The sequence below is a fragment of the Peromyscus eremicus genome, chromosome 14 (assembly GCF_949786415.1).
Source record: "Peromyscus eremicus chromosome 14, PerEre_H2_v1, whole genome shotgun sequence".
NCBI lineage: Eukaryota > Metazoa > Chordata > Mammalia > Rodentia > Cricetidae > Peromyscus > Peromyscus eremicus.
In genome coordinates this window covers 7,581,772-7,725,950 of record NC_081430.1, presented here as the reverse complement: position 1 = coordinate 7,725,950, position 144,179 = coordinate 7,581,772, and the positions used below count along the sequence as shown (strand labels likewise).

The window sequence follows — 144,179 nt, the reverse complement described above, 5'->3', positions numbered from 1 at the left end:
TTTTCTTCTTTTTCCATTAGTATATTTATGCATTTTCTTCTATTTTCCTATTTTCAGTTCATTCTAGTGAACTTTCTCACAGTAGAATCAAAATTTCCTTTCACCCACATACTGCAAGCAGGACACAATAACTCTGAATGAATTGTTAGGGGAAAGTTCATGAGATGTAGCAAAAGAAAAAAAATTAGGCTTGGAGCAGACTCTAACACCAGATCAAATTTGTAATCCATGTGCCATGTGGACTATTAGAAGACCACTTCAACATCTGAGGCTTCAGAGAAGGAAAGGAGATAATGAGATTGAGACCCTAATACTTGGTGTTAATTTAAATAGAAAGAAGGTGAAATCATTTTCCTATAAAAATTCATTGACATATTAGGCCTTTAGTTACAATGCTCATACCAGTATAATCTAGATCCACAAAAATAATTTACATGAGCAGTAGAAAACTTACTAATGTGAAATATATATCTGGCTGCATTTGAATTATATAAAAATACCTGGAGCTGGGAAGAAAGACAAGTGTGTGAAGTGTTTGCCATGAAAGCACAATTTCCTGAAGCTGAGTGTAGTCAAGCACATCTGCAAACTCAGTGTTCTTACGGTGAGATGAGAGGGAGAGACAGTCAGGGGCCAGACTCTGAGGGCTAGCTAGTGTGCTGTACACAATGGTAGACAGCAGAGAGAGCCCATTTTGAAGACAGTGGGAGGTTAGGCTTCCAAAAGTGGAGGTTGCCCTCTGGCCTCTAATCCACAGGCGGAAACAGCCACACACATATATGCACTAATCATACATATACAACACATTTTTTTTTTAAATTCTCAATGTGACCACAATGCTATATACAAATATTTTGTGAAATGTTTGGACTATAAAAGAGAAATATTCTTAATAGGCAATTTCTACAAAAGGATCACATAAGCTTAGAAATGTCTGATGTTACAAGAACAAGATATGTATGCACTTCAGAAAAATAGCTAATAAGAAGAGTGAACTATGATTCATTTCCTAACCAGGTAGTAGGAATCAAAGTATACAACTAGTTAGAAAGAGGAGTGAAAAGAAAAAAAATTGTTTCTAAGTGTGGGGATAAGTAAAATAAAATAAAATAATAAAGCTTCACACCCAGCCTGGAGTTTCTTCATACTTTCTAGTGCAAAAATGCGGTCAGTTATTCTTAAGAAAGAAAGGAAGAAGGAAGGAAGGGAGGGAGGGAGGGAAAGAGGGAAAATGAAAAGTACATGCCATTAGTTTTTATGGGTCCTGAACATCTAGTAAAATGGAAGTTGGAGTTGCCAGTTGCATTTTAGGGCCTTCCTTCCTCTGCTCTCTGTGAACATCAGTGCCTTTTCTTTTCATGTTTTCTCTGCTTGAGGAAACAGGTGGATGCTTTTCTCACAGATCTCACTCACTCTTGGGAGTACCTGACTTCAAAAAGACAAGAAAGAAAAAGAGAAGGAAAAGATGAGAGAAAGAAAATGGATAATTTATATTCTCATTTTCTGTTTTGAGGAGGAAAATGATCATTTGCAATAGATTGTCTAAAGGAAAGAGTTAAAAACAGAAAGACCATAAATAGATTGCAAGCCAATAACCACATCCTTTTCATTTTGATTGTGTTTAGGGTAGAGGATCTGTTCTCAGTGACTTTGATTGGTAGATGTCATTGCTCTTCCAGCCGTACTGCACTGTCAAGGTCATAGAGAACTTGCACAGATCTTGCCAAGGACAGACTCATGCCCACACGTCTTCAGCAGTCTTGCCTTCCCAGGTCAGCATGAAATGGACTCAAGTCTAAGTGTCACAATATCAAACTCAAGGAACTGTTTCTGAATTAAAAGATAAAATTGACTGGGCTGTAGTGGCACCCACCTTTGATCCCAGCACTTGAGAGGCACAGGCTGGAAGATCTCTGTGAGTTCGAGGCTAGCCTGGTCTACAGGCTAAGTTTCAGGATAACCAGGGCTACAAGGAGAAATCTTGTATGGAGAAACAAAAAATAAAAGGCAAAATAAAACAAAGCAAAAACAAGCAAACAAACAAACAAATAAAAATCCCCAAATAGACAAAAAAGATAAAACTGCATAGATTTAAAACAAACTAAAAGATAAGAAAGAAATACTCCATAACCTAGTGTGTGTGTGTGTGTGTGTGTGTATGTGTGTGTGTGTGTGTGTGTGTGTGTGAGAGAGAGAGAGAGAGAGAGAGAGAGAGAGAGAGAGATGTTGACTTGTTGCCTATTAATTGCAGAAAAATTATTTAAATAAAGTTGTCAAAATGAAGTAAATAAATCAAAGGAAAATAAAGTCACTACAAGTCTACATCAAGTAACAAGGTAGATCACTTTTTCTTTTTTTTTTTTGGTGGTATCTTTAAAACCTATTTTTTAATTTTTTTCATTTATTGAAAATAGATACTTTTTTCATAGAATATATAGTGACTAGAGTTTCTCCTCTATCTTTGCTTCCCACTTGGCAAGAGTTTCCACCTAAAACCCGAGAAAAGATTCTAAAATGGAGCTAAAAACAGCCTCCTAATTGTCCCTCTCAAATGAGTGGCAGCCTGCTGGTTTGAGCTACTGGTGGGTTCCTAGTATACGCTCTCGATCTGCAGTATGGCGAGAATGAGGCCTCTGCAAGTGGCACATTAAGCTGCATGGTGGATTTAGCCTTTACTAGTACAAAACAAAAAAAGAGGTTTCTGGGCTGTACGCTGCTTGGATAAAAGCATAGACCCATGAAAGCTCCCAGAGCTGGCAGTAAACGTACCACTGCCATGTTGGGAAGCTGAGGTGGGCGGAGCCAGCAGCCATAGCGCCTTTTCAGTCTTACAAATGTTGCAGTTTAAAGAAATAGATTCACAATAAGACAGATTCAGATGTAATAGTTTACAATGTGTGTAAAATATACGTAGGCTTGAAAGAGACAAAAAAGGTGATGTATACAGTTATATAAACAAATACATAGTTTTAAAAAATAAAGTCTTTAAAGAGACAGTAAGATTAATATAAAAAATAAGCCACGTAAAGATGAATATTACACAGAGAATCTGGATTGTGTTGTCTTTGGGATTTTTAACTGCAGAAAAACATTTGATTGTAAAAGCTGTTGAGTTATGCCAAAATGTATATTTTAAAGATACCTTGACTTCAAAATTTGGATGTAAAGATGTGTTGCTTTGGAAAGGAGGTTCTGTTTTTGTTTCCACAGAAAGCCAGAGGCTATGGATTTGTTCCAAATTAAGATACATCAGTTTTGACCATCCAAGACCCCCAGAAAGGTCCCCGATGACACAATGGCCCAGATGATCCAACATCCAGAACCATTTGAAGGCAACTGGCTCAAACAATACACCCTCATGGACTATTCTATAATCCTAAAATTTTCTTTGTGTCCACATAAGATACAGTGCCCCCCTCCAGCAGGAAGTAGTAAGAGAAGCTGCGCCCAAATTCCCAAATTATATGTAATTTTACTTTGTTAAGGTTAAAACCTTCCTTTTTGAAAAAAAAAAAAGAAAAGAAAAGGGGAAGTGCTGTGGGATGTTCTATATGACAAATGTGTTGCTCTGATTGGTTAGTAAATAAAACACTGATTGGCCAGTAGTCAGGCAGGAGGAAGTATAGGCGGGACAAGGAGGAGAAGAATTCTGGGAAGTGGAAGGCTGAGTGAGAGACACTGCCAGCCGCCGCCATGACAAACAGTATGTAAAGATGCCAGTAAGCCACAAGCCACGTGGCAAGGTATAGATTTATAGAAATGGATTAATTTAAGATATAAGAACAGTTAGCAAGAAGCCTGGTACGGCCATACAGTTTGTAAGCAATATAAGTCTCTGTGTTTACTTGGTTGGGTCTGAGTGGCTGTGGGACTGGCGGGTGACAAAGATTTGTCCTGAATGTGGGCCAGGCAGGAAAACTCTAGTTACGAAGCCCATTCCCTAGGGTGGGATACCTTGCTCAGTCTTGATGCAGCGGGGAGGGACAAATCCCTGCCTCAACTTGGTGTGCCCGACTTTGTTGACTACCCAAGGGAGGTCTTACTCCTTCTGAGGAATGGATGGGGGATGGGATGGGAGAGAGGTGGAGGGATGGGAGAAAGGGAGGGAGCGGCATCTGGGGATGGTATGTACAATGGAAAAACAATTTAAATTAAAAAAATAAAGAAAATGGTGGTTTTGTTTTGTTTTTTTTTTTTTTTTGTACCTGCTCTTAAGACACTTTTCTTCCCATTGGAATGCCATGTCCAACTTTGATATGAGAGTTTTGCTTTATCTTAGGTTATTTTTTTCCAATGGTCTTCAACATGGATTCAAAACACTAAGTAAATGGAAGTCTAATAAGAAAGTGAAGCACAGGTTCAACTACAAAGATGCACTGGTTACATCTCTTAGGTCACATATGTGCACTGTCTGCTTCAAACTAGCTGCAAAGTATCCAGGGCCCCTCTGTATCACATAGATCTGAAACCTGTGACCTCACCTAGGTTAAGCCAATACTTCAACATCCTTTTAGTGTGCATCTAACAATACTCTGTTTGCGTTTCTTACAGGTGTTTTTTTTTTTTTCTCTACTAATTAAGGAGATGGAGAGGATCTATGGTGCTGGTGTTTGTGTAGATGCAAAGCCCTCATATTCACATATGTGAAGAGTCACAAACAGCCACCTGTTTATAGAAAGCTCAAAGGGGCAGAGGGTGAGTATGTCAAGAACCTAACTGAACCCTTCTCTATTGATCAGTTATTTCCAGTCTGTATTGTGATGGAATAGAGATGGGGTTTCTTGAGGAGTTAAACATTGAGACTACAAAGGCAATGTTCACTATGGACTTAATTATGACCATAAAATAAAGTGTTATTAAATTTTATACTAAACCAATACCTTAGAGACAGTACTTAGGCATGGTATTACCTCCTTAAGTGCAGAAGAATAGCCATATTCAAAATCAGATTACATTCTGTCTTTTCTAAAGCTACTCTGAGATGTGAAAAATCCTGTTCCTTACAAAGAGGCCCTTGAATTATACACTCAGGTAAAAGCTTTGACAAAATTGTTAGTATTTTGTAGAGAATGAAAGCAAGATCCTGGGGTATCTGATTTCTAATGAGTCATTCTTGTGTTGTTTTTTTTTTTCAATGAACAGATAAATAATATAAATCAACAACACAATTCAGTGATAAGGATGTCAGGCAACATATATAATAAATCAAGTTCCCTAGACAGATGACCACGTAACTTGATCTGGGTAGGAGCAAACTCCTGTGACATCATAGAAGTTGTCACCTACATATGGGTATTATGTATAATGCAGCATTGCTTATCTCAGGAAGTTTGATAGAATTTTATGCCTTAAAGCCATGTTATTTAAAAATGTATTATATGGCTTTGCTACTGAATCACTCACTATAAATATTCATGGGAGACTAAATTGACTCTCAAAAGTTCAGAAACTTCTTTTGCAGTGGTACCTATGACTGCAGACTCATAACTGAGACTGAGAGACACCGAAGGTGTCTGTGACAACACCCCCTTCCTCAACCAAAGGAAACCAGTCCAGGCAAGAAGCTATTGAACAGAGTCTTAAAAGTGTGATAAAGACACTGAAGTTGGTGGCTTCACAGTTGGTGGCTTCTGGCAGTGGTTGGGGAAGGACTCAGTTATCTTTAAGGGCTGGCCACTGGGTGTTTGACCATGCTCCAATGAGTATATGGCCAACACAAATTATTCTTAGTGTATTTTTTTTGATGAGAAGGGTGGACCTGGAAGAAATGGGAAGTGAGTGTGATCAGAATCCATTATATGAAATTCCCAGATTATTAATAAGGATACTATGGTGGGGGAACAATGCTAAGATGCACTAAAGGAATTCAAAATCTCCAACTTCACTGTGATCTTAACAGCCCATCTATTTAACCTACTTGCTCTGTGCAATTAGCATATTGCAGCTTCTCCCCTGAAATCCATAGTCAAGTCAAAGGATTAAAATGTGATAAATTTCAAGATGCAAAGCAATATTTGTGAGCATAGGAAAACATTATAGATAAATGTTACATATAGCCTAGTACGAAATACAAAATGGCTTAAGACTCCACACATAAGCACAAAAGTACTAGAATAAAAGTTTTCATAAATTAGATATGTTCCTAGTCTATGTCATTCTACGTTAATCAATATTATAGTCAATGCTACACAGAGTGAGCTAGGCTTGATTGCTTTATTAAAATATTTTAGACTATTTACTTCTTAGTATGTGGACTTAGAAAATATCAGATTATCTGTGCGTAACCTGGAATGATGGATGTCTAATGAGATCTGTGTTTTCATGAAATTGTCTTTTGCTCTTATGAAATGAAGAGCAAAGACATAAGCAAGAAGCTGACTTTTCCTTTCTTTGTGCTGTTCTTTTTATCCCACTCCTATGATGCTGCTCAGGTCTGATGGTAGGGGGATGCATCTTGCAAATAGACATAAAATGTGCTAACAGTAAGACTTCTTGTACTTAATTATGAATTATTAAGGGATATATTTGGAAGAAAACTTACATTTTTATGGCTACAGAAGAAATAAGAGAACTACCCAAGTTATTCCTTTTATAATTCCATCTACTTCATGACTGCCAAGCAGCAATCCTTCTTTGAGTGAATTACTGGTGCATTCAAAATATAAAGAAACTCTAGTTTAATTAGTATTATTTGGATATGTTTTCCGTAATAAAGAAAAATTTCTCTGATGTGTTTTGTGTTTAGTGATATGATTTTCACTGACATTAGCTTGAGTATACATTTCCTATTGATCCCTGGTACAGAAACATAATCACCTCCTTTTCCTTAGTGTTTGTGCTTTCAATGGAATTTTGGCATCTGAATATATTAATCATGCCAGGTATGTTTAAATAATCAGACATGAATCAGGAAGTTTATGTGCACATGTGTATGTGTTTTCAGCTGGTAGGAAGCATTATCAATTCCACATGAAAATTTATTTTTATACATGAATATATTTATGTGTCATTGACTACACTTTAAGTGGTGCTAAGCTTTATATTCCCAACTAGTGTTGGTATCTTATGAATTAGAGATTAATTCGGGCTACTAGCATGTATCTTGTGGCAATTTAAAAATCATTGTTATTGTATTAACGGCTGTATTTTAGTTTTTCAAATTTCAAGATGTGACCTAAGATAGGTAAAATATGTAATAAACATAGTTCCAATATATTAGTATTTAGAAAATAGACTATACCAATAACCAAAAGAATAAAGAAATAAGTAAAAAATCAAAAAATAATTTCTGCCAAATAGTGTTGTATGATATTTTGACATATCTGATCAGCTTGTCTGGAGATCAGAGGGTAGAGCAAGTCACTATTTAACCATAGAGGCCAGGCAGTGGTGGCATACCTTTAATCCCAGCACTTGGGAGGAAAAAGCAGGAAGATCAGGAGTTCAAGGCCACCCTGGGCTACATGAAATTGAACCAGTCTGAAAGAGAAACAGAGCTGGGCAGTGGTGGTGCACATCTTCAATCCCAGCACCAGGGAGGTAAAGACAGGAATATATGGCAGATGGAGACAGGATCTTGGTCTGAGGATTCATAGAGGTAAGAAATTTCTTGTGACTGCTGCTCTGCTTCTCTGATCTTTCAGCTTTTACCCTGGATATCTATCTGATGATGGATTTTTATTTTTAAGATTAAGGATGGCGGTTCAACTGTCATGCAAATTTTGGGGCATGAATTCATGAAAAAGCTGCTTGTCTGTGGCTTTGTAACGAGTACATGCCGGAGATGCTTGCAGGGGCTCCAGCTGGAGTTACTCGCTAAGTTTTCCTTTTTTTCCCCCAAGCCCACTGAGCAAGTTTGGGATTTTTCTGTTGCAGCCTCTCTGCAGCAAACTCCACAGGCACTTGGATTCCAAATACTGCTGGAGTTAGCCCCTTGACACCAGCCAGCTCTGCCTTCAGGCAGTTCCTGCCACATGTGTTTCTTCTGCATGATCCTCTGTGTACACTTTTCAGACAGCTGGCTCCCTCTCCCAGTGGGCTGTGGGCTTTCCCTGGACCCCCACCTTGGGCTGTGGTGGCCTTGACCACACACTGGTGGCCTCCCAGTGGGCTTAGGTGGCCTTGACACCCACTTGGGCTTCTCCTGTTCTGCACAGCAGCAGTCAGCCTCATACTTCACTGTCATTATCAGCAAATTTACAGAGACAACAGAAAATTTGGAAAGGAGGGAATTAGTTAAATTTAAAAAAAGAGAGAGAGAGTTTTTTGCCCATGTTAAAAAATGAGAAACACTATTACGGTGGAGGGAGTTAGGCTTCTCTATGATTACATGATGCATGGTTTAAAAATGGAAACGATTAAATGAAGGGATAATCAACTTGACTGGGATTGATATAATGTTAATTATCATTTTGATAAATCTTATAATTGGATTGATAATTCTTGGTTTGTCTCTAAAAAAGTTAGTTGATATGAGTGCCAAGATACAGGCAGGCCTTAGAAAAACTTATTAAAACAGATCATAGAGATATTCAGACACAGACTGAGGAATTTAAAGGAGAACCAACCTCACCATTACATTATAAAATTAGAGAGGAACATCGCTGCCCCTGTTGCCAGCCAGCAGGGAAGACTCCTGTGGACAGGCTCCCCCCCCCAACACACCCATCTGGCCGTGCAATCTACAAAATGCACTCCTTACCCCAAATGCATCAATCCCCCTGCAACCTCAGTGGCTTCCTGAGACACAGAATCTGCCAGCTCTGGTTGGATCAAGAGCAGCTGAGACAGAATCTGCCAGCTTTGACTGGATCAAGAGCAGCTGAGACACAGAATCTGCCAGCTCTGATTGGATCAAGAGAAGCTGAGACATAGAATCTGCCAGCTCTGATTGGACAAAGAGTGGGTCCCTGAGACATAGAATCTGACAGCTCCAATTAAACCAAGAGCTATGATTGGACCAAGAGTGGCTCCCTCAAACACAGACACCTATTAGAGGAAGAGATAGATGGGTAGACAGCAGTGCAAAAGTACATACAAACCATAAAGAGTAATATGGCACCACCAGAAACTAGTGGTTCTACCACAGCAAACCCTGAACGTCACAATGTAGAAGAAGCAGAAGAAAGCAACCTTAAAAATAAATTTACGAAGACGATAAAGGCCTTTAAAGAGGAAATGAAAAATTCCCTTAAAGAAATTGAGGAAAAGACAAACAAAAATTAGAAAACATCAATAAATGTCTTAAAGAAAAACCAAGAAAAAGTGATTAAATAGGTGAAGGAAACAGTTCAAGACCTGAAAATTGAAATAGAAACAATGAAGAAGAAAAACTGAGGGAGTGTTGGAATGTTGGAAATAGAAAATCTGAATAAACAAACAGGAACTACAGATGCAAGCATAACCAACATAATACAAGACATGAGAGAAAGAATCTCTGGTGTGGAGGATACAATAGAGGAAATAGATTCATCAGTAAAAGAAAACGCTAAAGTTAAAAAAAAAACAACACAAAATGTTCAGGAACTTTGGGACACCATGAAAAGGCCAAGCCTAAGAATAATAGGGATAGAAGAAGGAGAAGAATACCAACTTAAAGACACAGAAAATATTTTCAACAAAATCATAGAAGAAAATACCTATGAAGATATTAGAAGTTTATAGAACACCAGATAGACTAGACCCCCCCCTCCAAAACTCCCCTTGACACATAATAATCAAACCACTAACCATATAGAATAAAGAAAAAGTATTAAGAGAAACAAAGAAAAAAGGCTAACTGACTTATAAAGACAGACCTATCAGAATAACAACTGACTACTCAATGGAGACTCTGAAAGCCAGAATGTCTTGGACAGACATCCACACAATAGAAACAGAGGGAATATTACTGAACTCTTTTTGTGATACCCAAACCACACAAAGATGCAACAAAGAAAGAGAACTACAGACCAATCTCTTTCATGAACATTGTTGCAAAAATACTAAATAAAATGTTAGCAAACTGAATCCAAGAACACATCAAAAAAATTATCCACTATGAACAAGTAAGCTTCATCCTAAAGATGCAAGGATAGGTCAACATATGAAAATCTGTCAATGTAATGCACTGTATAAACAAGATGAAAGAAAGTAAAAAACTCACAATCATTTCATTAAATGTTGGAAAAGCCTTTGACAAAATCCAACACCCCTTAATGATAAAGGTCTTGGAGAGATCAGGAATACAAGGAATGTATGTAAACATAATAAAAGCAATTTACAGCAAGCCAACAGGCAGCATCAAACTAAATGGAGAGAAACTCAAAGTGATTCCACTAAAATCCGGAATAAGACAAGGATGTCCACCCTCCCCATACTTATTAATTATAGTACTCCAAGTTCTAGTTAGAGCAATATGACAACAAAAGCAGATTATTGGGATACAAAATGGAAAGGAAGAAGTCAAACTTTTGCTATTTGCAGATGATATAATAGTGTACATAAGTGACCCCTAAAATTCTACCACGGAACTCCTACAGCTGATAAACACCTTTAGTAATGTGGCAGGATACAAAATTAACTCAAAAAATCAGTAGCTCTCCTATATACAATTGATAAATGGACTGAGAATGAAATCAGAGAAACATCAGCCTTTACAATAGCCACAAATAATATAAAATACCTCGGGGTGACTCTAACTAAGCAAGTGAAAGACCTTTATGACAAGAACTTGAAGTCTCTGAAAAAATAAATCAAAGAAGATATCAGAAAATGGAAAGATCTCCAATGCTTCTGGATAGGTAGGATTAACATAGTAAAAATGGCAATCTTACCAAAAGCAATTTACAGATTCAATGCAATCTCCTTCAAAATCCCAACACAGTTCTTCACAGTCCTGGAAAGAACAATACTCAACTTCATATGGAAAAACAAAAAACCCAGGATAGCTAAAACAATCCTGTACAATAAAGCAACTTCTGGAGGCATTACCATCCCTGACTTCAAGCTCTAGTATAGAGCTATAGTAATAAAAACAACTTGGTATTAGTATAAAAACTGACATGTGGACCAATGGAATCAAAATGAAGACATTGACATTAATCTACACACCTATAAACATCTAATTTTTGACAAAGAAGACAAAACTGTACAATAGAAAAAAGAAAGCATCTTCAACAAATGATACTGGCATAACTGGATGTCAACATGTAGAAGATTACAAATAGATTCATATCTATTGCCATGCACAAAACTCAAGTCCAAATGAATCAAAGACCTCAATATAAATCCAATTACTCTGAACCTGATAGAAGAGAAAGTAGGAAGTAGCCTTGAATGCATTGGCACAGGAGACCACTTCCTAAATATAGCACCAGTAGCACAGACACTGAGAGCAACCATTAATAAATGGGACCTCCTGAAAATGAGAAGCTTCTGTAAGGCAAAGGACATGGTAAATAAGATAAAATGACAGCCTACAGAATGTGAAAATATCTTTACCAACCCCACATCTGACAGAGGGTTGATCTCCAAAATATATAAAGAAATTAAGAAACTAGACATCAAAATACCCAAGAATCCAATCTAAAAATGGGTTATAGAGCTAAACAGAGAATTCTCAACAGAAGAATCTCAAATGGCTGAAAGATATTTAAGGAATTGCTCAACATCCTTAACCATTAGGGAAATGCAAATTAAAATGACTCTGAGATATATCACCTTACACCTGTCAGAATGACTAAGCTCAAAAACACTGATAACAACTTATATTGGAGAGGATATGGAACAAGGGGAACACTCCTACACTGTTGGTGGGAATGCAAACTTGTACAGCCACTTTGGAAATCAGCATGGCGGTTTCTCAGAAAATTGGGAATCAATCTGTCTCAAGACCCAGCTATACCACTCTTGGGCATATACCCAAGGAATGCTCAATCATACCACAAAAACACATGCTCAACTATGTTTGTAGCAACATTATTCATAATAGCCAGAACCTGGAGACAATCTTGATGCCCCTCAACTGAAGAATGGATAAAGAAAATGTGATACATATACACAATAGAGTACTACTCAAGAGAAAAAAAAACAATAGCATTATGAAATTTGCAGGCAAATGGATAGAACTAGAAAACATCATCCCAAGTGAGGTAATCCAGACTCAGAAGGACAAACATACGATATACTCACCTGTAAGTGGATACTAGATGTAAAGCAAAGGATACCAGACTGCAACTCACAGCTCCAGAGAAGCTAGCTAACAAAGAGGACCCTAAGAGGGATACATGGATCACCCTGGGAAGGGGAAATAGTAAACTGGGGTGAGGGGGGACAATAGAGGGTTAGGGATGGGGGATGAGAACATGAGGGAATGGGGTGATTGAACTTGAACAGGAACAGAGTGGGAGAGCAATGAAAGAGATACCATGATAGAGGGAGACACCATGGGGATAGGGAGAAACTGGGTACTAGGGAAGTTCCCAGGAATCCACAAGGATGACCCCAGCTTAGACTATTAGCAGTATTGAAGAAGGTGTCTGAACTGGCTTACCCCAGTAATCAGATCAGTGAATACTCTAACTGACATCATAGAGCCTTCATCCAGTAACTGATAGAAGCAGATGCAAAGATCTACAGCCAAGTACCAGGCCAAGCTCCACGGGTCCAGTCAAAGAAAGAGAATAGGGATTCTCTTTTTTTTTTTTCAGAGCTGAGGACTGAAGCCAGGGCCTTGTGCTTGCTAGACAAGTGCTCTATAACTGAGCTAAATCCCCAACCCTGAGAATAGGGATTCTATGAGCAAGGGGCACCAAGATCATGATGTGGAAACCTACAGAGACAAATAAACCAAACTAGTGGGAACTCATGAACTTTAGACCAACAGCTGTGGAGCCTCCATGGGACTGGACTAGACCCTCTGCATAAATGACACAGTTGTGTAGCTTGATCTGCTAAAGGGCCCCCTACCAGTAGGATCAGGATTCATCCCTGGTACATGAGCTGGCTTTTTGGAGCCCATTACCTATGGTGTGACACTTTGCAGCCTTGATGCAGGGCAGGGGCTTGGACCTGACTCACATGAATGTACCAGGCTCTATTGACTCCTCATGGGAGGCCTTTTCTTGTCAGAGGAATAAGGGTGGGTTTTGAAACAAATTATTCAGTTTTTGAGTTGTTACTCTAATAGTGGGCTGTAGATGGGCAATGTCTCCCAGCAATTTTTAAAAATCAGTAAGAGTCTGCATTGATCTCTCCTGATTTGTACCATTTGGAGTTCAATTTTCTGTAGACTTATTTTATATCTTAAGTAATTGAAATAATCTTTTCTTTGTATTTTTTTAGGAGCAATTTGTAATCCCTAGCATGACAAAACTTTCTTTACTCCTTCAAACATTTTTTCTAAAGTATCTACATTTCAATCAGCTAGTAAGATATCGTCCATATAATGGTAAATTATGGATTGAGGAAAATGTACACAAATCATTTCCCAAGGCTGTCACACAAAATATTGGCATAGGGTGAGAGTGTTTAATATCCCTAGTGGGAGAATCTTCCATTGATACCTATTAACATTCTGAGAATTTTTATAAGTAGGCACAGTGGAGGCAAATTTTTCTCTATCCTTTTCTTATAAAAGTATAGTAAATAAACAGTCTTTTAAATTGATAACTATAATAGACTATCCTTTGGGTAATAGGGAAAAAAGGGGAATTCCAGGCTGTAAAGAGTGCATTGGCTGAATCACCTTATTAACAGCTCTTAAATCTATTACCATTCTCCATTTTCCAGATTTTTTTTAAATCAACAAATACAGGAGATTTCCAAGGACTGATTAATTCTTCAGTGTGTTGAGCATTTAGCTGCTCCTGTACCAGCTGTTCTAAGGCTTGTAATTTTTCTGATGTCAAAAGTCATTGTTCCACCCAGACAAGTTTTTCACTTAACCATTTTAGAGATAGAGCTGTTGGTACCTTTGAAAGATCAGCAGCTGTTGTGTCCTGTTTTTGTACAACCTGAATGATCAGTGACTGTTATTTATAATACATTTTAATAGTTTTTTGAGAAACATACATTAGTTTATGGTTTGTTTCTGAGGTTAGAGGAATGGTAGGGTATTCCATTGCTGGAACAAATCACATCCCCATAAACTCATTGCTACATTAGCCACATATGGCTTTAATTTTCCTCTCTGTCCTTCTGGTCCTATACATTTGACCCATCTCTTGCTTTGTTTTACCTAAGATGAGGTTTCAATCCCTAAAAGCTGAACATTTACCTCCTGAAGAGGCCAATTTGAATGCCAAGATTCTGGTGCAATTATTATTACATCTGCTGCTGTGTCCATGATACCTTCAATTACAAAGTCATTTATTTGTATTTTTAACTTTGGTCTTTCATCATTTATAGAAGTTTGTCAAAATATTTGCTTTATGGTTTCTCCTTTAATTGCTTTGGAGAAGAGTTTCTCCCATAGTGAAAGGGAATGACTGAAACAAATTTGACATGGGGGCCTGTGAGAGGCCCCCTCAAGGCATTTCCTGATGGCAAAGGGTTACCTGCAAGACAAGGTAAGACAGTCTCTTAAAATTTCCTGCTTTCAAAAATGGTCTGTCAGATATTCTAGACCTATAGCCAAAAGTGGAGGTCCCAACATTGTAGAGAAACATTGGATGACTGTCCTGGCAGCCAGGTGTCTTTGTTATTTCTTGCATTTTTGGAAGTTGCTTGCTTGCATTTCCTATATACCCAGGTGATATTATTTTCTTTCTCAGGTCTTTGATGGGGTTGAAGACTAGATAGTTATACTTATTTTCCTCTCATATTTTAGCTAAGAACATATCAGGTACTAGATTTAGATTCTTCAGGATAAGACAGCTATTGGAATAATCTCTGTAATTTGCCATTTACCTATGGTCTGGACATTTAGTATGTGTTTCTTGCTTGATGTTGTTCCTGTAGATTGAAGTTCCACTTTTGTTTATGTTATTACCCTTTCTCCTGGACAATACTTAATAATTGTTCTTATTGTATATAGCTTTTACCAGGTTTAGAACCTTCTTATTTAGACAAAAAAGGGACGTGTTGTGGGATTTCACTCTGTCAATAACCTTGGGGTATATGGCTTGATAGAGGCATGGTTTTTCTCTGGGTATGTGACTGCTTAAAATTGAGGAGAGAGTGTATGCATGCTGTCTCTTGTGGTGGTCAGAGATCAGACTGCCAGTTCCATTCACCCCCAGGCAGAAAGGAGGACCATGGTGGCTGTTCACTTTGTTCTGTATCCATGAGTACATTTTATCCCCATTTTATGTCTTAATAAATCCTTGATACCCTTTTAACAGACTCTCATGGATTCCCATACATCTCTAGTAAAATGAAACAATTTTTTGTATATTACAACATAAAGCGTATTACAGGTATACCACACCATCCTACAGGGCAAGCAGTTATAGAAAGATGTAATCAAACTCTAAAGGATATGCTTAATAAACAGAAAGGGATAATAAATACCCCCCAGAGATATATTTCATAATTCTTTATTAAATTTTAAATTTTCTAAATGTTAATGAGAAAGGAATGACAGCTGCAGAGAGACCTGAGATAATAGAAAAGGCTGCTGAATTAAATCAGCCTATATACTTTAAAGGTGTGCTGACCTCAGAATGGAAACCAGGATATGTATTACACTGGGAAAGAGGTTTTGCTTTTGTTTCCACAGGAGAAGAAAAGCTATGGATACCATCAGAATTGATAAAGATTATATTTAAACAAGAGAGACCTCTTGATTAGAAGAGGTGATAGTTCATCAATCAGAGTGACCATTCAATCTAGACTAACTTTTAAGACTAATAAATGATTTTCATTTGATCAGATATAACTTGCCAAAAGTGAAACTCCTCCAAATTAGGGTTGGGCAGTGTTTTGTTTTTTTCTTTCCAGAAGAATGAAGGCAACCAGTCAAGGAATCTGAAGACCACTGGACAAATGACACATCCTAAGGAAAAGGACAAATCATCTGGAGAAAATATTCCAAGAAAAAGAGTAAATTGGCCTATGGGTATATCACATTTCCAGCAGGATAATATTTCATAAATCTTACTAAATGTTTGTTTCTGCTATTTTCTACAGACACATACTGCAAATGTAGTCCCAGTTTGGTAGTCCCAGTTCAATCAAAAATTAAAGCTGGCTTTGGAGTTGGAGCATGGCTCTTACCTTCTCTAAACTCAAGCAATTTGTTAAAAGGAAAATCCAAAATCTCTGTCTTATGTCAGAAGAGCCACCTGATATGGAACAGAATAAAAACCAAAATTAAGGGACTATTCTATTGTCACTAATCTCATGGTCCTTTGGTTTTGTTTTGACTCTTTAAAACTTTTCTTAAGGTATGAATATTATGTCAAAATTTATAAGATGCATATATTAACTTTTTGTTATTATACTAATGCTCATATAGAGAACTAATTCTACAAAAATTCTTCTTCTAACTTCCTGTACATGATTTCAGGTTTGAGTCTCTATCAGATAACTAGGAATTAAGGTTTTGTACTCTGGATGTATATAACAAAATATGGTCCTTTAACCTCTTTGAGATCTGCTGCATATGACAAATAAAATGTTAAGTTTTCTGTAGTCAGTCATGACCATGACCATGCCTAAAAGTGATCTTTGAAGTCTCCAAAAGGAAGATGGGGCCCCACAATGATGATTCCATCTGGACTACCATAATGCCACTAAGCTGACAAACACCACCTAAAAATTAACTTTGGCCACCAAACTGCTCAGGACAATTTCAATATGGCTGGCTGAGATGATCCAGCCTCACAGACTACTCTAGCCAGGACTTAAGACAAGCCTTGCACTTTCCCATTACACAGAGACTGGACAATATATGATGGATGGCTAGCTCTCCCATGACTTGGTAATTATCCCAATCTTTTTCAGGGTCCCCTAAAGATGTGGTTGCCCCTAGACAGCAAGAAGTGATTTTAAGAACATGATACCCATATCCCCAAGAGGTAGGCTGGGTAGTTTTTCTTTGTTCAGTGGGTTATGGATATTTGTTATTGTTTAGGGGGGTTGGTTACAAATTGTTATTGGTAATGGTTAGGAAAAAAGTGGAATAAAGGAGAACAGATTCAGGGATCTCATTCTAAGAAGAAATAGGGTGGATATAGAAATAGAATAAAAAGCTAGATTATTGAATATATTTTAAACTAAAAAAGGAGCTACTACTTTTAAATATTTTACATTGATATGGGTTTTTGTATATTGATACAAGTTAAAGGTTATTTTTGTTAGAACATACTATACATATATTTCTACTCTCATTCAAGGTATTGTACCTATACCGGTCATCTAACAATGTAATGCAAACTTCTAGTTCTTGAAAGTTATTATTACAAACTAATCAGGATAATAAAGAAATGCAGGTGAGTAGTTAGTCACTTACTACAATCAAACTTGTAGTCATGTTAGGTATGTTTTCAAAGTCAAACAGAAATATATTTTAGATTGGCAAGTGGTCTTCAAACACTTCAGGAGTTTACAGAATATGGCAATTAAGATATTTTAATAACAAAGTTATTTTTTTCAAATGATAATGAGACATGTCTGCTCCTGGCAGCACCAATCTACTTCAGAGAAGATTGTGGCTATTGAAGAAACTCCACATGGAATTTACTTTCTTTGTGGCAAAAGTTAGGCACTGGACAAGAAAATGTCCTTGCCTCAATTATTGACAGTATGCTGTCCAAATTGGACAAGCAGGACAGAAAAGAATGTGACTACAGAACTTTTGAAAACAAGGTAGGACAGCCGTTCAAAAATCCTGCTTCACAGATAAGTCTGTCAGATATTCTAGGCCTGTAGGCTGAAGATGGATGCCCTAATGTTGCAGAGGAACCTTAGATGACTGTCCAGGCAGCTGTTTCTGTCATTTCTTTTCTTTCTTTATTTTTTGTTTTTTTGAGAAAGGATTTCTCTGTGTAGTTTTGGTATCTGTCTTGGATCTTGCTCTGTAGACTAGGCTGGCCTCAAACTCACAGAGATCCACCTGGCTCTGCCTCCCAAGTGCTGGGACTAAAGGCATGCTCTACGGCCGCCCAGTTGTTTCTATCATTTCTTATTTTTGGAAGTCGTTTGCTCTGCCCTTTCTGTTTACTTGAGTAATATTATATCCTTCTCAGGTATCTTGGAGTTGAAGACTAAATGGTTATAGTCATAGTTTTTCTTGTTACCAGACTCAGAAAAGAAACTCACTGAAGTGATATAAAGTATATATGATATAAAGGTTGAGAGACATAAAAGGACAGTTTTTGGTTGGTAATGCAAGTTAGGATAGATGAATTTGTTACAACACTTTGGGTTCACCAAGATGGGACAGATAATGGAGTATTTTCTCTGAATTTTTCAAATGCTAATGGACTAGACATTTTTAATGTAATTATTGCCTGTATATATTTGTATATAGTTATTGTACTTGTTGTATATAGTTTTTCTATATTAGTTAAAACCTTCACTTTTTAGTTAGGAAAAAAAGGGGGAAATATTGTATGATATTTTTGTTGTTGTTGTTTTCTTACAGATAAAGCTTGTCTGGAGATCAGAGGGCAGAGTTATCCACTAGTTAACCATAGAGGCCAGGTAATGGTGGCACATACCTTTAATCCCAGCACTTGGGAGGAGGAAGCAGGAAGAGCAGGAGTTTAAGGCCACACTGGGCTACATGAGATTGAATCACTCTAAAAGACAAACAGAGCTGGGCAGTGGTGGTGCACATCTTCAATCCCAGCACTAGGGAGGTAAAGACAGGAATATATGTTGGTGGAGACAGAATCTTGGCCCCTCATTCCTCCTGAGGTTTCATAGAGGTAAGACTTTTCTAGTGGCTGCTGCTCTGCTTCTCTGATCTTTCAGCTTTCACCTTGATATCTATCTGACTTTGGGTTTTTATTGTTAAGACTAAGTAGGGTCGTGTTTCAAATAGTGTTTCAAATTTGTTGCTGATCACCTCAGGGTAATTAAATACTTCTTTTGGAAAGTTATTGTTTATTTTAGTGGAGTCATGGATTGCTGAGCCTGCTCCAGAGAGTATAACTGAACACATCTGCATAAGCCCAAGATCTAAATAACAACACTCCACACTACTTCTCACCACTTTTCTGTATTTTCTTTAGGTATTTAGTTGACAGTTATTTTTCTTAACATGTATTTAAATTAAAATATAATTGCATTACTTCTCCTTTTTCCTTTCCTTCCTCCAACTCTTCCCATCCCTCCCTATTTCAAATTGATGGCCTTTTTCTTTATTATTATCATTTATACATATGTATATAACCATGTATAGCACAAATATGTGCTGATTTCATGTTGTAATTGTTAGTTGTCTGAACTCTGACAATTATTTTCACATCACAGTGTTTAGCAGGACAAAAAAACTTTGCAGTTTTTACTTAATATTTTTAATATAATACAGAGTAAAAAACAAGAATTTTGATACAAAATCAACCTCATAAGAATGACATTTTCTAGAACTGAATTTGTCTGACTTATTTTCATTACACAATACTCTCCATTTTCACCCACATTGACCCAAAACATAAAATTTTCTTCCTTTTGTCAGTGAATAGCATTCCTTAGGTACACACACCATTCTTTTTAAAATTCACTCGCCCATTGATGGACACATAAACTGATATCTTTCTCAACTCCTGTTGCAAAAAATGTGGACATGTGAATGTCTCAGCCATAATTTTCTTTGGGTATTTATACTAGCTTTCCAAACCTATAACAAAATGCCTAAGAGATTTTGGTTTTGACTCACCATTTTACAGATCTAAGAGCCTTGTGACTTTGGACTTGTCTAGGTAGAACATATTGACAAAGGAACACAGTGGAACAAAACTGCTCACCTCAGACAGGAAGGAAAGGAGAATGAGGCCATAGTGATAGTTTCATTTAAGAGTTTGCCTCAGCAGGTCTCCTAAAAGATCCCACTAACTCTCAAAAGCAGCAGTACAGGACCATATTTTTAATACATGAACCTTTAGGGGATGCTGATCATGCAAATTATAGCAGGTATACCCCTACTAGTGGAATTTCTGGATTCCAACGTAGGTTTTATTGATTTGAAGACAAGTATTAAAAGAGTTTAATAAGGAGGCACAAAGTCACCCCTAGAAGGAGTAAGTGTAAATGTTTTCTTGCCCAATAGGTAGATTGCAGTTAACATAGTAAGTGTCATGCCTTTCAAAGTCAGCTGAAGGAGAAGAAAGACATGATAAACATTTGACATAGTACATATGCTAATTCCACTAACTTGATTATTCCAGGTATTCTAATTACTTGATTTTTTGAACAGTCTCCGCACAAAATCATGTGTATGGAAACATCACACCTTCCCTTCATAGAATTGCTCCATATTAATTGAAAATAAACTTTAAGAACAAAGAGCATCTCGATTCAAGTTCCTAAGTATAACAGCATCAACAGATGTGCAATGAAAGAGGCATCTTTGCACTTGCTTCTTTTTTTATTGTTTTTTTTGTTTATTGCCTTGGCAACAATGGCTGTAGTTTTGATTATAAGCAAGTAGTATATAAATATATAATTGTTTGCTATGTGTGGTGGTTTGAAAGAAAATGGCACCCAAAGGGAGTGGTACTATTAGGAAGTGTAGCCTTATTGGAGTAGGTGTGGTCTTGTTGGAGGAAGTGTGTCACTGTGGAAGTAGTCTTTGAAGTCTCATATATGCTCAAGCCACACTCAGTGAGACATTTGACCTCCTGTTGCCTGCAAGTTGTAGCATTCTCCGCTCCAGCACCAACTCTGCCTGCACATTGTTATGCTCCTCTTCATGATTGTAATGGACTGAACTTCTGAAATTAAAAGTGAGCTGCCCCAATTAAATATTTTCTTTATGAGAGTTGCTGTGGTCATGGTGTATCTTCACTAAGACACTATGTTAATGACCTTTTCTTTGAGATTTGATTAGCGAATAAGAAAGACTCTTCTAACTCATATATTTGTTTTAAGAAAAAAATCTTTTTGGAATAACAGAAAGAAAAGTTTTAGGAGTTAACGAGTACAGACATGTTAAGCCCCAGCTCTGCTAGTTATGGCAAAAAAAGGTATCTCAACTGAGTAAGTTTCAGTGACCTGGTATAAAAGCCCCAGTAAATACTGAAACTCAAGTGATGATGCTGTGTTAAGGGTTAACGGCATAATGTGTTGAGTGCATTGTAAAAGGCTGCTAGGTCATCACTGATGAGCGATGGTAAGGGAAGATTCGTAGGTAATAGTGAAGTTTTTATTCTACGAGCAACATCTGTACTCAAATCATGGAGACTTATGACAGTTCCAATGGTCAAATGAAATCGGACACTGTTGTCTTATATGGAGACACCACTACTGAATTCTGAAATAATGGGTTCCTATTAATACCCGTGGAAGACTGATTTTGTTTTATAAAGTAGTTTTTGTATGTTGGATTGAGGCATCAGAGTTTTCAATGCACTATTCCTTTACCAATTTTTCAGGGGAAAATGATGTAATTGGAAAGGTATTTTAGCTAGGAAATGTAATAACTTTGATCTGACCTATATCCTTGATTCAAAGTGAAGCTTTCTTTTACTGTTGATGGTGGAAAGAGTTTAAGAATTTTACAGCTTTGCTAAGCAGTCTGACCTTTGCAGCACCCGAAGACAGGAATGCTGAAATGTTATGCTTAAAACCCATTTCACAATATGGCAAGCCATTCTTTCTCAACACACCAGAGCCATTTAGGCAACTGTAAGTTTGACACCTGATTTCACTTTAACAGCACCTGCATGGAACATAATTATCAATCCATTTTCATAAGAGACTTCCATGCTGCACAGATGGCGTCCTTCATACCAGACTACCAACAATGGATGTGGGATAACAGCCAAGCTGTCTGTAAGACATTCTGACAACCACAAAACAGGCATCTGAGCCGTAGGGAAGAATTTCCTTTTCCTCTGAACCATATATGAACATCTGTTAAAACCTGTTTCTAAACTTTTCTTTCTAGCTTTTCTCTTCTGACATGATATGAGTAAAAGTTCAAAATCCATACCCCCATTTTGATTTGCTTTGTGATATCTACACATTACCCACCAGAAAAAAAATGTTTGAAGACTCCATTTCAAATTAACCTTAGACAAATCTTAGGTATCTTTTGGGGGAACTTCATAGCATTTAAGTTATACAGATATTCAAACATAACTATCAATTAATACAAGCAGTCGAGATTTCAGTGAATGTGCATTCTCAAGTAACTAATGCACTACAAATCTTCAAGGGGTACATTTTGATTGGGGCTCTACATTTACAAAGATGGTTCACAGGCCATAGTAAACCAATATTTTAAGTATGATGTCTCTAATTCACAAGAATTCTGAATGTAGGCTACCAGAGACTTTTCACAAAGCTAGAGGCATCCTTTGTTCCCATGAAGCCAACAGTCAATGGGGAAGAAATCAGTAAATACTTACATAATGGATAGGAAACTAAACAGAAAAGGCATCATTTCCTAATGTAAATTCCTTAACTAGTTTGCAAAGTGTATTACAGGATATTGCATTCTGTGTACCTGACCAAGGAACAATCTGGAACTCCCAATGCATCTTTGGAAAAGAGTCACAGTTTCATATAGTTGGTTTTAAAGGTTTTAATTACAGATGAAATTTCACCAATTTTGATTATGTTTGTAAAATACTTTGAAAACAATGTTTTTAAATTTTATATGATTAGCTTATTTGTTAGGTAGAATTACATGAAATCATAGCACTCAAATTCTTTTTCTTAAAGATGTATTTATTTTCATTTATGTGTATGTATGTGCACATATATGTTTGCATGTACAAGTGTGTCCTGTTGCTCATACAGGTCAGAAGAAGGTGTTGATTCCCCTGGAGCTGGAGTTGAAGGAGGTTTTACGCTGCCCATACTGGGTGTTGGAAAGCAAACTTCGGCCCTTTACAAGAGCAGGAAGTACTATTAACCACTAACCATCCCTAGTTCTCAAATTCTTAAATTATCTATTAGAGAAAAACATTTTGTTTGAGCAAATAAAAATTTATATAGCAGTCTGTGAGGTTTAATATTGAAGTATAGTATCAATAAAATTTTAACTATAAAGCTTAGTTTGAAAATGAAGAGCACAAATGATGAAAATCCATGGTTTTGCCACAGTAGCTTAAAAATTTGGTCGTATAAAAGTTCTCAGAGTTGAACATTGAGGAAAAAATGTATTTTGAATGTCACTGGGCTTTATAACTGCAACTTTGTGTGCAGCTCCAAGAGTGGGTTAAACTACTTCCTCCCAGCACTCAAGGAACTAAAGAAACAGAACCAGAATAACAACTTGGACAACCACTCTAACTAGTGAATCCTTCTCCAAGTGTGGCCAGGGTAGGAATACAATACATAAATCAAGCAGCCTGAAAACTGAGCAGAGCACCAAATAGAAACAGTGTATTGATATGGTAATGTGATTAAAACGCTAACAATGCACGAAATTGGCTTAATGATCAAAGGAATTTATTTGAGGGTAAACTCACAACCACAGATTTATTGTAGGATCCGGGAAAGCTGAACTATGTCCCATGCTAAACAGCTTGGTCCAAGATCTCAGCATCTAAAACCATGAGGTAGCCAAGAGAGGGCATAAGTGCATCCCAGGCCTTAAGGGTCCCTGGTGGCCATGTCCCAGGGAGAGGTACCTCAAGGTCATAGGCAGATGTTAATAGCTGCAGCTGTCACACTAAGGGCGGTGCTTCAGGGCATGGCCCAGTCAGCTACTCACTACAGTATGAGATGACTAAGAGTGACTGTTAGCTGAATACTTACATAAATACGTAAAGAAGTCATAGCGAATTTCAAGTAAAATCATTAGGAAAATTCCCTTGATTTATCAACTTTGCAATATCAAAATAACACACACACAAATATAGTCTTTCATAAACATATCAAATATTTAAATTTTGTGTTCAGTCTAAAGATATATATTTTAAAAACCAAAATGTTCATAAAAACAGATACTTTTCTAAATTTATCTATTTGGCTTTCATTACAGCAATAAATTTTCATGTGCTGGAAAATTTTAAATAAATAATTGATTTTATTTTAAAGATTGATATTTTATATGTCTGCTTCTCGATCTTTCTAAGGTATGTTTTTGTTAAAAATATAGTTTGACCTCACACTCTACTTCGCATCTGCTTCCACTGCAATCCAAGAAGTTTACCACAAGGGTGCTTCCAAAGTGTCTTTTTAGTTTTTTCAATCTGCCATGAAATATTGTCTCAGCTGGAGATGTATTTGCTCAGAGGACGTAACACATTCTCTGTCAACTTTTTCTATTTTTTTAATCATCAACCCACTCTATTGGATCATATAGACATGTGGCCATAAAATATTGCCATACTCTAATGCTGGAAAATCCAAATAAAATTGGATTCTGCACTAAAGAAAGTGAAAGTCAAAGAGATCATTCAACTAGTATTAATAACTCAGCTATAATAACAGTTTGTGTCTAATATTTCATCAACCTAGGGCAAGCCATGATGTATTTAAAAACTATATTTGCTAAATTAAAAAAACATAATAAATGATATTTCAACTATTAGTATGTTAAATGAGAGGGTAAAAGATATAAGCATCTCTAAGTCCTGTGATTACTCTTTAATTTAAAGAAAATATGTTCATCTCTGTGACTTACATCAAAAGAGAAGAAATAGTAAGACTACCCTGAATGTAAGATTGCTGCAGGTTAACCCACTCTGTACCAAGAAGCAATATGACAGTGACACTATGAAGTGGTTGTTGCAAAATGTATGTATGGAGCCATTCTAATTTTGGAACTATTTTTGAAACCCATTCTTAATAAAATAAACCGTATTTTATCAAGGAAGTATTAAATATTTTGTAATGTTACAAAAAATTTTTCTGGAATTTTTAACTATGATTTGAAATTAGACTTGAATAAAACAAGGTCAGCTTATTGAGGGAACAATCAGACATGTAAACACATGTTTATGCTGGTCTATATTTAAAGTATTTTAAAGCATTTTAACTGTCAAGGTATAATAATTATAAAAATGCATGATAATTTTGGTTGTGAGCCTAGTCTTTAATGGCTGAGCCATCACAACAGAAAAATCTCAGCTGGCTTAGAAACCCTTGAGGAAATGTTCACCATCCTTAGCATCAGGGAAATGAAAATCAAAACGACTCTGAGATTCCACCTTACACCTGTCAGGAAGGTTAAGAGCAAAAACACTGATGACAGCTCATGCTGGAGAGGATGGGGAACAAAGGGAACTCTCCTCCATTGATCGCGGGAATGAAAACTTGTGCAGCCGCTTTGGAAATCAATATGGCAGTTTCTCAGAAAATTAGGAATCAATCTACCTCAAGAGCCAGCCAAAGCTCTCTTCATCATATAACCAAAGGATGCTCAATCATACCGTAATTACACTTGCTCAGTTATGTTCGCAGCAGCTATATTCATAACAGCCAGGACCTGAATACAATCTAGCTGCCCCTCAACTGAAAAATGGGTAAAGAAAACGTGGCACATTTACACATGGAGTACTACTCAGCCGTTAAAAACAATGACGTCATGAATTTCAAAGGCAAATGGATGGAACGAGAAAAAAAAAATCATCCTGAGTGAGGTAACCCAGACCCAGAAAGACAAACATGGTATGCACTCACTTATAAGTGGATATTTCCTGTAAAGTAAAGGATAACCAGGTTACAATCCTCAGACCAAGAGAAGCTAGGTGACAAAGACGGTCCAAGGGGAAACTCAGATCTCCCTGAAAAGGGGAAAATTAAAGAGATTTTTTTTGGAGGGTGGACTAAGGGCAGGTGGATATGGGAATATGTGGGATCAGGTGGAGGGTATGGTGGCAGTGGGGAGGGTACTGAAGGAGACGACTGGAAAAAGGAAGCATTTCCGGGTGAGATAGAAGCTTGGTTCAAGGGAAACTCCCAGGAATCGACAAGGATGACGCCAGCTAAGACTCCCAGCAATTGCGGGTATGTAGCCTGAACTGGTCATCTCCTGTGATCAGGCAAGACTTCCAGTGGAGGGATTAGGACATCAACCCAGCCATGTAAACTATGACCTACAATCTGCCCTGCCTATGGGATGTGCTGGGGTCGGGCTGGCACAGGGATCGTGGGAGTGGCTGTTCAAAGACTGGTCCAGCCTGAAACCCATGCCATGAGAGTGAGCCCACCCCTGACACTGCCTGGAGTGCCAGGACCCAGAGGCTGGATGACCCAGAGACCTAAGATTAAAACCAAACACGACTGGAGGGGAGAAAATGTCAATGTCACGATGTCTAACAACATTCTGCTGTACTCATAGATCGGTGCCCAGCGCAATAGTCTTCAGAGAGCTTCATCCAGCAACTGGTGGAAAATAACGCAGAGACACACAGTCAGACACTAGGCAGTGCTCAGGGAATCCTGCAGAAGAGGGGGAGGATGGACTGTAGGAGCCAGAGGGGTCAAGGACATCACAAGAAATGCCACAGAATCAACTAACCTGGGCTCACAGGGGCTCACAGAGACTGAACCAACAACCAGGGAGCCTGCATGGGACTGACCTAGGCCCTCTGCATAGATGTGACAGTTCTGTAGTTTGGTCATCTTGTCACAACTCCTAACAGTGGGAGCACTGACTCCTTTGCTGACTTTTGGGACCCTACTCCTCAGACTGGGTCATCTTGCCCAGCCTTAATACAAGGCAAAGTGCTTAGTCTTGGTATAACTTGACATGACAAGTTTTGTCTGTATCCATGGGAAGCCTGCCCCTTTCTGAATAGAAACAGAAGTGGAGTGGATGGGAGTGGGGAATAAGGGAGGTTGGGGGAGGGACTGGGAGGAGAGGAGGGAGCAGAAACTGTGTTTGGGATGCAAAATAAATAAAGAACGAACGAACGAAAGAAAGAAACAAAGAAAGAAAGAAAGAAAGAAAGAGAGAGAGAGAGGGGGAGGGAGGGAGGGAGGGAGGGAGGGAGGAAGAAAGGAAGGAAGGAAGGAAAGGAAAGGGAAAAGACATGTTTACAGTAGTAAAATGCATAATAGAAAATCACAAAAACAAAGAAAAAACAAAGTTTAAATATTAAATAACTTTTTATTGGCCCTCACTATTTGATAGGGCAGTAATTTTTCTGATGTCATTTTTATTCTTTTGTTCAGTACATTTAACTATATTCTGTAAGAGCTGAAAAAAATATTGAGTTTGCCATAAAAAAAAAATTATTCAGGTACACCAGCTATCTGTGGACAAAAACAAAGTAAATAAAATTGACTTAGTAACCTATGTTCACAATAACATTTGGAATCAACTCCCCCAAAAGCTCTGAGTAACTATGGGAATTAAAAAATAGAATCATGTTGATGATTTGCAAAAAGATATGTAGTATTCATTCCTTTATCCCTCTGACCCCTGCTGGGAAATCACCATAACTATGCATAATATTTACATACCATTTCCAGAGATCGGTGTTTTCATGCTGTCCCATGGTATCTCGGAAAGAATATTATATGAAAACACAGGCAGTGTGTAATAAGATTTTATATCATTAAGAAACCCCCTCCACACACACATACAATTCCTTTTCTCTTGATTGTGAGCACTTATGGAAGATCCCAGATGACAGTTAATGATACTTTAATTGTCCTAAAATATTTAAATTCTAAGAAAAGAATGAAGCCTATATAGTGTATGTATCACTTTGAATGTAAGTAAATACTGAGATACTGCAAAATGTACTAAGTTCTAATTACCATCACTCTGAGGGATGGTGACGTAGCTCAGTATTAGGGAACTTGTTTATCATATAGACAGCACTGAACTCAATCCTCAGTGCAGAAACAAAACCAAAAGCCTGCTTGTAATTACTGTTACTGTATGTGTTCACTTGTTGGGGTGTTGACTGTGAACTTGTGTCTCCAATGGGTCATTTGAATCCATGTCAACAAATTGTGGTTTTGGTCAGCCATGTGACCTTTCATACCTGTTCGATTCTGTGGAATCAGTGTTTCATTTTAGGATTGCTCATTAAAAGATTTAATCCATTTTAAACCTGCCTCATTCCATTATTGAATGTCTTGTGTATTGAGAATCATTTCCTTTGATTTTACTGGTCATAATGAGCTATAATTCTGATATATAAATGCTTTTGTCTCATAACAAACTTTAGTCACTTCTAAGCAGCCTTTGTCTGTTACTTCTGGAAACTGTTTCCTTTCCCAAATGAATTATTCCACAACTCTTCTCTATTGACTTCAATTTGATTTGTATTTACTTTATACTCAATTTGTAAAGCTGTTTCAGTTTGAATTGTATTCTAAAATAAAAATGTCAACCCACCTAACTATGTTACCAATACAAATATACTTCATATTCATTCAAGTGATTGATGATATCTGTTCTATGCCAATGGGAATGATCTCTTCATCAATGTTAATTCAGAAATATTGCTGTTTAATGAGATAAAAATTATTGCACAGAGGAAAAACTGTGATACAAATAGCATAGTTGTTCACTTTATTTCCTGAATACTATTGTTATCACATTAAAATAAGTTAAATTAAATTGGATATATTTTTATTAGTCTAAATATTCTAAAGGAAATAAAATCAATCACACAATGATGGTTTGGGGAATTTTTACTGTTTCAAAATAATGGGGAAGGCAGGTGGAGGGGGAGGACTCCACTGGTAATTCCCTAACTGCTGGGGGACAAAGAGTATACCAATAACACTGTGATAGTGGTAAGTCGGGCTTTGACACCAAGTGTGCAGTGAGTCCTCTTCTGTTTCTTCCAGCAGCAATATTACAACTGGGGATTCTCTTTAGCTTGTTTAGTTTGTATTCCACACCAAAAGTTGGATATTATGAATGTAAAACATCTGTCTGCAGGCTGGACAGGTAGATCAATATTAGGGGACACTTGTAGCATGGCTGAGTCTTTGGGTTTGGCACTAAATACCAAAAAATAAAAAATAAAATAAAATAAAACTATTAGACAAAGATATGTGTTAAAATACATTACTGTTGAAATTCAACCACAGCTGTTGAAATATATTACCATTTCATTTATCAAACTGTGTTTAGAATATGCGTGGTCTTAAAAATTCTTTGGTTACCCATGAATTTTTTGTGCCATAATAAAAACTTCAGAAATTATGGAATATAAATGATTCATTGCTCACATCCATTTAGATTTATATAGAAGCAAAAAATTAGGAGACATTTTAAGTATATATATTTTAAAATCTATTAAATTTAGCTTGTCATGTGGTTCCAGCCTGTAATTCCAGCACCTGGGAGGCTGAGTGAGGCAAAAGATTGTTGTGAGAATAAGGCAAGGCTGAACTACCTAAGGAGTTCCAGACCAGCCCTGGTTTCAGATAAATAGATAAATCTATTCAAATCAATGAAGTCACAGTAGGGAGACAATAATTATTCGAAGGATCATTTATTCAATATTTTTTTTTTTTTACAAAATACAAAGACTTGTTCTGCATGAATATAGAGCATATGAAAATAAGGTATTTTTGCTGAGTCTAATTTTCAGATATTCAGAATTTCTCATCTATTCTCTTGAAGAATTAGCTTTGGCACTTGGTTTGATATCTTAAACAATGAGGAAAAAAACCTTTTCCTGTTAATTGAATCACATCCATAGCACTAACAATTTAAAGATATAAAATTAGACATTTGCCACGCAACACTCTTTTTGCAAGGTAACTGATCTGCCTATGATCCTAAGGTTTTTCAAGCTATAAAAGAGGAAGACTCGAGGGGCTAGGTATGTTCTATAATGTATCAGCAGCAGTTGATAGTAAATGCAACAGAAGATTTGTTTTGTCTGTGGTACAAGAGTATGTCCTATCAGACTCTACTTCATTTTCTCTACATGAACACAAGTAAGCACATACTGACTGTCTCTGACTGACAAAACTGTATAAAAATACAGGAAGCTTGGCTGTGGTTGTCAATGGGGGAGCCTATATTCATCAGCTAATACGAATGCGTTTGCTAAAATTAGTGAAGACAGGAAAATGATTTAGGGGTAATATATACAGAGTTTGAATACATTTTCCATCCACTTGGTGATTTCAGGCACTGTGGCTGTTCAGGATAAACTATTTCATGGGTTAACTTGATAGCAATTTACTTTTCAGTGCAAGCAAAAGTAAATACCTGCCCAGTGTCATACACATGACCTGGTACAATTGGAATGTTCAAAGCATTTTTATTTTTAACATCTTTGCCTTGGAGACATCTTGAAAAGAAACTTCTTATCGAGTTTGCTCTTGGTGACAATTTAATTTTCAGTGAAACCCAAAGCAAACACTCATCTCCCTCTCTGTCACATATAGGAACAAGTGTATTTGGAATACGCTCCCCTTCTCCAATTTCACTGTGGAAGCATCTTCAATAAGAGGCACTTAGTGTAAACCTTCTATCAACCGTGAGAAACGAGACTTGAGATGCCTGCATTTAGTTATATTAAGCAACGCTGCCACAGTCATCTGCCATGTAAACGATGTTTGGGTAAGGCTTGCCATCACAATGGTGCTTTCCTGAGAATGGAGCTGGTCCCTGTGTATATCACAAGTGTGCATGCTCTGAGCTGTGGTCGCTGTCGCGACTGTCGTCATTTGCTAGTGAGTCCCCCGTCTGCTGGAGGGTCGCCGCACCAATCCCTGACAGCTCCGACGGGAGAAGCGTTCCCTTTTTCACATTCACCAGTTCCTTTTCGCGAGCTGCAGCCCCTTGCTGCCCCCCTTTGACCCGCTTCCACTTCATTCTCCTGTTCTGGAACCACACTTTCACCTGGAAGGGAAGGGAATAAATAAGTCAAAGCGGGCGCTGAAACCTAGTTCCTCCAGGGCCTGCACGCAGACGTCATGACGCCGCGATTACAGAAACCCTGCAGCATTGCACTGGGTCAGGTCGCGAGTTCATGATAATTGAAAATGCTTAGACAGCCCTTACACAGAATTTTCATAAACGCCAACACACGACACAAAAGTAGAAAGAGGTGGAGGAGTTTGTTCGAAAGCACTGAACTGAAGTTTATGAACCAAAGAAAATGTATTTGTCTCTGCCGTGTATTTACGTATGTAAATATGTGTCTCTGCCATATATTTATCCGTTCTCTGAAGCTTTTCTTTGACTTGACCATAGAGTATGTGCTGGTTTGTCGGTGATAAATCGGCCTCTGGAAGGGAACTATTCATTACAAATGTCCCCTAACTTGTGATGGCAATGTATCTCCACAAACCCATTCACGTCAATGGGAAAATCATAATTCACCTCAGTCAACGTCCAGGTGCTTCTTGGTTTTTATGGAATGATACCGCAATAAAACTCGAATGAAGAAAAGTCTGGAGCCCGCTGTTGCTCAGCTGGGGACTGTCTGTGCGCATAATTGCTGGACACTTGTTCCCCCAGTGGTCTACAGGAAGCAGATCTTACGGGCCTTCTTTGTGCTCTTGCTTTTATTAACATTTACTTTGCAAATATCATCTAACTGTTGCTAAAAAATGCGGCCACAATAAAAATTCTCAGCACTTATCATGAGACTCCCCTGGGTGAAGACCCAGAAACTTTGTCAAACGGCTAAAGCGATTGTGATTGTGAAGATCATTCTCAGTACAATGACAGAGAGAGCTTCCCTGGGTTAGTCCCACATTGGTTCAGTCATGAATGCAGATTGATTAATGTATTTACCAAGGGTTAGATTGGTTTGTAACATTTTTTCCTAGTATATGACTGCTTACTCTGCTCTTATTTTGGTTTGGTTTTGTAAATCTCTGCTAAAGTAAACTGTCGTGTTTATAATCCCTTTGCTTCTTTCATTTGGTTATTTTTTTTCCTGGTTTGTGTTCAATTTCTTCACAGTTCATTTTTGTATTTTACAGACTTTTTGCAAGCTGCTATGGGTCAATTTATTAACCAGTCCACCCACTTCTGTGACCATCTCTCCCTGTGTTATAACTCATACTAAGCATATGCCTTCACCAAACTCCTACACCTCTGACAGAAACACATTTTCATATCTGATAGAAAAAGACCATATTCTTCTGCATCAAAAACATTTAGAACACACCACATTCTCAATTTCTACCAATACAGAGTGCTGAGGGGAAATCATGAGAAGTGTGTTCGGTTTTCAAAGACATTTGAATATTACACACTGAAGCCGGTGGCCTGTTTACAAATGTTTGCACAATGAATTATTACATATATCTTTTCTTTAGACTCTCATTTGGGTCACTTTAAGTAATAATGGGAATCATACATCAGATATTACCCATGCACATATTAATACATTTAACAGTACAGAATCAGAAATATAGCAAAAAAAAGTTGGTGATTTAAAGGTTATTGATAGATGTCCACATACTATTACAACTTACTAACCAAAAGGTCAGCACTTGCCTTTTACTAGGTAGCTACAGGGGATAGACAGCTTGACTACAGCCCTATTCATACACTATTTATAATATATTTTTTCTGTTTTACTATTTTAATTTTATAGTGAGGAGTTGAAACAAAGGTTAAGTGACTGGAGTAAAAGTCTCACTATATAAAAGAAAAACACAGTGCATAATGTAACCTTGGGATTCATTGGTTGCCAGGAGTGCCTCCTTTTTCTTTACTTTTGGTATCTTATTGTTATACCTGTAGATCAATGCATTTCTCAACTGTCTTCAGAGAAGTTTTTGTGAGCAGTAGATAGTGATTAACACTGAGACCCACAGTAAGTCAAGGGGAAGAGAATAAGAAACTGAAGAATGCTCAGCCCTAAATGCACTCCCTTCTCCCAATAGCTCAGGGTTCTTTGCCAAAGAGTGGAGAGGAACTCATTTAAGAGTCAGACATGGTGTGTGACTACAAGGAAACAGTGTCTTCCGGACACAGCAGGACAGTTGCACATTTTAACTCACAATGGTTTTGACAGCACACACAAGACCTGTGTAAGCCCCAGCCAGACCAAACACCAACGTGAAAAGTGGAGCTGGGCCTGAAATCCCACCCCTGCTAGTGGAGCTATGGGCAATTGAAAGCTCCTGGGAAAAGGAGTCAATCTTCTCTAAGAGTGTAGCTCCTGACAAGTTGAATAGGCTCCAGTGAAAGCCCACATATCTAACAATATTTGGTCTGGATGCTTTTGTTTTTGTTTTTGTGTTTAAAAGGACACAAAGGTGGATGGGTGGTAGTACCTGGAAAATGAATCTAAATCAAGAGAAAAGTGAGCATGGTTAAAACACATTATTTAAAAATCTCAAAGAACTAGGTTTTATTCTAACTTTTAGAAGATATTTGTAAATAGTAGATTCATACTGGATGTAGTTGAAGCTTTTTTGTATATGAGAATGTGTCCTTATTAGCTTCATATTTAAAGAAGGTCCTTAACTATCTGCTGTTGGAGTTGTTGCCATTGATAATTTCTGATGAGAGATTCACTGTGGTGGTATTGTGTTCCCCAAAATATTGTGCACCCTAATAAACTTATCTGGGGTCAAAGAACAGAACAGCCACTAGATACAGAGGCTAGAAAATGGTGGCACTCACACCTTTAATCCTAGCATTCCAGAGGCAGAGATCTACCTGGATCTCTGTGTGTTTCAAGGATACAGCCAAGCATGGTGACTCACACCTTTAATCCCAGAAAGTGAGCCTTTAATTCCAGGGAGTGATGGCAGAAAGCAGAAAGGTATATAAGGTGTGAAAACCAGAAACTAGAAGCTTTTGGCTGGTTAAGCATTTAGGCTTTTGAGCAGCACAGTTCAGCTGACACCCATTCAGATGAGGACACAGAGGCTTCCAGTCTGAGGAAACAGGATCAGCTGAGGAACTGGCGAGGTGAGGTAGCTGTGGCTTGTTCTGTTTCTCTGATCTTCCAGCATTCACCCCAATAACTGGCCTCAGGTTTGATTTTATTAATAAGACCATTTAAGATTCCTGCTACAATTCATCCTCTCAATGGTAGAGGAAATGCATTTAGCTTTATCTCTGCTCACTCTCAGAGTCCACACGGTTGTGTTGCCACAGAGTTAATGAAACAAATTAATAATTATGTCTCCTTATTTTTGCTGTTTTGGGCATCCTTCCCCTTTTCAAATTTTGTTCTAGTCACCTAAAATCAATTCTTAGCTTCTAAGAAATTATTTTATCAACTATTTTCCACAAAAATCAAATCTGATAATGACTAATTTAATCAGAACATATGACATTTATGCACATTTATTATTTTATCTGTACTTCAAGTCAGTTTTATCTGCTTCCTGTCATATCTTCTGGAAAATGAGAGCTTTGTGCATTTACTTTTCTTCATGTTAACAGCTAAGATAAAGCTCCAAATAAATGACTTAACAACTCAAATAAAATTAAATCCTTCATTCTAAGAAATGGAACAAGAAGAGGACCATTTTGATAAAGTTAAAGCAACGTTGATCAAACCTTCTATACTCTTAGTAGCTCTGTAAGCAAAAAGTAGGTTCAACAAACTCTTCATGTGAGAAATCACAAGGCCCAATAAGAGCTTGCCGCCGTGGTAATAGCCAATACGTAAGTACCTAGTTGTGGTCTTTACTTTTTAGAATATTTTATTAAGTTTCTTTATTCTCCAATGGTTAACAAAAATATTTAATGTTTAAATTACCTGGATGATGAAACAAAAATTTCTATTACCATACTTGACTATATCACAAAAGAAAGCTATCAAGAGAACTTTTTATGATTGCTTCAGAAATTGGTTTTATTATTTTGTTTTTGTTGCTTTGTTTATATTGACACAGGGTCTAACTGTACATTGAGGCTATTCTGAAACTTACTATGTTGCTCAGATCAGCCTAAAACTCTTGATCCTCTTCCTTCACCTCCAAATTACTGGGATTTCAGTCATATACTACCAAGCTCAAAGTTAGAAATCACAATTTTTATCTTCTATGGGCGTATTTAAAAAGAAGACCATTGTGTCACTGACTAAATACTGATTCCCAGTTCTTTACTTGACTTGTTATTCATCTACATGACAGCTCAGTATGCACAGCAATTGTTTTTGGGATCCATAATATACCACAAAGAAACAAAAATTAAATATGAATCTGGAGTGTAAAATTTCCAAGGTACCTAGAGGCATGTTGATTGATGAAATTTCAATATGACAGTGTCATAATTCATATTTATATAGTACCTCTCTGGGGGAGACAGATATAACACTAAGTATTTGTATCAAAACTGAAAATGTCAGTTACCTATATAGATGTCTTCAAACATCTTGAATTTTTGGTGTTAATATTCTAATGATTTTCATTATAATGTGGGCAAGAGAAGTATTTTCTCCATTGTCTAACAAATATGGATTCATATATTTAAGATGTGAAAACATTCAAAGAATATTTCAGAAATACAATTTCAGATTTAATCATGCATTTCTAGTGATTAAATTTGGTCATGGTAGTTAATCTGATACACACAGCATCGACAGGCCCTAGGGCAGCCCCGTCCCAGTAGGTCAATGGTATCATCAGCAGGTGAACTGAAGAACTGGAACCACACAAATATTAAAGTGAGGAAGAAAAACAAAGAAAAGAACTTCTCTACCTTCACTTTGTTTGAACAGACAAGTTTACATGTGGTTAAAAGAAGGGGTCCTGACATATCTAGAGACATATTGCATCAAAAACTGTGCCTTCTGGTGTTGGTTGTCAGTGTGCAAAGGTGTGTGTGTGGGGGGGGGGGGTCAGGATGCCTGTAGGACGGAAGACTAAAGTCCTATTTACCAGCCTGCGACTCCCCTTTACTTAGGCACAGACTTAAGGACCTTCTGGATCTAGTTTTGGTTCTGAGTCCTCTATTTTCTCCGTTTATGTCTTATGACTCATCCATATTAATGTGTCAGAAAAATTTGCTATTTCTCATATTTTCTTTTCTTTTCTTTTTTCTTTTTTTGGTTTTTTCAAGACAGGGTTTCTCTGTGTAGCTCTGGCTGTCCTGGAACTCGCTTTGAAGACCAGGCTGGCCTCATTAAAATCAGCCTGCCTCTGCTTCCCGAGCGCTGGGATTAAAGGCGTGCGCCACCACCACCCAGGCTGTTTCTCATATTTTCGAACAAACGGAATTTAGTTCTTCTCAGCCAATGTCAAATAGCATAATGAGTGAGAAACAAGTCACTAGAGAAGCAAGAAATAGAGCTTCCTAAGTAATTTTCATCTTGTGGACACAATTGCATCTTAACGGTTTTATATATATATGTATGATATAATAAGGAATATATGTATATATCTAATATGTATACATATATTTCACTATTTTTTCCAAACGATGGAACCAAAGTAATATGTGTGAGAGATAAACTTGCTGGAGTATTGATTTATTTGAACTGCACCTTTAGCATGCTGCCAGGTAGCAAAAGTTAAATAATTCTCTGCTCTGTGCTCTGCCTGTTTGAATCCAACTCAGTTGGCCTATTTCATTCACACCAATACACAATGAAAAGTATTTCTTCTTCATCTTATTTTTTACATAAGATAAATAGGCTCATCATTCAGTTAAGTGAAGTATCTCTATCTAAAATCAACACTACAATAAATTTAGTTAATTGTTTGAAAAGATCTAAACTAAATTCGGCACTTTTCTTCTGGTATGTTTTAAAATTCTTGAACAGCAAACAATCCCTAAAGACACATCAAGGTACCACTTGGTTCCATTTTGCTCAAGCTCATGAGAAGAGTTATAATAAAGCTTCTCTTCTCTACATCTTGCCTTATCTCTATAACCATGTCAAATGACAACTGACAGGGTGGGATTATCAATATGTACTAAATATGATAAAGTCACCTCTAATCATCATCTGGATAAAATATAAATCTAAACTCCTCCTTTCTGAAATAAAGGAACTTATCACTTTGTAAGTATAAAAATATAGAATATTGACAATTTGCTATGATCCAATCTGTGAGCCTTCACTATCTTACAGATTTAAGAGAAATATCCCCTAATTTGTAATAAAAATCTCCTTTAAAATACCACACTTACCAAAACTTACACTTCACCCATGCCATGGACATTTTTCTAGTTTAGTGGTCCTCAACCTTCCTAATGCTGTGACTCTTTAATGCAGTTCCTCATGTTGTGCTGACCCCCCATTCCCTGCCAACCATAAAATTATTTTTGTCGCTACTCTATAACTCTAATTTTGCTACTGCTCTGAATCATAATGTAAACATCTATGTTTTCTGATGGTCTTGGGTGACCCCTGTGAAAGGATCCTTCGACTCTCGATGGGTAGTGATCCACAGATGGAGAACCACTGCCCTAGTAGAAGTCACATCATGTATGGCCTTTCAAAATAAATGTCATAAAAGTATTGGTCCTTGTTATTTTAAATGACTTAAACACTGCTGGAATGAAAAGAAGGGGCATTCTAAAATCACTGGCTGTGCAGATAGTCCTAAGTTTCAAATATATCATTTACTGATCATTGAAACAACTTAGCAAATAGTTAAACTTATCCATATAGATTTATAAAAATAAATTTGCAGAGGTACAACATCATGTAAAAAAGGCAACGTGAAGGACTAAATACTGTATATTTTGTGCAAAAGATAATTCTTTCTTATATTAATAAAAATGGATGGGTATTTTGAAAATACTTGTCATTAGATCATTTAGTGATTTATGAGTAACAAAGAAAATCTAATGTCTCTCACTTTCAGTAACAGCCTGATCCAACTAGGTGAGATTTTTCCATTTATGTTACCAGAGGTGCCCTGAATACAATGTGTCGATTCTAGCAATTGCAGCTTGTTTACAAGACTTCACCGCTGAACCTCTGTTCAGCTCGGTCAAGTGGGCGTATCTCCTTTTCCTGTGCTTGGGATCCTAAACTCTAGAAATGTCCTGTTTCCGTCCCGTTTTCTAGTACTTCAGGTCATCCCTAGTGCTGCCTCCTTCTTTCCCCCACTCCACAATACCAAAAGTCTGGCAGATTTTTCCTCCTATACTGGATGGAGACAGAAAGCCAGAATTAGTTTGTATGGTTTAAAACACTTTTGACAGGGGGATTTTCACACTGGATTTGTAAAATGTCCCAAACAGACCTGCTACTGTTAATCATGAAGAGGACATGAGATGATGTCAGAACTGCTAGCTATAAATTCGATGCGGGAAGATTACTAGACTTATTACTGCCCTGCAAACTGGCATTACAAAATGGAAATGCAGCTTTGTCCTAGGGTCCCCATTCTTATACAGTATAAAAAATGTTATTTAAAAACTATTTGCCAAAAAGAAGCACTTTACAAAGCAGGACCCCTTCTCCTTGCAAGAAGAAATTGGAAGGTAATTGCAGAATCTATAATCGATGGAATTATAGAGTGCCTTAATATTTCATTATGGAGGACACAAGCGTGTGTGTGTGTGTGTGTGTGTGTGTGTGTGTGTAAACGTGCAACCCATTTAGGAAATTTTATGATAGCTCCTCAGGTAGGATTTGTGAAGTTAACTTTCTGAGGGATGTTTGAGAATTTAACATGTCTTACCTTTATCTAAGAAATATCTAAGCATTGAGGAAAATCTTTATGAAAACATCAATGTGTCTTGTTAAAACATGTGGCTCATATAGTGATCAATGACATAATTATAGCAAAAATATCTTAACGTACTCTACTGCATAAGTACACATTTTCTAGACAATCACAGGAAAAAAAATCAGCGTTAAAGCACAGTAAAGATTCATATAACTACATATAAGTTTTAGAAAATAGGTAATTATTCATCTACATAATTCTTCTCTGAGTCTAAATTATTACATCTTTCACTCTCCCTTTGTATAGCGAATTATTTATTTATATTTGAGTATTAAAAGCTTTTATCAAAATCAAGAAAAATATTTAGATTTAAGAAATACTATTAAATTAGGATAAATATAAAACAACATATGTTACATATGATGTTTTTAACATACAATTTAATCTACATTTCTAAATTTTATTTTATTTTAAAATATGTAAAACTAACTCATGCAGAAAGAAATGAAGAGAACGCAGAGGTACAATTAAACAACTTAAATATGGAAACTGTACACACACATTTTTTTGTAAGAATATATAGGGTCAAGATGTGGATTGCATAGTTAATTCATTTTGTGGAGAGTACAGCACTGTTGAAGTGCTAGGCCTGAATGGTTGCTCTCCACCAACTCTTACATAGAAATCTCCTGCTCAAGATGATATTAGAAATGGAGTATTTCAAAAATTAACTCATAAAGGTAAATTTCTCATTCCTCAGATAAACATCATTACAGAAATACCTTAGAGAGTTAGCTAGCCTTTCAGCCACATAGAGCAAGAGACTGAAAGCTGTTTATAGAACACAACCTTTCTCCAGAACAAGGCCTGATGTTGGACTTCTAATCTTCTAAAATGGCAAGGAATAAATTTAGGTTGTTTGTGAAATCTGGTACATTGTGTTTTTCTGTAGATGCCCAATGAACTGAGAGAAGCTTCTTTCCATTTTAAAGAACAGGAATTTTAAAGGTATGTTATGAGTCTATGGCTATAAGACCTCCAAAATTAAAAACCAAAAATATTTCACTGGGAGTGATATCCCAGCATTTTAGAGAAATGTGCATTTAGACCCCCAAGAATAGAAAACATGGTTATTGGATCACACAATGTTTTATTCCTGTGAATTCAGCACAACAAATTCATCACATGAAGTGAAAATCAAATTCTAAAATTTGTAATTTAAGACACTAGATGAACACGAATGTATAAGAAGAAAGTTCCCATTTGGCACAACTTGAAATATTCTCCTCCCTGTCTATGGTTAAATTCAGCAGCCTTTGCCATGGTTAAAATGTGTTCAGTTGTCCCATCCTATGAGCTAGAGCACAGACTCTCCAGCTTATTTTCATGGAATTTTCTTTCTAGCGCCTAGCTCAACAAATGTCTGTGTTACCAATGAATTTACCCAACATGCCTGTGAATAGCAAACCCCCACCACGTAGCTGTCTCGTTCAGTGTCTGGTGAAAATGCTTTTGTTTCCACTATGGTGAATAAATCTGAGAAAGAGAAAACACATTTGCTTCTAATTGTGCCCAAAAAAGATTTTTTTCTACTATAAGAAAACAAACTTCTAAGCGGCCAATCCTAGATATTCCTTCACATACTTGCATTCAAAATTTCGTGTTTTCTGACAGCATTCCTCTAGAGATTTAGCTTTGATTAAACATTTACACTATAATGAGCACATCACCCTTCCAGTTAACTTAAAACTGCCAGAGGAGATGTACAAGACAGGAAAGAACATACACAGTCCCGAGTTTTCAATTGTTTGAGAACCCAAGCATCTCTCCAAGTTTTTGTTTTGTTGTGATTTTGTCCATTTGCTGTTTGTTTATTTCCTGTTTTTCTTATAAGACCCTTGCTAGCTCATTCCATGAAGACTTCTAATGACTCTTGTCTATACACTAAGCTTGGCCAGATAGTACACTTTGAATAGGGGACACTGGTAAATATGGGATAAACAGAAGCTTAAGGACCCCTTATACGTCAGAGGTTTTTCTCAGCATTCCTGGGAGCAGTTTTCCTGCTCTGAAGAAGCCCAGGTTAGCTGATTAGAAGCAAAAGTATGAGAAGACCAACTGTCCCGGAAGAGCTTCAGGCAGCACTCAGTCACTGGATCAAAGACTGCAGTTCTGGGATGGATGGAGGGGAGGCTGGAGCGAAGACTCTGAAAAACCATTCCAAAACCCAGACCCACAAAATTCTAAACAAACATAATGTGGCTGTTGTGTGAATCCATTAATATTTGGGATGGTTCATTACACGGAAAAGACAAGCTAACTTAAAATGGGTGACAATTAAAGACATTAAGATTTAAAATAAGGCATAAATATACACATATACATATGTAGCTGTTGCATATAATTTAATAAATCAAGTCAGGAAGAAAGAATAGTTATCTAAAATACCTTCTATATTTTCATCAGTTTATAGAACCTCTTCTAGGATTAAATTGTTGTTAGACCAATATGAAACCTGATTTCTCTGATCAAATGATGGAAGACGATGGACCATCACTATGTGACTAAGCTCAGGTTCTCGCTTTTGCTCTTGGCCAGAGCTCAGTGCTCTATCCATCATTGTGTAGATGGGAAGTCAGCTCTAATTTCCAATTTTCTTCATATTTCTAAAATATGGGGATCTTTCCCAGAGTTCCCTGTTTCTGCATACACTGATGTGCAATTGCTCCCCCTCTTTACTTCCTTGTTCCCAGATAAACATATTAAAATAGATCAGCTTTCTGATGATATAGATTTTAGATCCTGCTTTCTGAAGTGCCAAGTGCTACACATCCACAGAGGGAACTTTGTGTGTGATTCAGAGGAAGAAAATGTGGTACTCCAGAGCTCAGAAACTAGTCATAATATTTAATCAAATATAAACTGCCAATAAATAAAACCACATAAAAGTGTCCTTTGTATATTTTCTTTAAGCAGAAATAACCCACAGAAGGTGAAATCTAAAAACTAACAGAAAGAAAGAGTATGATAAGAAACTGGATAAAAACCACTCACTATCATAAAGTGTGACAATCATTTGTCATGTGTCCACACCCTGTTGGTATTTCCCTGGTCCCAGTGGGACCCCTGGAGGAAAAATGTACAGTGAGAGAGGAAGTCAAGCTCTTGGCCTAACAGCGTCTGTTATAATTGCACTGTCCATAAAGATGTTTTCATTTGCCTTTCAGGAATGTTTTTCTAACTAGCAAGACAGTTAACCATGTGAAGGCTGGCTTCTCCTAGAGTAAATATGAATTAATATAGGGCGTACTCTGAGTACTAATAGAGCAAGGTATTTTCCATCTAAATAAAACCCAATAAAGGAGTCTATAAAGCAATCAATTTAAATATATTATTTAGTTTTCGTTAATTGGATGCATGTATCATTAACACATTAAAAGCATTCTTTCAATGGATAGCAGATTCTTGAATTCCTGGAACAGATACAATTTTAAAGTATTTTGATTAATAGAGAGCAAGTAATTACCAATGATTTGTATGTCCTTGCTGCCAATCATTCCTCAGCCTTCTTCCACCTATGCTACACCCCTTGATCATTTCAGAACATGTGAGAGCAAACGGAGGGAATATGAGTCATTTCCAGGTGAAAACATCTCGAGGTCAGGGATCTACTAATTCTTCATCACCTCCTGTGGTTACCAACAACACTGTGTGTTGCGATTCCAAGGACTGTGAGTGACTATTCAGAGTGCAGGAATCATCGAATTCATGTAGAAAATAAGCCATCGCGATTTTATTTTACTTTATGCTTTAGTTTTAAAGGTTAATGTTCTATTACAACATGACATGACCTATCCTGACCTGTACAGACAACTAACCTTTTATTACACCAGATGAGGAGAGCTTAAATATAAACACAGGAAGTATTTCACCATTTACCCACATTATTTAAAACAAACTGTGTTTTTAAAACAAACAGAAATATTACCGTCACAAAGCATCCCTTATTGAAACTCAGTAAACGTACCTTTCATTCAAATATCATTTGTTTTTCTTTAATTTTGTCACTTTGCTGAACAAATTTTAATCATTGAATAGTAGAGACTTCTAATTGGTATTTGCAAATCATAAATACAGATAATTTAAAAGTCGTAAAAAAAAAAAAGATTGGTAAGCCATAGCAATATAAAAGGTCACGCAGCGATGATGCCCACTTTACCTGTCTTTCGGTGAGATCTAGGTTCACTGCTATCTCATATCTTCTCAGTCTGGTCAAATAATTATGATGGGCAAATTCTGCCTCGAGTTCTCTGATTTGCTCTTTGGTAAAAGCTGTTCTTTCCTTCCTAGGTTTGCTGTTCACTTCTGACTTGTAATTTCCTTCCTGGGAATCTGGGTGGGGGGGAAGTGAAAGAAGATTGGTGTTAATATAGTCAGGCAAATATGTGTGATCACACCATTCACAGTTATTGAATAATACTTCTCCACATGCTTTGCTAGACAGGGGAGTCATAGTGAGCAAAGACAGTAAGACTGATCACACGGACACAGGGTGAGATAGGTTTCTCTCTCTCTCTCTCTCTCTCTCTCTCTCTCTCTCTCTCTCTCTCTCTCTCTCTCTTTCTCTTGGTTTTCTGGTAACTCATGACTTAATTGTTCTTTATACATCTATAAAATATAAACACAATTTTTTAACTTCTAAAATGGTACTGTGATAATACAATAAACCAAACCCTCATCAAAAAAACAATTGTAGAAATAAAATGTTGTCTTGCTACATGTACATAAGGTCTAAGTATAAGTGACTATGGAATCCTCAAAGAAGTAATAATTGTGTATATGATTATTTTACCAAAACAAATTACTCAGTGACTGGATCTGAAGTCCAAGGCCATGGGTCCAGAGATAAAAACCCTAAGAGGTTTGGTGATTAACAGTGATTTTTACTCTTAAAGAGGACCTAAGTTCCATTTCCAGTATTCACATCAAATGGCTCACAACCATCTGTCACTCCAGCTCTAGGGGATCAGATATCCTCTTCAGGCCTCTGTGGACACCTGCCCACATGTGCACACACACAGATATAAATAAAAATAGTTAAATAAATAAATAAGCAGTTAAAGCTCAGACAAAGCATGTAAAAAGGATCTAAGAATTTACTGTTACATTTATTTTCATTTCAGTTCCTTGATTAAGACAGCTATAGTTTTCTCTTATGGCTCAACATGGAATGTATGAGCAAAAGTATGCCCATATGACTTATATGCAAGAAGTTTTAATTATCTACTGTACATGCAGTATAGCAGCCACATATACCAAACATCAATTCTCCATATCAAATCTTTAACACCATGTAAAATTACAACAGTAATTTGGAACATAGCAATCCACATTTCCATTCAGGAATTAATACGACACAATGCAGAATATTTTATTTAGTTTTTTAATATTCCTGAGATGTAGGCTTGAAGGTGTTTTCTATAAACTAAAAAACAGAATGAGCATAATACAGGAAAGCTAATCTGCATTCATCACGTAGACATGGATAGCAGCCATATCCAACTCTAGAAGGCCATGTCACATTTATCCTCAGTGAAATACCAACATCATCAATAGAAGGTCATGCAAATCTTCTGAAAATAATTGCTGGTTTGTACTTGATGTTTATCACATATACATTATTTGTGATATACTATCTAGTACAAGGAGCTCTCCCATGAGCCCAGGTAAAAGTGTCACAGGAATAATAATGACTAATGAAAATATAAACACAGTATCTTAACTACTCTTTAATTACATAAATATAATACAGTACGGTTGAGAAATTATCTCTTCATCCACAGTTGCTTTGTATCCAGTGATGCTTGTCGATACCAAGAAATAATAAATGAGTTTTTTTTTTTTAATTATTCTTTCCCTTTCCATAAACCTAAAGGAAATCTATCTGGTATAAAGAGGGCACTGCAAAATGGAAACCCACTAGACAGGAAATTTTCAGGCAAGCAATTCTGGGTTGAATCTTACCCACATCTCAGCTGGCCAAATGTGATTTTCTCACAGCAGCAGCAGCAATGGTTTCTCACCTAAGTCTTGGCACGTTGGCTATTCCTTTCATGTTAATATGCCACACAGGAGGTTCCCTTGGCTGGTCATCATTTATGATCATATTTCCAAGATGTCACTTAATTTCCATATTGACTGGGATCCCCACCCTGGCAGGTGAAGGTCAGTTTTCCCATCCAGGTCAAAGAATGTTTTGTGAAATTCAGCCTGATTACACCTTAGGATGCCACTGGAACTAGATGAGTTTATAATAAGTGGCAGCTCACAGGTAGGCATGTTTACATCATGCCAACATACCTGGCTCAAAGTAGAACCCAGAGTTCATCACACTGTTTTTAAGGTACATGTTTGACAGCACCCATATTGTTGCAGCATTGAGCTGTTCTGGGTATAAATAAAATTTCCAAGTGATCACTTTTTTTGTCCTATGGGCTATTCTGCAGATATGAAATTCAAGTCCCAGCATGGAATATTCAGCTTCAAGTCCTTCCCAGGACCATCCATGAATCAAGAGTTTTGCCAGCTTGAAGTTACTCTCACTGAGATCTTGGCTTGTGGCTATTTGTAGGAAACAATGGTCTTTTTCCTTCAGCTAAACAGCTTTGGACGCTGACGGCAAAGCAGCAAGTTTTTCTCCTGAGTTCAGTTTGAGTGAGTTGTGGTTCATGTAGTTCAGTTTGAGTGACTCACGGTTCACCCATTCCCGTAAGTAAGCATGAATGAACAAATTCACATAGAGAGAAACCTGTTAACTGGTATTTATTTTTCTTTCTTTGACATCGATCTCCTCTAGCTTTTGAAACAGTCCAGAGTATTTCATAAATACATCATATACACACAAAACTCGTGATGGGCTTATACAATCATTATGACAAGAAATATTCTGCAGCAGGTTTATATAGCCAGTGACTGGATTTCAGCAAAAATCTGGCTATAATTCAGTATTTCAATCCAAAAACAATTTATGGAATGACTGAATACCAAAGCAAATTTGCAAGGAAGAGAAGTCCGTTGAACAAAATGAAGTGAGCTAGCATACTTATATTTTCAAAAATCACAGACGTTATCATTGAGTTGAAGCTAACACAAAGGGCAGTTGTGTGCTTCTTGGAGAGGATAAGCAATCAAGTTAGGAAACACCATTGTTCCTTTATCTACTGTACACTTTTGTGGTGGGACATATGATTCTACTGTTCAATTAACCCACAATGTTTCTAATCTTCATTTAAAAAATGATCTTTAGAATTTTACATTTTGTGCTTGCATTTCCTGTAATCTTGAATTTAAATTATTTCTTTATGTGTTCATGTTATCACTTGCTAACCCTAATTCCCCCACTATTATCACCTCACTGCCTATTCTTTGCTGGAAAATGGGTAGGAAGTTTGGATGAGGCATTTGGCAAATTTCACATCAGCCTCCATATGTTTCACAGCTGTTTCAACCAAGGCAAACCTCTGTCTTCTCCAGCCTCCCACATCCTCTGCCAAGTGGTGGTGTTGAGGGGGAAATCTGGAAACTGCCTTCTTTTCTTCTCTATCACCATAAACACAACCTCAGCATTTCCAGAACAGATCCCAGTGTAGAATATTCCAACTGTTGTTTTTCATTTCAGATACTTTTATGTACCAGTGGGTGCACCTTAGCATTCTTGTTGCATTGAGGGTATATTGTCTATGTCTTCAGGTACTTTGGAAGGACTAGATCCCTAACCTTTGGTTCCTGGGACTTTGCTAATTGAAGAAGTCTGCACTATGTCTGTGAGGGACTGAAACTACCCTCCGAGGATCATTTCTGTCTAGTGTTTAAACTGTTCCACGTGTGATATTTCATTTCCCTTAGTACAAAAGGAAGCCAAAAGACAATGATTTTTTTTTAAAAGACAAGTGATATAAAGGATCAATATGCTCATGCATGGTACAGAATGATTTTTAATATAAGGTAAATAATAAAATATGGTGAGTATAGAACCTATAATTTAGCTATGTCTATAAAATACTGAAATGGAATGATTTCATTTTAGAACAACAAATAATTCCAATTTCCAGAAGTATTTCAACATCAATTCATCTATTCTCATACCCAAAAGAAAATAGTGAATTAATCCAAGTTCAAATATGTTTCTCTAGGGATCTGGAAGACAGAAACAGAGAAGGGAAGTTGCAAAAAGTAACATTGCAGACTTGTTCCTAAACAACACAAATTTAATAAATGATACAAATTTGATAAATAAATTAGGTATGAAACTTTTGAAAACAAACAATTCAAAATTTGCATTAGAAAAATCCCTGCTCCTAAGTCCTGACGCTTCATATATGGCTGGTTTCTTGGGGCAGGCAATGGTCCGCTGTGGCCCCTGACTGCATTCCTGGAATACACTGGGAAGCATTATAATTTATTTCTTTATTTATTCTTGCTTTCTCCTGTCCCCTTTGTAGTTTTAAGATGGCAGTTAAAGGAATTTTGGCTAATTTGAGTAAAATAACTGTTCCATCATTCAATTACTTGCGTGCTTTTGTGCGACTATCAATGTATGGACTAAGTTTTCTTTACTTACTGTTCTTAGTAAAACTCTTTGAATTTATGTAACGAGGGATTAGCAAGAATTTCAATTTTAATCATTGCCCATCACTATGTAGTACTTCCTGATTGGAGGAAAACAACTCAATGGTTCTTTTTCATGGCAAAAACACAAAGTGAAATCCACAAAGAAGTAGATACATTGACAAAATTTAACTTTATGCATAATATTGTTCATTCTAAATAAACTGAATACAAAGTATTTTAGTAAAACAACAACAGAAAGGTCAAAAGCCTAAAGACACACAATGTTTATGTAATTCCTTTACTGAAATTTGACATAGATTTGATTTTGACTCTTCTCATTACAGATTTCCAGTTACTTAATTCAATATTCACACTAGCATACATTTTCTGGGTAAGATGTTATGCAGTTATAGACATAGGAATTCCCTAATTATCAGGACTCACATCTGTAATTCCAGAACACTGAAGAAGCTGAGGCAGCAGAATTGCCACAAGCTGGAGGCTAGTCTGATCTCAAGAATGAAATTCTGTCTAAATAAAACCAAACAACAAACAAACAAATCAACTCTGGTTACAAGCAGACATGATGGTATACACCTGTAATGCCAGGACTCAGGCGTTAAGACAGAAGATGAAATAATACAAAGAAAAAACTGATAGAAAAGAGGAAAGGAGGGAGGGAGAGAAAGTGAAGAAAGGAGGAAGGAAAGACTGATAGCAGATACTTAGAATTGTATTTATGCCTCTTGCTGCATTTTGTATAGGAAACACCAACTACAAAATATCTATACATATATACAACACTTGTGGTTGGGTTGTACCAAAGGCAAAGAACTCTATTTTGTGGGCCACACAATCCCCAATGAAGAAATTCTGGACATAAAAGTTTCCATTGCATTCTCCTTCACCATATTAGTTTAAAGAAGCACCTCTTTTATGGATTCTGATCAAGCTCTTCTTGCTCTTTTTCAAATTTTACAGTATCCCGCCGCTCTAGGGATGCTCTCTTTCATCCACTAGAATGTGAATTTGATGCCAACCATTGCCTACCGTATTAAGACGCTGGAGGTAAATCCAGTTAGCGCTCTTCTTTGCTTGTTCATTTCAAAGGAAGAAGAAACATTGACCCGATTCTGCAAGAGCACTCAGTGCTCTGCCCATGCACTCCATTCACATCCTATCCAGCTTTATATCAGCCAGTTGATGGAGTTGCACTATATTATCGCATCTTCCAGGAGATGGGGACAGAAGGAAGCTATTTTCACAAGTTAAGAACTGTAAGTGACTTGGCAGTGGCTAGAATATTGTGACCTTTTTGATTCGTAGCTCTCAAATAGAGTGAAAGAAATGTAGCTTTTTTACGACATAAGACAACCTATGAACATGCAGTGCAGTTCTAGAAAGTTTGTCCCAGTTCTTTTAGTAACTTGGTAAATCCCTTGTATGTGTGGGAGACAGGCCAGAGGTGCTTTCACAACTACCAGTCAGTCGATGTCATCTCCACATAGCTTGTGTTTACTTCATGTCTCTAAGTCCCTGTTTTGTCCTATCTTCATAGTGACTTTATTATATTCATACAGTACTAACAAAGTCGAGCCTTCCATTTTTCTTTATGTCTGCTTTCCTTCTTCTCTAGACTGTAGGAAATGAATCATATGGAATTTCCTTATGAGTCTGTTTCCGGCGCTATAGACTGGATTCTGAAACTGCTGGATTTTCTTCCTCATGCTTTATTTATGGAGAATGACTTGCTCTGATTAGTTTACCTGAACTTCAGTTTCAAATCAAAGAAAGCATTAATCATTACTTCTGTATATTGGTTCTCAAATGGTCTTCTGTACAACTCCCATAATCAATTGAAACAGTGATAAATAATTATGTATGATGTGTATCTGTAATGACATCTTTAAGCATGCTCAGATATAAAGGTGCCTAATAATGTGTCAATAGTGTAAAGTTTAAACCTAAAAGAATGAGGAGTATGATCAAAATACATCATATGCTTATGAGAATGGAAGAATGAAACCCATTGTGTATAATAAAAATGTCAAAAATAAAAGACAACTAATTTATAGCTACAGAGTTGGATATTATACCACAGGAAGGAATAAATTACACAAAACTAGTATTTTTAAAACCTCAGTACCATTGTCATTTTGAGATAGAAAATTATTGTCAGATTAAAGTCCACTGAAACAAACGTATTCAAAATAAAGAGCCCCTTGACAGGCTGTCTTGGGCACTGCAGTGTTTCTGAGGAGGCCTAATCACTACTCACTGTACACTCAGGGAAACCTCTCCCCTTGGTGCAGCCAGATAAATTATAAGATTTTCAGTTACAAATGAATTTTATGTAAACAACAAATACAATTCTAGTATATCACAAGCAGTGAGTAGAACATACTTATATAAAAATATTGTTTATTGATTTGAAACTATTTTAATTGGCTACATCTGGAAACCTAATTGAGACATCTGAAAAGGTTTCTAGGTATTGCTAATAGGCACTGAGAAGAAAATCATTCTCAGTTGAGAGCCACTGTGTGCACGTCATATCTGAGGCAGAATATCAATGATTTGACATTGTACAGTAGTCTTTTGATGTGACCAATGCAATTTATAAATGTGAGTAACTCATGTGTAAACAACATCATTTTTGTCATGTGATTGTATCAGGTGTCCTGCCAATTAGTAAGAGTTGTTAGCAGACAAAATTACTCAAGAAGGGGTGATTGTCAAAGCTAACTTATATAACCAGATGAGTGCATTTAATTACTTGGGAGAGCAGAAATTCTGTGCCACTTTCCTGGGCTTTTCCTTTAGTGGTGTCAGTAGATTTCACTAGGCATCATTATGTTCCTACCCTACGTAAAGGCACACGATGACTAACCATAAATCAACTATTTGATGAAATATTTTAATTAACTAATACTGTTTGAAGTAATAAGCATTAATTTGATATAGAATTTATAAATTATCTCTTCTATGTTCTGTGTTTAAAGTGGGAAAATGTCCTTAGCATATATTTTATTGCTTCCAGTTTTGTGATTTTATGGCATTTCTGTGTGTGAAAACCTGTGTGTCTCTATACTTGTGTGTGTTTCCTGTGCTTTTCTTTGGGTCCTTTTCTTCTATATGTTTTCTCTTATCCTGGTTTGTTTGTTTTATTTTATCTTAATTCATTCTATTATTATTATAGTTTTTAGATGCCTGTTTGTATTCTTATGAGAGAAGGGAAAGAAGATGTGAATTTAGGTTAGTGGGGAAATTGGATCTGGAAAGATTTGGGGGAGGGAAAACTATAATCATAATATAAATCTATTTTCAATAAAAAAGAAAGGAAAGGGGCCTCAAGATATGACTGAAGGGCTCATGAGACACCCCCGCAATCACACAGTGTTTCTACATCTCTGGTGTCATTCAGTTTTAAAATCAACACAAATTCCTCCCTAAATAATGCTTTACCCATTGATCATATTAACACAGATTGGGTAATGACACCATTAAACTATGTTACTAAATATAACAAACTGTTCAAACAAATTCGTGATCATCCAAGATGCCAAATTCTTAGATATTAAAATTTAAGCATAGTCTCCGATACACACCTGCTAGTCACCCACTCTTACCTTCGTCTGCAGCTAACACAGAATTGAAGAAATTTGCGAATCATTTGGAACAGGGACTGCATTTTGGAATCATTTAATAGTCATGAGTAGTCAATAGCTATGTTTAGTGAAGGACTAATAATGAATTAAAGCTGTAGTAATTAAAAGCTATACATTTAATAGACTCAGAAGCTAAAACACATTTTTAAGGTAGGAAAATTCATTTTTAAACTAAAACTCAACACAAACATGTAGGAAATCTAGGAATCATACAATGACTAACAATGTTTAGTTTGTAGAACAGATGAGCCACAACAGGATCTGTGTGCTTTTCCCAGCTAGTCTGGAAGTGAATCTGAAGAGTGAGCTAGGATTTTCTAATGAAACCACTGAGGTGACGACGCTTTACAAGGCCCAGTGGGATTAGCGCATGAATTTTTATTTCCTCTGAATATTTTGCAGGAAATTTGATGACTCTAATACAAATTTGTTTTATACAAGAAACTGGAGATTGTGTGTATGTGTGTGTGTGTGTGTGTGTGTGTGTGTGTGTGATTATTCATTTTGAAATTCTAGTGAAAACTATTTACATTTAGGAAGACATTAAGTTATACAAAATATTTAACACTCTTTCATAAATTTCTAATAAATCAAATGAAGAAATATTTATTATACAACTTTACAAGCCTACTTTACAAATATGCACTTTTTTAAAAAATACCATTTGTATATAATTTTGTTCATAAGTATGAGTTGAGAAGTAAATCACTTAGATATTTTAGACACTAAAATGACCATATTGAAAAATTAATAACCAAGGATTTATATATTGATTTTGCTTTGAAATCATAGTACCAAAGTCAAATTATATAAAACATAAGTGGTACATGAAAGTAACAAGGTAAACATTACTTTTAATTGCAAGCAACCTGAGGGGCTGATCCTGGCAGCCAGCATTATCTTTGTTTGCCTGTTGCTGGTAGCATGGAATTCTCTGTGATCAATTTCTCAAGCACAGCTGCACTAATCAAAGGGAACCAGTCTTTGGGAGACTTAGCTGCCTCATAATCAACCTCTGATACCGTGTGTCAAAGGATTCTCTAAATTACGAAGTCTAAACATTTAAAACTTACATTAATGGAATGCTTTTAAATTCCACAAATAGAAGTCTATTAAAGTTGACTGAGTATAGCTGTTTTCTAAAAAAAAAAAAAAAAAAAAAAAATTAGTTTGATAGTGAGCCTACCCTTTAGCAGCTGAATCATCTTCACAGGACTTGCACAAGTTCAAGCCAGACAGGGTTGCAGCAGCAGTGAGAGGAGGGAGTGGACAAGAGATCCCACCCCTAGCCAGACGCTATCAGCAACTGGTACCCTCAGGCAAAGGGAAAATCAGTTTTCTCCAATGGAGTGTGACTGTTTATATAGACATCATTCCAGGGCAGGCCCTATGCCCAGCATGCCCAGGATGCCCAGCATGCCCAGCATGCCCAGGAAGAGTTGCCAACACAAAATGAATTCAGTGGTATTTTGGGGGAAATTTTTGTTTCATTTTGCTTTGTTTTGGCATGTTCTTTGTTGTGGTGGTTTCTCTTTGTTTGTTCATTCATTTGTTTGTCTTATTGGTCTTTTGCTTGTTTGAAAGGAAAATATGATCAAAATAAATGCATAAAAAAGTTTAACAAAATATAATCGGGAGCTAATGGTGCAGGTCATAGGCAGAATATTTGTACATTTATAAGCCCAGAGGTTTGATCTGCAGTGCCTCATATAAACTTGGATTTGATTAAAATGTGGCCAATTAGGCTTAAAGGAGTACAGAATTTGAAAATAATTTTTAAAAAATTGCAAAACACAAAAACCAACAAGTTCAATTTGATGTGCATTTTATAATTTCTTATAAACTATATAAAATATATATAGATGAATTAAAATGATTTGTTCTGTCTTGGAATATACAAACTTAATAATTATTGCTATAGTTTGAGTTCTTTTGACACAAAGTCTCACTATGGATTGCATGTTGATCTTGACCTTGTTTTATAGCCTAAAATTGTCTTGAAGTCTGTATCCTCCTGCCTCAACGGCCTTACAAAGGATGGGTAGAGAACAGTGAAGCTTTCTTCAGTTTAGCATGTGCATACATACATTTATATATGTGTGTGTACGTATGTATGTGTGTGTTATTCTAGAATAATAATGATATTGAAATGTTACAGACTAATTTTATTATCTCATTTCTCCTTTCTTTCTTTGTTTTTTTGATGCAGGGTTTCTCTGTGTGACATTCCTGGCTGTCCTGGAACTCAGTTTGTATATCAGGTTGGCCACAGACTCACTGAGATCCACCTGCCTCTGCCTCCCAAGTGCCTGGATTAAAGGCATGCGCCACCACCGCCCAGCCTTTATTATCTCATTTCATAGGCAAAAGAATGTAATGATAATAATGAAGCTTTGCAATTTCATGAAGTGACATTTAGATAGAATATTGATGCTACAGTCCTTTCTAGAACTAGATATGCGTACTCTTTGATAAAACTATTGCCTGGTGTACATATATGAAGAGCTTATTATCAAATATAGTTTGAAATATACATATAGTAGCAATCAGTATTACATCACACTGTGCCTCACAAATATAAACACCTTCATTGAACTAAATACCTGAGCTATCACATACAAAGGATATGTGATTTTCTGCTAGAATATAATTTTCTTACACACTCACATGTCCTTTTGTGAAGCACATCATTTTTTTTATTGTTTTGTTTTTTCAAGACAGGGTTTCTCTGTGTAGTTTTGGTGCTTGTCCTGGATTTTGCTCTGTAGACCAGGCTGGCCTGGAACTCACAGAGATCTGCCTGGCTCTGCCTCCTGAGTGCTGGGATTAAAGGCGTGCACCATGGTGCTGGAGAGATGGCTCAGAAGTTAAAAGCACTGGCTGCTCTTCCAGAGGTCCTGAGTTCAATTCCCAGCAGCCACATGGTGGCTCACAACCAGCTATAATGAGATCTGGTGCCCTCCTCTTCTGGCAGCAGGTCTACATGCAAACAGAACACTGTATACATAATAATAAAATAATCTTTTAAAAAAGGGTGCACCACCACTGCCTTGCCTGTAAAGCACATCTTAATGTGGTTTATTTTACGTGTGAATGTGTCCTCAACTTATCCTCAAATAGTTCCCAATTAGTAGAAAGACATCTTAATAAATATTTGTTCAATATCACAGTGTTTCAGCAAAGTTATGATTAACATAAAATGATATGAGTTGCATATATTTGCTTCCAAAATTTACATATTTAGGATGGGAGCATGGTGCAGAGAAAAAAGTAGACCCTTTGAATACTATAGATTTCAGATGGAAGTTCCCCGGTGATGCTTGCTAACTACGTGGTCATCTAGGCCTGTTAAGTCACTTGAAATTAAGTTTCTTCTTCAACAGAACACACAAGTGACTGTTGTGAAGAGAAAAGTTGAGATACATAAAGTATATATATAAGATACATGGTATCCATTCAATGTTGTACACCAATTATTAATAATATCAAGTTTAAATGTCCGTCTATACGATTTAATTAACCAGAATTCTACTGTCACTTTTACTGGATTTGTAAATTTTGTTCAAATCACCTGTTATTTCATATCTACTGTTTAGCACCATTTGTCATTAAATATGGAGTTGGTTTTGGAAAGGTGATGATTTTATTTTCTAGCTATTTTTACTACTGTACATTTTTAAAAAGTGGCTGCCTTAATAAATTCTTTGCCAGTCAAAAAGGAGTAATTAAATTTGCTTTGAAACAGTAGTGGCTTTGCAATTCATGTGGTCTTAGATATTGCATAATTTTTTACACGTTACTATTAATGAGTAGAGCAAAAAATCAAAACAAATTATGTTATTCTGAGTCTGTGTGGCATATTTTTATTTTCAAAGTAAATGAAATTGAAATTTAAAAATCTGTTTTTGTGAGGTGTATATGAATATGTGTGCTTTTCAAAAATGAGTCTCATATTGGTTTAGTCAAGTTTATTCTATGTCAGTGTCCAGATACATAAAATACATCTGACTTTCTGGTTATTAATTACTTATACAATATTGTAATCACTTAAACGTAACTTGAGATTGATCATATTTGGTTATATTCAGGCAAAGTGGCCTTGCTCTGCTTTGTGTAATTTGGCATTTATTCACCATAAGGAATACCAAACCAACCAGCTATAGTCAGGACAACTGGCCTTCACAAGTCCTAAGAGTCAAATCACTTGTTCCTAGATCTCCCCTAACTATCCCCAGGAACCCAACATTACAACTATTTCACAAGGCAAATCCTAGCACACAGAATTGGTCTTAAAATGATGAGTAAGCAGCTAGGAATGGAAGAAAGTAAATAAGATAAATAATGTGTAAGGAGCTTCCTTAGGACAGAGTGTAGTGACCAAACAGTTATTCATAGTGATATCTAGTCTGACGACATTCTTCTCACTTATGACTCATCATTTTTGCTCTGTTGACCAGACAATTAATTTTCAGAAAGGAGGTGAAATTACAGAGGTGCATATGCCAGTGTGAAGAACCGTGCTAAGAATTGCTACAGGTGGGAAAGGCATTGTTTAATCCCTATGCAGGATATAGAATGCAATCGCCCTAGGTTGTTGCAGGGTCTAGCAATTGCCCACATATGAACATTTTGTTCTTTTTTTGTCATATAAAATCATAAAATAGTTATTGCCAAGAAAAAAATAATCCGTTGATCTTCAAATATTATAATCTCACACAAGGAGAAAAAAATAATAATTTCAAGCGCCTATAGCTGCAACTCTTTCTTTTAAAGATAGATATTAAACTTATTTTTGATTCAAATACTTGTATGTTGAACTTATTTAAAGAAGTTACAGTTTACCTTGAGGTAACAACCCCTGAATTTATTGAGGGCTCTCAGCAGAGAAAGGGTTTTCAAGGCATCTTTTGATACATGTGTACTGCACTCCCTGTGTATCAAACATTCACGTGCCCACCTCTAGCAAGTGTCTTTCAAATTTAAAATACTAGAGAGAGTCATCACTAGATAGCACCCAATCCTAACTTCTGGGCACTGTTTTATAGTACGCCTTCAACGTGTGCTCGTGTGTACATGCTTCTGTTTTCCGACTCTCAAAGGGACTCTTTGGTAAGGGGGTGCTTACCATAAAATATTCAGACCTAAAATGTTTTATTGACAATGCTCATATCAATACAATAAACAACAATAATAAACCCTAATGCCCCACTTTTGTAGTAAAAACAATGAAAATCAAAATGGTAGCAGATTTGGCATTTAAAGTTCCTTCTGCCAGAGGTTTATTAGCCTAGGATTACTGGCTCTTTGCTTACCTTACAGTATTTTTAGATGGAAAATGATATGATGTATTTGACTTTAATTTATGAGCTTCCTTGAAAATGCATATAAAACTTTATATTTGAAACATTTCTCTTTTTTATTATTTTTTAATTTTATAATTTAATTTAATTTTACATATCAGCCACAGATTTCCCCTGTCCTCCCTCCTCCTACTGCCTCCCCTGCCCTCTCCCCAGTCCACCCTCCATTCCCATCTCCTCCAGGGCAAGGACTCCCCTTGGGATTCAGCTCAGCCTGGTAGATTCAGTCCAGGCAGGTCCAGTCCCCTACTCCCTTCACCCAGGCTGAGCAAAGTGTCCCTGCATAAGCCCTAGGCTCCAAAAAGCCAGCTCATGCACCAAGGACAGGTCCTGGTCCCACTGCCTGGGGGCCTCCCAAACAGATCAGCTAGTCAACTGTCTCACTTATCCAGAGGGCCTGATCCAGTTGGGGGCTCCTCAGCTATTGGTTCATAGTTCATGTGTTTCCACTGGTTTGGTTATTTGTCCCTGTGCTTTTTCCAATCAGGGTCTCAACATTATTTTGAAATTTTTTACAGAATATAATTGTTTTTCACTGCAAACAATTGATGCAAGCTCTCCATTATTTCCCTTGCGTGTGCACACACGCACACACACACACATTTGTTTTCTTCCTCTCTGAAATACACAGTTTATCCACAGACTAAGATTATCATTTGTAACATACAAAATACTTTCAGCTTAAGTTTGACAAAGTATGCTGAAATTTAGTAAAATCTATGATGTTAAAATTTTAGTCTTCTGACAGTATCATGACTTACTTTATGCTTATTTTCACTTTATATGTTCTCTAGCATGCATTAACTATAAAGCAATGTTTTATTAAAATAGTATATATGAATATATGAGACAAGTTTTCACAATGGAAAGGAAAAGTTCTAGAATTCATAATGAGCATCATATCACAAATTTGAGGAGATTTCCTGGATTACAAATTTAAAAATCAAAACAATGAAAAAGTAATATCCAGAAAATAAAAAAATTGTAGATGAATTAGTAGAACATATATCCTTCCTACCCCTTTACATACTCTAGCCTTAATCAATCTTGTTATCATGAGCTATTTTGATGGTTCTGAAATATGTCAGCATATGTAACAATATGTAATTTATATACATGTTATCCAAACATTAAATATGCTCCTGTCACAGGCTTATACATTTTGAAAATTAATACTATGAATATAGACATTATTCTAAACCACAAAAAGCTTAAACTTTGCATGATGTTGAATAATAATACTTGATTATTAGAATAATCTTTGATTTAGATGCTTCAATAATTCAGTAAGGAATAAATGCGTATTATTTTTAAGTTAACAGAATTGATAAGTATTATGCTGTAACAATTTGAGTTTTCTGTTGTAAGGCAGTCACAATACAGTTCTCACAAATTTGTGTTACTCAAACATTGAACATGGATGTTGCAAGAAGACTCTGTTTGCCTCATGAACTCACCATCATAGTACCCAAGGAAAGTTTTCATGCCTTGTATAATAAGTAAAAGATGCTCACAAGCATATAGCTCAAGAATTACTCATATGGACTTGCTCAACTATCATGAATATTTTGCTTATATCATACAAGAGCCTATTTTGATGGTCCAATTTCTTTGTTGTGCCATTCACATGACTTCCTTTCCTAGGCAAGCATATGTATCAGCATAGACATTCTGAAGGGGTGTGATCTAGGCCCTAAAATGTAGACAGGCAAAACTCAATTCTATGGAACATCAAAGTCAAGCTTCTAGAATGGTTACTGCATGTGACAATGTCATGTGACTGAAACATTGTCATTATTTGTAAAAACCAACAATAAATTATGAAAAATTTAATTACTCCCAGCTTTCCAAATGTGCTACAATGTAATTTCTCACTTTAAAAGGTAATTAATGAAACAATAGGTCCTTTAAAATGTGGTACACTGAAACAGATGACTTTTTAAAAGAATATCACACACAATTTAGACCATTTTCCTATAAAGAAGTGAAGTCAGAAGTCTTTCATATTTTTAATTTCTCAGTTTACAGACCATGCTTTCTAGCACGTATAAAAAAAAAAATTAAATAAAGGAAATATAATAGTGCCAAAAGAACTTTGCTTACCAGCTCATTGAGTAGGGAAATCTGGACTTTAAAATGCTGACTATTAAGTTTTTAATCTTTTGAGCCTAGAAACAATTCCATGTCAATCAAACTCATCCTTGATGGCATACCTTTCTCTTTTATTAAATACATACTTGCCAGGTGGCGGTGGCGGCGGCGGTGGCGGCGGCGGCAATGGCGCACGCCTTTAATCCCAGCACTTGGGAGGCAGAGCCAGGCGGATCTCTGTGAGGCCAGCTTGGTCTACAAAGTGAGATCCAGGACAGTCACCAAAACTACACAGAGACACCCTGTCTTGAAAAAACTAACTAACTACATAAATAAATAAATAAATAAATAAATAAATAAATAAATAAATACTTGTTGAAAAGTCAGAAAAGAAGAGAGTCTTCAAGAGATAAACAATATTTACTCCTCTGAGGTAGCAAAACATGATGTATTTACAACTAAAACACGACTCCCTAAAAGCAACATTTTATTAAATGACATTAAAGATGAGTTTAAAACATGGCATACAGACATAAGAAAAAAGGAGCGCCTTCCTCTTCTGGAAATACAGCCAGTTGCTCATAGAGAATAGGTTTTTTGCTGCTGTTGAAGGGGAAACAAACAAACCAGAACAGAAAGTGAGACCGATCTGTTCCAGCAGATAAATGAGGGGCTGTGTCTGGAAGCCTCAGGATGGTTCTTTCTGAAGCTGCAGAGTCACTGCAGGACAGAAAGGAGAGGAGAAGAGGCCAGAGAATAGGATCTGGGTCCTTTATTGTTGTCATTAAAGTCTTACATAAAACTGTCTCCACATTCCATAAAAATGCCATGGTGCTTCAGGAGAAATGCAGACCTGAGACAATCGTTTATTTTGGCTGCAATTAAAGTTCCAGAACTGAAGAGTTACTGCCAGAAATAGGAACCAGCTTTGAGAAAACTTTCAGTGACCTAGGATGTAACAGAAGTGCTCCAACAGTCACACTCTGGAGCTTGGGGTCTGAATCAAGGCTTCTTTGTTACGACCTGGAGGCATAATTAATCACCCAGAGGAAGTGAAGAGCTTGGGCTTGGAGTCTAGTTACCCAGGGAATTCCCTCTTCCTCTGGCACCCACTTGCCAGCACAGCTATAAAACAGGAGCAGAAATGTTGCACTCTATAAAGGATTAATCAGCGCTGATTTACATGAAATTAGATTATTCAGAAGCTAAGATATCCTGGACCCCGGTTCCAAAGGCACTCCTGCAGTTCTCTGAGCAACACTCCCCAACTTCCTCCTGCATTTCCCTGACTTTCCCTTCAAAATGTGGAGTTCTCCATAGGCTGTGCTCACTCTGAATTTTCCACAATTTCCAAATCTTACACAGGTCATAATTTTCAAGATTAATAGCCACTCAACAAATATTCATTGAATACTTCTAAAGCAAGGTATTATGTTAATCCTCAGGAAACAATAATGTAGCAATGGAGTTTCTAAAAGTAGTGTTCTGGGCAAAGGCAAGAGATAAAAGTAAATACAATTATAGCTTTAAAGATCAAAAAATACACTTAGTAGCTGAAAAGATGAACATAGATCATCAAAGCAGGAAAAGAAATTGCACAACTCAAGGATTCATAAAAGTTTTTTTGATGGCTGAGGATGTAGCTCAATTGGTAGAATACTTTCTTAGTATGAACTAGACTCTGGGTTTGAATCCCAGCACCAAATAAATAAAGTATGGAGGTGCGTATCTGTAATCTCAGCATCTAAGAGCTAGAGGCAGGAGAATCAGAAGTTCAAAGTTAGCCTCAGCTAAGTAGTGAGTTCAAAACAAGTGAGGTTTGCATGAGACCTTGTCTCAAAACAAAAACTAAAAGCTACATAGCCCTCTCCAGATTCTAGCTGGATAAGTGTAGTATTTTCCTGTCATCAAGGAATCCTCTCTTTGCAATAGAGATCCTTACAGAAAACCCAAGGGATAACAAAGCCAAGTTGTGGAACTGAATCACACCTGATATACACAGAGCTCCTGCAGCTGAGCGCAGGAATCATTTTAGAAGAGGAAGCAGGAAGATTGTAAGCAATCAGGAAGTTAGCTATAAGAATGTGTCTCTTAGAAATATCAGAGAAGCTGTACCCATTTGTCTCATCAACATGGCTGCCTAAACAAGACCTGGATAAGGATAAGCACCAAAAGATATGCTAAGAGGGAAGTGGGGGAAACTCAAGAGGCCTTCTTCTTAGACAAGAAACTATAGGCAACTAAGGAATGAGGAGAGCAAGAGAAACAATCTTCCACAGGGAAGAGAAGGCCAATAGTTATCAAATACCAAACGGCCAGCCTTAAAAACATACATACAAGTAACATTATACAAACTGAGCACACTGTAACCAGTAGTATTTGTATAATTTGGAATACACACACACACACACACACACACACACACACACATCAACAATTAAAGAAAAAGAAGTTATGAATTTGAGAGCAAGGGACTGATACATAGGAGTAGTTGGAGGAAAAGGGGGGAAATGATGTAATTATAATATGATCTCAGGAAATTATAATAAAGAGATGAAAAATTGAAAGAAACAGAAAGATTTCATGAAGAAATTACATATATTTGTGACCGTTCTTAAAAAGAGGGAGTCAGAAATAGCCAAACGGATGGAAACACATGAACTATGAACCAATGGCTGAGGGGTCCCCAACTGGATTAGGCCCTCTGAATGGGTAAGACAGTTGATTGGCTTGATCTGTTTGGGAGGTATCCAGGCAGTGGCACTGGGTCCTGTGCTCATTGCATGAGTTGGCTGTTTGAAACCTGGGGCCTATGCAGGATCACTTGGCTCGGCCTGGGAGGAGGGGTCTGGACCTACCTGGACTGAGTCTACCAGGTTGATCTCAGTCTGTCTGCGGGGAAGGCTTTGCCCTGGAGGAGGTGGGAATGGGGGATGGGCTGGGGGGAAGGTGAGGGGGGCAGGAGGGGGGAGAACAAGGGAATCCGTGGCTGATATGTAGAACTGAATTGTATTGCAAAATAAAAAAAAAATAAAAAAAAAAAAAAAAAGAGGGAGTCAGGAGAACTCGTTAGAGGTTGGAAGAGTTTTTCAGGTGACAGTAAAATAAAAGGAAAACTTGAATTCTGTACTGACTCGAGTACAGTGCCACAGGCCTGAGGATGAAGGACAGGTAGGAGTGATAAAGGCCATGCCATGAAGAAAGGATAAGGTCATGTGACACCTTCAGTGAACTGCGGACTGAGGGGAGTGTTTAGATATTTTCAGATGCCATTTCATCACCGCACGGAGGTCAGTGATGGTAAAAGTTTAGAGACTGGCCTAGGGAACAAGGGTCACTGAGAGTAGGTTAGACCTCTGAACGGCCAGGAAGCTCTCAGGAGTGCTCAGCAATCCTCCAGCAGAGGTTGATAGTCCTGTCCCGGCAAGGAAGAGCTCTTCTCTCCTCATCACACACAGAGATAAATATAGAGCTGGATCTCCATCTGTTAGCCATCCGGAAATCCCTTCTAATTTCTCAAAGTGGTGGCTAGATAGGTCCAAACCTTGAGTTCAAAGGTTGTTGAAATACAGCAGCTATGTAAGAAAGGATGTCCCTACCCCTACCCTTATCACCCCCCACTGGAAATGCCCACTTGGAGACTCTTTCATCCGTTACAGTTTAGTAGGTGATGCATTGAACTCTTTCTTCATGAAAATCACATGAACCTTCTCTCCCAACCTTCCAAATACCATCCCAAGTTGCCCATTTTTAATCTGATTAGGTCTAACCTCCTTTTCCCTTTGATCAGAGCCTGTTAGTGTTAATTTTCCATGTAATTCTTCTTTGAAAATGATAAGGAAGTTGGAGCCCATTTTCTTTCTCTTTTCTTTCTTTCTTTCTTTCTTTCTTTTCTTTTTTCTTTTTTTTTTTTTGCTAATATTATTGCAATACTTTCTTAACTCAATTCACTTGTTACCTTCTTTTCCTGACACTGACCCCTTGGTTTTTACCCTATCTTTTAAAAATATTCTTCTTGTGGTTTGTCAAACATTGTGTATGCAAATGATAGTGGCCTTATCAACTGAATCCCAAGACTTTTCTCGGATCTAGTTCTATCACCTGTAAAGGAGTTATTAACATAATCTTTACTGAGTGCTTCCTCTGTGCCATAACTTCTCAAAGAGGATCATCTAGCATACAGGTTCATCTAGTACTTATGGTTCTATGTGAATTAAGTGCCTGGGCTGTACTCTCATAGGCAATATTGAGACCCTGTCCCCTCTTCCTCTTTCTTACTTCAGAACTACCATGAGGTAAACATGACTCCTCCATCATGTACTTCCACCTTGATATTCTGGCCTTCACATACACAAAGGCAGTCCAGCCAAGCTGTCCTGAAATGACAGCTCAGAACTCCCGAGCTGAAACAAGCTTTCCTGCTTTCTAAGTTAAAACTTTTACGTATTTTGTCACACTAATGGAAATCTGACTGCAGACCATTTGAATTTATAATATTGCTATTTATAAATTAAATATGATAGCCTTTTCCTCACTACTGCTATAAAAATTCCTGAGAATTTCTCCTGTCTAAAGCGTTTACAAAGAAGGTCATCTACGTTGGTAACCACAGTAGTTCACGGAAGGAGTGAACAACAAAAAATTTAAAAATCATGTGGCTATCCAAAAGATTTTTTTTGGTGGCAAATAGTGGCAAATAGAGTACTTTTATTCATCTCAAATAAAAATGATAACATCATTGCAGTCTTCACTGTAGACATAAACAAACTTTGGTCACAATATAGATCAAAACACAGCAGGAAGTCACCAAGGACACAATACGGACATTCCTTTTTGTGACTGGGTAGTATTAAAGACAAAGAGTACTAATAGTTCTGACATGGAAGCAAATAATTGGATCAGTGTTGAGACAACACAGGAAATTAGCCCATACACAAGAAATCAAGAATATTTTTTCATCTGCTATTGTATTAAATGTATTGAGTGACACATTTATAAATGAAAGATTGCATGTCAGATGTATGGGATATACCTTAACCCCGGAATTTAGATATGGAGGCAGGAGGATCTAAAATGTGTGGCCTAAGTATTGAGACATTGTAAAGAAATAAAGAAAGAGAGAGAGGGGAGGAGGAGGGGAGGAGGGAGGGAGGAAAGAAGGAAGAAAGAAAGAGAGAGAAAGGGAGGGAGGGAGGGAAGGAGGGAGGGAAGGAGGGAGGGAGGGAGGAAGAGGAAGGGAGGAAGGAAGGAAGGAAGGAAGGAAGGAAGGAAGGAAGGAAGGAAGGAAGGAAGGAGAAAGAAAGGAGAGAAAATTCTAAGCAATGTAAAAGGCAACACCTATAGCTAGGTTGACAGACGTGTCCTGGTCCATTTATTATATATTTTTATTAATTCTTTGAGAATTTAATACATTAAATTTTGATTATATTAAACCCTCTTCCCTGGATCTTCTAAGATCGACCTCCAATTCCATACAGTCCAGTTTTGTGCCTTCAATTTTTGTGTACTTTATTTGAAAATCCATCCAGTCAGTGCAATTAGTGTTGGCTTTGCATCCTTGGGTCTGGCTATCCAGTCGAGTGGTCCACCCACTAAGGATGACACTCTTGTAAAAGCTAACTCTCCTCCACCCCACAACTGTCAATTATCGCAGCTCCTCAGCTAGGGGTAGGGCTTCCTGACAGCCTTCGCATCCATGCTGGGATTTCAGGATTTCGTCTTTCTTGAGCTTAACACTGCTCTTATGTGTGTTGTCACAGTCGCAACCTGTTGTGAGATCCTACATGCAGCTACCATGTTATGTCCAGAAAACACTGTTTTGTTGCTGCAGTTATTCATCTCCCTGGTCCCTACAATGTTCCTGTCCCCTCTTCCAAAACGATGCCTGAGTGTTGGGAGGAGGGAGTGTGCTATTTAGATCCCATTAGGGCTGAGCATTATGCAGTCCCCTGTTCTCTGTGCCTTGATCAGGTGTGGGTCTCCCTGCTAATCACAATCTGCAGCAAAAAGAAGCTTCTCTGATGATTTGAGAGATTCATTAATCTATGGGTATAAAGATAAGTCATTAGATGTCTATTTAATGTTATGTCCACTTAGAGGAGTAACAGCAATGGATTCTCTCCTGGGTCCCATGACACATCAGCCACAGATTCTTGGCCATCCTAACCGTTGTAGGCATGGGCTCTCCCTATGTGGATTAGGCCTTACATTCAATCAGAAAGCTGTTGGTTGCTACCACGTCATTCACCACACTCTGATTTGATTTTACCTTCCTGGTGATCACTGTAGTTTGCAGAATTCACAGCTGTGTAAAGATAGATGTTTTCTTTTCTCCTCTGATGCTGTTCATTGCCTCATATAAGAGTATGAAATCTAGCCAGTAAAGATGAAGCTTTTTTAAATTTTCTGCATTATTTGATAACATATTTGAAAGCATTTATGGATGTTGTTGCTTTTAAAAATCTGCATTCTTCTCATTTCTGCAGACTCATCCATTACGTTTGTGTGTTCCATCATTAGCTACAGAAAGTTCCAGTCTCCAATACGTAGTATACCTCTTGAGGAAAAAAAATACCATTTAAAGGAAACTGCCAGATGAACTTACTATGACTATGTTAAGCTATATTATAGGACCTTTTTAGGATGCTTCTCTAGAATTGTACCACAAAGCATAAAACTGTTCTTTAATTGTTTATATATCCTGAATGCTCTTGATACATAATTTGCAACACTTTTAAAGTGTAGAGTATAGAAGCATGGCCTATAAATTGCAATGTTTCTTATAAACTCAGTTTAAACAACCTTATTTTGTTCTCAACCAGGTAAGTACTTCCCATTTTTAAAGAAGTTCTCCTAAGGAAAAAGTACTTATGTACTACATGTAGGGGGAGCATTCAGTCATCCATCACTAACACCTGCTCTAGGCCTTTTGGAAATAATCCTCACAAGTTGAGTGAGTTCCCTTTCATTCTCAGTTTTCTGGGACATGCTGCATGAATGTGCCTATAAACTCGTCCAATAACTGTTCTACCTTTATTGGTACAATTATGACAGTTATTTTAATGCAGCAGTTTCTGTTGACTGCTATACATTGAATCTTTTACAAATCCTTAATTACATAGCATCATTCTCCTATATTACTCAATTCTAGTTGTTAATGTTTTATTAATCTGTCTTTTCTGTGGAACTGATGCTTGTTTTTTTTTCTGTCAAGGCAATACTATCTTTATAAAGTGGTTTGGGAATAATTCTCTCTGCTATTTTTTTGATATATTATGTAGAACCACCCAAACCTTCTTAGGTTTGATGGAATCCCCAAGTGAAACTCTGTGAGTTTTGTTGATTTCTGATTTGGAATTTCCTAAATCACAAATTAAGTTTCCTTAATAGATTGACAGTTGTAGCACATGTGTTTTTAATAAAATTGATTGATTGTGCTCGTTTCTGTCATTTACCTTTGTGATGTAGTCCACAGTATTTCTTTGTCCCTGTGCTGTCCGTAAGATATGTAGTCCTGCTGCTTCCTATGGAATCGGAGACTTCATTGTTTCCCACTGTTGGTTTTTGTGAATTACCCATTTTATTAGTGAACACTAACATTTTATTTCAATTATTTTATCTTCTGTTTTCCTATTGTCAGCTTCACTGATTTTTTTCAGGGTTAATGTCCATAGCCTATTGGTTTATAGTACCACTTTTTCATATCCTTTCTAATTTTTAATTGAGGTATTCTGTCAATTATTGAGAAAAAGTGTTTTAAACTCCTATTGTAGTTATCCATCTGTCCATTCTCTTAAATTTTATCAATTTGTTTTGGCATTCTTGGAAGCTTTAGTTTGATTTAGTTTGATTTAGTTACATTTTCTTGATGGTTCGATCTTTCATCATTATAGAATTTTTTTTTTGTCTCTGATGATACTTTCTGCTCTGAAATCTCTATCACTTAAATACAGCTGCATTTTTTCCTGTTCAGTTGACATGTAAGAAAACAAGCTTATTGAATAGAAAAGAAAGCTGCAAAGAACACTGGACTGCATCTGCTTTAAACAACTCAGCCGTAGGACCTCCAACAGCCTGCAGCCTACATACCATTCATTCATATACATTTTCCATCTTTTTACTGTCAACTTGCATACCGCTGTACTTAAAGTAATTGTCTTGCATACAACGAGTGGCTGATCCACGTTCTAATCAAGTCTGCATATCTCTAACTCTCAGAGAAAAAATGTTTAGTCCATTAACACGGTGTTAGTACTGGCATGTGTGAGTGTAAGTGTGGCTTCTTTTTTCTCTTTGTTTCCTGTTTTCATTTCCACTTTTATCTTTATTATTTGATGACATGGACATTACTGAAAATTCAGTCTGCTTCTTTGTTACATCTACTATATCTCTCTGGGTAATTACATCAAAATGGTTGTGGATGTTACTTTTAACAAATTACAGATGTTTTCAGTCTATCAGCATGTGTAAAGAGAGGAAATCTTATCAGTTTTCTATCATTATGCCTCCAGTTTATGGTATCATTGCCTTCACAGGTTCCTTTAAATACATATGAAAAGTGTAGAAACCATAAAATTGGGGCTGTTTTAGCAAGAAATTTTACATATTTATTGTAAGTATAGGGGTTGGTAGTAGGGTGAAATGAAACGAACTTCTCAGTTGTGCAAGTATACCTTAGTTTATATCTGTGAAATGCAAAGGGTGTCTAATTTCTGTACTAACAATGAAAACACTAGAAAGTAAGAAATTTTAAGTTACTCTCAAAAGTTCTAGTCACTATAAATACTTCATCTCTTTTCAAAATTATTCAGTTACTTACTTCATTTTTTTACAAATATTTGCATAAAAACTGTTTCTTAATCATTGCCCTAAGTATAAGGAACTAAAAGGTCCATCACAGTGACCAAGCTCAGAAGATACTGGTTGATAAATCACTTTCATGTAAAATGACATTCTAAATGTTCAACACATCCCATGACCGTTGAGAGGACAGATGAGCACCTCTCACATAAGATTCTAATGGCTTAGCCTGTGAAATGGCTCTGGGGCTGGATCCTAAAGAGTGTGTAGAACTTATGAACATGGAGGAGTATTCCAGACAAGGAAATAAATTTGACAAGAACAAAATCTAGAAATATGTAGGGCTCAGAATAAATCTTTGGAAAATCATATTCTCCTACAGCTAAAACTCAAAACATAAAGAATGTTGAGAATGAGATTTGGAAACAAACAAACAAATCAAAAGAGCAGAGCAATGTGTGCTTGGGCAACAGAGAATGAGTGCTGTAGCTCAGTGTCTTAAGTCAGGTCAGGACTACAGGTCAGTGCCCAAAGTACAAGGGGCAGATCTTATCCCAGCCATCCTTTGTCTATGTCTCTCAGTCTTTTCCTGCTTCGGTTGAAGCAGATCAGTCTTTGTTCTTGGGGATCGCCCCAGAACAATGTGCTAGTCTTTCTATCTACTACCACTCATCCCACCTCCAGATACTGACAATCATTTGTCTCTAGTGTTATTCAATGAGCATAAGGACAGGTGAGCAAAATAGTACCCTAGCTCAATAACTCTAACCTCTCACCATAACAGTGCACACCCTGGCTTGAACAGTGCTAAGTACTCAATGAATGATAAGTAGTGCCGTGGTCACAGTTACGCTTTTTTTTTTTTTTTTTTTGGTTTTTCGAGACAGGGTTTCTCTGTGTAGCTTTGCGCCTTTCCTGGAACTCACTTGGTAGCCCAGGCTGGCCTCGAACTCACAGAGATCCGCCTGGCTCTGCCTCCCGAGTGCTGGGATTAAAGGCGTGCGCCACCACCGCCCGGCCTCACAGTTACGCTTTTTATAAGTAGGAAGGAAGCTTTGGAATAAACAGAAGAGGTGTGCTGATACAGGTGAACAAGTGTATTTCTAAACTGAAGTAAGACAAGTATTAACCAGTTGTGAATACCATAGAAAATGGGCAGACTTTGATGAGTAAATAAATGAATACTTTTACTGTATTTGTATCTTTTTTTACTTAATAAATTCTCTATAACCCTCACTTGTATTACTGCACATAGTACTATCAAGATGCTAATTTTTCTTAGAGTCAAGCTAATAAAAGTTTGGGAGAAATATATTAAAATTCTTTACATTCCTCTTGATTGATTAATATATTTAACCTTTAAGAATTAATTTGGTGAAAAAGGCATATAACATGAATCTTCAGCTTCCAGAAACTACCTCCCTCTCTCATTCATTTTTCTTGGGCATTTTCATATATATTATATTGTATATATCACTATAAAATTATATCTATGTCATACTTAGCCCTATTACTATCTGTTATGCCTGTCCTACTATTGGCGAGAGCCTTCATGGTCACAGCATGTACTCTTCCTGTGTTTATTACCCACTGTTTAATTGCAGTTGCTTGAATAAGTGTGGGCACAGTCATATTTATTGGAGTGTGGGCATTCTACCAATAGGTACATCACTAAAGAAAATGATAATCCCTGTTCCAGCAATTATCAACTGTCAACAGCTAATAGGGAGGGGCAGCGCCTAGTAAGTCCTCCTCCCTGCCACTGTTCACATGTGTTTTAAAATTAGGCAATGGTAGTCACTCAATAAGTAGTTTGTAAATCCTGAATATTTGAAGCAATGGATGATGAATCAATCATTCTGAAATATGATAAGTCACCTAAAATTGGCCATCTTGAATTTATTTTCTATTTATGGCCAGATAAACACACACAACTCCATTTGGTTACAAGAATACCTCCACTGTACAGTACTATCAGGTCTATTATACAGTACTGTATGGCATTATCAGGTCTGTTCTGTAGCCACAAAAGCAGCTAATATCACAAGATCCAGGCCTATGCTGAGCTTGACATTACTGCTGCCATTCTGCACAATGAGATAACTGGCAAGTTCTCCAGGCAGTGCGCAGTGATGGGCTGGAGTAAGGAAAAATCAGTGTTGTCATCAGCATATTTTTAATAACCTTCTAGAAAGAATAAATGCTTTCACAGCAGAAAGAGAGTCAAGTTAAATGAAAAAACCAAGTAATTATAATAGTAATAAAGTGTGTTTCTCAGTAGCTGAAGGCATGTAAAGTTAACTCCTTCATTTCAGCCTGACAGCCATCAGTCCTGGATGTGGAAGGGGAGATGTGTGCTGTACTTCCTCCTAGCCCACCTTCCAGAGAAGGCTGCTGATGACCATTTCTGATGAATTAGAAAATCAGAACTGCTGTGTCTATTTGCCTTCTGCTTAACATTTTAAAAAAATTCAGTAGATGGTGACTATGTAGGGAATTCTAAATTTAGCCTTTTTAAAGTCTTTGAAAAGCAGGCTCTAATAACATAATATGCAACACTCTTTAAAGACATGTATGAGTTTTAGTGATTTTCATTAATACTATTTTTCTAAACTAAAAGGAATTAAGTATATAAAGAAAGAAATACTAAAACCTTTTTCTTTTCTTTTCTTTTCCTTTTTTTCTTTTTTTGTGGAAGCTCAGCAGCTAAGAGCAAGTACTGCTCTTCCAGATGACCCATGTTTGATTCTCAGCTTCCCCCAAAATTGTTTTTTATAGTGGTTCATAACTGACTGCAACTCCAGCTGTAGATGCATCCGTACCTGTAACTGCACCTACATTCACACACACACACACACACACACACACACACACACACACACACACGGCACAAAGTCACAATACATATACACACAAACACATAAACACACACAACTGAAAATAATAAAAGAAAATTTTTAAAATTCTCATTATCAATAGTTCATAGATCAAACTTGTGTCATAACCCGAATGTGAATGTCAGCTGTTTGATTCTCCAGTGTGAGATTATAGATACCAACAGATCAGAACCTTTGAGTAATATCAAATTTAAAACACAGGAATGAAGACAGAAAGACTGGGAAAATTAAATATATATTCTAATTTCCAAGTAATGTAATTTTTCAAGGTTGAGAAATGCACTAATCCCCTATAGGAATCAGCAGACTTTCAGTTTCCATAGGGTTATAACTCAGATTTTGATATTTTTGGCTTAGAACAATGGAGCAGGCCTTCATTCCTCCAAAGTTTTTCCACATCCTCTTTAATACCCACACTGTGCAGTGACTGAGAGCACTCTGGGTGATTTATTTGTATTTCTTCTAGAGATTTATATAGAATGAAATCACTGCAAAAGATTTACAACCGAATGCTTTGCATGTAAAAATTTAAAAGCTCAAATCCTTTAAACCAGTGAAAACTTCTGTAATAGAAAGCAATAACTCAACAAATAATGCATATTCCATGTTCTGCCTGTTAACTGTACGGCATTATCAATACCATAAGAGCAGAAGCCCCAGAATTCAAGGGCCCTAGACTGTCTTAGCAGATAATTGAGGAATATAAACATTTCAAGTCTCATGTGCACGCATGTAGTGTCCTTCTCACACACGTGTATTTCATCTACTAATCAAGCTGATAGGGAGAATGTTAACCTTCCTAGACTACAAGTTGTTAAAAACGCCAACACTGAAAACCAATATAATCATATATTTATTGATGAATAAGAAGATTTAATACTTGAAAATACACACTCATTTTATGGTCAAATCTGCTCATGTCAATCAAGACAAGTAATTTTTGAAGAAATAAAATAAATTTACTAATTTTCATGGTACTGAGGATGGAACTAAGGGTCTTTTTCTTGCTAATAAAGTACTCTAACACTTATCTGTCTGTCTATCTATCTGTCTATCTATCTATCTATCTATCTATCTATCTATCTATCTATCTATAGTGTATGTGCGTGTGTGGATGCATGTGTGTACATGTGTGTGTTTGTGTGTATGTGAACAAATAATCTCCGGTATCATCCTCAGGTGTTATCCACCATTTATCTATTCATTTATTTGTTTGTTGGTTTGTTTATTTAATTTGAGCTAGGATTTCCCACTGGTCTAGAGCTAACCAAGAAGGCTAGGATGGCTTGCCAATGTGCCCTAAATCTTGCCTATCTCTGCCTACATAGTGCTGGGATTACAAATTCAGGCCAACATGGTCGGATTGTTTTGTTTTTTTAATGTGAGTTTAGAGGATAAAACTTATGTTCTCGTGGCAACCACCTTACTTAACAAGTTATTTTCCAGTCTAAGTCTTTGAAAGAAAACAATTAGTATGCAAATTATTCAAAGTCTGAAATATTTGCATAACACTAGCCATTCCAATAGAAGGGCTAGCATTATGTAGAAAGGAAGCCTCAGAGAAACATGAGGATTAGGAACAAGCTTCACTTCAGCCCCTAAGCTGCTGGCAGCAAGAAAAATGATAATTCCTTGGTTATTTCAATATATCCACTTTGGAGAAGCTTATCAATTATTAAGATGAATAACATTTTAGTTTAAATAAAAATTTTATTTATCAAGAAAATTTATTTATCTATTTTTTGCTATTATGAAAGAACAAATATAACCCCACAGTTGATTGTATTCAAAGAGAAAATTATTATGAAAGACAGAGTAAAAGAGTTTTGCTCTGTTATTGAAAAGAATATGTACCTTTTACTTTTTTGTTTGAGAGTTTAATGCATGCATATAGTGTGCCCCCCATTCCCTCCCCCCATCTCCTCCCCTATCTTACATAACACCATTCCTTCCCAATGTCACTAATTTTAGGAGTTGTTTTTGATTTATTTTTTTAACCCACTGATTTCACTTAGTGTTACCAGTATGTGTGTGGGTACAGGCCATCTATTGGAACGTGGGTTGCCTCTCAGAAGCCCTATACATGAAGATAATACTTCCAAATTTAATTCAGAGAGCTGGTGAGATGGCTCCCTGGACAAGGACACTTGGCATAAAAAAAAAGCTGAGAGACTGGAATTCAATCCCTGAAACCCACATAGAGGGCAAAGTGGAGAATCTACTCCTCAAAGTTATCCTCTGCCCTGTACACATGTGCTGTGGCGTGTGTGCATTCGCACTACAATACCAGCACACACAATAACAATAAATAGTGAAGGATCAAACACAATGTGGAATACACTTTCTATTTTCTTCTTAATGTCTATTTCTTTTGCATTTATGCATTTTTCCATCTTCCTTGCTGAGAAGATATGTGGTTTATTTTGTCTTGATGTATATCTGACCTTGTGAATTGCTAGACAGAATCCATAAGGATTTACTTTGAAGGGGTTCTTTTTTTGATTAAGATAAGTAATAATATAATATAAATCTGGGATGTTCTGAGAGCAAAAATACAAGCAAATAAGAGGAAACCCTCATTAATCAGTGCATGCCACTGACTATTCAGTAACGAGTAGTTCTCAATGAAGTTCTCATATGAAGATCAGTTAGCATTTGGATCAAAGAAAAATGTGAAAGATGAAGCCAGCCTGGGCTACAGAAGTCATCTCAAGCCAGCTCCGAAAACAGTAAAATTATAATATGAAGCACTTTAAAGATGAAATTATTCTGTGGCCAATTCAATTAGGGCCTGCAAACCCCATTCTGTCCTCTTCAGAGTCCCTGTTTCCCAGAAATCCAGCTTTCTTCTTAGAGCTTTGCCCCAAGAGCTTCCATCTTGGCTTACTCATACACTTCTGATGAGTCAGGGTTTGAAGTTTTTTGAATATCTGCCCTTATGCTGTCTGCTCAACTATGTATCAGGTGTGGAGACCCAACTACGCCTCCTCTTGCATCTCATATCCACTTATAAAAATTTTTATTTTCAAGGTCGAAGCAAAAGTGACTTTTGTTTTCCTGGAAGTCTCCTGTTTCAAAGGGCTCAAAAGTGATTTGTTTATTTCAGAGGAAACGGAGACCACTTGGTGATGACAGATTTATTGGTTAAGTGGACATCATACAAAAGCACTCTCCTTACAGCTCAAGCTTCCTTCTAACCACACTCTAAATGTTCAAGATAATGTGTGTTTTGGCAAATCAAACCCATTCAATTCAATATGGTCACTTTCTGAATGTGCATTTTTCCCCATATACCTGGAGAAAAGAAAATGGGTTACCCTAAATTAGGAACAAAAACAGCAATAAAAAACTGGATGAACTGGTAACAATAAATATATTTTGGAAATAATATAAAGGCAATATGAACAAAACATGATGAGTCATACAGATTTACAGAGGATATCTGATATTACTAAGAGTCCAGAGGAAACACCCTTCCACATTTCTGGTTATGAACTACTTTCACAAACATAGGTATTATATATTTCTCATTTGTCATTGATGATATATTTGTAACACTTTAAAGACTAGGCATAAATCCCAGAAAGGTCCAAATTACTGTTCCTGAATATCCGATCACTTTTTACTATAAAAACAATTTCACACAGAAAGGACAGTAAGATTTTATCAGTGAAACCCATTCCTTCCAGAATTAGATTAAAATAAAAGAAATACTGTCAAACTGACGCTTGTTGTGTTTTCACGTCAGTAGACTAGCAATTAAATAACAGCAATAAGGGTCTAGAAGAACAGATCTATATGATAGTACAACCCTTACCTTTGAAAGGAGCCAGGTTAATTATCTCTGAAAGTAGAGGCTTAACCATTTGGTATCTTCATAAATAAAAGCATATACTTTCAGAGAGTGAATTATACAAGAGAAAGTCATGAAATGGGCCCTAAGAACAGTGGCACCTTCATACACTGTTCTTACGGCTGGCACTCTGATCCTCAATTTTCTTGTCCTTAAAACAACATGAATGGCTTTGATGGGTTTCAAAGTCCCTTCCAATTCTTTTATTTTAATATGCTGAAGACAAAACCACAGACCTTGAACACAGAAGGCAAGATCTCTACCACTGAGCACTATTCCTTTCATTTTGAATTAAAGTGTATTTAGTTTATTCTCAATGATTCCTACAAAAACAAAACAAAACAAAACAAAAAAAACCCCTTTCTCCATTGCACAAAGGAAGAATTAAGAACATTAACTAGAATACTCTAGAAATAGATTTTGTGCATTGTTCTAGGATCCTAAATCATACCTAGATTTGATATTATTGTTTAACAGGGCCATAAGCCAGGGCTTGTGAATTTTCATACATATGAATACATATTACTAAAACGCAAGAAAGGGAGAGAACAATTGACACAGGGATCTTCTTTGTTTCTGAGGCCTCTTCACCTTCTCTGAAGATTTGAAAGCCTTTAGCGGGTTCTTTATCACATCAGGACAGTCCTTGCTTCTGTCTTAGTCTCCAGGAGCGTGAAGGTGCTTAATCATCTCAGTGTACCCTCAGCGTTGTGACACAGCATATACTCATACTGGAATAAGTGCCCTTAGGGAACCCACGGAAAAAGCTATGCACAGGTGTGGACTGGGGTGGCCGGGCTGAGACGAGTTATAATATGATCCTGATGACCATTCCTTAAAAGAAACTTCTCAGACTGAATTGTAAAGTAATCCAGCTTCAATCAAAAGTACTAATGCCACTCCCTAAGGTTAAAAGGCAATTCAAAATAAAGTGCTTTAATTATAAAATAATAAAGTTTAAAATATCTGGAGAAACAGAGAAAAACGTGAGGAAGCACTTATGTCTGCCCATTGAATAACACAACTACTTTATGAGGAAATCCCTTAATAACGTTCCACTTGTGGCTGCCGTGTGGTGGGCACACTCTCTAGCTCAGTGCCTCTTTAGGATACAGTTACATTACGGGTCCACCTCATCCCAGCCTCTTTGAGTAACATGTTTATATTTCCTGTTGATTTGGTTTGATTTTTCATGTCCAGAATTTTCAAGACAAGTGATTTAATGTGGAAATTATCTATTTATATTCTGTATAAGCAGGCACTTACGTTATTTCATTCAATACTGCACTTTCCTGTCATTAATAGAGATGTTTCATGACTGTGCTCCTAAGGATATCTTTTTTAAAATTGTATTATCTTACCTCTACTTAATTGAGTCTATGGAGAAAGCAATAAGACATTTAAAATTGGGAATAAAATCAATCCAAAATAGATTATCACATCCACACATTTACTTGTTGAAAGATACCAATAATATGAGTAAAGTCTAAAAAAAAGTGAACTCATAAATTTCAATCATTGTAAACCAGTAAAATGTTTCCCTATCCTTCTTCACTGCCAATAAAACTTTATTACAAATTATATTTGGTCTGGACTTACTCTCTTCCAAAAGAACCTTTATAAAGATGACATCTGTCATGACCCCCTCTCTCCCCTTCTCCTTCTCCTTCTCCTTCTCCTTCTCCTTCTCCTTCTCCTTCTTCTCCTCCTCCTCCTCCTCCTCCTTCTTCTCTCTCTCTCTCTCTCTCTCTCTCTCTCTCTCTCTCTCTCTCTCTCTCTCTCTCTCTCTCTCTCTTTCTCTCTCTCTCATGTGTATGTGTGTGTGTGGGTGTGTGGGTGTGGGTGTGTGTGTGTATGTGTGTTCACACATGGATCATGCTTTCTGTGTTCCTTACAATATCCTGCTGACTGCAGTCACCAACATTTTCTTCTTTTTGTACTTCGTTGAATATTTTTAAGTCATAAACATGCCCAGGGATATCTTTGCAAATGTATAATATTAACATCATATTTTATACCACAAATTGCTAGAAGTTCAATCCTCAGTTAATTCCCAATTATTCTCTATTAATAAACGCATCCACTGATGAGCAGCCTGCTTCCCACTGACGCAGAGCTCTGTGGTTGTGGCAGTTTATTGAGTAATGCATGGCCACAGCCCAGATGCCTCACGGTATAGATGTGGAATTCCCATACTTCACTCTTCTCTGCATTTGCTGCTTCCTCATGCCAAGATGAACAAGTTACCCTCAATTTCTGTCTTAAAAGAAAAAAAAATGAAAATTCTTCCTTCATTTCTTTAGCTACCTGACTTGCAATTTTGGAATTCAGACCAATGTTTACAAAAGAAGAAATCTTTTGAAAGACTTTATAAGTTAATAATGCTATGTCATTAATTGCCACTGTCCAATTTTATTAAGTTTTCATACTTTCTCCCTGGAAAATCTTGCTTAGTTCCTGGCATGCTTCCCCACCCTTTCCCAGAAAAATGTTCTCCTCCCCATCCCTCTAGAGGCCTAAAAGAATCTCCCTAGCTGACCTTACATTTTTAATATACTTTTTTAAATTTGATTCTCCAATTCCAAAATTCTAATTTTTATAGTCATACCCATTGTTGTAATGATTTTTTTCCTTTTGGTTGTATATTTACAATTTAAAGATTTAATATCTCCAACTAGGTGTTTATTCTGATAACTGCCCAAGTCCAAAATATATAATATAAACAAAAATTTTATATATATATCATTCAACTAGTAAAAGTTTTATGATGCCAGAAATATATTTTATTTCACTCAATGTTTGATTAACAAAATAAACATTTTTACAGAAGCCTTTCAGTAAAGTAGTGGGTATTTTTTTACATATCTTACTGTCAGATGCATTTTATCTTCTTGTAGTATTTGAATTCTCATCATTTCTTTCATTGTTGAGAGGTTCACATCCTCAGTGCGTCTTCACTAGCTGAATGTTAAGTTAGACTTCACTTTTCTGGTTGGTGGAAACATTCTGTACCAGCATTGTCTAGTTCATTAGTAAGCAGCCACAGGTGCCAACTGAATACTTGAATCTGAATCTATGAACTGAATTTTTCATTTTATCTAACTTAAATTTAAATACTCACAGATAGTCAGTAGCTACTCTACTAGCATGCTGTTGGGTATAATTGCATATATACAATTATTTCTTGAAAAATTTGTTGTATTATACTGGAAAACCATGTTTACCATGACCTTCCATGGGCTGAAAGGATGGTGTGCAGAACTTTTCATTCAAGACACAAGACTCTTTGGATACGTAGTTCTCAACACTGGCCAAACATTGGAAACACCTGGGAACTTTAAGAAAATAATATAATATTTTATCATTCCTTTGATAATTTTGAATACAATGTATTTTGGTCATATTCACATCCACCCCTCCCCCAAGTTTTCCCAGATCCAGTGTCTCCTCCCTACCTCTCCATTTTGAGTCCCCTCACATTTTTTTTAGAAGAGACTATCATGCATCAGATGCCCTGATCTTCTGGCTTTTAAAATCTGTCTGTTCCTTCTACAATGTTTTCTGTGCCCCAGGTACAGGGATGTTTGAAAATGTCTTACTTGGACAGGCAAGCCCACACTCAGTTATTCTCTGTGTTTTGACTAGGTATGGCTATGTATACTGATCTCAGGCTGTTAGAAAGAGAACCTTCTTTGATGAGGGGAAGAGCAGCACTTCCTCATCAGTGTAAGTTGACCATTGAGAGTGCAGTTAGAGATTCAATTGTTTAGGAGAGGGGTTGTGAGCTCCTTGCAGCCATGAGGTGCTGTCTAAGTCTACAGCAGGAGCATAAACTCTTCCCTACTGAGCAGACCTAAAACCCAAGCACAAACAAAAACTCCTTTCTAGTGAGCAGACCTAAAACCCCATCAGACAGCTGCTTGTTACTGGAACACCTTAGAACTATTTAAAAAATAACAGTTTCCTGATGAAACAATAAGCTGAGAATTGCCTGGAGACAATCGATACAGGGAAATGCAAAGGAAAACAGCATAAAAGAAATTTTATATGCATGTGCTGATGAATAAATACTAAGATAGGATTGTGGAAGTTCATCAGTCCATTCTCTGTTTTTTTACCGTGGTGAATTCCAATAATCAATGTAATGAATGCCCCCTCTACTTTATCTTGATCATGCTCGGAGGAAACCAGTATGCCAAGGAAGTCTCTTGTCACTGCACTGTAATGCCAGTATTAATCACTACTGGTGTGGATCAAGTAGGGTTACCTGGGCAGAGGGGTGGCTCAGCGGTAAAGTCACTTGCTGCCTAGCTTGACATCCTGAGTTTGATCCCTGAGATCCACATGGTGGAAGAGGGAGCTGACTCCTGCAAGTTGTTCTCTGATCTCCAGTTATGACACACATGGATGTGCACATGCATACACACACACATACACACACACTCACCAAATAAATAAATACATAAATAGTTAGACAAATAAATAAATTAATAAATAAATGTTAAAAGTCTGTGGTATACTAATAAAGAAGTGTGAAGATCTGATTGTTACCTTCCCTTATTAATTAAAGGAAATAGTAAGATAACATTAGTATTAGTGTCATGGATAACAGAATTTAAAGAAAAACTTTCCAGGAAAGTACTGTATTATGCACTGAGTTTTAACTTTCTACAGAATAAATTCTAACTTGCTCGACACAAGTAGACTTATTGCTAATTTTCCTTTCACCAAACTGTGACTGAGTCAGGAACCATGTTTGAGGTGATATAGTTTGTGCACCTCACACCATCACTACTTCTTTCTTTTCTTTTATTTATTTTTTGACATATGAGTACTGTATTTAAATGCATCATTTCTACCCCATCTCTTCCTGTGGCTCTCCTCCTGTACTCCGCCACTACCTCTCCAATGTATGGCCTCTTTTTAACTATCATTGCTGTATATTCTAAACACAACCACTAATATAAATAGTAGTATTGAGAATTATGTTTCAAAGACTAAAGATATAATTTTATATAAAATATATTTTATGTGAAAATCCTACCCTAAATAAATGCGTGTATGAGATTTTAAATATAATTTGATTGCACACAAAATTTAGTACATACAAAGCCTAGTAATATTTCTTTGAAAGACATTATCCATTCTATGTGTGAAGGCTTATAATTGAATACCTGTAGTGTAAGTATAGAGTAATTTCAAGTTCATACAGAATTCCAAGTGGAGGAACAATAGAGTTAAGATATCCCTGCATGCTATAGGTGTTGAGTAGATGCTCCTAGGATGTTTACTCTAGGAAACTTCCAGCAAATAACTAAATTAAACCCAGAAATAATAAAAGTGGGAAGAGAACAGATACAAAGACTGATGGTCTTTTGGTCAGTCTGTGTATTTTGAAACACTGCCAGCATGCTAATCGCATGGCTGGTGTGAAAGATGAGAGCATCAGCTGAGATCACTACATGAAAGTCACTTTTAATAAATAAGACTTAATTTTTGGAGGTGTAGCTAGATGGTAGAGCAATTGATTACACGTAGGAGGCTTGCTTTTGATTCCTAGCACCACACACACAAACACACACATGCACACACACGTGTGGTGTGTGCAAATGGAAATGAACATTTTGTGATTTTTGAAATCGAGCTGTATTTAGACAAGAAATTGAAAGAATATCCATGGAAAAATTACCCCCCGTGTTTATATTAAATCTGTGTTTTAAGAGAATAGTGACAATTACAGACTAAAATAAGTGAGAAAGGTCAGTGTTGGTGTAGTGCAGAAACTGGAAGGTTAGCTCTGCTCAAAAGAATCAGTGAATCCAGTGTTGTCTGGGTGATGGGTGTAAAAGAGACGGGAGGGGATCGAGGAAAACATTTCCAGTTAGAATAAATACATGGGTAGTCCGTTGTGATTTTAGAGAGTGTAGTTAATTCTCCAATCAATAGAGGCAGAAAGAGAAAGGAGGCAAAAGTATAGAAAGTACACAAAAAGGCATTTCTGGCAGTATAGTAAAACACAAGTTTAAAAGTTTACTTAAATTTCAAAACAGGAAAGTTTTTCACATCCTAAATGGTTACACAAAATATGTATACAAGGATCACACTGTTATGATTTTGTTTGTGTAAGTATCTATTATTTACAATGGCCCACCTGTATGCTATAGGATATGAAATATAGCATGCTGAGCTATATTGTGTGAAGTGCCAAAACCCCTTACCATTCTCTCCTTACTCTGAGGAAATACAAAACTACAAAATCAAGCTAAGAAAGTTTACCAGTGTCTATATTCATAAAAGGAGGATGAAAAGTAACCAAGATAATCATAAAACTAAGAGAAAGTCTGTTTTCACCTAAGGCAAGTGTTTCACCAAATTACATTCTGTTAACTGATGGTGAAAAGTGTTCTTACTGGGAGACTAAGATCTTAAGGTTTGAATTTGAGATTTTCCTGTAAGGTCTCAAGGCTGACGTTGGGCTTAGGAAATCAGCTACTCATTACTAAGCCAAAGGGCAAATATTACCTAAGTTTTCTGGGCACATCTCATCACCTAAGGAAAGCGCTTGTAGAGCTGGGCCATCTATTTAGCAGAGTTTATAATGTACCAAGTAAGCTGAGAATTCAATCCATCTCCAGAATCAGGAATGATGAACTGTTCGATGCAGTTAGGTCTTTTTTTGTTATTGCTAAATCATTGAGTGTTTAGTAATTTTTCTTTCTCCTTACGTGTTCTGCGGCAGGCAAAGGAGCATTCACTCGTTTCAGTACGTCACTGAGATTTTTAATACTATATTTTATATATGTTTTATATATTTTATATATATTTATATATTTAATTTATTTATATTATAGATATATTAATATATTTAATATAATATTTTAATATATGTAGACTCAATGCATATATTATTCAAAACTAGTGCTGAAGACCATTGTCTATATGAACACAAAAGTGTTCCTATAGAGCATTTCAGAATTTTCCATGCTGAAAGGTGGGTTTTAGACATGAAAATGAACTAAATAAAGTGAATGTTTCTCACGTTCAGAACCTAAAATTTCAGGGCGTTTTGCCATCCTGTGTCGTCTTCACTTGAGCAGTATTTCTCAGGAATGTAACTGCACACAAGGAGACAAATGAACGAAGCTGTCACTAAATAAAACTTATTAAAACTAAGTGTGGATATACTGTCAGTGGTACTTTTTTCCATGTTTACCATTCGTTAGCACTTAAATGGAGTAGCTAAGAAAGCAAAGAGCCACAGCCCTGCAGTAAGATAGCACCCTAATGTACTATCTATCCTCTCTGCTAACTGAAAGTAGAAATTTTATTTCTCTTTCTCTCTCTCTCTCTCTCTCTCTCTCTCTCTCTCTCTCTCTCTCTCTCTCTGTGTGTGTGTGTGTGTGTGTGTGTGTGCATCTGGGTAAAACTTAATTCTTTGTTTTTTCCAGTATTGTAATGTTATTGGAAACAAGTTTATGATGGAGCAGTAGCAGGAGATATCCAAGAACAGGAGGTAAGCAGTTGAGGCTGCAGAATGAGCACTTCTTCTATAGCCTGGCTGGATCTGCCTTACATCTCAGGAAGATGCCATTAAAGTGATTCTAGAGAGAGTGCAGGTTGTTTTCGGTCCAGAGCAGTCCCTTGGGCTAGCAATGCTTCTCATTCCGACGTCAATAGTAAGTGAAAATAGATCCCGAAACAGGTCGTTTTCACAGAATGCATACCCACAATGTGACTGTCCTTTTCCAAGATGATAAAATAATAAGTACTATTTACAGAGCTAGACATTGCTGCCTTGTGCATGTTCATTCAGCTCATTTCCAGGGCACAGTGCAGTTCCATCTCTGCCAGCGGTGACATCTCGTAAGTCACAGGAGGAGTTGATCTTAGCTGTGTGCTCCGTGAGTCTTCTCCCCATGCTCTTGCTTGTAGCCTGAACTCCTTCTCATCTGCAAGTCTCCTGGGCTTGAACATGTCATTATGTCTAGCCACGAACAGCAGGACTACGAGGTCAGAGGAGGTGAAAACTGGCGATGGGCTTTTACCTGGCCACCCATGAGGTCTCAGCCTTAAGAGGAGGCCTCCACCCTGAGGCTGTGGTTGGCCTGCAGTGAAGACTCCCAGTTTGTCACCTGAGGTTAAAGTAGGCTGTTAGGTCCCCATCGTGACCAGCCCCTGGTGATTCTTCATGTCCTGTTGCTCCCCAGCTTTCCCTATCACAAATGATCAACATATTTGTCTTTGGAGTGTGCCCTCTCTTTCCTCGTCTGATATGCTGAGTAAGGACTAAGACAGTACTTTATGCTTTATTCACTGCTGGCTAAGTCTGCAAACACAGGAAACAACATTATCTCTTCTTTATTTTCCCCAAACATTCATGTCTCCAAGAGTAAGTCTGATAAAGCTCTACTTCCTAAAACCTAGCCATCCTAGAAGAAAAAGTATCTGTAACTTTCTAAACTTTGGATGCTGATGTTCACAAAGTGGTAATTCTGGAAATGTGGGCAGCAGCAGGCTCCAGGCTTGGACGCCTGAACTCTGGCTTTCCTGGCATTTCAGTCTGTCTCAATAGTTTACATCTACATTCTGTCGCGTTTAATACATCCAGACTCGTTTACATTTTCAATGAGAAAAAAAGCCTCTCATGTAAACACAGCTTATGGTTGGGGAGATTTTAATTGTTGAAGGCAGTAAACATACTGAGAGCTTGTTTTACTTTTGAAAAATATTAAATAGGGAAAGATACCACTTGATTTCAATATACTCTGTCAGAGAGCAGTTTCCAAGAGTTCTTACAATAAGAGAGCCATTTGCCAACTTACTGATGTTTTACAAAAATCATAGCAAAGTTTACTCATTTAGTGCCTAGAGTTTTGGACGGAACAAATCAATTTTTCTGAGGTTTATTTCTTAGCTACTAAAATGAATGTTTTGGGAAATATTCGTTGCCTTCATTTGATAAGGGACCCCACCCCTTGTATGTGTTCCACTCGTTAAGAAGACACCTCTGTTTAGTTTGCTGTCCTACAGGCGGCTAAGATTTACCACACCAATGTTTCCGGTGCAGTCCAGACCTCAAAAGAAGCCGTTCTACAGACACTGGTATGCTTGAGCCCTGCAGGTAACTATAGCACTGCAGCAGTAAGTGCCTTTGGGTGCCGTTTCTGGCAGCGCTTTAAGGCTATGTTTTCAAAGGGCAAAATCTAGGCTTGTAAAACTCAACTGGCACCTGCCAACTTAGGTTGGACAGTCCTGTTTGCAAGTCTCCTCCAAACCAGGGATGTGACTTCATCTTACTGCTTTTCCAGCCCCCAGTCACGGAAGGTAGCTCTGATTTCTCCCTCCTTGCAGTGCTATGGAAAGCTCTTGAAGTGTGTAGGACTAGTGAGCTACAGACAGAGAAAAACGAAAGACAACAAGCTCTGCAGGGAACTTGGCCGGGCTGATTCCTGTGACTGTCATTGATGACCAGCTCCAGCCTACTGGAGTCTCCACCCAGCTGGGCATGCAGCAAGCTTCATGTTTCATTTCACAGTTGAAGCATTTAACTTTAACGTATTACAGCCTTTAATGCAGAAACTATAATCCAGATTTACTATTACTAAGAAATTTCATTTTGCATTTCATCTTGCTATTAATATGCCTACTTATCTACAAGACCCAGTATAAACTTTGATATTTGCTTTAAAATGGGGCTGCAACATTTTACCTAATTCAGGACCCTCCTCCTTAACACCTGGGCTTTCAACAAATTTTTTCTACTAAAATAAAATCTATGAAAATTAAACAGATCAACCTAAATACCACACAAAATTAAACATCTATTCATAATTTTAATCAGTGCAACCTATACACGTTTTAATTAGCAAATTTATAGCATCTTAGAAACCTATAAAAACAAATGTTATGATATTTAAAGATACTTAAACAAATTGATTTCATGAAAAAGTGTGAAAGCAACAAACTTTTCATTTAGAGCTTTAATAAATGAATAGTTTTTTAGAACTATGAGTCTAGTAAACATGTTATATTTTTCAACGAAAGAAAAATTGCAAAGATTTGAATATTAAGTTACCATCATTTACAAATATCTTAGAATAATTAACTTTTTAAGTAATTGATAAATTTTAAAAGTGATCTAACAATAATATATTTGTTAAAAATAATTTATTAATCTTGTAATATGTCTAGCATGGAGAAGCAAAGGAATTACTTCTTTAGAACTCTTTTCTTCACACAAATCTCTTGTCAAAATGTATAGTAACACCAAGAATCTTGTCTGGTCATTCTTGTTCACATGCAGGCATAAGAAAATAACGAAGCTATAAAACATTTTTAGAAACTCTACAAAAAAAAAGCCGATGTAGAGTGTACAATTTATAGAAAGTGAAGTATAAATGTATATATGTATTTAAATGGAAATTGTAAGTATATAGTTCATGGAAATTCACAAATAATGGGATAATTATAAGTAATTCATAAACAATTTTTATGCCCAGATCCCGGGGACTCTTAATTATGGATTTAAATTGTTGAATGTAGAAGAAAACTAATAATCTTTTTGATCAAACACAAAATGTATATGCTTACTGCATAATTTTCTATTAGTTTAATAATACATTTGTCCAAAGGTTTTACATTAAAATATTCTCAAGTATAAAAACAATGTCTGAGTTTTGAATATATGGATCAGTAGATATGTTATGTATTGGTTCTTAAGATTTACATGTTTCAGCCACCAAGATAATTCGGTGAGTAAAGATGCTTGAAGTGTGAGCCTGATGACCTGAGTTTAATGTCGCATAAATGCAAAAGGAAGGCACAGAAGACAAAGTTGTCCTCTGATCCCTACATGCACATTGTGACACATGGGCTCCCTCTACACACCATGGTACATACAGCACACTAATAATGAAGCAGGAAACGTTTCTTAAAGATTTACATACTAGACAGTACAATTTTTTAAAGGGAAAACAAATGCTTTATGCTTTTAAAATAAAAGCAAAATAGGAGGATTTTTTTTTTTTGACACCAGATTTAGAGTTATTCTGTCTTCAAACAGGTAATGCCCAGGATGCACACTAAATCCTTGGACCTTTGGGGACATTCTGCCACATAGAGTGAACTATTCCACAACGATGGCCTCTGAGCCTCACTGATGCCTGGGATTTAGTAATGAAGGGTTTTGCTTACAACTGCGTGCTGTGATGCCCTTGCTTGAGGGCTTCAGTTCAATACAGTTACTCAAAGCAACATCCATGAGAATCGCATGACAATGATGGTAGAAACCCCAGTGCTCAGTTGTCTCTAGGTACTTTAAATATGAGTACTGTTAACTCAAAACCGTGTCAATGACTGAAATACACAGACAAGATGTGACAAAGGTTAAATGAAAACTGCTCTTATTCTGATTTCAAACTGGAGGACTAACGTGTGGTCTTCTCTTTCTAGTCACTGGGATCAGGCCGTAATACCGTGATTAGTCAATGAAGAATGGGGTTAGTGCTGATAATCTCATTTTCCATGATAATTTTCCTCACAAAATGTTTTATTATTATAAAAAGTATCATGAAAAACTGGGGAATGCGAAGGAAGTTGAAAATTTGAACTATAAGCAGTTTGAAAGAGAGACATCAGTTATAAATATTACCCCGGAAAATGTCAAGACATTCTTACACATAATTTATTTTCTAATATATTGATACTTCCACCCTTTCATTAATCAGACATAGATATTTGAAACTGTACAACAATGCTCAAAATTATATTTTCTAAAATTGAATATTTAAACTAAGAGAGGGAATGTAGTCTAAATCTAATTAGATTATATTCCAGTAAATATAATTACTTTTTATCTGAAATAAAAATCTAAAAAATATGCCCATTAAGTTATTCATTCAAAGACTGACATCTTTCAAATGAACAAAGTTAGTTTCCATTATATATGGAATTTTCTTCCAAATTTCCCCAGGCATGACAAAAAAATTAGCCCCTTTCCATTTAATTTTCACTTGAAATTAATTTATTAGCTTAATTAGGCTTTATCATGAATATAAATTATACTCTCCAGGACCAAGATGAAGCTTTTCCAAATACTGAAGGAAAATGTGCATGATGATATTGTTATTTCTTTTTACTGGTAGAAATTTGCTTACAGGGTATCAACATAACGGTTTTTACTGATAATTACTATGAAAGAAATATGAATGTTTACATATGTAATGTCAGGGTTTAATGTAGGTGAAATCTGCCACCATTTCTCTCATTGACTGCTCTGTTTTAAAATGAACAAAAAATAAATAAACAGATCTGCAGGGAACTGAAATCATTTCCTATTTTTAGTTGCATGCTTCCACTCTCTGCTCACGCTCAAGCTTAAAGCAGTTGATTTTGAAGGAACCCCTGATCTGACATTGAGAGTTATTAACTAAGGCCACTCATGTAGGTCAATGGTTCCTACATTTGTTTCTTAATGTCAGGTCACCACTTAAGAATGGTCTCATCTAAAATTGACACTCTTGAAAGTTCCATAATGCCATTTTATATACTATAGTTTGGAGATTTTAAACTGTTCAAAATTCTTCTGGATATCCAAGATCCTTAAGATTGTATTTTATTCTAAAGAAAATATAAAAAGTTACAATTCAGTAAGACAGGAATAAATAACAGAGTTGTCTGTCTTCTTTTCAAAAAGTGTAATTATTGGAATATCCAGGAAATATCAAACTATAATAGCAGAATTAGATAGAAGTAATATTATTCTGAGGTGAGCTTGTTGTACATATTAGATACATCACTTTTTATTCTGTATAGCCACACACACGGGCTCACATAATTCTGAACAAAGTATGTTGTGCTATACTAGCAATTTGTAATTAAAAAATCTAATATGATTCAAAACCTAATAAAATCTACATCCCCAAATTATTCATTATATTTTTGAAAGGAATATAGTTATAAAATTATGCCTTAAAATAAAAAGCGTGCTTATTTTCACTAAACTAAACTGAATAGAGAATATATACAGATTAATGGTATATATTAACTGCATAAAAGCTGGTTAGATTAAGAGAGCACAGCTATTTTAACAAACGTGAACAATTCATGCCTGCTACTATATCGCTTGGTATAATTGAAGCCAAAAAGTTCACAGTATTTATAGACATTTTCCCAATCACCTGGATTGTACTGATTGTTTTAAGCACAGTTGTAAAGTTTCAAACTTTAAGAGTCCCTTTGAAGGAGTGGCAGATGTTGGCTTTACTAACATTACTGGAAAGGGTAGCTGGTTCAAAGTTACAAAAATATTTAGCACATAAAATGACAATGTCATAATTTCCTATTAAAATTGGTTTTTTAATTGTTAGTTAACTATAATGGAAGAATAATGTCTATAAATATTGACTTTTATATTGGGAAGCTTTAGGGGTTTATAGAAGTGTGTTTTCAAACTTGTTTTTGGGACAGAAATACTGGACAGTGTTATATATTGAAATCATTGGATTCTTTACTATGGATAAAAATGTAAAGTTTATACACAATTTGGTTGTTTAACACTATTTCCTGGTGTTTAAATTTCTATTAGAAATTAGTTTAATCATCACACATGTACTGGTATTAGCAACAGGTATATGAAGACTTGGTTCCAAGAATGCCATTGAGTGGAACACTGCATATACTCTCAACTGTAAATACACAGTGATTGTAAAATGTCTAAATATATAAACTGGTGCTACTATGCATGATGTAATATTTATCTAATGTAGTCATAAATCTCAGCTTCTCCAATATAATTTATTGAACATTTATTAATTATGGAGGTATGTTGAAATAATCAAGCTGTGCCAAATAAGGCTTATGTGTTGATAACAGAATAGTATTATAACTATTTTCTATGTTATTTTACTCTCTGGTTAGTCAAAAATGTTTATAGAATAGTATGAAATAACTTAACCTTGAATTGAATGTTCACTGTATAAATTGAAATAGGGCTTAGATGGCTTTGAGTTAAGTTTAGCTATGATCTAATCGATATCAACTCAGAGCCTGAACACATTAATTTTATTCAATAAGTGTACCAAGACAACTGATGCTTGACCGTGACGGTCTGTCAATGGAAACGTTGGTTCTAAGTGGACCCCAGTGACATTATCCTTGCTAATGATTGTACTTTCCATTCTTGTAACCTATTGATACATCATGGGGTTGACACATTTTTTATTCTGTTTGCTTGTTTCTGTGTTCTGAAATGAGATTCACAACACGAAAACAAACTTCACTTTGCTGTGTGGTTATTTCCCCTGATAAAGGTGATAGAAACATTAGTCAATTTTAAGACAGTTTTTATTAAAATAACTTAAGGAAGTAAATTTTCTTAGTTTTACGCTCCCTGTTTCCCCAACTAAAAATAAGTTGTGCCTGAACAAAAATTCCTTCGTGTGCCGTAATCTTTAGGGCATTGGTTCAGCTAAGAAGCAGGCCACGGTTTCCCTTGCGGAAGGAAAACTGATTTGGGGCTTCTGGCTCTTGCTGAGGTAGCTGCCAACCTGTTGGGCCCTCCAAGCATTCTTGATCATAAATGCCCTGCCTGAGGAACCCCAGTGCATCCTAACGCCTTCTTAGGAATCTTTTCAATAGCTTAGGATTTCAGATCGCATTAGGGAGAACCACTGAAAATGAATGACAGTGCTACCTTTCTTAGACATAACTAATCACTGTGGAGTGTTAAAAGTCCACATTCACCCTGGACCTCGGAAAACAAAGGTTCATCCCTGAGGCTGGAAAGGAAGGGTCACCCCATAGCGAGGCTGAGAAAAGTTTCTGTCATCTTTTAACATGACATAAAATACACAGCAGTTACTGTTGTACACTGCAAAACACCACCTGGCCTAAATTGTTTAAAATACTACTGTTTTTGTTCCCATTTTTTTCAATGCCTAGAATTACATTTTTTCTCACTAACACAAAAGATTAAATACATGCAAACATTTTATTAGTTAAGTGACATCTTCCAAAGTATGTACCCAGGTTGCCAAGTAACTGCCGAGGAATTAAGCCTCGATTAAAAAGAAGAAGGAGGAGGAGAAGGGGAAGAAGAGAAACATCTTAATAATGAGAAATATAGCTACAGGTTTTGATGCGCTGCCTGGAAACTTTCCGTTTCCCTGGACTACCACAATGCACTGGCTACTGACCTTTCAGGTCCTTGAATCCATGGGGAGACTCTCCTTTGGGTGGGCTGCTCAAGTAACCCACACCTTGTCTGCTCACCCTAGCGCGTCTGCTGCCAGCACTGTCAGAAGTGCTCTGAGCTCTCCAGCGCGGCTCAAATTCTGCTTTATTTTCCACTTTCCAAGTTCAGGGCTTTTTGTTTTGTTTTGTTTTGTTTGTTTGTTTTTTCCTGGGTTAGCACCCCATGAATCTAATCTACTATGAGGAATGATCTTTCTTCAAATCCTCATTTGCTAATTCACAATGTTCGGATGTATTCCTTAAATACTTCTAGATTCCTAGATAATGCCTTTTTCGCCAAATAAATAGAACGATTTTTAAAATTATTATTATTTTAAGTAGGGTGCTATTTAAGGAACTCTGAAAGCAAAACGTTAAAAAAAAGTGTTTTTTTTTTTTTCCGAGTATTTTGTCAAATCCCAGTTAAAGTTCAAGATATTGCGCAATAATCTGGAAATGCAGTTAAGAATGGGAAAAGTCGAGCTGTTCGGAGCTGGGAATTTGTAAGGCAAAAGTCAAGAAGAAGCGCACGCACGTACACACGCACGCATTCGGAGCGGATGCAGCATCCCAAGGCTCACACCCCTCCCAGCGCGTGGATGGACCGCCACGCTCCTTAACCGATTTCGCATACTGTCACTCGCTCTTTTTTCACCACCTCTGGAAAACTAGTTTGCGATCTTGGAGGGCTTTGAACGTCTGGATGTAGATATATTAACCTCAGCGAAACACGTGTTCCCCAATTACACTGCCGGCCGAAGCTGCAAGGACGGATTCGGCCACCGGGCCTGGAAGGGCTGGGTGTTCCTGGCCTGCCAGAGCCTTCCGGCACCTCCCGGCCCCTTCCCGGCCCGGGGAACCCTCTCCCTGGGGGTGCTGTGCGGGCACTCACCTGAGCTGTCGCTTTTCCTCTTGCCGCCGCTTCTCTTGTCCACCTCCGCGGGTGACAGCGCCTGGCGGCCATAGTCCCCGGGTGCGCACGCGGCCCCGGTCGGGGTGCTGGAGCCCAGGCTGGAGGAGTTGGAACACAGGACCGGAGGGCTGCTCCCCAGCTCCGGAGGCCCTCCGGAGTCGGGCTGCAGGCACAGGCTGTGCCGGGCCGCGCTCGGCGGGGAGGACATCTGCGGGAGGTGCCAGTTGCTGGGCAGAGCCTGGTGCTGCTGCTGCTGGTGGTGGTGATGGTGGTGATGGTGGTGGTGGTGGTGCCCCCTGTGATGCTGGCTGGCAAACATGCTCTCCTCGTTGGGGTATCCCGCGATTATGCAAGACGAGGAAGATGTGGAGAGTTCGGGGTAGGACATGTGGTCAGATCTTCCATGGAGGGCCAGAGAAGACTGCGAGAAAGGGTGCAAGCCTTGCGCGGTGGCGTGGGGGCTGCGCAGGCAGCCGAAGAGGGGATGTTCCATGGCATGCAAGTCTGGACTTCCAGGCAGAAGACTTCACGATGGTCCCAAAGGCCACCAAGCTCTGTCACTTTTCACTGGAAGTCCTAGACCTCTTTCTCCCCAACACACACACACACACACTCCGTATGAGTCGCGCCTTTGAGCAGAGCTGGCTAATCCCAGTCCTAAACCTTAGCGGGCCAGTCTCCTGCACATATAAACACTGGGACCTGGAGGAGCTTCCCTCGCAGCTGCTCAGATGTCAAGTGTGGGAGAGGTGGAAGCCAAAAGAAGGTGGTCCCAGAGAACTGCTTTCAGGGGGGAAATGGCTCGGAGAGGTTATAAATAGAGTGTAATGTGAGCTGGGGGCTGGCTTAGGAGCCCGGAGCTGACCACATGCAAACTCCCTCCAAAACTCCCGCTCAGTCATGCTCTCTCATTTCCAGTTTCCAATTGCTGGCAGGGTAGGAGCGGCTGCTTCACGCCTGCCCGATCCTGGGAGCTTCCACACAGCCAGGGGAGCGCCCAGAGACTCAGTCAGCCGGGCCAGGGCGATCTGTCCCATAGGCTCCCAGTGGCCCTGCGTGCAGCCACTCTGGGTCTCGCTAAGCCAGGACCCAGTGTCCGGGAGCCCCTGACCGCGGCTCGGCTCACCATTCTTTGAACTGAGATTTGTCAAAGCTTGGTGTGGGTAGGGGTGGTGGTCACCTGCAGGCGCTCCAGGACTGCTCCCTGACCTTGCAGACCACAGAGATCTTGAGAGTTCAAGAGAAGGGGAAGAGCGGAAGCAGTCTCGCTTTTCAAACTCCAAGATTCGCAGTTCCCGCGCCCTAGGGTGCATCATGTATTTCCCTTTTAGGTGTCTGAGGACGGACTGTTAAAAAACTGACGCCAGGTTGGAGGTTATTAGCACAGAGCTGCTCTGTGTGAGGAAAAGAGAGGTACCCGGTAGGTGAGTGGATGGAAAGCGTGAAGCAGAAATGGATGCAGGTTCCGACTCCCTGGCATCACATGTGCCGCTCCTAGTGGTGTCCTTTTCCTCCCTTTTCCGACCCTCCTCCCACCTCTCTTTACTGGTCCGGCTCACTCAATCTCGTAACCATTCGCTCACCAGAAAGTTTTCCTAGGTCAGGAATAATCTGATCCAGTGTCAAATGAAATGTGCAGCGCCCAGCCTCACGTAGTGTAACCCTTCGGGAGCCAATTCACATCCCCCTCTTGTCCGTCCTGAAACGCGCCCTCTCTTCCTCTCACGTTCCTTTCAGTTCCTTTTCTGTTTGAAACACTGACCACACTGAACATTCCCCAGTTCACTCTGCTAGGACAGCTCAGTTCCCCCAGCCTGCAGTCTGCTCCTGGAAATGAACTGCACAAGTTGCCACCGGTGAATTTGTGAGAGCCAGGGCTGGGATTTGACACAGCCATTAGCTTGGCCACACAGGGTCTACTGGGGGTCCTGTCATTTGCCCACAACAAGCTTTGAGGAATGAGCTACAAGGAAAGTCGGGTCCTGTCTGGGAAGTGTCTATCAGGAGGACATCTGTAGTGTGCTCCTTGTTCAGTGCTCTGAACTGAAATGCCAATACAGTTAACTGCCACATGTTCATTGTCTGAGCGACCAGAAGATGATGGCCAAGTCTTTGAAATTGCTAATGAGATTAATGAGTACAGCAACCTGAACTAGACATCTGGTTTAAATTAGGAAAAGGTATTGATTAATTTTGGAGGGGTGTCCCCAAAGCAGAACCCTTCCCTCGGCCTGTCCATCTGACATTAGTCTGCTGCCCTTTATTTTAAGAGGTTCTCCAGAAGGGCGACTTCCAAACAAACCTTCACATCCGTGTGAAAAGTCGAATTGTTTTTCACTTCTTAGAGATGCGGTGGAGTGGGGGTTGATCAGGAATTCGAAGATTTGTAAGCACTGCTTTCTTTAACGGAAATTGAGCCCTATTTTGAGGGAAATTAGTTTTGCAGACTTCGTTAGGGGGGGAAAAAGAAGCTAAAACTTTTGTTCACCAGCTGCTCAGCTTTTCAGTCTCAGGCTGAGCTGGAGCCTACAGCAAGTCTTTGACGGTAAGGTTCTTCGCCTGTAATTTGGGAATCTAGTCCTGAGGAGGGGCACTGAGTATTCTTGGGGTGCGTGACCGACCGATAAGAGCTTTAGGTACTGGCAGGACTTGGATTTTAAGAGTATTTCTTCTGCCACTGCCCACATCCTTGGCTCTTTAAGAATTAAAAAGAGGGCGGGAAGTGCATCCCTCCTATATGATTGGAATATATTTTGATTTTTTTCCTCTTCTTTTTATGGTTTCAATATGCGCTCTGATACTAAATGTGGAAGTACAAGGTGCAACGATATATTTCCTTCCTATACTCCCTTAGCATCTCAGTTGATCCTGGGTTCTGAAAGCATGAGGTTTTATTCAGAATGGAATTTGAGCAATTAGTCCAATAAAGATAATGAAAATATTTACAGAGTGTAAGATCCTTCCACTAGAAGCAGTGTAGGAAATGTCAGACAGGACTGACAAAAACATACTTCATCTATGGACAGTGGCTAACAAAATCCATCCCTGTCTTTTCAACTTTATTTGTAAATGAATAGTTGCATTTAACTAGGATGTTAACTAGCAGGTAAGAGCCACTAGCAAGAGCGATGTTTCTATCTCCGTAGAGGCTGGCGTTTGTGAGCCTGCCCAGTGGCTGTGCTGGCTTTTTTCTCATTCACTCCATCAGATGTTAACAGCATATCCGGAAATTCCTCTTCAACCTGCCTCACCCCTTATCCTCTGGAAAGGCGAGGACAGCAATCTGGGGAAGAAGAGTGAAAATAAAAAGCTAGTAAGGGGACTTGCTTCCAAAGGACACTAACAAGAAAGATCTTTGAAATTGAAGGCGCAGAACATTAAATCTCCTAAGACTGAGGAAGTTCAGACTTCTGGTACAAAGCATAGAACAGGCAAAATGTCTTAGGAAAGGGCAGGGTGCTTAAACTCAAAAGGAGCAAAGTCTTGCTGCTTTCAAAGTGGAATGTGGCTATTGAAGTTTCATAATGCCTAAATACTACTAACCATTCCACACTTTTAAAAACTTCCCCTTTTTAGAATATTTATGATGATACAGAATTTTTATTTTTATATTCTAGGCCGTGCTTGTTTTTTAATGAAGAAAAGAGGCAGCAGGGAAAAAAAGCAACAGTACTTTTCCTGGGAGCTGTTTTAATATTTGCACTTAAAAAAATCCAAAGATTAATATGACTTTCAATAACAAGGTGAATTGTGAAAATTTTAGTAATTAAGATATCAGTGTCATTTGAGCTCTAATATTTATCCTTCATAAACATGCACTTCAGTATTCCAAGAAAAGAAAAAAAATCCTGTTATGTTAGCATAAATGTCAAATATAGGGGTTTAATATCAAATAGTGCATTACAGAGTGTAGGAAAATGTTTAGCTCTCGTGGGGATTTATAACTATTTAAACATTCATTGCATGCCTTAAAGCTGTTTGACTAATAAAGTGAAATTCAACAATAAAGGTAGTTTTTAAAAAAATAGTCTTTTTAATCTAAATTGAGATTGAAATTATTTAATGTTTAAATTTTATTTTAAGATACATGGTGACTCAAAAGTTGTCATACATTTGAGGGATGATGAGAATTAACATTAAATCCAAGAAATTTCCTCTTTGCATTGTGCCTGATACATGCAATGTCTTAGGGTTAGATGATTGCACTGAACTTGGGATTATCTCCGAAACTTATTGCTTATAGAAATGTCATTGTTACTGCACCTCCCCAAGAAACACAGTTATGTCCTGCAGTTGGTCACTTTGAAAACACAGATTTAACAAATATATTCAAATATACTAAGCACTTAATGGCAGCTTAGATGATTTATTACATGCTCCATTTCAATTAACTACGTAATTACCTTTCTCCAGGTATTATGTATTATAAAATTTATGGAACAGATGTGCTGTATCTATGCTTTTCCCAGATCATTAAAATGTAAACATTTTTACCTTATTCTATTGACACTTTTATAATAATAAAAATTTGTTATATTTTCACAAATAACAGAAAAAAATGAATACTTAAACCTTACCTCTGAAGTGTTAGGCATTATCAAACGCATTCTACTTTTTTAGTTTCTGTTTTTATATTTAGATTTATGATTTCTTTCAGAAATTGGTATTTTTTCCTCAATTCACATACCATATTGTAAATCAAATTGTGGCAAACAAAAAGTATATCTCTGCCTAAAACCATGAGCCATATATATATAGAAATATACATATATATGTATATGTCTGTGATATAATTAAAATATACATATGTATTTGAAATATATTTGTAGATGAGACATATTTGAAAATATATGTATTTAAAAGTAAAACATTTGAAAGGGTAATGTTCTGAAAGACAGCATGAAATATAGATCATTATTACTAGAGTTAAACTTAAAAAATATTTTATTAATAGTTCAAAACATATTTGATCAGTCTCAGCCATGATTCCAATCATTTTCCACAATTACATATTTTATGAAATTTATGGGGCTTTCTGCCTTCATTTCTGGACAGCATTAAAATTGGGAAGATCTTAACTGGCTCCTAGATTTGAAAAAGCTTCAAACTAGAATATCTTTTGTATATTTGTTTTAAAACTAGAGTTGCTTGACAATTAACTTATAATAATAAAAATGAGAAATAATTATCCGTCTATATTTCCTCTCCACTCATCATCTATGCTATTTTTTCAACAAATGGAGACACTTAAAAATCTTATAGCTAAAAAATGCCTTCTTTTCATACCTAAATATAGATGCATAGGGCCATTAGTGCAAGATAGTTCTAGAATAAAATGCTATACATTGCACTGTATGTCATTTATCATTAACTAATAATGCACAATTTGAGAGAACTGAACTTTTTATTCCTCTTGCATAATAAAGGCAATGCTGTGCACCTTTAAATGTACTGAATTAAGAATAAGTTCATAAATCTCCAAAAACAAAAATTCTATTGAAACCTAAGCCTGGAATTCCAGGTAAAACCTTAGTCCTTTGCTGAGCTTTCCATCTTTAAGAATTTGGCATAACTGATGCCATGTTGGCACTGATGTGGGCTATTCTCCTGTGTTTTTGATTCTATACTTCATCAATTTGTAGAACATTTTATTCTTAAAGTTATTTTTCCATTTTGAGCATGGTTTACAATCTGAGTCACTGAAACCTCTGCTTTAGCTGTATTAGCATAGTTTCCCTAAGATATTTAATACACACTTCAAGTTTATATGTAAAGACTCAATACCTCAAATCAACTGGTTTCCATAGATGCCATGATTTTTTATTTATAGGCATAAAACAGAAGGTTGTATATTCATGATCCAAACAAAGTGGAAACTAAAAGCCAAGTAGCAAGATTTCTCATGTAACAATTTCTAAAACTTTAAGGTCAGTTCTTTGCTTGGTATTAGAGCTTTGAAATTACTTTCATAAATGATAGGAAGTATTTGGTTGAGTCCATTTCCAAATTAAAATTATCTCAAACAAGAATGAAAATGGTAAAATGACCATCCATCCCTTCTGTGTAAGTTGGCCTGTGGAAGGTCAGTAGAGACTGAAAAACAGACAGCAGTGTGCTGAGCAGCTCACAAACTGAAGAGTGAAATAAACTTAACTATATGGAGAACAGCTTTTTTTTTATATGAATATAATGTCATAAGATATATATATGAATATATATATAACAATGATAAAATCCCTAAGTATGTGTGTTCACTAACTTAGATTAAAAATTAATTTGCAAGTTTTATATTTAATCATCTCTCTCTCTTTCTTTCTCTCTTTCTCTCTCTCTCTCTCTCTCTCTCTCTCTCTCTCTCTCACACACACACACACACACATACACACACATACACACACACACACACACACACACGCACACGCACGATAGACATAATAATGATGAGATATTCCTATTCTGAGACTGTTTCAAATGATCACATGAATACAGTGAGAAATTTAGATACAGACATGACCAGTGCTTAGTCATGTATAAGCTAGGGGAAACTGTAGTTCTGAATGATCACTTTCCATCTTATAAATCGGTGGATTCAAACTCATTGTTATTAAATGTTTTCATTCAAGATTTAATTTGTTTTTAGATGATGAGTTTTGCTTCATTAGGATAATAGTATATGAAAATGAATAAACAGAATTTCACCAACTGTCACTATCTGAGTTAGCTATCTGAATCTTAGATAATTCCCAAATTCCAAGCCTACCTCAGCAGGCACAAAGGTTAAATAAGGTACCCAGGAAAAGGTATTTCTCTGGAATAATGGTTACCAGTCATTTTTAACCATAAGTATTAGAAGCTATAATCAAAATCAAGATCCGTATGTGCTACATAAAGAACATGCATATTAAATGAAAACTCCTCAGCACTTAGATGACCGAAGACTCCAATGGTGCCCATTGTGCAGGTCTTTGCCCAGGGATCAAGTCACATCAGTGAGATACTTCAAAGCTACAAGTTCTGTTCTGAGTCAGCTCTTGTATTCTACCACATTCCTGATGTGATTTCATCTGAGTCAAAAGCCAAGTCCTTCTGAAGATTAGCATCATACCCACCAAAGTATTTCATACACAGTTGTAGAGTACACTGCTACATTAGATAATTCACACTTAGAATCCAGATCCAAAGACAATCAGATACCTGTAGATCGCTGTAACGTCAACACTGTTCTTTGTGTGAAAATATGAAGAAGTCCTTAGAAGACTGAAAGCCATGTATTTTAGGCCTTGAGTTTGTTGTTAGCTGTCATTTTCTTTCTTCAATAGCATTAAATATTGCTGATATAGACGCATGTGTGTTATGTAACACCTTTTCTACTTCAATAGAAGTTTGTAAATATTGTTATCTATCATATGTGTCAGATATGATATGTAATGACTAAAATAAAACAGTGTACTAGCAATTTCAGTGCAAAAATTTGCCAAATACTAGTCTCAGGTGACAAAGACCCATATCACTCTCAAGTTGAAAACAAGAGCCTACATTAACAAGGCTATATGTCTCCTTTTCCCATAGGAAACACAACAAGAAAAGAGTATTCTCCATTGAACCTCTTTCATACTCACTATCCATCTTTTTTCTATCACCTATATTATTAATTTATTCCAGGGCTTCATTCTCTCTTCTTGAAGTACATAGAGTCTCATGACACACTCTTGCTTAGAGCTTTCTTCCATCATAAGGGGTAGGACTGAGAATTTGTTTGGATCTTAGCTCTATCACTTTCTCATTTTGTAGCTATATTGATTTCAACACAAATTAATACGATCATAAGGGAATCTAATAATGTGAGTTTGCTTATCATGATGCACAATATAAGTTCAGCAAATGTTGAATAAACTTAGCTTACACCTTGAGCTGCACTGTCAAATAGAGTCTCATGTGGGGATTGAGCACTGGGAATTTGGTATTGTAAATGAAGACTGGCTATAAGATTAAATGCATCCCAAATTTCAAAGATTTCTTGTTCAATTAATAACCCTTTGCACTGATGACATGGTAAAATGGTCATTGATGGATGCCATTAATTTAAGCTAATGAAAATATATCATTAAAATTAAATTACTTTCATTTTACTGTACATGTGTAGCTACTGCTATCTTTCAAATGGCCTGTGTAGCTGACACCGTACTTTCCACGGTGCTGAGCTAGAGAGTGAGTGTCCACTGGATTTTTACCTTACTTCTTCCCTTCTTTGCAAATAGGTACCAAATTACATACAGATCTGTCAAAATGATGTAAGACCTGCAATCGCTCTGTAAGTTGATCCTCTTTGACCCCACGATTTGGAGCTTCCCAGTGTGGAACCACACCTGGAAACCTGCCTTGCAAGATCTCAAATAGTCAGAGGAAATTCCTGGAACAGAAAAGCATCCTAGCTGAAGACATCCAGTTATCCCTCTGTGCATCAGAAGCATCACTGTTAATTAACTGTTGATATGCTTGAAAGAGTTTGTTTGGCAGTGGCCTTGTGAAGGAAGGCCAGCCAGGTGTATTTTCAGAATGCTGTGGACAATGCTGTCACAGTCAGTTAACTTCCACATCTTATTGCCTTAACAAATGCTTATATTTTTACTCTTCCAAATTCTGGTGCCTTTGGCTGACTCTCTCGGCAACTATTGATAATGTGGATTCGTCATCTCAGGAAGAGTCTGCAAGATTCCGCAGCAGAGTAAGAGAAATGGAAGGTCACATACCTGGGCTTACACATTTTAATCTAAAGGGGATAAGTATCATTTCTGTTCACCACTCCACAGACCAAACAATTTGTGCATACTTGCAAATGGCCTGGAAAATATTCTGGAGTATACACTACCTGGTGAATCACAGATGTCTCCTTAAAGTAGGTTTTGACCAACTCAAATTCACTTCTAATTCACAAAGCTTACACTGTTAAAATACATTTCTTAAGCCTTCCTGAGTCTTCTAATTGCATTTTCTAGTGCAGTTGTCCATGCAAAGTACTCAGCAAACACACTCAGCAGAGCATGGGGTCCACAGGCTTCATCTTTGGGCTACTTTGTAGTTTCTGATCTCATCAGCAACATGTGGTTACAACTACAGCCACAAAAACTTTTTTTTTTTTTTTGGTTTTTCGAGACAGGGTTTCTCTGTGTAGCTTTGCGCCTTTTCCTGGAACTCACTTGGTAGCCCAGGCTGGCCTCGAACTCACAGAGATCCACCTGGCTCTGCCTCCCAAGTGCTGGGATTTAAGGCGTGCGCCACCACCGCCTGGCCACAAAGACATTTTAACTTGCTCTAGCATCAAGAATCTTAGCTTTGTGAGTTTCAGGAGTAATGTAAATGTGATTTTCTGCTCCAAAGTAGAGACTCATTTCTAACTTCCACTGAAATCAAAATAGTTACATCCCATATGTGTGATGATATTTGGGTTCATTTGGGGATTTTGTATACAAGCCATTTACAAGTGAGTTGTTAGATCAATTTTTAGTTATATAAATCAGAGTAATTCATGTCCAATATGATTCTTATATTCAATTAGTATCATACTTCCTGTAATGGTTTGTAGTATGATCTGTAGAGATACTTCCCATGTAGTGTCTTCTCAATTACTGGATTATAGCCAAGCTAATTAAAATTTTGTGTCTAGATTTCTTACCTAAAATAAAATTATTTACATGTAACATTTCAATTATTTACTAAATTGTTGTGTGATATTTTGTTTGTGTTCTGACAAATAAAGCTTGCCTGGAGACCAGAGGGTGGAGCTAGCCACTAATTAACCATAGAGGCCAGGCAGTGGTGGCTCACACCTTTAATCCCAGCACTCTCGAGGTGGAGACAGGAAGTGATAAGGCAGAGCAGCGACAGGATCTTGGCCCCTTTCAGTTGGACGATCTGGAGAGGCAAGCAGTCACTAGTGGCCGCTCCTCTGCTTCTCTGATCTTCCAGGTTATCACCCTGATATTTAACTCCTGGTTTTTAATGATAAGACTAATTAGGTTCATGCTTCACTAAATTATATACTCTATATGTAATTAAGCAAGCAAGTTGCGTGACGTATTATATCAGAGAATATTAGCATGAAAGTACTTGTGATCATCATTATCATCAATCTACAGGTACAAAATCTGTACAAAAAGAAGCTATATATTGTCTAAAACAAGCCCTGTAAGAAAATGCTTACATATATTACATTGTATTTATTCATATTTACTTATATTTCTTCATTATACTGTGTTCCAATTAACACTAACATTTTAAGAAGTCCTGTCTAATGCACAGATATAAACACTGAACTAAAAGAAATATGTATTAATGTAAAATATTATTTCAGTATTTTAAATAAAACGTTCATATACTTATTTTCCACATATTTGTGTGTGTGTCTGTCTGTGTCTATGTGTGCACTTGTGTGTGCTGGTGTGTGTGTGTGTGTGTGTGTGTGTGTCTATAAGCCAGAGGAAAATACCTAGTGTCTTCTTCACTTGCTCTCTACTTTATTTTATGAGACAGGGTCTCTCTCTTAACCCGGAGCTCACTAATCAAGCAGCCAGGTTGATCAGCAAGCCCAAGATCTTCTTGTCTCTAGCTCCCAGAGTTACGGTTACACTGGATGTTTACACCTGCCTGGTGGGGATTGAACCTGGGTCTTCCTGCTTGCACTTAAGCTCCTGCAAACAGAACCAGGTCACATGTATCTCACTTGAGTTTTTTAGTTCTTTCAAAATGAGATTATAATAAAAATAAAAAAGTAAAACTTAGAATTTGGGATGACTGACAAGGACAAAATACATTAAAATTCATACTGGAACATAACAAATACACCAAGAGCTATGAAAGTGTGAGGAAGAAACTATGAGCCATTGATTTCCTGTAGTATTTTGGTATAAATTTATAATACTATTGACTATTTTTGATTTTGAGTTTTTAATGGATCTAAACTTTGGTTTAACAGTAATGAACATTCCATTAAAGAACAGAAGTTTAGCAGAATAGTATCTGAGGGACTAACTCTGCCCTAGATTTAGTACAATGTGAAAATCTTAACTACAGCAATGAAATAAAACACCCTTCAAACAATAAGAATTTAAGAATTGAAATTCACAGAAGTTAAGAATTAACATCTAAAATAATCTGCTGGATCCACATATTTAATATACACATGATATGCTTTAATTGAATTGCTCCCTAAGTCTAGAATGGCTTCCTTGTGATTTATACAAAATTTATCAAAATAAAACTCTATAAAAATAGAATATGGAAAACCTTAACAAGCAATGCCTTCCAGATACTATCACAAACTTTTTTCTTCCAAAGACTCCCATTACAGGACCTAACCGTGTAAAATCTAAGTTAGAAGCAGAGCTGTTACGATGGATACAAGTGAGGAATCCTCTGCTTCATACTCTGTGGGTTCATTTTTCCTAAAAGGTTCAGTGAGGCTTCCACAAAGAAGCAAATAGATCTCAGACTGCATCCAAAAAACTACTAATCTCTATGACATGTGCAAGAAAGCCAGTGAGATCCTGCCTCAAATGCTGGATCTTTGTTGTTGTTTTTTTATTTTTGATTGATTGGTTTTGGTATGTTAATTACTTTAATAGGTGCAAATTTAGGACAACTTTTTTTTTTTTCTCAAGACAGGGCTTCTCTGTGTAGTTTTGATGCTTGTCCTGGATCTCGCTCTGTAGACCAAGATGGCCTCAAACTCACAGAGATCCACCTGGCTCTGCCTCCCAAGTGTTGAGATTAAAGGCATATGCCACCACTGTCCAGCTTGGGACAACTATTTGAGCAGTATTATTTTCTCTTATCCTCACATAGTCAATCATCATTTCCTTCAGGTTTTCTTATTTATGTGTAAGTAGATTCTAAAAATTATGAAATTAAAGTTACTTTTAGTGAGTAAATATTTAAGGTACTACCCTTGCATTGTCAAAAAAAATTAAAGAAGAAAAGAAATAAAAATTTCAATATGGCCTGCCCAAGAAAAATCCTACTTAAATAAATCTAAAAAGAAAAACACCTTTAAACATACAGAAATAAATACAGGGAAATTGAAGTTCCTAAAAGTATAAGGAACGAAGTTCATCAGACACTATATTATCAAAGAAGAAATAAATTGTAAAGATTCTATGGCTATACAATGAGCCCATTTAACCAGTGAAATATAAAGTTGGTTCAGTTTCAGTTTCAATAAAAATTGAAGTTAAAGAAGGTGGCATCTCCAACTACAAAAGCAATAAAGGTTCAAATGGAGATTGTCAGAGCAACGGTTTAGAAGAATAATACAGTTCATATTTTATTAATGAAAGGCTAAATGGCTTTAAACAAGAAATTAGCATTTTATAAATTTTAACTTTAATTCAGTAATCAAAGGTGGATTAATATAGCCAGAAACAAATGATCAGATATATCAAAAGATACATGTATATTTATATATCTAAACTTAATTATTCTACTAAAATATATCATAAGCTAAAAACTGATTAGATAAATTGTTTCGTACTGTCATGGTAGACACTGGTATCACTACTAAGAATTATGTTCCAACGTAATGAATGGCAGCATAAATACTGTGGTAGAGGCTGGAGAAGTGTTAGATGCTCAGTATGTGCAAGGAGCTGAGTCCAATGCCCAGCACCACAAAAAATAAAAACAGAAGAGAAAAGTCATGAATCAGTGTTAAGAAAAAGCAGATATCAAATGTATTTGAAAGATGTACTAAACACATAACACATGTTTTGGTATACATACACACACTTGTGCTCACACACACACACACACACACACACACAGACACACACACACACACACACACACACACACATCTTACTTGATATATAAGATTTGCTCAAAGTGAAAGCAATCCGAGTTAGCTAATGTCGTCCCTGGCAGGTAGCACCTAAAGTCTTCCAGAAGAGTTTTGGGACCTTTAGTAATGAATACATAAATTTTATTATCGGGGATGCTATTATCATTTCTAAATAGTTTAATGATACATATAAAGTAGTAAAACATTCTTGTTGTCATTGGGAACCTATTCCCCATGCTGGGATGCCTTGCCCAGGCTTAATTTGGTGGTGGGGTTAGGAGTAGGGGGAAGGGGGTGGAGCTTGGTCCTACCTCAACTTGATATGCCATGCTTTGCTGACTCCCATGGGAGGTCTGCCTCTTTCTGAAGGGAGACAGAGGAGGAGTGAATGGGGGAAGGGAGGCAGAAGGGAGGTCAGGGGAGGGAACTGGTGGGGAGGAGGGAGGGGAAACTGTGGTCAGTATTTAAAATAAATGAAAAAAATCAATAAAAAAGATAATAAAAAATATTCTTAGTTTGAGTAGCTAGACCTTTCTCATGTTAAAGGAGTCTATCACACCCAGTCATCATCATTGTGTAGTTTTTATGAGCTAGGAGCTAATTTAAGTGTACTGGTTATCTTTACTAAATAATTGTCTTAAAAGAAACAATTATTTTTCAGTCCAAATAGTAGCAATTATTCTGAACTGTGTTCTTGAGCTGTCTGTAGTACAGAATCAACATGCATCAACTCAAATGTGAAAGATTCAGTTGTGCAGTCAGCTGAAGCATATGGAGCACATTGTACTCAAGGCTCAGAGGCTGCATGGGCTGCTTCATTGGGTCTGCATTATAAACCAAGGTGTCGTCTTGGACAAATTTAGTCCTTCATGTTTTGAATTATGGTAAATTTGAAACCACTTCCTCTCCCATATGTGAATATAGAGGTTGAGTAAGGAATCTCGTCCCGCACCATTTTGCAAAGGTAGGGCTTGATCTCTACTGGGGCAAAAGGGGTAGAAGGTGTTGTTGTATTAAGTTATGACGAGGAGAAATTCAGTCTCACATGACAGCTCCCATTGCCGAAGAGGTATGAGCTGTTGTCAAGTTAAACTATAATCTTAATGAGTTTCAGAACTGAGATTATTTTATGAAATCTCAAAGAAAACACAGTGCTACCTGTTTTATCAGATCGATACCATGTGCAAAATGCATTTAGCTAACCTAACAATGCAAAAATAAGTACATTCAACTTGCTAATGCATAACAATAATGTTCTTTTTTTAAAAGCTGAATATGTCGTGAAATATGATTTAGCATTCATGTAGCAAAGAAACTCCTTCTGTCTTTCCTTCACTCCTCTCTGTCTCTGTCTCTGTCTGTCTCTCTGTCTCTCTCTCTCTCTCTGTATCTCCCTGCTATACTGTTCTCCTTATCTTTCTACTGCTCCTCTTTCTCTAAGTACTGCTACTGATTTTTGGATATTAACATTCGATCGACACGACACAATGAGAATATACACACTGACATAGTAGAAATGCACAGAGATGTACAAACAAAAGCAAGACTTAGACTTGCACTGTGCTGTGGGTGTAATTCCTGTGTTGTAGATTTGTTTCTCATAGTGATAGAGCTGAGAAGTAGCAGAACCATGTGGAACCAGTGTGAGCTTGAACTTAGTGGAAGGTCCTTAGGTGAAGTAGACATGTGTTCGGAGAGGACTGTAAGACACCAAGTTCATCTTTAAAGATGTGATCTCTTCCTCTCTCATTTTGCTTCTGTGATAGGACAGAACAAAGAGGGCCCTTACTGGAACTCAGTTGATGTCAGTGTCATGCCCTTGAACTTCCAAAATTTGACTGACATCAACCACTTCTGTTAATAAAGCTAGTCTGTCTCACCTGTTTCATCACACCAGTATAAAACGAGCAAACACTACATGGACATATACACATTATGCCAATATAAAGTGAACTAACACTGCCTGGACATACACAAGTTCACACCAACACAAAATGAAATAAGGCCATCTGCATGTACAGACATTTAGAGTTCATTGATAAAAGTTTTCTTTATTTTCAAAGAAAGATTATTAATTACAAAGAAGTGTTCAGAAACTAAAGAAAGAGAAGTGTAGCAATGGGATTCTCCGGCCTTACTGCATTTCCCAACATCCGAATTCAACTGGTTTGGTTAAACGCTGGAAGGGCATTTTGAATACTCTGTGATGGTATCACCTATGTGTATCAAGACCTTTCAGGGCTGACAAGTTTCTCAAAGAGTTCCTTCCAATCACCATCCAATGTATGTCACTATTTCTTTTACAGCAAAACTTCAGTGGTTCTATAATTAAAGCCCCAAAATGAGAATGACATTTTTACCATTACCTCTAGTAACCCATTAGCAAAGTTTTTGTGTCCTGTCCCCATGCATTTATGTTATGCTGGACTTAGAGGCATTAGTTTCAGTGGGAGAAGTGCTTCTTCCAAAAAATACAATTATTCTTCTGAACAGACCACCATGACCACTCAGTCTATTGGACTTCTCATGTATTTGGGTCAACAGACAAAGACGTAAGTTATGGTACTGGCTGGTGAGATTGATTCAAATTATTGGAAGAGAAATGAGACTACCCAATGTAGAAGTAAAGAGTATGTCCAAAATACAGGAGATTCCTTTGAACAGCTCTTGATACATCCATGACTTTTGATCAAGGTCAGCAGAAAATTAGCATGAATACAGTCACAGATGGAGGGCTAACGGAACACAGAGTCAAAAACTGACCATGTGAAGTGCTTATAGAAGGAAAATGGACTACAGAATGGGCGGTAGATGTGAGCTGTAAGTGCCAGATACAGAAATAAGCACTGTAATTGTGACTGAGGAACATTTCCTCTTTATTTTGTTGTATGTATGCTATATTGTCAACATGAATGTTTATCTACTTTCCTTCTTCTTTCATGGAACTTAGATATTTGGCTCTTATAGAATAATCAACTAATATTAACTTTATACAAGTATTTAATTTACTAATTATTAGAAAAACAAACATAACTCAGGGAAATTGCTCTTTCTTCATGAAGAGAATTCATATATTTTGATGTTTTCTGTTTGTTTGTTTAAACAGGATCTTATGTAACACAGGCTGGCAAAGAATTCACCATGTGGTCCAAGTTGTCCTAGAACTCCTGAATTCCTGACTCTATCCATTGCATGTCGAGATTACAGTTGTCCATCACCATGTCCATCCTGTATTGTCAATTTAGTTGAGATAGTTTTGTCACTTAGACAGATTCATGACTTTGCTAATTGGTTTTATTTGGGGATGGAAAATGGTTTAACAAGATGCAAGTGGCAAAATTGGTGGTAGAGGATGGGTATGTGACAGTGAATTTTGTGTGAGGACCTAACTTCGCTGAGAAATCTACTGATGACTGGTAAAACATTGTTTAAATTTTCGTGTTAGGATTTTTCTGGAGGAGATTAGAATCTGAATAAGTAGACGGAGTAAAAAGGATTGCTTGTGTCAATAGGTCAGCATTTGAAATTATGCAGACTTCATAGGAAGTGGTGTTTATCACAAATATCCATGACTACTCCTTTCTAACATTAGAATATATGACAATTATATAGCCTTAAAATAGTTGTAGTCATGTGCCATAAAACAAAATAATGGTTTTTTTTTCAAAACTTGAGTCTAATACCTTAACTAAAATAAAATTTAAGCTATTTTTTCATTGTTGAACATCAATGACTACTTTTCAGAAAGACAACATACATATAAATCATTTGTATTCACTAGTATGTTTAATAGAAGTGAAAATTATTATCAAGGTGTCTTTGATAATATGATTTTTAAAATTAAAATGCAGAGTATATGTGTGTGTGTGTGTGTGTGTGTGTGTGTGTGTGTGTGTGTGTGTGTGTGTGGCGCATGCGCTGAGATGGCTTAGTGGGTAAAGGAGAAAGATTTGCTCTGCAAGTGTGAGTGTTAGACCCCAGCACTCCCGTAAACACCTGGGTGTGGTAGCACAGGCCTGGGATCCTTACACTGTGGGTAGAGACAGGAGGATCCCAGAGCTGTTCACTGCCCAGTTTAGTAAATTAGTGAGCTCAAGTGTCAGAGAGCAATCTAATCTCAAAGCTAAATTGGAGAATGAGGACGACAAAGGCACCTGACATTGAATGTACGCCTCCATGTGCTTGTAAAATCAGGACGATCTATGTTTACTTCCGCAGGATTAAAGTCTGCAGATTCCCACATCTGATAGCATTTGGTCACACTGAGTCTTCTCTAAACCAAATGACCAATGATTGTTGCTACACATGGTTTCTGCTGGTTTAACTTTCCCCATCAGATGTCATTAGTTTATTTGGGATATACATTTTACATAAAATAATTACCAAAACTTTTACGCTCTTTATGATAGCTTTAACTACTAAAGAAAAAAATTACCTTTGTTAAAAATGATAATCGGGCGGTGGTGGCGCACGCCTTTAATCCCAGCACTCGGGAGGCAGAGGCAGGCAGATCTCTGTGAGTTTGAGGTCAGCCTGGTCTACAAAGCGAGTTCCAGGAAAGACGCAAAGCTACACAGAGAAACCCTGTCTCAAAAAAACCAAAAAAAAAAAAAAAAAAAAAAAAAAAGATAATCATCAGATAATTTGACAAAATGAACCCTGATAAAATTTTCATGGAAAAACTGAAAAGTAATGTTCAGTTCAATATAATATTTTATAAATGTGGTCAGATTCTTCTGAGAAAACAGATGGCTTATTGGGCTGGCAAGATGTACAAATAGGAAGGAGGTAGATAGCAATAAAAAGGGAGGGGAGAAAGAAAGGAAGAGAGTAGGGATGCCGAGAGAGGGGGACAGAGGAGCGGAAGAAGGGAAGCAGGCAGGGAGAGAGATTACTAACAGAACTGCAGGGTTCTAAAGATAAAGCAACCTCAAGAATCTTCAGAGTATTGTTTAGAGAGACTGTTGATTAGAGTAGCAAATATGTAAGTTGTTAAATGATTATGTTTTTAAATTAAGAAGTAGTTGTGTATGCTCGCACAGCACGTCCCCACTCAGCAAGTTTATCGTATGGATAGACTTGGACACACTGACAAGGATGATCTAGAGGGGAAGGTGACGAGAATAAAATAAAACATGCCTTGGAACTGAAGGCTGCATGCTGAAATGTATCTTTTTATTCACATCCTCCATCAGAAGGGAGGATAAAACGCTTCGTGGTCAGGGAATACCTGGGCCTGTGGTTATAGATAAGCTCTTGAAGTTTTATAAAGAGCAACAATGTGGAACCTTCCTTCATCGTTTAGGTGGTCCCAAACAATAGGGAGAAACATTTTTAAAGGTAAGAGAAAAAAGATAATAGAGGTTTGTCAGAAAAATGAGATTAGAGAAAGGACAGGCAGATAAACACAGCAGTTTGAAGGCTTAGCACAAAGGGAGATCCCAGAAAATGGCGATAAAGCGTTTCCATTAGCACAGCAATATGTGAGGAGATTAGAATTGAGCAAAGAAATGGGGAGTTATGTAATCAACAAGCAAGAGACACTGAGAGGGAGGAAGAGTTGCAATATGGATCACCAGAGCCAAATAAAATGCAGCTGGCTTAGGGATAATCAAAGTGAATTGCTTCTGCTGTTATTTTTTTCTAAGAAAGATACAATATTTAAGAAATTTAAACTGAAAAAATGGAAGGAACTCATTCTAAATTGCTATCACTTAGTAAACGTTTAGGCTTAATACTGTTCAATATATAATTGGTAAAAAGTTTTGAAAAGCATAAATTATATATATAATAATTAGTAGTCATATATAGTGACATAAACTGAGGCATCTACATAGTAGATAGGAAGATAGATAGATGGATAGATGGGTAGATAGATAGATAGATAGATAGGTAGATAGATGGACAGATAGAAGATGGATAGATAGATAAGAAGATAGAATGTCCTGTATTGTATGGATGAAGAGAGAAGAGTAAGAACTTTAAAACAAGCAGATTGTATCACTCTGTGTATTGGGATACTATTGTCCAACTTTAAATAACCATCACTTTGATACTAATGAAATATGTTGCCTGGATTACTTTATTCATTTACCATGCATGTTTCTATATTTGCCCTCAAGATTTAAGGGTACATGAATTTGAAGCACAATATTCTCCTATACATTTGAAATTAAAAATGTACTCAATAAATAAAATCAATAATAAATGTTAGTAAATTTAATAATATATAATAGTACAATAAAACATCAGCACCAAGCATGTGGCCAATAAGAACTTAGTAATAATAGTCAACTAAAAAACTCTCATTAAGTTCTCCATAAAATGGTTAACAGGCAGTTTTTAAAGATGTATCCTAAAAAGTATTTGTGAGTCACAGATTTTACAAAAGATCCTCTCTTTCACACATATTATGTGTTAATGATAATTCAGAAAGGCATGAGATTAACAAGAAAAACATTCAGTTAACATAAGTATTTTTGATAGTCCTAGAAACTTCATAGTAAAGTAAGGGTAAATAGAGAAATTTAGCATAATTTCAACTGGGCCCATCCCAGGAATCAACCTCAGAATGTTTGAATGTCTAAATTGTTGAGGTTGCTTACAGAGTCTTTAAGATTATCTAAAAATAGAGAATGGAATGAATAAATTGTGCATTCAAGCCTATATATATATATGTTTTTAAGAGCTATCAAGGACTGTCCTAGTATTTATAAACTAATATGGTAAGAACTGACGTGAATGCTGAGTGGAAGAATTAAGCATATGTTTAAAAACCCGTGTGTCAGGTTTAACAGATTTCACAACCTGGGTCTAAAAGGGATGGGGTTCTGTGCTATTTTTAAGATGTTCCTTGGAAAAGTCCTCAGAATTTCAGTGGTAACTCTGGACACTGATATGGATGAGCCATATGAAAAAGAAATACATTGAGGGGCTGATTCTTTATAATAAATTCTTTATAATAAATCATGCATTCTTTCACCAGTCTGGAGTGCACAGGTTTGAAAACAAGGTGTCAGGAGGACGTCTCCCTCCAAATACTTGGGGGAGGGACTTTGGTTTATTTTGGTTTGGGTTTTACCTCTCTGGTCATCTGGGCTGCCGACTAGTCTTTCTACTCCTTGCTTTCTTGCCCTGTCAGCACTTGGCATTGTTCATTGTGTCTTCCTTCACATTAAAAGATCATTTGTACTGGATTCACAGTCCACTGCAGTATGAACTCTCCTGCAATCACCACGTTTCCAAATACAGTCACATTCTTACCTTTAGGAAGGCCCATCGTCATCACAATACAATAAATGAAAATATTTCATAAAAGGAGAGAGTGGGCAGAATGGCATTTTTCAGTCATGTATCACTTCTGTACTAATTTCTAAGCATGTTCCTAAAATTGATACATTACATAATGTAAATGAAAGGGCTATTTACATCATTCAGTTTATTTATCACAAGTAAACAAAACACTGCCTCACCCCTTAGTATTGAAAAGAAAGTGGCTGTAGATTTAGGCATAATTGGTAATCAGGGATACAAATGGTTTCATATGGATTGCATGAGTCCTCAGAAATGTTTATTTGACATAGGAAGTTGATCCCAAACTTTATAGGAATAATTATATCTGTAAGCCTCTATAGAAAGAAAATAAATATTCATGTATCAGAAAAAGAGTTACACTCTAACTTAAGTCAGTCACATCTTCACAGACTTTCATGGGCGCTCTGGGCCTTTTTCATTAGATAGGAATATGTCTACCCTCATTATATGGCACAGGTTGGAAACACAAGATGACCCTTCCTCTGATTTCCTCTTTGTTTTTTCCACGCTTTCTAAATTCTGCAAGACTGAATACAGCACTTACCTTTTCCAAGAAGTATCAAGTGCATATTCCTCTAAACATCTGCATATATTATCTAGTGCTCCTAAAGAAATGCCTTCATATTAAGAAATATGCCCTGCCAACTTCCTAACAAAAGTTTTAATCAATGGTTGTCCAAGTACCCATAGATCTCAGAGACAATTGTATAACCCATCCAATGTCTGAATTGCAATTTGCAACTTTCTGATTTTATACTTTTTAAAAAAGTTATTCTCTCATGCATTACATCCCTATCACATCTTTCCCTTCATTCACTCCTCCCAGACCTTGTCCCACTATTCTCTCTCCAAGATCCACTCCTCCTCAATTTCTCTTCAGAAAAGAGCAGGTCTCCCAGGATATCAGCTGAACATGGCATGACAAGATACAATAAGACTAGGCATAAATTCTCATATCAGCCGGGCGGTGGTGGCGCATGCCTTTAATCCCAGCACTCAGGAGGCAGAGCCAGGCGATCTCTGTGAGTTTGAGGCCAGCCTGGTCTACAGAGTGAGATCCAGGACAGGCACCAAAACTACACAGAGAAACCCTGTCTCGAAACAAACAAACAAACACACAAACTAAAACAACAACAACAACAAAAAAAACCCAAACAAACAAAAAACCTTCATATCAAGACTGGACTGGATGAGGCTACCCGGAAGAAAGAAAAGGGTTCCAAGAGCAGGCAAAAGAGTCAGACACCACCCACCCCCCAACTTCTACTGTTTTTTGGTTGTGAGCCTAACCTCTAACAAATGAGTGATGTTCTGCTTTCACTTAAGGACTTGGAATGTTTATAACCAATAAAGTGAAATCAAACGTTTCTGTCAGGCTGTTTTAGTCTGCATGCCATATCTCCATAGAGTCTCCACAGGGAGCAACAGTTTGGGAAAACTCGGAGAAAATGACACAAGAGCAGGAGAGAATGCTTAGGTAAGAAAGCCCCATAACCTCCCTCGAACTGCTCCCATCAACTTAGAGAAATTATTTCATTTTTTAGTGCCTCGGTGTCTTCGTCTGTAAAGTCGACATAGTCCCTGAGGCATTACAGATGTGACAACACGCTGAAGCACATCAGGTCTGGCAAATGAGGTAGTGAGTGCCTAGGGGAGATGCTCACTGTCTTAGTACTGCTCTGCATCTCACAGGTCCTGTAACTGAAGTCTACAAGGAGCATTATTTGAATACATTTAACAAGTCACTAAGATATTTAACTTGACTCATGCTATGATTAAATCTGATGAATTGAAAGCACATATTCTAAGTACTACTTTAGTAAACTTTATTCCTTTATTAATCATTCCTGGAGATATGGAAATGATATTGTTATATATATTTTAATTGGCCTGTAGGCATTAAATAAATTTTGGCTTGAAACTTCCAGTTTCAATATCCAGTTTGTGAAATATGTTAGGCAAACCATATTGTACTGGATTTCAAACATATAATCAGAAATATTGATAGATTTTTGAGGAAAACATACTAATTCCACTATGTATGTGCTGCTAAAATAAGCCAACATATAATTGTATGTGATATGAATGATAAAAATATGGAATATGAAGCTTTGAAAACTAATATATGAAAAGGAAAAATCAATAGTCCACCAATGAATCCAAGATCTGTTCATCATTAAATGAAAATATCCAAGGAAGGATAATTGCTACTTAAATAAAACTCATAAGAAATCTTTTTGGTGTAAAATATAATGACTTGGCACTTTATAATAGCTTAAACTTAATGTCCAGAATAATTTTAAAATATTGGTATGTTTATACCCAATAGATTTTTAAATCACAAGCTAATTTAGATTCCTGACAAATAACCAGTGTTTCACATTGTTTCTTAGACATATATGAATTCTTCTAATAAATAATTTATTATAGAATCTTCCATCTTCTTTTCCTTTTTCTTTTGGTTTTTCAGAGACAGGGTTTCTCTGTGTAGTTTTGGTGTCTGTCCTGGATCCCGCTCTGTAGATCAGGCTGGTCCCAAACTCACAGAGATCTGCCTGGTTCTGCCTCCTGAGTACTTGGATTAAAGGCGTACGTCACCACCACCCAGCATCCATTTTCTTTTAGGTATAAAAGTCAATGACTTTTTGAAGTCTTACCAAATTTATCTTCTAAACATACATTTGCATTTTTTATTCCTCTTCGTAATAATCTTCACAATCTAAATGATACTGACAAAAGAACAGAAAACACATCTGGCTGTCTTTTTTTTTTTTTTTTTTTAGTGCATGTGCAACTACTGTTTGGTTATTTATATGTGGGACATCAGTCTTATTTTGCTTTTTTGACATGAGTATACATATTTAATGGGTATGATTTAATGTTTCACTACAGGTAGACATAAAGTAATCATCAAACTAAGTTAATTGGCATTTTCACAAATTTTAACACTTTCCATCTCCTTGTGAACAGACTATCCCAGATCCTCTCCTTTCAGTATCTTAAAGTATGTAATACGTTACTGTCCTACTGCTGTGCTGTGAGATAATAGAATTCTTTCTATGCAACTGCAACATCTTACCCACTCAGAAACCTCTTGTGTCAACAATGAATAGGAAAAGTATATTATGTGCTCATATATGTGTATTCAAAATTAGTTTTAACTTTTAACTTACCACAAACCTAGAGTATAAGAAGATGGAATCTCAGCTGAAGAATTGCTCATGTATGTGAGGAATTTTCTTAAATACTAATTGATGTAGGAAGGTTCAGCCTACAGTGAGCAGTATCATAGGTAATCAGGTGTGACTGAACTGTGCAAGAAAACTAGCTCCTCCATGATTTATGCTTCCAGCTTCTGCCGAGTTCTCGCCTTAGCTCAAATAATGAACATAGTGTGTAAGCCAATTAAACCATTCCCTCCTCAAGTAGTTTTTGATCATGGTGTTTATCAGAGCAACAACAAGAAAAATAAACTCATCCACACTTATACTCATGTACAGTAGAATACTATTCTGTAATAAAAAGGATGGAATTCTGTGATTTGCAACACTATGGAACAACCTTGAGAATGAAGTTTTTAGTGAAATGAGCTAAGGCAGCCACAGAATAACAAATAAATAAGCTCACTGATGTGTGGAATCAGTGAAAGTTCATCTCAGAAGTTGAGAGAAAAGTTGTTATAAAAGGAATAGAGGATGAACTTAAAGATACAATTCTATGATAATATAAAGGAAAATAATCAGGAGGGAGGTGGAAGAGTAGGGTGGAAGAGGATGTGTGGGAGGGATAATAACACTAAGGATGTTTGAAAAAGCCACATGGAAACTAACCATTTTATAAGATATATACTATGATGTATATAGCGCTCACACACACACACACACACACACACACACACACATATAAAATTTCAAAGAGTTTAATTGGAGCTACCATACACAGGGGATAATGCTTCTCCCAGAAATCATAGGTTAGCAAATAAAAAGTCCCATGCCAAGTATAGAATACTTACCCTTGAATTGTTGGTCACAGGTATTGCAGAGACCTTCAAAGCAATATATGATGTCATTACTCTTGGTTGACAATCAGAACGTGATGGTAAAGCCTTATTGCTGATAACACTACATACTTTGTTCACAGGACACGGAAAAACCAAGTTGTTACTGACCAAGAAGCTTCAGCACTGCTGGCTAGATTTCATAGCTCCAGAGAGTGTTGTGCAGGCTTCTGGGAAAGATGTCTACCCAACTACGAGTACTATGAGATACAATGATGGCCAGCATAGCAAGATGTACCCATGAATATACACATGTTGTAGGGATAATCACACACTTTCTAAGTAAGTGGACTTGTGGTCCACTCCACAGAAGAAAATGCACACTCACTACTATAAATCTTGCCAAGAGCTTGTGACTGGGACATGATAGGCTACAAGGCTAAACTTACTACTGTTATTTTGCTAAATAGACATGCATCTAATTCTGAATTCATCTATCCTACTCACAGATTACTGCAGCTCTTAGACCTCATCAAATAAGCTTCTTTGTGGGATACAAGGCAATCAATGCAGAAATTTACAAAGACCAGTGAGTAAGTGTCTGTGGAGTACTCAGGCACAAATGATATTTCTGTATCTCCCATTCCCCTAGCCTCAGGGGCTAATGTGGAAGAGGTAGTTCAAAGATTGTAAGAGCCAGTGGTTTGGGAAAACAGAAGCTAAACAGTATCTTCTTGATGAGACAGAAGCACCATGGACATTTGGTTAACTCTAGAGAGGAGAGAGAGAGAGAGAGAGAGAGAGAGAGAGAGAGAGAGAGAGAGAGAGAGAGGCGAGACAGAGAGAAAGAGTTTTTTAAATGGGTATATCCCCTGGTGAGTAAACCACCTACAGTGAATGGCCTCATACTTATGACTATATGGGCAACATAAATTGAATTTGATGGGAAATGATAGCAACTAACAAGAGAAAGTATGGGAGTAATGGATGTGGGGTAAATACATTAAGATACATTGTATGCATGTATCAGAGATTCTATTATTACATTAAAAATCTTCCAGAAATAGTCTGTGTGTAGTCAGTGATGAGAGCCTACTCCTTTTGCACACATGACTGTTTCCACACACATTCACTCTCCATATCTGATCTACACATCATTTGTTTTCTCTCCGTCATGTCTGTGCTCTTGAAGATAAGATTTTCTGTTTTGGTGCCAAGCACTAAGAGTACCTGACACTAAGTCAGTGTCCAAAAGTTATGATGCAAAGAAATGGGTGAGTCTGAAGCTATATTTTTATACAATAGTTGTTGATCAAGTGCAGTATGTGTGTGGGGCTCCCTATGAGCTGCTGTGTTCAAAAGCAGAAAATGCAGTGCTGGGCTTTAAGAGAATTAGCATTCAATCCGGTGTGCAAAAATTAGCAATTAATATCAAAACTCCTCTATAATCTCTAACACTAGATTCAATACAGCCAGTCATTTAAAAATAATAATCCATTACCTTAGGAAATTAGATACATATTATTTTAATGAATAGTATTTTACAAGTTGATGTTTATAAGTATGTAAAATACAACTATAAAATAGTCCCCCTTGTGCTTTCCTCTGTTCAAATAGTTAATATTTTCCTACTTTTACCTGGACTACCAACAAAATCCAACCAGTTGCACATTGGTTTAATCCTCAAGGAAAGGCAGGTGTTCACTAGAGAGAGAAAATTAAAAGCAGCCTAAGTGCTGAAACTCCCTTTGAACCACAGTTTAAGTTTTAATGGTTTTACAGCCTTTTCAAGCTGTCAATGGAAAAACGTGGCTTGACATTGAACACATACCAAGTCAGTAGCATAACTATTTTATAATGTCTGATTGGTCATTGAAAAAATAGTTTAAAATTCAATCCATGTGATGGAAACACCACTCAGAAAAAGACCATTCATACTGCACCGCTGCAAGAAATCAGTTGCAATAGTTCCCAGCTCTTCCAGCACACAAGAACTTTTAAAGACCTAAAGTGGAACAGTTCCTAGAATATTGCATGTTGAGAATTATTACTATAAATTTTGCTATCATAAAATTCACCATTAGGAGAAGAAAAATACATAACACTATTTTTTAAACCTTTATGGGTTGTAATTTTTTATGTGTTAAGGGAAGATTTTCAGGCTTATTTATAGGAACTCTTTGAGAATGTCCATTCATAATTCCACTAGCTCATTCATTCATTAATTTAACATCAATAGGTTATATTGTTATATTATGTCTCCTGGTGAATAGAGGTTGCCTAAGTCATCCATCCAACTGGCGTTTATATTAGTCGTAGATTTTGTATTTTCTTTGAAAGTCCACAGCAGGGCATTTATAGTTACAAAACTTCAGATTACCGAAAATAGAGCTGGTATGTCTTTCCACATACTCCTACCACATAAATGCATCTCTCAACCCTCATCTGAGAAGTTTCTATTTGCAGTAGAAAGTGATTAATCCAGACCCAGATGTGGCAAAAGGGCAGAAGGTCTGAGACTGCAGAATTTCATCCTGAAGAAATGTATACACTGCATCCCTGACTCCAGGCTAAAGGATCCTTGCAGAGCAGGTTCTGAGGCCAGAGTTGGTAGAGGACTATAAGAAAATTTAAAAAAAAAATTACTAGAAGAAAACAGTGTCCTCTAGCCAGAGCAAGGTCACTTTAACAGACAAACTGATAGAGGTTGCAAACCTAAGCCAGATCAGTCTCAGCATGGTAAAGCAATCGTTTGAGGCTGGAAAAGGAAGACTCTCAGATCCTTAGAAACCGGTAAGTTGGCTGTGCTTTAGAGAAAGACCACATACACATCTAAGATGTTTGGGGCAGCGTAAATTGGTCTTGAAGTGTTAGAAAAGAAAAAAGAATGTGAAGTTGGTTGGGTAGAGAAGTGGGCTGGATCTGGAAGGAGTTTGGGGAGGGGGGATAAAGTCAAAACACTTTGTACAAGACTCAAAACTCTCAAATCTAATAACTGAAAAGATAAAAAAAATCACTTCTGGTACAAACGTGGGTCTTGTGTTTATGGAATTACCTAGAAATATTCATTTAACAAATTTCCTTTACTAAAGTCAGTATGAAATTTAGGGACAGATTAGGGGATTATAATATGTGAAAATATAAAGGGAAATAAAACAATTTTAAAAATAAAATGTAAATTTGTCACATAAAAACCATTTCCAAGTTGGAATGTTTGACTGTTGTTGCATATTACGTGTACACATATATACATATTATTTTATGCTGACATGTGTCATAGTTTTGTGTCAGTCTTGGAAGTATGCATACTTTTTTTTTTTTTTTTTGGTTTTTTGAAACAGGGTTTCTCTGTGTAGTTTTGGTACCTGTCTTGGATCTCTCTCTGTAGACCAGGCTGGCCTCGAACTCGCAGAGACCTGCCTGGCTCTGCCTCCTGAGTGCTGGGATTAAAGGCATATGCCACCACTGCCCATCAATATGCATACTTTTAACTCTGAATAATTTCAGAAAATATCTCTTCTACCTTAGAAGAAAGCAGTCTTTTTAGGATAATCAATAAACAATAAAGGTGGTGGCATTCTAAATATGTATTTATTCAATTTATATAGGTCCATTAAACTTAAATGTCACTAAGAATTAAGTACTCCTTTCAGCTTTGTGATTTATAAATTTGCTTCCTCTTTGGAAATGATAATGTCTGGGATTTCCAGACCATCTCCTATTTCTTTTAATAGCGTTCTATCGTCTTCATGCAAATATCTGGTGATTGCTAAAGTACACCCCACACACATACACACACGAGCATGGATACACATGCATACACATAAGCACACGCTCACAAATGCAAGCCTGGTCTACATTATTTTCTTTGCTTTAACCCTAATCGCACATTTTGCTTCATCAGCCCTTGGACCGAACTGTCTCGTTCAAATCTTCATCTAATCTCTGTGATGGTCACACTTCTTGCTTAATCTCCATTCTGACCAAGGGCGGGAAGGAGACTGCCAGAGGAAGGAAAGCGGGGAGCTATCATTTACATCCTTTTCCTGGAATGAAATGCAGGATAAATACATTTGGTGGGAACAGGTAGAGCTAGCAGGAGGTTGTCTTCCAACCAAACGCAACTGTTGGAGGAGTACCGAAAGGATAACAGAAAGAGGTGACAGCTGAAAAGTCTGCTCCCAATAGCTCCTCATTCAACCCCACTGTACATCTTCCCTGTTTCTCCCATATTCCTTGTCCAATATCTTGGTTTCACAACAGTAAAAGTGTTCATATGATAGTTACCAATCACATAGATGTGTGATTATATATTATATATATATATATATATATATATATATATATATATATATATATATATAAATTTATATAAAAATGCAGATTTTTTTGGTGCACACTACATAGGCTAAAGACAGGTCAGATTGTGAATACAACTGTCACTGGCTGTGCTGGTTTTACTTGTTTGCTCAGCAGATATTTATTAAGGATTCAAAAGTGATACATCCCAATCGGCAAGCACATGGGAATGAAAAGATAATAGAGTATTACTTATATCAGCATTAAGGATGGAATTGACATGCCTGTGTTGAATTCCTGTTTCACTTCAGATAAAGGCTTAGAGTTCTCCTCCAGAAGATGGCAAAGAGAGATAAGTGCTGTGAGTCATCAGGTTTGATTTACTTTTCAGCTAGGTGCATTGTGGCAAGTTTTCCTTATTTTTCACAAGGCGGATGTCATATCCTAATTATTAAAACAAATGAGTTCCTCTTTTATTCTGTGAACACACACACACACACACACACACACACACACACACACACACACACCATCAAAGTGGAACGTGAACTGAGAAGAATATTAACTTCAGCCATACATATAATATACAGAGGATGACTGTAGCTAGAGTTTTCCTGCCTGGCCCACATTCAGGACAAATCTCTCTCACCTGCCAGTCCCACAGCCGCTCAGACCCAACCAAGTAAACACAGAAACTTATATTGCTTACAAACTGTATGGCCATGGCAGGCTTCTTGCTAACTGTTCTTACAGCTTAAATTAATCCATTTCTATAAATCTATACCTTGCCATGTGGCTCGTGGCTTACCGGCATCTTCACATGCTGTTTCTTATCGTGGTGGCTGGCAGTGTCTCTCTGACTCAGCCTTCCACTTCCAAGCTAAATATAAGAGTAAGAACTAGACAATGATAGGCCTGAGCTAATGGCCAAACAGTTTAAATAATGTAAGCGTCTATGCGTTTATTTTATAAATGGGCTCCAAGACTGGCAGGACTTGGTGGGACCCGGAGAGAAAAGCTCTCCAGCTACAGATGACATAGCTGAAAAAATATTTTATCTAATCAATTTCATGATGTTTTCTTTACTCTCATTAGAAACCCCTCTCTGTGGACATGCATTATATGCATGTATGAGCATGTGGAGGTCAGAATTTGACGTTGGCATACCTTTCTCAGTTGCTTCTCTATCTTGTTTGTGAGACCTAGTGTCTCACTGAACCTGGAATTCACTCTGGTGAGCTGGTAAGTGAACCACAGGAAGTGCCTTTCCCTGGCTTTCAGCACTGGGTCCAGGCCTGCTTTTTTTGCCCTGTTTTTCCATGCATTCTGAGGGTCTGAACTCAAGTCCTTGAACAACAAACATTTAACCCACTGACTCATCTCCCCAGCTGCTGCAAAGACATCTTAATTAGAATTTAAAAAGACTGGTTTGAAAAACATTATAGAAGAAAAAATATTTTGAGTCCAACCTCAGCTATAGAAAAATGTTGAAATATTTTATTGTTAGCCATGGTATAATAAATAAGCAGTCACATCCATAATTATTAGTCTATGTAGTTTAAATACCTGTTACTATAAATAAAATAACCTAATATTTAATTTTGTAATGCACAATTAATTGTAAAACACACAAAATTTGAGTTTGATTTCAAAAGAAAATACTGAATTGGGCCAAAACAATATTCAGAGAATCAAGAAGATACAGCATCCAATGAGAAAGAGTAAATTGAATTTCTGTCTTCTTCTCAAATTCCAATCAATTGGCTTAATTTAAATTTAGAATTCTCAAATACATAATGTTTTCTGAGGGAGGGGTTTGACTTTAAAAAGTCTTTAAATTTCTTTTGAAGTCTTAAAATTGAAATATCAGTGTGTGTGTATATGTGTGTATGTGTGTGTGTGTGTGTGTGTGTGTATGACCTTAAAATTGAAATATTGGAGTGCGTGTGTGTAGCCATGTATGTGTGCACAAATGAACTTAGACTTCAGCTATTCCATAATTCTAAGCACATTTCTAAATTCATATGTATTGTGCAGATACAGTCATATAGGCTTGTGTATGTAGATCATTCTCCCCTTACTTCCAAAGTCAAACTTTGTCCCAGTATTACAACTGAAAAAAAAAAAAAAAAAAGGAAAGCGTAAATGTTGTGGGATAATGCTTTTGTACTTTTGTACACTGGTTTAATAAAACACTGACTGGCCAGTAGCCAGGCAGGAAGTATAGGCAGGATAAACAGACAAGGAAAATTCTGGGAAGAGGAAGGCTGAGTGAGGAGACACCAGCCTGCTGTCCAGGGAGCAGCATGTAATGGCACACAGGTAAAGCCACAGAATACGCGGAGACATAAAGACTAACAAAAATGGGCTGAGTTTAAGTGTAAGAGCTAGTTAGTAGTGAGCCTGAGCTAATGACCAAGTGGTTTTAATTAATATAAGCCTCTGTGTGTTTACTTGGATCTGAGCGGCTGTGGGACTGGAGGGTGAGAGAGATTTGTCCTGACCACAGGCCAGGCAGGACCAGGAAAACTTCAGCTACACATAATGGGTTACCTAACTTTCTGGGCTTCATTTAAATCAGTTTAAAAAGATTCTCTGTAGTCAAAGAAACTAAGGCTGAATGACTCCAGTCTCCCTTTTTTCTCCCCACAGTCACATCATGATGTCAGGGGTATATATATTTGTATTCTGTATCCCCTATGAGAGTTGTAGGCTTCACATCAGTCCCCATGGTAAATAGGAAATGCTATTTCACACCATACAATGTTCCTGTCAACAAAACAGAAGCTAAAGATGGCATGTACTACTGAGTCCCACATCCAAATATTGCAATGCAGTTTGAGCTTAAGGTAATAGTTCCAAATATATGCAACCCACATAACTAAGAAAAAGACTCTAGTAATATACTAATTTTAAATCACGGACATATTTTTATATTTCTTCCTCTTCTGCTTTTATAGTTTTTAGATAAAATAATGACTTTTTAGGTCTCTCAGAACTTAACTTTAAAATAAAGTCAAATCTTAAATTATCCAGTTTTTATTACATATAGTGGATTCTAATTATTCAAGTTAGGAATGTGTTCTATACACTCAGTATTCACACTGTATGGGAAATCAATCTTAAAATTACACATTTCAACAGTCTTTGTGGAATGTTCAACTATAACCATGAAAAAAATGAGCATTTTTAAAGTGCTTAAAATCACACAAGTGTGATTATAATATGAAATTCACTGAGCAAAACATTTGGCTGAATATCATATTTTTGCAATATTTAGGGGTTCATATTTTAAATTCTAAATATAAAGCAGTAGAGGGCAATACTTCCAGGTAATAATTTCACTTTTTAACAGTGGAATAGATCAAGGGACAAATTTTTAAGAAGTATTTTATTGTTATTGTTTTGTCTAATCAAGAAATGACCCCTAACATGTAGATGTGGAAACTCCCTATTTTTCCAGTGGTCAGATGTTACGAATTTGTGTTAGTTGACTGTAAAAACGGCTGATACTCCATTCGCTCACTAAGGAAACAGAACCTGAAAGATTGATTTCCCTGTTTTGTTCCTGCACCTTTCCCCTTCTGAATTATCTACTTTTCTTACATTCTTTAGATTCTGTTACCTAGACTCAGTAAATTATTTACTAATATTTCATGTAGATGAACAAGACAATTATCATTTTCTTCTTCATTTTTCCTCTCCCCCTGCCTATCTATCTATCTATCTATCTATCTATCTATCTATCTATCTATAATCTATCTATTATCATTGTCATCATCTGTCTATCTATCATCTATGTATGTATGTATCTATCTATCATCTATCTATCTATAATCTATCTATTATCATCATCATCATCTGCCTTTCTTTCTATCTATCTATCTATCTATCTATCTATCTATCTATCTATCATCTATCTATCCATATATCTATCTAATCTATCTATGGTTTTATTTCTTTTCTTTTTGCAGTGTAATAGGAAGCTGTGCTGCAGGTATAGACAAGAAGACTCTTAGTTACCTAAAGAACTGCTGCTCTCCAAGCTTGTGTAGATCATTGCATTAAGGGGAGAGAAAAACTAAACTAAATGTATAAATAAATTGGTCATATGCTTAAGTGTTGGTGAAGTGACAACATGTCAGGAACATCAGAAATATAATATCTATACAATTTTCAACTCCTAAATGCTTCATAAAATTTAATTGCGTTTCTGATAATTACCTATAGAATTAGTTCTCAGTATACATACTACTGAACAGCAACCCTCAACAAACTGCAAATATAGAAAAGTTTTCTGCAGTCTGAGAGTGAGGAGCCAGTTTCTGAGAACCATGAACCATATCATGACAGCACCACCTACCAGTTGTAGCTCAAACTGCAAAGAAAGAATAATCTACAGCCATGCCTCTGGAAACCCCTAAATGGTTTCTGAAGATACACAACGCACAGTTATACCCAACATGCAAACCATTTTATTTCAATGGTCATTTACTGTTATTGTTGTGGCCTCATAGTGAATGACTTAGGAGTTTCCAGGGAACATGTTACATACTCCATGAACCTTACATATAGAGTTACATATGTAGGATATACATATGTATACAGAAACAAAAATATGGCCTTCTCAGCTATTATATGACAATTCAAATTCCATTCCAACCTATACCTTCTTCAGGAGAATATAGTGTGAGTAGCTTGGCCCTGACCTCTGTGCCTGCGTATTATGAAGTAAATGCTACTATGAATTCTTGTGTCACCTGCCTTCTCATAGTATCCTGAAGTTCAGTGACATCCATGTTTATGGTTCATTGTAGCATTGATTTAGAAATGATATTCAAAATCATAGAAGATGAGTCTTTATTTTTGTTTTGTAATAAAAAAAGAATTCTTTATTTATAAATAATTCTAGCATTACTACAGGTATGTTTTCTGCAGTCATTTGACTTAAAGACCATGGAATGGAAATGAATTTTAATCTCAGCTTTTTCTTGAAACAGGACTTTAGTGAGAAGACAGTGCAGTAGCTCAAGCTCAGGTGGTGTGAAGTAACAGTCTGGGGCTCCAAGGTCACTCAAGCCCCATCTTAGTCCTCTGCCTCCTCTGCTGTTATTTTGACAGAAGAAGAAAATTATACTAGCATTTTGGAATGAATGTCCTTTGGGGCCTAAAATGTGTCTCTTCCACTGAGCAACTGGAAAAGCAGAAGGAGCTGTGCACCCGGAGGGCCTGCACAACTGTGACCGACTGGCAAATGTGCGTCCCACACAGAGCACAGATGCCACAGAAGGCTGGGCACTCGGGTCTGTGCAAGGATTCAAAAAGAAAAAAATTCTTAAAAGTACAAACAGTAAAAAATGTTGTAAATGCTAAGGATCTGGCTGAATCTTTTATATATATATATATATATATATATATATATATATATATATATATATATAAAACTCCCACTACAGACTACAAATAAAATGATGGAAGAAATGTCTGGGACCATAAGGGTCTAGCTGTTCAACTTCCTCTTAAGAGCTTTATGAAGAATTTTATGAGGTCACAAATAATATTCCCTTTTATTCTTTTTTTAGGAAAAAAGAGAATATTTTGTTTGTACTTGTCCAGATCTCAGTAATACAAGGCCCTTCCTCTTTTAGAAAGGAAGCTTTTTATATCCCTGATTACATCACAAATACATTCAATCTGGTACACAAATGGAAGCAATTAAAAGTAGTACTTTGAGTGAAGATCTGCCTGTATGTATCTCATTCAGAGAATTACCTGAAGGTAATCTTTTTGGTAATTTAGCATAGCATTCTTTGAATGGTATTGTTTTAGTGCTGAAAACCTATTACTTGGCAGTTCTCAGAGTGTTAGTGTCTGCACTTGAAGTGTGTAGTTGATGTTAGGTACTTTGGGGTACATTAGAGATAGATAATTAAAAGTCATAGAACTATGTAGAAATCTACAAATATCTCCAAACATAGTGTTACCAGTGCTTTTCTTTTAGGTTTAGTCCTGACATTAGTGTAAATTTGTTGCTAGTAGTTAAAGAAAGACAATGAAACTTTTGCCTTGAATTTCAATTATGTATATAATTCTTTAGAATTAGAATTATATTTCACTATGAAAATGTCAAGTATTATATATTGCACATCCTAAAGCTAGGATGTGCTATTATATAAAGCACATCCTAAGCTTTCTTTTCTTCATCCCTCTATCTGTCCTTTGCATGACTGTCAAGGTGAGTTTTCTACTTTCATTACCACACCATCCACACCTAAAACACACACAGTGACCCATGACTGGGATTCCCTTTAGATGAATCCCCTTCTTTCCACATCTCCATGACTGGGATTCCCTTTGAATGAGTCCCCTTCCTTCCACATCTCCATGACTGGGATTCCTCACTATCCACACACAACACACACACAGTGACCCATGACTGGGATTCCCTTTGGATGAATCCCCTTCTTTCCACATCTCCATGACTGTGATTCCCTTTGGATGAGTCCCCTTTTTTTCCCGCATCTCCATTTCAAACCTGAATTTGACTCTAACTGGGTCAGTCACCGCTCTTTGAAAGACTTTCCAGTCATCCTTCCTCCTTTCCATTCCTATTCCATAATCTCTAATGTTCAGCACATCCTCATTGATTTTAAAATACATATTAAAATGATATTAGTCAAGTAAAGTTTGAATCTTTCCATTCAACTCCCAACATTTTAATACATACTATAGTATACTCACACTCTGAGAAATATATTGGCAAAAGTGTGGGTGATCCTTATAATCCTGACAGTGAAGATAAAATATAATAAGAGCAAATATAAATTTAATGATTAAATTAGATATGATTGAGTAAGCAAACACAGACTCTGTGTTGTAGCTACAAGTTTTCCTGGTCCTGCTGGCCTCGTGGTCAGGACAAATCTCTTTCACCTGCCGGGTCCTGCAGAGGCTTGGACCCAAATAAACACACACAGGCTAATATTATTTTTAAACTATGGCCATGGCAGGCTTCTTGTTATCTAGTCCTTATATCTTAAATTAACCCATTTCTATAAATCTATACTTTGCCATGTGTCTCATGGCTTACTGGTACCTTTATATCTTGTGTCTCTTGGCAGGAGCTAGCAGTGTCTCCCCTGATCTGTCTTCTTCCTTCCTCTCTCTCTCTTTCCTTTCAGAGTAGATTCAATAATCTACCTCTTATCTATATCCTCTTTTTCCTTTTCTTTCTTTTTTTTTTTAAACAAGAACCTTAAATCTAATCTCCTTTGTTTAACCTTGAATTAGGTACATTTTGGACTCACCAAAATAGAATAGATAATGAAATATTTTCTCTGAATTTGTCAAATGCAAATGGACCAGACATTGTTGATGTATTTATTGCTTGTATATATTATATATAGTACAGTTATTATATTTATTGTATATAGTTTTTATTATATTAGTTATAATTTTTATTTTTTTAATTTTTATTAGACAAAAAAGGGGAAATGTGGTAATATTTTATTTATGCTGAGATGTAGTGATATTTTATTCATGCATTAATAAAATAAAGCTTGCCTGCAGATCAGAAGAAAGCCACTCACTATATTATACACAAAAGTCAGGCAGCACACACCCTTAATCCCTTAGCAGGCAGGATCTCTGTGTGTTTCAAGGCCACACTAGGGAACAGAGACAAGGGTGTTGACACATGCTTATAATCCCAGTAGCAACCATAGAGACCTGGAGGTCTGTATAGACAGACAGAAAGTGACAGAGCTGTGTAGGAAGAGGAAGTGAGGTAGCTGGGTTAAGATAGCCAGTGAGAGGGCAGAACAACAAGGCAATAAAGGCGTGGGTAGACAGGAAGTAACTCTCATTTGGAAGCTGCAAAGTTGGAGAGGTAAGGTTGGCTGGTGGCTTTCCCTATTTTCCTTATCTAAGGCTTTCACCCTTATATTTGGCTCCGTGTTTTTTATTTAATAAGACCATTTAGAAATTCGTCTACACTATGATGTTAGAACAACAATTTGGGAGGTAGTTAGACAGGATACTTGTCTAAATATATTCACTGAGGAAAAAAAATATTATGACTCTCCAAATTATCATTACCACTGTGAACAAAAATTCATGGATAGAAGATGTGACTACAAAGGCATATTGATTGATTGGTTGGTTGGTTTATCAGAAATTCAATGATGTGGAGATGTTAGACTATTATAAGTACACAGCCCAATTATATTGGAACATCTATAATCACTTTAACTGCCATTTATTCCTCTTTCTCTGTATGTGACCTGACATATTTGTGACAATTAAATAATTTCTTTTCAATATACATATAGACTCCTGCTTCCATCAACCTTAAGGATGAGAATGGCAGCAGAAAACACCTGTGTCCTGTGGTTGAGAGTTTCTCCACTTTTCTGTTACCTGCCTATCTGATATTTCCAGAGGTACTGAACACATGTCCTGGACTGTTAGTAGAAAACTTCATGGGACTGTTACCCCATCAGAACGTGGTGTTGTGGTTTGAGAGAAAATGGCCCCTATAGGTTTATGTACTTGAATACTTGGTGTTCAGTTGGTAGAACTGCTAGGGAGGATTTGGGATAACATAAATGTTCCAGGACCATGGTCCCTCATGCTTGGCTCCAGAAAAAAACCAACTTTTTGAGCTTTTAGAGCTGTTTCTTTTGGCAACATTATTTAATGTCCTCTTTTCCTCTCTTTGTTGACAACAGTGTCTGACAAGTTTTGGAATTAGCAACATTAATTTGTGACTAAGTCTTTGCTAGATGCAATGACTCATTGAGAATATCATGCTGTGCTTTTCCCTTAAATTTTCACAGAATCCGTTGTCCAGAAGAACGCTGCAGTTGGGGTTTGGTGTTTTCTGCCTACCTCTGAAGTGGAGAGAGAAGCTTTGGGAACACTTCCCGTGAAGTGTCAATGCCACATTCTTAGTCCTCTTCCTCAGTGTTTCCTTGAAAATTTAGGATTTTATGACTTCTTGTAATTTCTTTCTTTTTATTTTGTTATCTATCTATTTATCTATCCATCTGTTTATTTATTTATTTATTTATTTATTCATTTATTTATTTATTTATTTATTGTGGAGACACATACCAAGAGACATTCTTTTTTTTTTTTTTTTTTTTTTTGATTTTTCGAGACAGGTTTTCTCTGTGTAGCTTTGCACCTTTCCTGGGACTCACTTGGTAGTCCAGGCTGGCCTCGAACTCACAGAGATCCGCCTGGCTCTGCCTCCCAAGTGCTGGGATTAAAGGCGTGTGCCACCACCGCCCGGCAGAAGAGGCATTCTTAATAACTTTTGCTCCTCCAGTGGCTCACCTATGTTTCTTAAATCAGGGTATGCATTAGAATATATAAGGTAATTGAAATGTGATAACCATGTGGAGCTAACAGCAAATATTTTGTCTGAGTTAGTTAGAGACAGCACCAAGAAAAGGATAGACTGTAATATCTCCCATCTGAAAAATGTGTGAGTGACCTAGCAGTTTTCACGCTTGAGTTTTTCAGGTTGAACGCTAGGCTTGTTAGCTTGCATTTGGCTTGTTCAAGAACTCTGTTGACAATTCTTATGTCAGATGCCATTACATGTTCCAGTGGTTAACAAACAATATATCTGAAAAGCCATAGCATCAACTTGAAAGGAGTAGCTGGTCAAAATGTCTATGAGAAGTAACAGTGGGAGAAAGCATCTTTAAGTTCTTCCATTTGTCAATCTCTGAGGTTATCTGAGAATCAATGTTCTAAATTTCTGCTCAGATTTTGTAAATTCCCTTCCTTCCCAATTGGGGTCTGAGACACAGTAAAATATGCTGTTTACAAAACAGAAAACAACTTACTCAGATTCCTTTTTAATTCTTGAGATTTTCTTGGTAAATTCTCATTCACTGAATTTAACCCTTCCTTGGATTAAATGTGTGATTCGCCAAGATTTCGGACTGCTGTTCATTGCTAATTAAACAGTCAAGTGCTAGTATCAACACAGCAGAGGATTAGAAAAATAAACAATGAGCTGCTCTTGGCATAACAACAGAAGAGCTAATAACATTCCAGTCTCTCAAGATGAGTTATTGTCATTTACGCAGAGACTGATGATTCTCATGAGACACTAATTCAGGTTTTGGTGGAAGTTCAGAGAATGGAGATATTGGAAATGCTCCAGTCGAATAGCTGGGCTTTTCTCCTTCCTTGTCAAAGACGTTAGATTAGCATATGAAATCAGCTACCTGAGCCACTGGTTTAAGCAGTTTTATATGTATGGCTAGTGATGATTGGGCAATCATTTGACTTAAAGCTATTTGGTTCACTGTTTGTAGAGCTGGCAATCTTACTTTTCCTATGACTCATGCTATCGGTGTCAGACATGTTTAGGAAGTTTGGAAACTGACATTCTAGTTATATAATGTGAAGTTTGCTTACTAAGGTCAGTAGTAAGCCGGGCGGTGGTGGCGCACGCCTTTAATCCCAGCACTCGGGAGGCAGAGGCAGGTGGATCTCTGTGAATTCGAGGTCAGCCTGGGCTACACAGTGAGTTCCAGGAAAAGCACAAAGCTACACAGCGAAACCCTGTCTCAAAAAAAACAATAAATAAATAAATAAATAAATAAATAAATAAATAAATAAATTTAAAAAAGAAAAAACAAAAAAAATAAATAAATAAAACTAAGGTCAGTAGTAAGTTAAAAGTTATGCATAGAAATCTAGTTGCAAACAAAATGTATTGAATATTTGCCTAATGAGCACACATGCAGAGTGGCAGAGAGAAACCTCCTACTGTCTTCTTGTTCCTGGGAATCTTTGTCATAGTCCTGAGTCAGTAGGTGAAGCTCCCTTGTGTTATTAGATGTATTGATTGTATTTTTCCTAGTAAGTGTTGATTAAAATAATGCTATTCTTTTCCTTTTATTGAAAATAGATTATTTATTCATACAATATATCCTAATTATAATTTCCCCTCCCTCTACTCCTCCCAGCCCCCCTTCCACCTCCCCTCTCCTCTGGATCCACTCCCTTTCTGTCTCTCAATAGAAAAGAACAATATTCTAAGAGTTAACAACCAAACATGACAAAAAATATAGTAAGATAAAGCAAATTCCATCATATAGAAGTTGGACAAGGCAACCCAATAGAAAGCAAAGAGTCGGAAGAGGAGGAACAAGAATCAGAGACACACTCGTTCTTACACTCCAGAGTTACATAAAAATACTAAGCTAAAAGCTCTAATACATACACAGAGGACCTGGTGCAGACCTGTATTGGCCCTGTGCTTGCTGTTCCAGTCTCTATGAGTTATTATGTGCTTTGCTTAACTGATTCAGAGGGCCTTGTTTTCTTGGTGTCCTCCATTCCTCTCTGGTTAGTACACTCTTTTCACCCCCTCTTTCCCGCTGGTCTCTGAGTTCTGAGGGGAAATATTTGATGGAGACATCTCTATTAGACTCTCTCTGCATAATGTCTGGGTCTCTGCCTATGTTCCCATCTACTGCTGGAGGAAGCTTCTCTGATGATGACTGGACAAGGCACTGACCTAGGAGTATAGCAGAATTTCATTAGGAATCATTTTATTGATCTTTCTTTTTGTTTCATTTTAGACCAGTAGTGTTTGGTTTTACCCTAGGTCTCTGGGCTATCTAGTGTCTGGTTCCTGGTTACCCACACAGTGTCAGATGCAGGTTCCTTTCCATGGATTGATGTTAAGTCAGATCAGACATTGGTTGGCTACTCCCACAAGTTCTTAGTACCATTGCCCTGACATATCTTGCAGGCAGGACAGAGTGTAGGCCAAAGGTTTTGTGGCTGGGTTGGTGTTTTCATTTCTCTTTTGGTAGCTTGCAGAATATCTCCCTACACCAAAGACACTAGAATGTAGGGATGTTTGCCAAGAGCAACCAATTGTCTTAGCAACAACCTGGGTTGTTTGGAGATTTTCATGTGACCCCCTTGGCCAAGAACTCAGTTGAATGCACCCAGTCCCACTACTGGAAGCCTGTTCAATAGCAAGAGGTAGATATTTGGAACTTCATATTCCCCCATTATTAGGAGACCATATTAGGATCACCTTGATATATTATAGGAAGTTTCCACTGAACTAGGTTTTCATATCATTCTTGAGTTCTTTATGTACTTTGAATATTAGTTCTCTACAGGATGTGGAGTTGGTATTTTTTTTTTCCTTTCTTTATGCTGCCCTGTGTCCAATTGACAGTGTCGTTAGAGAGAATTTCCAATTTCATGAGGTCTCATCTATTAATTGTTGATCTTAGTGCCTGTGCTACTGGTGTTATGGTCAGAAAGACTTCTGTGCCAATGTATTCAAGGCTATTCCACACTTTCTCCTCTATCATGTTGAGTGTATCTGGTTTTACGTAGAGGTCTTTGATCCACTTGGACTTGAGTTTTATTCAGGGTGATAAGTATGTATCTATATGCAGTCTTCTGCATGAAGACATCCAGTTTGACCAACACCATTGGTTGAAGATGTTGTCTTTTTTTCCAGTGTGTATTTCTGGCTTCTTTATTACAAATCAGGTGTCCATAGATGTGTGGGTTTATGTATGGGTCTTCAATGATTCCATTGACCAATGTGTTTGTTTTTATGCTAATACCATGTGGCTTTTATTTATGTATCTGTAGTACAAAATGAAATCAGGAATGGTAATACCTCAAGCAGTTCTTTTATTATTCAGAATTTCTTTAGTTTTCTTGCTTTTCCATATAAAATTGAGAATTGTTCCTTCAAGGTCTGTGAAGAATTGTGTTGGAATGGAGATTGCATTGAATCTATAGATTGCTTTTGGTAAGATGGACATTTTTATCATGTTAAGCCTACTGATCTGTGAGTTTGGGAGATATTTCCATCTTCTGATATTTTCTTCAGTTTCTTCTTTCAAAGACTTGATGTTTTCTACCATACAAGTCTTTCACTTGCTTGGTTAGAGTTATTCCAAGATATTTTGTATTATTACAGACTATTGGAAAGGGTATTGTTTCCCTGACTTCTTCTTAAATCTATTTGTCATTTATATAGGAGGGTTACTGACCTTTGTGAGTTAGTATTGTAGCCAGCTACCTTGCTGAAAGTGTTAATTATCTAAAACCATGCTATTCTTAATGAGGGAGAATGATAAAGTTCTTCAAAGCAAGGATATTTAATTGATTATCATTTTAAATTTTTTTTGGCTAGAAGAATGCAAAGAAAGTACATAATCTTTGACTGATAATATTTCAAGGAAGGCTTTTATCTAAAAGAACAGGCTGAAAAAAATAAAATAAGCTGTGTGACAGAAAAACTTAAGAAAAAGACTCAAAATATATGTAAAGCACTTTAAGTTTAAATTATTTGCTATCTCTTATCAGAAAGTTACACCTTTTCATAATTTCACACTGGAAAAGTCATTAAATGAGAAAAAAGATTTTGTATATTTTTAAAAGAATGAATTCATACCCTAATATGAACTTCAAACATGAGAGTCAAATATTGACATTTCTAGGTGTGCTGATTAGTTTTTCATCATCTTGACACAAATTCTGGTCATCTGGAAAAAGAAAACTTTGAGAAATTGCCTCCATCAAATTGTACTGTAGGCAAGTTTACAAGACATTTTCTTAGTTAATGACTGATCTGGGAGGGCCCAGAACACTGTGGGTGGGGCCACTCCTAAGCAGGTGGTCTTTGGTTGTATAAGGAAGTAAAATGAACAATCCATGGGAAGCAAGCCAATAAGCAGCTGTCCGTGGCTTCTGCTTCAGTTCCTGCTTCCAAGTTTCTGCTTAGTGCTCATAATCTAATTGCCTTTAAGGATGAACTGTGATGTGGAAGGGTAAGCAAAATAAACGCCCCCTTCCCCAGGGCAATAGGACCCAAGCCAGAAGAGTAAGAATGAAAGTAATTGTAATAATGACTTTGAATACTTGTTTGCCCAGCTCTGTGTCCAAATATCAGAAATAGCAGCACACTTAAAATGGTTGATAATTGAATAATAAGAACAACTTTATTACATGAGAAACATTATTTAGCTTATTTTTTTTCTGGTTTTTTGAGACAGGGTTTCCCTGTGTAGCTTTGCGCCTTTCCTGGAACTCACTTGGTAGCCCAGGCTGGCCTTGAACTTATGGAGATCCACCTGGCTCTGCCTCCCAAGTGCTGGGATTAAAGACGTGTGCCACCACCGCTCGGCATTAATTTTTTTTAAAGAAATTTTTTATTCATTTTACATACCAATCATAGATCCTCCTCTCTTTCCTCCTCCCACCCCTCCCAGGCCTTCCACCACAAGCCACGCCCCATTCTCTCCTCCAAAAAGGTAAGGCCTCCCATAGGGAGTCAGCAGAGCCTGGTATATTCAGTTGAGACAGGTCCAAGCCCCTCCCTCTGCATCAAGGCTGTGCAAGGTGTCCCACTATAGATAATGGGCTCCAAAAAGCCAGCTCACGTATCATGGATTGTGTGGCAAAGAAAACCTAGGTTTAGAGTGTGTTAAATCATAGTCTAAACTTATGTAGATGCATTGTGGTAGATTCATATTTCAAATTCAACAAAGTCTAGTTTTATAGTCTCTCATCTTATCCACTCTATTATACTTTGAGAAAACTTTCCTCCAGTAATAGTGGCGAAGAAGTGGAAATTCACCCAGTCCAGTGCAATGTGGACCACCTGAGGAGGGAGAACCTAGAGTGTGGCTGTGTGGGGGACAACACACTGTCACAACAGCTCTTTTCGGGAAGAGTTAGGGCTTTATAATCAAAATTTAATTCCAGAAAGATTTTCCTGACATAGCTGTGAAAAGATGATCATAAAAGGAAGATAAGACAAAAGACTGTGTTTGTCATGAAAATGAAATTAAGACATGATTACGGATTATATTATCAAAGTTTATGGAAACTGGTAAAAAGAAAAAAAATAATCACAAGTAACTGAATTTTGTGCCTTTTGGACTAAATTATGATGGTGTCACCAGGAACAAAACAAACATGGGACAGTACTCATTTAAAACAAGGAAAAGGGGAAATAATTACATTTACTGAAAGTAGGGTATAATTGTGAGCAGAGATGTGATATAGCTGGAGTTATCTCTAGTCCCGCCTGGCCCACAGCCACTCAGACCCAAATAAACACATAGACGCTTATATTATTTAAACTGTTTGGTCTAAGGGCTCAGACTTCTTGCTACCTAGTTCTTATGCCTTAAATTAACCCATTTCTATTAATCTTTAAGTTTCCACATGGCTTGTGGCTTACCGGTACTTTATATCTTATATCTCTTGGCAATGTCTCCTCACTCAGCCTTCCTGTTCCCAGAATTCTCCTCTCTTTTTGTCCCGCCTATACTTCCTGCCTGGCTACTGGCCAATCAGCACTTTATTTTTTTGATCAATCGGAACAACACATTCACAGCATACAGATATCCACAACACTTCCCTTTTTCGTTTTTTTCAAAAAGGAAGGTTTGAACTTTAACATAGTAAAATTACATATGACAAAATAATTATCAAGCAAGAATACAGTTACAATATCCAGTCTATTTATAAGACCTAGTCTATTTGTATTTGGCAAAATTAAAGAAGATATGATAGCCACATCACTGTGAAGCAGCTATTCCTGTTCAGGGGGATTGTATTCCTGTCCCATGCTCCTTGGCATTTCTAAGCATTTACTTCAGCATCTTGGCATCAATGATATCACCTCTCATTTTCCTGTAGTCCTTGTCTCATTCTGTAGGAACTCATCCCATCTGATACTGGTGTTTCAATAGTTACCTGGTGCACTGTTTTGTGTACTAATGGGTATTTGTTTTATTTCCCAAAAAAGATTCATGTTTATGGAGACCTTTGGCTTAAGTCAGAGCTGGGAGATTCTGTTACTAATGCTCTAGAACTTACTTTATGCATACTTGGATTTCTGTTTATTGACATATATACAATTCTCACACTGTTATTATATTCTGCTCAGCATCTAGTGTGTCAACTTACTAGCTGTCTCTAGGTAACCTTGACCAAAAAAGGAATACCATCCTAATTGTGTACTGTATTCCCAAAGCTGCATCATTTTTAAGGATAGAAGTTCCATAGTCCAAACACAAACATTCTTTGAATTCCTTATATTCAGAACGGCTTATCTATGTTGGCTAGATCAGATACATGTATATAAATTCATATACTGGATCAAGTATACCACCATAGTTCCTTTTTGATTTGGGCTTTTATAAACTTATGTTGTTGTTTGTTTTTTTACTCTTTTGGGAGTCCCGCCACCCAGCTCCAAAATAAATCACACATGGAAGCTTATTCTTTCTTATAAATGCTTGGCCCTAGCTTGGCTTGTTTCTACCCCACTTTCCTTAACTTTAGATTATCCCATCTACCTTTTTCCTCAGGGCTTTCCCAGTTCTCGTCTGTAAATCTTACTCTTACTCGTAGCTTGCTGTGTAGCTGAGTGGCTGGCTTGTGGAGTCCTCATCCTTCTCTGGCTACTTTCTTTTCCTTCCAGATTTCTCCTATTTACTTTTACTCTCTCTCTCTGTCTGTCAGCCTTGCCTATCATTTCTCCTGCCTCACTATTGGCCATTCAGTTCTTTATTAGACCATCAGGTGTTTTAGACAGGCACAGTAACACAGCTTCACAGAATTAAAAATGCAGCATAAACAAAAGTAACACACTTAAAATAATATTCTATGACAAACTTATGATTATAATAAAGATAAATAACCAATAACCAGGGATATTTTTGTCTATTTTATACTTTAGAGTCATTATCATATTTGACTTCACTAGTTCTATCTCAAAATTAACAAAATACTTTTTCTGATTTAAATATATCTATAGTCACACACATGCATCCTGATGTATTTCATACATTTATTAATTTTTTTCTTTATTAAATTTGTGTCAAATACCAGTTTAGTCCTTTTCTTCCACTAATGAAGTTATCAGATATAACTTTGTAGTTAGAACTTTGTCTTAATAATCATGTAGTTAAATATTTTATATTAATTCCTTTCATTATATCCTTTGCTAGTACTGTAACTATAATTGTTTGAGGTTCTCCACATTCTGATTAAAGTATGTGATTGTGTGTGATGTGATGTGTGTGTATATGTGTGTGTGTGTGTGTGTGTGCGCGCGCGCGCGCGCGCGTGCGTTTGTGTGTGTGTTTTCTAGGAGAGTGTTCACTGCAGTGAATCAGAAACAGAGTCACAAAAGTGGGATTATTGGGAAGAATGAGCAAATCAAAGCTGTATACTATTTACTTTCCAAATTCATATTGGTTCACATCAAATACACACGAGGGTATTTTATATCACATTTGTGTTAGCACTAGATGTTTTAGAAATTTTATTCTAATAAAATATCTAAGTAAAAAGTATAATGTTGCTTTATTAGATAATGAAGTTGAACATTTTGTGTAGTTTTTGGCTCTTCATATTTTTTTACATTAACTTTTTCCTTATTATCCTTTATTTATTTTGTAAAAATATTTTTGCACCTTTTATGAATCTCCACGTTTTAAAGACTATTATGTGTAAGAGCCAATCTTCATTTTACTCTGTATATTTTGCTAACTAATTAAACTTTTCCTCTATTGAATATTTTAAATTGTATATTTTAAATGACTACATTTGGAATGTTCAAAACTACATTAAAGCAACATATATCAACACTTTAAATATACTGAGTGTATGTTAACCTTGTACTGTCTGTTCTTAATCATTTCAGCATGTGAAAGGCAAGTCTTCAAGCTCTTACCAGACATAATTGAAGCATTTGCAATGAATAAAAGAAATGAGATTGTGCTTGCCAGAATCTTGTGTTTTTATGTTTGAAAGTATGTTTTATCTTAACATATACATTCAGACATATTTCAGAGGGACATGCATAAATAAGTATATTATATTATATTATATCCCAACAAAGCATTATTTTCAACCTCACAACCTAGAACTTAATTTCTAAACAATGATCTCATTGTAGTGAATATGTTTTAAGTGATGATACTTGAGGATTCTAGAAAAAGAACTAGAATAGAGAAACTTGCAGTTGAAAGAGGTATTCAAGTACCAAATTCACTAATATAGTGGGAGCCAATCAAATAGATCTAATCAAGAGAACATTTTCATTCATTATATTCCTTTCTTTTCAGCTCAATCTTTCCACAGCACCAATGGATGGAACTGAGTGTGTTCAAACACACTCTAGTGGGCCTTTGTCTCCTCTCTGCTCTCCCTTCCCCTGCTGTCCCTCTTATTCAGCTTCCCCAGTGAGTAAAGCTGATCAGGCAAAAGCTTCTTCACAATTTCAGGCCACATTGTGTCATGGAAAAGAGAATTCTGATAAAGCTTCAGAATTTACATGGTCTTGTTTCCCAAGAATTATAGACATGCACATGCCCATTGTCTTTTAGGTACACATTCGTAAAATATTCAGGGTAAAATGAGTCAGTGTGTCTAAGCAGATGAAATAATCGCTCATATTTGTAAAATGGTTTTTATACTTTAAATATTAATAAAAGAATTTTAATGGCTTTAAAACAAGATATAAGAAGAGTGATATAGTCTACATAGTAGTCATGGGAGTCTCAGGTGTTAATACTGGTCTCAGCACAGCCACTTTCTATCTATGTGATCTTGTGCAATTTATTTGACCCCTTTAAGTAGTCTTAATTATGTTGTCAGGGATTATTTCCTCCTGTCATCTGGAAGAAGTAATGGAAAGGACACTAGACTAGAAATAAAACTGTGGCTGTGGTTTCTGCTCTCTGCTCTACTACACTCAAACTCTAGGCCTAGGTTTACTTATCTGGGATAAAAGGGTTGGATGAAGTAATGTGTAAAGCTTTGTCCATGTTTTAGGACACAAAGTAGCTTTTTCTTCAAACTGTATTTAACATTCATGAGAAAACAAGCTAAGCATTCCTCTTCCCTATTTATTTATTTATTTATGTCAGAGAGTCTCATGCATCTCAGGCTGGCCTCCAAGTCACTAAGTGACCAAGGATGACATAAAATTCCTGATCTTCTTGACATCACCTTTCAACTGTTTTCAACAAAATCAATGGATGGATTTGAATAATAATATCTACAGTGTGTGTGTATGTATGTGGGGATGTAAGTGTGCAGCATCAGATCAAGCTCCCCATCTTTTAATTTTAAGTTCTGCTGCAAGACTGTCATTTTGGAGTTATATAAAAAATAATGTTGAAGGTTCTAAAGTTTCAAAAATAATTTATTTAGCAGAAGAGGCCTCTTATGTTGTATTTCAAACAATGATAGGAGTGTTTTAGAAAACATGGCCTTCATTGTAATTTATTTCCCAGGGGCTATGAAGAAAAAAAACCTCTCCCAAAACTTGCATTTTTGAAAAAGGAGGAGCTGAGCTCTCGTCTGTAGAAAACATCTGTAGGAAGCTATGATTCTTTGCCAGAGCCTTTGGAAACTAGTTTAATAATAACATTGTGTAACAAAAAGATGCTTTGTACTTAGTAATACCTTTCTTTAGACACCAGTTCTAATTTATATATAAACAGGTCTAAGAAACGCAGGCTGTGTCTAGACTACCAAACAAAAAAGATACCCAAACAACACAGAAAACATGGTGAGCTATATAGAATTGGGAGATTCGGTAATTGACATATCAGTTTATTCCACAGCTAGTTTTCTTGAGACTAGCAAACACATATACATGTTATGAGAGCAGATGCCGCTTGAAGCAGTCTCTAACAATGTTTTCCAAATATCTTTATGAATATCTTTACTTGTCGTAATTAATCTGATAGCTTAAGAAAATATTAGGCTACTTGGGGTTTACCGACAGAGGAAGATAAAATTAAAATCTTAAACTGGATTTCCTTTTTTGGGTGTGTTTGTTTTGTCTTTGAGCTAGAAACTGCTTTTTGTTCTAGATTCAAGTTGTTTCCCAGACATGGGTGCTGAAAGTGAAAATGTTTTTTCTCAGTCCTTTGTTCATTTTTCCATTCATTTATTTGTTTAGCAATGTGTTTTCAAAGGCTGATGGCTTTTATCTTCACGAAGTTTAATTTATTTGAATATTTCTGACAAAAGGCGAAAAAATCTCTAGAGCTTCAGATTATTAAGGTTTTTCCCTTGTGTCCTTCATAATGAACTGTGAGGATTTTTCACAAAATCAATTGAGCAAATTGTGTAGATTGACTTTTAATAATGACTCTAGTTCATTGATCTAAGTGTATAATAATACTTAGTTTCTTGGAAACTCAACCAATATTATCAATTTAAAAATTAATCAGTGTGAAGCCCTACAGTGAAGATATCACTGAATGAATTTGGGAATTGCTGTATTAACAATTTGATCCATTGAATGCATGATTTTTCCTTGCAGTCAGGTCTTGAATTTATTCTAAGTGATGTATTAATTTTCAGGACACAGAACTTGTGCATCTTCTGTCAATTTTATCCATAAATACATCACATTATTATATTGAAATAAATAGTATATGCATAATTTCTAATTATTTATTACTAGTGTATTAGAGATGTTAATTTAGTAAATTGATCTTATCTCTAAAAATTTCATCTGTTAATCTTTTCTATAGATTCTGTAGAATTTTCTATCATAAATCATGAAAAATTCTTTTCAACCTGGTTGCACAGGCTGGAATCTCTAGCATAATGCTGAAAAGAAACAATGAGATTTTCCGATTTTTCTTTGTTCCTCCATTACAGGAAAGTCATTCTGTCTGTCTCCATGTCTACCATGGTCTGTCTCCATGTCTACCATGGTCTGTCTCCATGTCTACCACAGTCTGTCTCCATGTCTACCATGTTGATGTTACTTTTCATGGGTTCTTTTTATGGCTATTACAAATCATGAGACTGTATACACTACCTTTGAGTATTATTTAAAGGTTGAATGAGAGAGAGAGAGAGAGAGAGAGAGAGAGAGAGAGAGACGGGGAATTGAAGCAGTCACCAGATGTCTGGCAGATTCCAAATCACAGTTCCCCAAGGCAGCTATACATATTTATGTATTATATAGGTGGCATATCTGTAGCCTGGATGTATAAGTTAGTCGCCAATAACAGTAAAGAAGTTGACTTTAGTCAGAAACTTGGAACCCCCTGAGAGGAAAAACTGTCTGCCTGAAGCAGTAAGCCAATGAGCTGTCTTACAATTGACAAAGTCCACCTCTTCTTAGTTTCCTTTAGGTTTTTCTCAGAACATTTTACAGCACTTTATCGCCAACTGTTCAGATGACTTTTTGCAATAATTAATAAGGAGAATTACATTGGTTCAAACCTTAACCAAGTAAGAATACTTGAAGTTAAAAATCCAGTTAATCAAAGTATTCATATTGGATTGGTTTTGCTGCTGCTTTGGTAGAAATGTTTACATTTATATTTATGAATATTCATATGCAATCATCCTCCCCTTCCTTCCTTTCTTCCCTTTCTTTCCCTTCTTTCTTTCCTTCCTCCCTCCTTTTTCTCTATCCCCTTCTCCTTTTCCTCATCCATCCACCTCACCTTCTCCTCCTTTGTCTTGTTTGTGAGACTATCTTTATACATAGCCCAGATTGGCTTCATACTGGTAATCTGTTGGTTAAATTTCTAGTTGTTTAATATTTGTGTCATAATGTTTGTGTCATAATGTTTGGTTTAAATTTTCTAAGAAACTTCTTTAGATTTTCTTGGGAAGTTATATGACTTTTGCCTTTCTGTGCTAATATGTAAGGGTTCTAATTATTATCCCTGTCATCAGTGAATTATGCCATTCTGAATGAGGTTAGAAAAGTGTTTCACTGTGGCTTTACTTGAAATTCCATAATGATTAATGAGTATCCTCTCATGTATTTATTTGCCATAATTTTATAGCTACAGCTAGTAAATAAATAGATATAAAACAGAACCGTAACAATATCCAACTATTCTAAAAGAAAGTAGAAAATGGAAATGGAGCAAATAGCAGAAAAAATAACAGAAGTGAAATGTTGTCAATAATATCAATCATCTTCTTGGATATAAATAGAATAATCACTCAGGATATACTCAGGCAAATACCAAGATCCATCGATCACATGAAAATGAAAACTAGAGGCTGAAGAAATGGCTTAATGGTAAAGAGCCCTTGCTGCTCTTCCAAGGACGTTGGGTGGCTAAAACCTGCCTGTAACTGGGCCTCCAGGGAATCGTATACCCTCTTGTAGCTTCCCTGGCTCATACATTCATATATATACACACACAAAACAGACAAACACACATACATATAATTGTTAAAAAATGATATTTTATAAAAAAATATTTTAAATAAGATAACATTGACAATATTGTGCATCTTGGAATCAACACCATTAAATTTCCTTTCTCCTAGTCAAAGCCTTTCCATGAAGGTAGTTATTTTTCATAAGGCTAATAATGTTCTTTTCTTTTGGGTGACATTCAAGACAGCCTTAACATCATTTTTCATTGTTACTTTAGGAATTTATGTGACCAGAACCTATGTAATTATCAAAAATCCCAATTCCATTTACTGTCAACAACAATTTATCTCCATCACATCTTGTTTTCCCATATTGAGGTATAAAGCCAAAATGAAAATAGTTGGCCCTGAAAATATGCAGACAAGTAACTTTACACAGCCTGAACATGTTGTACTTACATATTTGAGAGTATATATTCACATATATTATATATCTGCATATAACAAGAATTAAGAAAAAAACAAAAAACAAGACATAAATTTGAAAAAAGAGTAAAGAGTATGGGAGGTTTTTAGAGAGGAGGAAGGGAAGATGGAAATGATGTAACTATATTCAAATCTCAAAAATAGAAAAATAATTAAACATATGTCGATATTATCTCTAATTACAAATTACTGTTTCTTCACCTCAACATCTTAAGTATCACATCTTCTTAAATACCATCTGAAATTAGTTCTCAATTATCCCCAAATCCTTTTGAATTACAACACACCATTTTCTTTATCTTCTCCTTTGGGTTTAGTATACAATATCTTATGTGAACTATCTCATGAATATAAGAGTTATGGCTAACATATAGAACTTAAAGTATTTGATTTACCTATCATCCGTCTTTCTATCTATCATCTGTGGAAAGGGGGAAGCTAGAGGGAATGAACAGTAGAGATTTTATTAACTGTGTGCAAACGAGCAGTAGCAGATGGTGAATTTGTCTCTTTCCAGGACAATCATTTTCCACTTTGTGTTGCTTAGATTATATATTTACTTTCCCCCTCTTCTATGGCAGCTACAAATCCCTCCCTCAGCCTTAGGATTCTGAAAATCTATATGTTGCTTGAGGTAAGACCATACATCTGTCACATTTAAGTATATTACTTGCTAGCTTTTTAAAATTTGGTACATTTTAAGTGAAAGAAAATATACTCTCTCTCTTCTCTCTCATATCTCTCTCTCTCTCTCTCTCTCTCTCTCTCTCTCTCTCTCTCTCTCTGCCTATATCTGTTTATATCTCTCCTTTCTCTTCAAATACTCTTAGCATCAGTTCATAGTTAAATAACTTTCCTTTTCTGGTTCTTTCTTCCCCCTGGAGGGAAGAGGGTGATAAATGCTATAATAATTGGGAGCTGTATTTTTTTTTTTTAAATATTTCTCTAACTTCTTTAATCTTTAAACTTTTTTGCTGTAAAGATATTTTTAACTGGAATTTGAAAAACATGTTTTCATTTTTTTGTTTCCTACTATTTCCTTTGCTAGTCTTATACAGGCAGTTTATTACCTCATTGTGGAATGTGGAAGCTATTGTTTTCTTTTTGGAATTTGGGGACTCTGCCAAAACTGAAAAGAAAGCTTCCCACTTTAACATCCTGTTCCACACAAATGCATACTGCCAAGGATGAGATGTAATTGAAATTGACTTTCAAAGTTGTGGTTCTCTGAACATAAGACTGCAAGAAGCATCACTCTTACAAGTCTCCTGAAGGAATAACTGGATATAGTTAGGGTATTTAATTTCTATTTATTTCAGATACTGAGCTACCATCATAATAGAGCATGGGCTGTGTAACATAACAAGGTTATGAGTAACTCTAAAAACATCAAAATATTGGCAAGGCATCTTATTAATATAAAATTTCTGTGAAAATTATCAAAATTATAATGTAAAAATAGGGTCCTATACAATATCCAAATGTTTTAATATATCTTGAAATTATTAGTGAGAGTTTGCTGTTGAAAGCTCTTAACACATTCATATGATGAAGTCTTTAACTATCTAGTAAAACTGGATAAAATATGTGGAAATGTACTAAGAAACAAAAATCCAGCAAGCCAGGGACTTAACTTTATTCATTAATTGCAATAGAGAGATCCCACTGGGACTGAATATCTGAGGAGCTCATGAAGACAGTTTTGCGTTAACTTTAAATAAATATGATTAACTAGTTATGGGTAGGAGGATTATACAGCTACAGCTATTTTTGTAGATGAGGAGAGTTTGTCAGTCAACAAAATTAGAAATGCTTTTTGTATATTCAGTGCCATGAAGAAAGTACTTCAACTCACCATTTGTGAGCTAAAGAATGGGGCTTCTTTAAGGTTTTTTATAAGTTGACTTGTCCTAGATTAAGTCGAGAAGTCATCTATAAGGTCTAGGAAAGACAAAAGAAGCAGTTGATAGATAACCACCATGGTTATCTCTAGGAAGATGTTAGAAAGATCAACTAGTGAATTTCCTGAATGGGCTTTTTTGAAATTGATAGTGAGATTATTTGAATATCTTTTATATTCAAGTAAAAAAAACTTAACCTGTAATGTGACATGTTAAGAACTTGAAAAAAAAGTTAATCATATCCTCATACTAACAACAACAACAAAAAGCTTTGCAAAATAAAAATTAACCCCTACCTGCACTACGAGAGAAATGAAATCATGGCTGCCTAAACTACTGCCTTGAGAACACAATGAGTCAGAACACTGAGGAGCACAACCTAGAGGAAAAACAAGCAGCCCAGCGAACAGTAATTAGTATCCATACTTAAATATTTATCAATATCCATACTTAAAGACATACCCATGGACTATCTTCAGAGATCAAAACTTGTGGTGTCCAGCTTTTCAAAAGCTTTCATATTGTTGCTAGACCTTTCACATTGGTTCTTGATGCAAATGACCACTGCAATAAGAGAAAATTATATTATTGTATATATATATGTATGTATATATATCTGATATATATATGGAAAATATACATATAAATATGTATATATGTGCATATGGAAAATGAATGTTTACAGCATTAACCAAAATAAAGGAGAGAGAAATTTTCAAACTGTCTCTACCCTGCCCATTGTAGGATCATAACTCATACAAAAGATGAGACAAAGGCGAGGGAACATTCAGATGCAGGCTTGTTGTTACTGGGAGATTGTTTCTGCTGGCACCATGCTCTGGGTGTGGCCATGTTTCGAGGAGCACTGAATTTCCGTGGTCATGCTCCCTAGGTTTCCAGATCCCACTTCCTTGGGTGTCAGCAGCAGCGCATTCTGGAGGTTCCAGAGCTCCGCCTTCTGGAGCCCACCATGTTCTCAGGATGAAAATCAGGAAATCCTGCCATGCTTTTGCCAGATGGAGAGGAAAAGCAAAGCTTTGAAACATGCAGGGATCTCTGCGCTCCCTAACAAAGGGCTGTCCTCAAGGGAACCTCTTTCTTTAGTGTTCAAGCTACTTGAGTTTTTCTCAGAAACTGAAGGATCTTAGGGATGGGAAATC

The 144,179-nt window shown here is 36.8% G+C and overlaps 1 protein-coding gene across 1 annotated transcript; it reads right to left on the bottom strand.

Moving 5' to 3' along the window:
* Positions 1 to 29,529: 29,529 nt before the first annotated feature.
* Positions 29,530 to 90,749, bottom strand: Meox2 (mesenchyme homeobox 2). The gene is made up of 3 exons (XM_059279502.1): positions 89,985 to 90,749; positions 42,803 to 42,975; positions 29,530 to 30,874 (listed from the first exon to the last, which is right to left on the bottom strand). The coding sequence occupies exons 1-3, from the start codon at positions 90,496 to 90,498 to the stop codon at positions 30,650 to 30,652; spliced, it is 912 nt and encodes a 303-aa protein (XP_059135485.1). The 5' UTR covers positions 90,499 to 90,749; the 3' UTR covers positions 29,530 to 30,649.
* Positions 90,750 to 144,179: the final 53,430 nt, after the last annotated feature.

Excerpts from the sequence above, each read along its gene's own strand:
- Meox2 (XM_059279502.1), bottom strand. The coding sequence starts at position 90,498 with ATGGAACATCCCCTCTTCGGCTGCCTGCGCAGCCCCCACGCCACCGCG. Across the intron at positions 42,976-89,984 it reads GAGGAAAAGCGACAGCTCAG|ATTCCCAGGAAGGAAATTAC; the intron begins GTGAGTGCCCGC and ends CCCCCCACCCAG. Across the intron at positions 30,875-42,802 it reads TAGATCTCACCGAAAGACAG|GTGAAAGTGTGGTTCCAGAA; the intron begins GTAAAGTGGGCA and ends CTTCCCTTCCAG.